Consider the following 127,529-nt stretch of genomic DNA (forward strand, 5'->3'; position numbering starts at 1 on the left):
TAGTAGCTAATTAAGAAATCTAAGGACTATGACGATATAGAGTAGTAAAAGGGAAATGAATTTAAGTAAATCTTAGAAATGGGAGTAATTTGTAAGTGATGGTAAAGCCACAAATGGTAATTAAAGGATGAACTTCATATAGTTTCTCAAAAAAGCTTATGAGAAGATGAAAGAAAAGGGGTCTCTTAATGATAGTAAATGAACAATTGGAAAATTAAGGAAGGAATGAAAGAAAATTATGCACCAGGGACTAGATTAGAAAGGAATTCAAGGAAAAGAAGGTTGCTCAGTATCTAGCCAGCAGAGAATTGAGCTGGAGAAGTATCTTAGTCCATGTAGGCTGCTATAACAGAATTCCAGAGACTGGGTGGCTTATAAACAACAAAACTTTATTTCTCACAGTTCTGGAGTCTGGGAAGTCCAAGATCAAGGTGCTAGCAATAGCAAATTCAGTGTCTGGTGAGAGCCTGTTTCCTCACAGATGGCTGTCTTTTTCACAGTAACCTCACATGGCAGAAGGGGTGAAGGAGCTTTCTTGGGCCTCTTTTATAAGGACACTAGTCCCATTCATGTCCCCAAAGGTCTCCCAAAGGCCCCACTGGGGTTAGATTTTGGGGGGACACAGACATTCAGTCTACAGCAAGAGGCATTTACTATCCATGATAAAAAGGGTACCAGAAAAACTGTGTAGTTTATACTGAGTAGCGGAGGATGGAAATAGATTAAAAAATTAAGAGAAAGTTGCAATATCAGATTCAGTTTCCCATAGTAGGGTGTGAAGGAAGGGGAAAAGAAGGTGAGTGGAATATTTCTGAGGTCTTAGGAAGCGTATTTATAATGTGATAGAAAACAATCTTAGGAAGAACTTGAGTTATAAAGTAGGCTGGTCATGAGGAAGGAAAAATGCCTAGAGAGTGGGTAGTGAACTAGGAGGTAAGTCCAGATCAAATCATGATGCTTAGTAAGAGAAAGAGGAAAAAAATATCACCTCTGGAATTTCCAGAAAGAGACAAAGGTCCTAAATTTCCTCAGCATCTTGTCTGCAGAGAATACAGGGGACAAAGCCCTCTTAAAGTTGTGACTCTATTTATTCCTGTTTGTTACTCTGGATCTGCCTTAGTTGTGCTTTTTCCCACAGGGGCACTGATTTCTAATCTTGGGTCAAAACCCAAGTTGGTTTCTTAGAAGAGAAGCCTCAGGCAAAGGGGTTTCTCTAATCTTATCAGCATAGGGTAGCAGGGCTTCCTATTTGGCCTACTGCAAGGCTGGCTTGAGTTGCTAAGCCTAACTGGTGTCCAGTTTAGGGTTGCACAAGGAGAAGTTGAGAGCCGGGGGGTTGTCACCAAGACAGGTGCATGGCAGCCTTTGCCCAGCAGATGGTGCTGTTTCTCTAGAGACTGGCAAGTGTGAGGCCTCCCTAGATACAGCAGATGGAGCTAGGAGGTAGCATTACGAGAGAAGAATGAATGTATTTATCCTTAAAAACCATAACATGATATTGCAAAAGTCAGAGTAGTTTAGAAAAAAATGGCAGTCATTTCAAAAAATGAAATCTACCCACTAATATTTCTCTTCCCCTCTTGTTCCCTAAATCACATTAAAAAAAAAAAATCAGTGATTTCGGATAGCTGATTTTTCCGGCTGCATGTTAAAATGGACTTGTTTTGGTGATTAAAAAAACCCATTGGAGTACAAAGTTGAATGTAATTGTGCCAAAAGAATTTTTAATTCCTACCACCCATGTCTAAATGATAAACTGCTGTTGTCCTCAAGCTAATATTTAAGAATAATTTGTAGTTCTTTTTTTTGGGTTGCGTTGGGTGTTCATTGCTGCATGTGGGGTTTCTCTAGTTGGTGGCAAGCGGAGGCTGCTCTTCATTGCAGTGAGTGGGCTTCTCAGTGCGGTGGCTTCTCTTGTTGCGGAGCACAGGCTCTAGGTGTGTGAGCTTCAGTAGTTGCAGCACATGGGCTCAGTAGTTGTGGCATGCAGACTTAGTTGCTCCCTGGCATGTGGGATCTTCCTGGACCAAGGCTCAAACCCGTGTCCCCTGCATTGGCAGATGGATTCTTAACCACTGCACCACCAGGGAAGTCCAATAATTTGTAGTTTTTGTTGAAACATTGGAGTAACTCTATCTAACAAGTAAAATTCACTCTGCAGATTTTACCCAAGTTATTCATGCAAATATTTATTAAGCATCTACAGTATGCTGTAAGCGGACAAAGTCTCTTCCTATTCTCATGGTCCATCCATTTTTGGAGGAAGCAGTCAATAAATAATAAACAGCAACAGAAAGTTAGACACCAGTAAGTGCTCTGCAGAGAAAGTAGGGTAGAGTGGCTTTTTACAAGGGGGATGCTAAGGAGGTGACATCTAATCTGAACATGAAAGACTAGGTATGTGAGAAACTAGAAGGAAGAGCATTCCGTGAAGATGGAACAGCATGTAGTAAAGATCTGGGGCAGAGCTTGGCCTATTCTAGAAATTGAGAGAAGGCTGGTGGCCGGATGCCATCAGAGATGTGGGCAGAGCCAGATTGTTAGGGCGTGGTACCACAGTAGGGAGTTTGGGTTGTTTTCTAGGTGTGGTAGGAAACCACTGGAGAATTTGAAGTGGAAGATGGTATGATGTGATTTACATTTTTAAGGGAATTCTCTGTTGAATGGAGAATGGATTGTAGGTGGGCAAGAGTGGATGCAGGAAGACCATAGATATATCAGGGTTGAATGCCAAGGGAGAAACCACTTTAGGTATTTTATTCAGAGAGAGATTTAAAACAAAGAGTGAGACATTTATAAAAGCAATGGGAAGGACTAGAGTAGTAGTAGTCGGGGGGACAACTGCTGGACTGTGGAGTTGAAGGACACCCATGGTAGTTGAATCCAGAGTTCGGGAATCTTGCCACCACTGACACTGCTCCTCATATCCGCAAAGCTGGCCAGACATTGGAATACCTAGTTAACCCTTACAGCTTCCTCCAAACACTGGTACTCTGTGACTTTGCTTACCAACAGCAATACCAACAGGAAGATTGCTTCTGTCTTGCTTCTCTTTACAAACTTTGTGCTAATGCACTGAATTGGCAGTACCTGATTCTAACCCAGAACTCTACATGTTAGGGTGTCTGTGACATGTTTATAATGTCTCCAGTTCATGGATAAAACGGTGCTTGAGAGAGACAATTTGCTAGATCTTAGACAGAAGGCTATTGCAGTAATAAAGGTATAGGATGGTGGTGGCTTGGCTTAGGGTGGCAGAAGTGGAAATATATGGAAGTGGACACATTCAGAGTATGTTTTAGAGGTGACAGTGATAGCACTTGTTTATTGATTGGATTTGGAAGGATAACTTCTAGACTTTTAGCTTAAGCAGTTGGATAGGTGGTGCCACTGACATAGCGTGTAAAGTGTGAAAAGCCAATGTAGACATGACCAACAAGCAGTTGAATTTAAGTCTAGAGCTGAGGGTCTTGCCTAGCTGGAGACCAGATTGATGAGTTCATCGGCCTGGAGATGCTATATATTTTTTTAAGCACTTTTACTGAGATACAGTTAACATACAATAAACTGCATATATTTAGAGTGTACAATTTGGTATTTTTTTCTTATTAGTAATGTGTATATGGCAATCCCAATCTCCCAATTCATTCCCCCTCAACCCTCCCCGCTTTCCCCACTTGGTGTCCATATGTTTGTTCTCTACATCTGTGTCTCTGTTTCTGCCTTGCAAACCAGTTGATTTGTACCATTTTTCTATATTCTGCATATATGTGTTAATATACGATATTTGTTTTTCTCTTTCTGACCCACTTCACTCTGTATGACAGTCTTTAGGTCCATCTATGTCTCTACAAATGTCCCAGTTTCCTTGCTTTTTACAGCTGAGTAATATTCCATTGTATATATGTACCACATCTTTTTTATCCATTCATCTGTTGATGGACATTTCGGTTGCTTCCACGTCCTGGCTATTGTAAATAGTGCTGCAATGAACATGGGAGTGCATGTGTCTTTTTGAATTATGGTGTTCTCTGGGTATATGTGGAGATGCTATTAAAAGCCATGGGATGTGAGCACGTAAGAAGAGACTGTTGATGGAAAGCCTAGACAGAGCCTTAGGCTCCAACATTAGAGATCAAGGTAAGGAGGGAAGCCAGCAAAGGAGATGGGAAAGGATTGGGCCTGGAGAAAGGAAAGTCAGGAGAGAAGCATGTGAGCCAAATGAAGAAGGGGGTGCTCAGATGTGTCAAGTGCTGATAAGAATTCAAGTCAGTTGAGAATAGCACTGGCCCTTGGATTGCAGTCTCAGTGGAGTGGTGGGAACAGAAGTTAAATTAGTTTAAGTTGAGGAGAAAACAGGAGGTCTAACTAAAGATTTATCGATTTTGTGGATCTTTTCAAAGAACCAACTTTTGGGTTTTTTGCTTCTCTATTTTATTTATCTCTAGTTTTCATTATTTCCTTCCTTCTGCTTGTGTTGGGTTTAGTTTGCTCTTCATTTTCTAGTTCCTTAAGGTGGATGGTTAGGTTATTGCTTTGAGATCTTTCTTATTTTTTAAAATATAGCCATTTATAGCTGTGAATTTCCCTCTGAGTACTGCTTTCACTGCATCCTGTAGGTTTTGGTATCTTGTGTTTTCATTTTCATTCATCTCAAAGTATTTTCTGGTTTCTTTGTGATTTCTTCCTTGACCATTTGGTTGTTTAAGAGTGTGTTGTTGAATTTCCACATGTTTGTGAATTTCCTAAATTTCCTTCCGTTATTGATTTCTTTCTTTTTTTAAAAAAAATTTTATTTATTTATTTATTTATTTTATTGGCTGTGTTGGGTCTTCGTTGCTGCACACAGGCTTTCTCTAGTTGCAGCAAGTGGGGGCTACTCTTCGTTGTGGTGCATGGGCTTCTCATCACGGTGGCCTTTCTTGTTGCAGAGCATGGGCTCTAGGCGCGTGGGCTTCAGTAGTTGCGGCACATGGGCTCAATAGTTGTGGCTCACGGGCTCTAGAGCACAGGCTCAATAGTTGTGGCACATGGGCTTAGTTGCTCCACGGCCTGTGGTATCTTCCTGGGGCAGGGCTTGAACCCTTGTCCCCTGAATTGGCAGGTGGATTCTTACCCACTGCGCCACCTAGGAAGTCCTGTTATTGATTTCTAATTTCATTCCATTGTACTTTGGAGAACATACTTTGTATGATTTTGATCTTTTAAAATTTATTGAGACCTGTTTCGTGGCCTAACATAAGGTCTGTCCTGGAGAATGTTCTCTATGCTGTAGAGAAGAACATTGTATTCTATTGTTGGGTGGAGTCTCTATAAATGTTCACTAGGTATAGTATTGAGTCTTCTGTCTAGTTGTTTTTTCCATTGTTGAATGTGGAGTATTGAATTCTCAATCTATTATTGTTGAACTGTTTCTCCCTTTAATTCTTGTCTGTTCTTGCTTCATTTACTTTTGCACTTTGTTCTAAGTGTATGTATGTTTATAATTGTCATATCTTCTTGATGGATTGCCTGATGTTAATGTGGCCACTCCAGCCCTGCTTTGGTTACTGTTTACATGGCATATCTCTTTTCATCTTTTTATTTTCAACCTGTTTTTATCTTTGAATCGAAAATGTTTCATGCAGACAGTGTATAGTGGATGATGTTTTAAAAACCCATTCTGCCAGTCTCTGCCTTTTAATTGAAATTTAATCCATCACCTTTCATGTAATTATTGGTAAGGACTTACTTCTTTCATTTTCCTGTTGAGTACAGGCTTGTAACCAGAAGATGAATAAGTTCTGGAGATCTAATGCACAACATTTTGATTATAGTCAGCAGTACTACGTTGTATACTTCAAAGTTGATTTCTATATTTCTTATATCTTTTTTTTCCTCAGTCTTCCATTATTGCCTTCCTTTGTGTTAAATAGGTATTTTCTAGTACACCATTTTAATTCTCTTATTGTTTCTTTTACACTATATTTTTGAGTTATTTTCCTAGTGGTTTCTCTGGGGGTTATAATTAACATCTTAGTTTATAACAATCCAGTTCTAATTACTACTACCTTAATTTTAATAGGATATAAAACTTTGCTCATATGTAACTCCATTCCCACCCCCGCTGCTTATGTTGCTGTCACAAATTACATCTTTATTGTGTGCTTATCAACATAGATTTATAATTATTTCTTTATGCAGTTGTCTTTTAAACCAGATAGGAGGGAAAAACAGGGCTACAATGAATATATTTATATTTTCTTTTAACATTTACCTATTGTATTAGTTTCCTAGGGCTGCAGACTACCACAAATTGGGTGGCTTAAAGCAGCAGAAATTTATTCTCTCACAGTTCTGGATGCCAAAAATCTGAAATGAAGATGTTAGCAGCGGTGGTTCCTTCTGGAAGCACTGAAAGAGAATCTGTCCCTTGCCTCCTAGCTCCTTGTGACAGCTGACACTCCTTAGTGTTACTTGGCATGCAGAGGCATCACTCTGATCTTCTTCTCCATTTCACGTGGCATTCTCCCTGTGTATCTGTGTCTTCCCATGCTGTCTTACAAGGACACCAGTAGTATTGGATTTGGGGCCTGCCCTACTCCAGCATGACCTCATCTTAACTAATTGCATCTGCAACAATTCTATTTCCAAATAAGGTCACATTCTGAGCTATTGGGGATTAGGACTTCAACAGATCTTTTTGGGGGAGACACAGTTCAACCCATAACACCAGGACTATGTCAGAGCTTTTCAAAGCCCTTATTTGCTGAAGCATTTCATTCTCCATTCTTCCCTCTCAGCCTTTTTGGTTAGCTGTTGTTTGTCCCAACTGTTACCCAGTGCTCCGGGTAGCTGTGACTGATACATTGCCTTTAAACGTTTTTTGACAAATGCCCAGGGCAGCTGCCCCAACACTGGCAGAATTCTCAGGCACGATAAAGGTGAGCACTTTGAGGCAGTCCTCCACGGAGCCACCAGACAGGTTGTTAGGGACTGCATTGTGTTTCTAGCCCCTGCACATCCCACCCCCCACCCCCCAACCCCTCTCAGATTTGTATGTTGAAGTCCTGACCTCTCGTGTGACTGTATTTGGAGATGGGATCTTCAGGAGATACAGCTAAATCAAGTCATCAGGGTGGGGCCCTAATCCAATGGGATTAATGTCCTTACTAGAGGAGGAAGAGATTACCAGAGAGCCCTCACCAAAAAACTGAATCAGCCAGAACCTTGATCTTGGACTTGCCAGCCTCCAGAACTGTGAGAGGGTAAACCTCTGTTTAAAACAGCCAGCCTGTGGTATTTTGTTACTGCAGCTTGAGCTCAACCAACCAACCACAGTTTTTAGCAAATGAGGTCCATTGTTCTGCTCCCTCTGTTGCTTTTATATGTACCAGAAGTACAGGCTGTTATTGTCTAGGCCACCCCTGAGCCGGGGAGCAGGGATGGGACCAAGGTGAGTTAAAACACCACCAAGCTCTCTGTTTTTGCCGAGATTCAGCTGTTTTTGCCTTGGATAAGCATTTCCCCTGGCTGTTGCAAGCTTTTATTTACTTTCCAGAATTTTGAAAAAGTTGATTCTGACAGTTTTTGCCACTCTTTTGCTTTTTTGGAGGGAAGGACCTTGATGTTCCTTACTCCTCCATTTTCACCGATGTCACCCCACGTGCTCCTTTAACAATGTGACATTGACACTCCTCCCACTAAGAGGTGGGGCCTTGGTCCCTTCCCTTGAATCTAGGTGGGCGCTTATGACTGCTCCAAGCAAAAGAGGCCCACAGATGTGATGCTCTGTGACTTTCCAGGGTAGGTTATGGAAAGGATACAGCTTCTGTATCCTTCTATATCCAGCTAAGGGGTGGACACTTGCTCTGGGGAAGCTAGCTATCACGCTGTGAGGGCCCAAATAGCCCACAGGGAGAAAACAGGTGGAGAAGCTCCTGGGGAGAGGAAAGGAGGCCCCAAGGTGACTGCCAGCCTCATTCTGCAGACATGAATAAACCAGTCTTCAGATACTTCCAGCCTCCAGCCCTCAAGTCTTCCAGTTGAGACCTCAGACGTCGTGGAGCAGAAATAAGTTGTCCCTGCTGTGCCCTGTCTGAATTCCTGACCCACAGAATCTGTGAGCATGATAAATAGTTGTTTTTATAACACTGTATTTTGTGGTAATTTCCTAGGCAGCCACAGTAACTGAGAAGTCACCAAGTGTGTCATATGGTACCAAGCAGTGGACAGACTTCTCATCCCTTTCGGCACAGATGGATTTAAAGGGCCCGTGCTGGAGAGTGCAGTGAGGCATGCCAAGATTGTCTCATGTGCTCCATTTTCCTCCCTCCAAACGGTGGCATCTCTTGTCTTTCTCGATTCTGTGTGTCTCCACCTTCCCAATCAACCAGGCTTGAAACCTCAGAATGTCTTTGATTTTTTCCTTCCCCTTCACCCTCCTCACATGGGCAACAAGTGACACCTGCTGTCTTTTTCACAGTGCATCACAAATTTCTTCTTTTCTTCCCATTCCTGACAGCCTGTGCTTGAAATTCCAGGAGTTCGTTATTACTTACAGAATACAATGCAATGGGATAGAAAAAGACTGCCAGTGATAACAGGCATCGTGCTCCCAGGTTTCATGCTAGAAAAAGGTAGTATTTGAAGCTTTCCAAGGGCAAGTAATGATAATGCGTATGGATATGTTACAGGAGTCTGCTATATTTTGAGAAAGCACCTTCAGGGTCACTGAGTTGTCTGGAGTACTTTTTTTTTTTTTTTAATGTGGGCCATTTTTAAAGTGTTTATTGAATTTGTCACAATATTGCTTCTGTTTTATGTTTTGGTTTTTTGGCCATGAGGCATGTGGGATCTTAGCTCCCCTATCAGTGATTGAACCTGCACCCCCTGCACTGGAAGGCAAAGTTTTAACCACTGGACTGCCAGGGAAGTCCCTGGAGTACTTCTTTATTTTTTTTTTTTGTTTCTTAAAAAAATTATTATTTTTTTGGCTGCAGTGTGCGGCTTGTGGGATTTTTAGCTCCCGACCAGGGGCTGAACCCGGACCTCCTGCAGTGGAAGCACAGAGTCCTAACCACTGGACCCCCAGGGAACTCCCTGGAGTACTTCTAATCCCTGGATCCACTTTGTTTCTGAGTTTAGTCAAAGCTCTTTTCCTCTAGCCCTCTGAACGATCCCTGGCTACAAATCTAAATTTGGTTTACAAAAATCTAGAAGTATTAGACGTTTTTCCAATATTGACTAGTATGAGAAATAAAGTTTAGTTTCATTAGTTTTATTTTGGGATAACAAAACCCAATCCATCCTGACACAATGCATAAGGACCAAAATAAACAGTGATGTACCAGTCTCCACAATAACCAGTAGATGGCAAATTTCAGGATATGCAAGTTTTACTTTCCCATACCAGGGGCAAAGAAAACCCAGTAAATAACACAGGTAATAAAACTTGACCTCACTGTCCGTTCTCCATTAAATAAAAACTATTTTTTTTTTTTTGGCACACGGGCTTAGTTGTTCCGCGGCATGTGGGATCTTCCTGGAGCTGGGATCGAACCCGTGACCGCCACATTGGCAGGTGGATTCTTAACCACTGCGCCACCTAGGAAGCCCCTCAAAAACTATTGAACCTTGAAAATGTGAACATTGTTTTTAAAATATTTCTCTCCTAACCAGGAAGGGAACTTTTCTTTAAGAGACCTAGCTGGACTAGCAGAAACATAGTGTGGTATATTTCCTAGTTTGTTCTCAGAGTCGTTTGCATCTGTGTCAGCTCCTCCAGGAATGCTCACTCCCGATGTAGATTCCCTGGTTTTGTCCTCCTAGATGAATGCTGTGGTCCTTAACTCCTAGGAAGTTCCGTGATCTTGATCTTTATATGTCTGTGTGGCCTAATACAAAAATTTATTTGGTCTTTGTCTTTGGTTCCTGCCAAGAGCTGCTAAAACTCTTGGAATTTTCTGAGTGATAGGAATGGCTTTTGTTTTTTGTAATGAGTCCCTTTGATCACACTTGAGTTTATGCTAATGAGATCACCGAGGGTGAGGCCACTAGATGACCTCAGGATGGAGCTGGTCACCAGAAAGACCAAGTGGCTAGACCTCCTGCCTGACCTCCAGGCATGGGTGGCTGAGGGGGCTGGAGAGGAAGCTCTGTAAACTCTTCAGCTGTGAGATTCAGAGAGCTTCTGGGTTGGTGAGCACGTTGAACCCCCGGAGGGTGGTGTGCGCCTGCATCCCTCCCCTTCCTTGCCCCATGCATCTCTTCCATTTGGCTGCTCTCACGTTATATCTTTTATAATAAACCAGCAAATGGAAGTGAAGTGTTTTTCCAAGTTCTGTGAGTCGTTCTAGGAAATTACTGAACCTAAAAGGGAAGAGAGTTGTGGGAACCCTCCAGTCTTATGACCAGGTTGGACCAAAGTGTAGGTAATCTGGGGACCTGATACTTGCGACCAGCATCTGAAGCGAGGGCGGTCTTGTGGGACCGAGCCTTTAAACCCATGGGGCCTGACGGTAACTTTGGGTGGTGTCAGAATTGAACTGACTTGTGGGACACCCAGTTGGTGTCCAGAGAATTAGAGAACTGGTTGTTAGTGTTCGAAAACATCCTAGAAATATGCTACCAATATAACACTGACGTTTTCAACATAATGTCTGATTGAGTTTACACATGCTTTAATATTAGAGAAGAAATGTTCTTGTAAGCGACAAAAAAATCATAATTCTGCACAAAAGAATTTTATTTAGTGGTCAGATCCCAATGAATCATGCCAGGCATTGCTTGATTCTGTTAAAATGTGCTATTAGATATACTCTTAAGAAAGTGTACAGTGCATCACCAAAAGCTGTTTAATTTGGACTGTGTAGAGTAAAAGAAAACTTCATACATGTTTGTTCTCTGATAAAATTTTTAAAATATAAAAATGAAAAAAAAATCCCAAAGCAGTATTCAAAAATAATAAACGTCACCTTGGACTATTTACAGTAAGATGCCTTTCTAACAGGAGAACACTCTGCTGGTTTCTTTTTCTCACATTCTACTTGTCCCTTAGAGCAGGGGTCCCCAACCCCCGGGCTGTGGACAGGTAGCTGTCTGCAGCCTATGAGGAACCGGGGCGCACAGCAGGAGGCGAGCAGCGGGTGAGCGAGCGAAGCGTCATCTGCCGCTCCCCATTTCCCCATCGCTCACATGACCGCCTGGACCATACCCCACCCTCCGTCCGTGGAAAAGTTGTCTTCCGTGAAGCCGGTCCCTGGTGCCAAAGGGGTGGGGACAGCTGCCTTAGCAGTACTCTCCCTCCCCTCCCTAACCCTTTTCTTCCATTCCTGTCTTGCATGAAACGGTCATCTTCTATTCTCTCTAGCTCATCTTTGCGGCTTTCTCTGATACTCCTTTTTCCTACTCTAAATTACCATTAATTCTATTCAACAGACATTTGTTGAGCACCTCACCTGTGCCAGGCACTGTGCTAAGATGGGGGTCGGGGGGGGGGGTAAATACAGAGATGAAAAGTCATTGAGCCCCTCCTCAAGAAGCTCAGAGTTTGGGTTGAATTGAAAAAAACATCTTTCACATTATATTCCATGAAATCCCAAGCCCCCTATGAAATAAATTGGGGGATTTATTGAAACAAAGTGCATTCATAGAGGGTCTGTCAGCTTGGCCCACTCCAATACATTCTGAATTTAGAATTCTGCTTTTTTTTTTTTTTTTTTAAATCAAGTACAGCCTCTAAAGCCCAGGCATATACGTTGAGTTTTAAACTCTTCGCAGATGGAAACTACGTGTTGGGTTGTAGGGAATGAGCTGAACCAGTTTGTTTTGGGGGAGGGTAACCTTTTAATCAGCTTCTACAAATTCCAAGTATGAAAAGCCTTTAACCCCTTGCCACCCAAAATACTAAACGTGGGCAATAGATTCGTATTAAGACTCCTCCCCCCCACCCCCAATTTAGACTTGCAACAAGATGCTCTAAAACTCCTCTCTTTTACAATGTCCAGCAGGAGCTCTTTTTGTTACCTGCATACGTATTTCTTTGTGCTTTTCTGTGAACATTTTCTTAGCTTCAAACATAAAACAGCGAATTAAGCCTGCAGGTAACCTTATATTTTTTTTTCCCTTTTATCATGGTTGAACTGCATACAAGCTCTGTTCGTGCATTTGGCCTACATCTTCCTTGTCCATGAGGCCTCAAGAGACCCATGGTAGTTACTTGAAAAGAAAGAAAGCAAACTACGAAATAGAAAATAAAAACGGACCATAGCATACTATGGAAGCAAAACTGAAACCACACCCTCGCTGCCCCCATCTCTCCATGCCTGGCAGACCATGGCCCTGCAAATGTTCACATTTGGAAATATTTTCTCAGTCGCAGTAAAGTCCAAATCGTGGCGGGCTTCCCTCTCACAGCTTGTAGCGTTTCCTTTCGTCGAATGCTCCGCCAATCGCTGAGCGATGATGAAGGGGGTTCTTGTGGGAAAGTTCTGTCGTTGATCCCACATCCTCCACAGGTTACACGGGATCACATCTGTACAGTTTCCATCCAACTAGATGATACTCTGTCCATTCGAGAGCACTGGTGCCAGATTCACAGTTTCCTCATGAGCTGGTTCCAAGCCCTTTGGATCTGAAGGCAACTTCGGGAGTCGGCATTACTCCCATGTTACATTTGGTCTGCCCTACTCTAAGGTAGGGGGATCACGATGTCTGGGATATGTGAAGAGGACAAGAAGAGCAGGGGGTGTCGGGAGAGAGGGAAAAAGAGAAGTGATCATGCACAAGCTTCTTGCTCTGTCGTGCATTATATTTTCAGTGTAACAGCGTGTGTTTCGACACATAGGGCTTGTGCTTTTTCGTTACATAACTCGCCCTGAAAAGCTCATTTGGCAAATGTGGCCACGAATGTGTGTGTGTGTGTGTGTGTGTGTGTGTGTGTGTGTGTGTGTGTGTGTGTGTGGTGTACGTGTGTGGCGTGTCATGAGGTTATGCATCAAGTCCTGTGGGTGTGTCTTGGCCCGTCCCCCGCTGCCACACCCACCTCACCAGCGAGGAAAAACTGATGGGTTACACCTGGTCGGTCTGATATTCAGACGCTTCAGACAGGCTTTCTGAGAAGCTTAGGAAATTCTCCTGGTATTCGGAACAAACAATCTCATAACGATAATGCCGGAACTCCACAGCAAAGGTGCCGAAGTAAGACAGGAAGCACATGACCAGGCCCCACTGGACCCTGGCTGCGTACATGTGGATGCCTTGGGCCATGAGGATGAAGTCTGGGGAGAAGTAGTCAAGGAAAGTACCCCCATCGGCCACATTAAGACAGGGCTCTTTTCTGGGCAGAGACAGGTTACAGGGAAAGCCTCGCTCTCCCCCTCACTAGCAAAAGAGCTTGGCAGAGCCAGCTGAGCTCCACCTACATAAATAATACAAGGTAATGTTATTGAGCCCTTACTTTGTATCAGACATGCTTCTCGGTGCTTTCATGGAAAACCTAACTTAATCCTCACAACATCCTATTACCAGCAGTTTGTTTAAAATAGGGAAACGGAGGCCAAATGGGTAACACAGGTATTAACTGGTGAAACGGATTCAAACACAAGCACTTTGACTCCCTGGCTGTACATTCGACTGCTATACTCTACGGCTGCCTAATAAACTGTGAGACTAGCTAAAGAATTACAGTTACAAAGTAATTAGTTGGCCAGAAAAATAACGTTATATTTTTAAAAGACACGGGAAATGACAATGGAACAAGGTAAGCATATAAAATAGCTAACTACCTCCATATAAGCTGTGTTTGCCTCTGCAGTACTACTAATAATGTCTAAGTGGCCCCTCTTCTTTCTAGTTTTCACTATTGCTTTTCAGACAATATTGTATAGGTTTGTTTCATTCCCAGGGTTGCATTTCAACTCGTGCCCAAGCGAAAACAGGCAATTAAAAAGCCAGAGAAACAGATGAGATGTCTGTGCGTGAATATGCACAGAGTATATGTATGTACACACACACACACACCCAGTATATAAGAAGGTAGGAGCTGGGAAGGAGAAAGATTCATAACATTCTTTTGTGAAAGGTCAAGCGGCTAAGGACTAAATAAAGTTATTTCGAAAAAATCAGAAATGTTCCCCAAGAATTAGCTCTACCTTCAGAACTTAGACTTAAAATCTTGGGAAATTTTCAGAAAGCAAAAATGTCGGTGACAACTGCTTCAGCCAAACTTTGCTCTCCTGACTAGAGCTGGATTCATTCACCTGGAATCACGAAATGGTTCCAAGTCTTCAGAAATAACATGGATCAGCATTGTTTGGTATAAACTCAAAACTCAGAGTGATTTAAAATCTGTATATACTCTTCTGACTGAGGGTTCAAAATATTGCCCAAGCAGTATTAACTTATTAAGTAAGTTAATAGGGGAGGGATACATTTTCAAATCTCACACTGGCAGAATTCTGACCTGTTTACTCATAAAAATATTTCATCAGGTTGCTAGTAATACTCAAGTTTTGTGGCTTGAATTTCAAGTCCTTAAATATTCTCAATCTAATGTGACTGTAGAACTTCAGAAACTGCTAAAATGACTGAATGGCAGGTTGTGAGGGAAGAAGAAGTAAATGGCTGCCAATATTCCACTAATGAACCTCTCTGACCGCTAAATGTTTTTGTATTTTTTTGGGGGGGGGGGTACACCAGGTTCAATCTGTTTTTGTATTTTAAAGCCATTCTAAGGAGGGATGGCATAGTGGTTAAGAGTATAAGAACTGAGCCTGAGTTAAAACAAACAAACACATACCATGTGTGATCTTGGGTAATTAACCTCTCTTTTTTATTATTCTTACTTGCTAAGCGAGGATTAAAAGGGTTGACATTTAAAGTGCTTAGAATAATGCCTAGCACATTATAAGTGCCCAATAAATATTGGCTATTACCTTGATGATTTTAATTGAGTTATACAGTTTGTCACCTAGGAACCTTATTCTTTTCTTCTCCAGTTTCCAGAGGACCTAATGGAGTGAACACTTAGGATTGAGTGACTGATCTGATTGGTGGGCTCAGAACTGGCCAGCTACCATTGGGCCCTGCTACAGTAGGCAGGGCCACTGTGCTCCACCCTAGACTAGACCCTCTGCTATCTGTTTGGAGTTTGAGTGAAGTGCTCTCCTGTGCCTTTTCCTAATTTCTGTGCTTGTTACTGGGTGGATAAGTTGAACTCCAAGGTGTGAGATAGGAGGCCTGCGTGATTTTCCTTTCCAAGTTCACTAGGAATAAAGGCTGATTTCTTCATCCCCGTGTGGCTCCTTGTGACTGTTCTCCATTGGTTCAAACTCTGAGGGAGGAAGGGAAATAAATAGCACCTCAAAACCTCAAAATTATTTGTTTAGGACAACAGTACATGCAGTGGTACTAGTTCTTGAATTTCTTTTCCAGAAAAGCTTACTTGTTTTCCTGAAAGATATAAATGTATTTTTGCCCCTTGAAATTCATTTTAGAGTTAATAAATTAAATGAAATAACAGAGCCACTAATAAAGTCACAAATGAAAAAACTCTTTCGAGATGGAAGGAAAAAAAAATCACAGTTCTCTTTTGATTATGCATTCTATGTTTTTCACAAAAGGAAACTTCACATCATTAGTGATAAGGAGAATGCATGACACCATTCCTACAGATTGAAACAGTTTTGAGAAGGCAGAGCTTGTTTTATTTTTAGTTCTCCATCTCCTCTTTGTCATGAAAAATAGGTCTGAGAGTTTTCATTTTTATACCCATTTGCCTTTTTTTTTTTTTTGGTCTGATATTCTGAGATGATCTGACAGTATATCCTAACCAGCTGAGAATGGCAATTTTCTAATCTTCTACAAGGACAAGTTATATGTGTTTTAACCTCCTTGGCAAAGAACATTTTCACATTCAAAGGATACAGAGGACCACACAGAGAGTAACAGATGCTGAGAGAATAACTCGTGGAATTCCAACTTTCCGTCCTTCATTCTTGATGTTGACTTTGAGTGTCAATGCAGCCTGGATCCAGCAGGTCAAAGTGCCAAATCCAAAAGTCAAGGAAGTTCCGACATTATGGATTTCTTCATCATTTGTGAGCTAAGGGATGAACAGATAATGACCTGTGGAGGCCCATTTAGAAAATACATACAAGCCAATGGAATACGTGAAGGAGAAAAAAATAGGTAAAGGGATGTCCCAATGATGGGATGGATTGTAGAAAGAGTAGAATCCTTTATCTCCACTGGCTCTTTGTGCCTATTCTCTATTGGTTCGAACTCTGAGGGGAAGACGAGAAATGAATAGTACCCCCCAAACCTCAATACGTTTGTTTGGAAAAACCATTTATTTTCCAGAAAAGCTTTGTAGAAAAGTAAAAGAAAAAAGCAGGAGAGTTACATACAAAAAGAGAAATGTCAAAGTTTCTACAGACATAAACCCCAAACTCTGTTTTCTAGACTAAGAAATAAGACAGGAATCTGGCTGTGTGTTTACTGATTGAGGGTGGCCAGTTCTAAGCAGGTCAAGATTTCATTGACCTGGACAACTAATAACACTTGGCCTGTCTATGGAATGTGGCCAACTCATTGTTAATGGGCTTTTGTTCTGTTTTCCGATCATGATAAGAAAACTGCACTTATGAGCTTTTGCCATACCTGGAGACCCATAAAGACAGTGTTTGAAGATAACTGGTCAAGGCTTTTATATAGTTAATAGGTTAAAGGAGACCTGTTTGTGTTATTTCAGTTAGGGGTTAGAGATGTAAACTGCGCAAATCATTACCCACTGATTTAAAAAACATGTCTGTCACTTAAAACACCTTTATTAATTACATATACTTTCAACTACACATATAGCACCCCACGTATATAGGAAACATATAAGAAAATAAAATCTACTGTCGAAGAGATGGCTTTATTTATTATTCTTTAAATTGGGGTATAGTTGCTTTACAATGTTATGTTAATTTCCACTGTACAGCAGTGAAGTAGAGTTCCCTGTGTGAAGAGATGGCTTTAAAAATATAGTGAAAATATTTTTTTTGAATCGCCATTGCCTTCAGGTGTTTTATTGTTTAGTGTTGCTATGAATAATGGTTATATCAAGTCAATATTACTTTCCCTTTACAATTTTTTCCTATTGTTTTGGCTGTAGGATTTTTCTTCTTTGAAGAAGCCATTTCCCACCCCCACCACACAGTGCAAAACACATATTTTTGAAACATTTTATTTTATTTTTAATTTTTATTTTATTTTATTTTTTGGTCACGCTGCATGTGGGATCTTAGTTCCCTGACCTGGGGACGAACCCACACCCCCTGCATTGGAAACATGGAGTCTAAACCACTGGACCGCCAGGGAAGTCCTGAAACACTTTATTTTATTTTTTTAATTAATTTTTAAATAAATTTATTTTATTTTATTTTAGGCTGCATTGGGTCTTTGTTGCTGCGAGGGCTTTCTCTAGTTGTGGCGATAGGAGGCTACTCTTTGTCACGGTGTGCAGTCTTCTCATTGCAGTGGCTTCTCTTCTAGAGCACGGGCTCTAGGTGCATGGGTTTCAGTAGTTGCGGAATGTGGGCTCAGTAGTTGTGGTGCATGGGCTTAGTAGCTCAGCGGCATGTGGGACCTTCCCAGACCAGGACTCGAACCCCTGTCCCCTGCGTTGGCAGGCGGATTCTTAACCACTGCACCAGCAGGTAAGCCCCAGACACACTTTAAATAATGATTCCCCAAATCAAATTTTACTTCGAAGAAATTGCTTTTCCATGATGTACATAGTCTGTTCATTCATTTTTTAAATCTAATTTTAAAAATAGATGATATAGTTACATGGTTCAAACTTTAAAAAATTATAAAAATGGTATAGATTGAAAAGTCTGTCTCATCTCATATACTAGCCACCTGGTTTCTCCACAGGCAACTGATGTGTGGTTTCCTGTGTAATCTCTGTAGATATTCCAGAAAATGTTCTTCATATGTAGTGTCATCATTTATAGTTTTGAATATCTGTGGTTCACCCAAACAACCCAATCACTGGGATTCTTCAGGGAACTTTAGTGAAAAACAAAATGTCTACTCAGTAACTTCCATCCAATACTTGGTTGAGAGAAATGACAGTTACTGAGCATGTCACAACATGCCACCCCCATAGCACAGACCGATACGTGGAGGAAAGACTCCCACCAAAATCTCAATAAAAAATGCTCTGTGCCCTAACATTTTTGAGCTTAGCAGATAAACTCTCAAGTATTCTCCTGATAATTCATTGTCCTAGCCAATATGTTTTAAGAATGCAGCTTTCTCATTATCTAGGTTAATATGGAATGAGACCTAGAATAGTTAGAGGAATTGGTGGGATTGCCTGCCTATCTGTTGGACAACGCTTTAAGTAAAAATTACTTATTGAGTTGCCACTGTGTGCCAAGGGATGTCTTGGGGATTGAGTTATCCTAATTTAATGAATTAACAGCACTGAGGGTTAAGGACAAGAGACAGTCTTAGAAAATCCACTACCATATTTTCAGTAAGAGCATTACTAAATGCTCACTAGCATGCTGAGTGTCTGGAATGCCTATACCCTTTGGGTTTCACTCAGTAGATGGAGAGGAAGTGTCAGGATCAGTGTTTGACCGCAAGGAGGAAGTTTCTAGCAGCAGTATATAGCAGAGGCTGGAGGATGCTGGGGAGGGAATGGAGGCAGGGAAAACACACATCTACTGTAACTGCGCAGGGCTCTTTATTTTACAAATGAAGGTCATGAGTTGGGTGATGGGGGCTTCCTTGGTAGCACAGTGGTTAAGAATTCGCCTGCTGCCCCGGTGGATTTGTAGCAGGGGGGAGGAGCCGCAGTTGGAGTCACTCTCTTGGCCTGAGCTGCCCGAGCCGCCATGACCCAGGCAGGGCACCACTGCACACTCACTCCCAGGGGAAGGAGCCACTATAGCACCCTCTCTCTCCCCACACACCAGCGCTTACAGACGAACAATAAAGGAAGCTCTGCTGGTCACAGAGTAATACAAAAAGCCCAAGGTGGGTAGAAGGACACTTAAAGCTGAGACCCCAAGGAAAAAGAAATATTATTATTAATTCTATTGATCTGGTCCGTTCTGGGGTCAGTTCTAGTTTTTTGGGTTTTTTGGTTTTTTGTTTGTTTGTTTTCTTAATTAATTATGATCTTAGTCCTAAGGGAACTATGTTTTATAACATTTTTTTATTCTATTTTTATTCTATTTTTATTTTTAGACCTTCTACATATTTCTATTTCTAGCTAAGTTTTCTGTAGTGCTGACTGTATCTCTCCTACCTTCTTTTCACCTCTATCTTTTATAATTTCTATTTTTTCTTTTTCTTTTCATATTTCCAGTCACACTACACTCTTCTGTTGCCCTGTCTTCTATCCTTTTTTAGTTTCTTTTATCATAATATACTTATAATCAATATTATCGCTTGGCTCTTTTTCCTTGCTTTATTCTCCAGATGACACACTGTTTGGTTTTTATTATTAGGTTTGGACTTCATCTTAGTTCTGATTGTAATTGTCTGATTTTGTTTTGGGAATCTTCAGTCTGTCTGCTTGTAGTCTCGCTCTTTATTATATTTGATCCCAGCTTTCAAAATCCCTGGATATGTGTTTGTGTGTGTGTGTGTGTGTGGTTTCTTTTTTTTTAATTAATTATGATCTTAGTCCTAAAGGATCTACATGTATTATAACATATTTTTTATTCTTTTATTCTATTTTTTCTTCTATTTTTATTTTTAGACCTTCTACATATTTCTATTTCTAAGTTTTTTAGTGCTAACTTTATCTCTTCTACCCTCTTTCCTTCTCTATCTTTTATACATTTCTATTTTTTTCTCTCTTTTCTTTTTCTTTTCATATTTCCAGTCACACTATGCTCTTCTGTTGCTGTCTTCTATCCTTTTTTAGTTTCTTTTATCTTAATATACTTATAAGCAATATTATCGGTCTGTTCTGTTTCCTTGCTTTATTCTCCAGATGACACACTGCTTTGGTTTTCATTATTAGGTTTTGTCTTTATCTTAGTTCTAAGTAAAATTGTCTGATTTTGTTCTGAGAATCTTCAGTCTGTCTGGTGGTACTCTAGCTCTTTATTATATTTGATCCTAGCTTTCAAAATCTCCCTGGATTTGTGTGTGTGTGTGTGGTGGGGTTTTTTTTTTTTTTTTTTTTTTTTTTTGGTTTTGAATTTCTGTTGGTTTTCTTTTTGATTGTCTGGCATACTTGGGTTCTTCTGTCAGGTCTTTCTAGTGCCTTATGTTTTATTGGATTCAGTATTTGTGTGTCTTATACATGTATGTGTTTCCTTGATTTAGTATTTGTTTGACTCAACACTCTGCCATTAATCTGGGGCTTGGACAGTCTTCTTTAAACCCCTTTATTGCCAGGACAAGCAACCTCTGAAGTCTGGACTACTCCATCAGAAGTCAAGCAGGAGGCTCTGGGGAGGGAGCACTGAATCCAGGATGCTAGACTACTAAGGAGTCCTCAGACACAGGGAAGATTAACTGCAGAGAACTCTCACAGAGCCCTGTATCAGAGTCAAAGACTCGGCTTCGTTTGACTGTCTGCAACTGCCAGTGCTGGACACCTCACACCAAACTACAAACGAGGCAGGAACATGTACCCACCCATCAGCACACAGACTAACCAAAGCCATACTAACTTCACAGATACCCTAAAACACACCACCTGACAGGGCCCTGCTCATCAGAGAGAAAAGACACAGAGCCACACACCAGAAAGCAAACACCAGACCCCCCCAACACCGCCAGAAGCCTACTCAAGACACTGGACAAACCCCACTACAGGGGGCAGACGGCAGAAACAAGAGGAATTACTACTAGGCAGCATAGGGAAAGGAGACAGCAAATCCTATAAATTAGACAAAATGAGAAAACAAGAAACACCATGCAGGCAAAGGAGCAGGAAAAAAATCCACAAGACCAAATAAATGAAGAGGAAATAGGAAAATTGCCTGAAAAAGAATTCAGAGTAATGATAGTAAAGATGACCCAAAATCTTGACAACAAAATAGAGAAAATATAAGAAACAGTTAATAAGGACTCAGAAGAACTAAAGAGCAAACAAACAGTAATGGACAACAAAATAACTGAAATTAAAAATACTCTAGATGGTATAAACAGCAGAATAATGAAGGCAGAAGAACGACTAAGTGAGTTGGAAGATACAATGAGGGAAATAACTGCCACAGAGCAGGAAAGAGAGAAAAGAATTAAAAAAATGGAAGACAGTCCCAGAGACCTTGGTGACAACGTTAAGCACACCAATATTAGAATCATAGGCATCTCAGAAGAAGAAGAAAAAAAGAAAGGGTCTGAGAAAATATTTGAAGAGGTTATAGTGGAAAATTCCCCAGCATGGGAAAGGAAATAATTAAGTCCAAGAAGCACAGAATGTGCCATATAGAATAAAGTCCAAGAAGCACAGAAAGTGCCATACAGAATAAACCCAAGGAGAAATACACCAAGGCACATATTAATCAAACTAATGAAAATTAAACACAAAGAAAAACTATTAAAAGCAGCAAGAGAAAAGTAACAAATAACATATAAGGGAAAACCCATAAGGATAACAGCTGATCTTTCTGCAGAAACTCTTCAGGCCAGAAGCGAATGGCAGGATATAATGAAAGCCCTGAAAGAGAAAAACCTACAGCCAAAAATACTCTACCCAGCAAGAATCTCATTCACATTCGACAGAGAAATCAAAAGCTTTACAGACAAGCAAAAGTTAAGAGAATTCAGCACCACCAAGCCAGCCTTACAACAATTGCTTAAGGAACTTCTCTAAGTAGGAAACACAAGAGGAGGAAAAGACCTACAAAAACAAACCCAAAACAATTAAGAAAATGGTAATTGGAACACACATATCAATAATCACCTTAAATGTAAATGGATTAAATGCCCCAACCAAAAGACACAGACTGGCTGAATGCATACAAAAACAAGACTCTTCTATATGCTGCCTACAAGAAACCCACTGCAGACCAAGGGACACATACAGACTGAAAGTAAAGGGAGGGAAAAAGATATTCCATGCAAATGGAAGTCAAAAGAAAGCTGGAGTAGCAATACTCATATCAGACAAATTAGACTTTAAAGTAAAGAGTATTACAAGAGACAAGGAAGGACACTACATAGTGATCAAGGAATCAATCCAAGAGGAACATATAACAATTGTAAATATCTATGCACCCAACATAGGAGCACCTCAATACATAAGGCAAATGCTAACAGCCATAAAAGGGGAAATTGACAGCAATAATAATAGTAGGAGACTTTAACACCCCACTTACATCAATGGACAGATCATCCAAACAGAAAATAAATAAGGACACACAAACTTTAAATGACACATTAGACCATCTTGACAATTGATATTTATAGGACATTCCATCCAAAAATGACAGAATATGCTTTCTTCTCAAGTGCACATGGAACATTTTCCAGGACAGATCACATCTTGGGTCACAAATCAAGCCTCGGTAAATTCAAGAAAATTGAAATCATATCAAGCATCTTCTCTGACCACAATGCCATGAGACTAGATATCAATTACAGGAAAAAAACTGTAAAAAATACAAACACATGGAAGCTAAACAATATGCTATTAAACAACCAAGAAATCACTAAAGAAATAAAAAAAATCTAGAAACAAGTGACAATGAAAACACAACAACCCAAAACCTATGGGATGCAGCAAAAGCAGTTCTAAGAGGGAAGTTTATAGCAATACAGTCCTACCTCAAGAAAAGAAAAATATCGAATAAACAACCTAACCTTACACCTAAAACAATTAGAGAAAGAAGAACAAAGAAACCCCAGAGTGAGCAGAAGGAAAGAAATCATAAAGATCAGATTAGAAATAAATGAAAAAGAAATGAAGGAAAGGGTAGCAAAGATCAATGAAACTAAAAGCTGGTTCTTTGAGAAGATAAACAAAATTGATAAACCATTAGCCAGACTCATCAGGGAAAAAAGGGAGAAGATGCAAATCAAAAGAATTAGAAATGAAAAAGGAGAAGTAACAACTGACACTGCAGAAATACAAAAGATCATGAGAGACTACTACAAGCAACTATATGCCAATAAATTGGATAACCTGGAAGAAATGGATAAATTCTTAGAAAAATACAATCTTCCAAGACTGAACCAGGAAGAAATAGAAACTATGAACAGACCAATCACAAGTATGGAAATTGAGACTGTGATTAAAAATCTCCCAACAAACAAAAGCCCAGGACTAGATGGATTCACAGGTGAAGTCTATCAAACATTTAGAGAAGAGCTAACACCTATCCTTCTCAAACTCTTCCAAAATATAGCAGAAGGAGGAACACTCTCAAACTCATTCTATGAGGCCACTCATCACCCTGATACCAAAACCAGGCAAAGATGTCACAAAAAAAGAAAATTACAGGCCAATATCCCTGATGAATATAGGTGCGAAAATCCTCAACAAAATACTAGCTAACAGAATCCAACAGCACGTTAAAAAGATCATACACCATGATCAAGTGGGGTTTATCCCTGGAAAGCAAGGATTCTTCAATATACGCAAATCAATCAACGTGATACATCATATCAACAAACTGAAGGATAAAAACCATATGATCATTTCAATAGATGCAGAAAAAGCTTTTGACAAAATTCAACATCCATTTGTGATAAAAACTCTCCAGAAAATGGGCATAGAAGGAAATTACCTCAACATAATAAAAGCCATATATGAAAAACCAAAAGCCAGCATTATTCTAAATGGTGAAAAACTGAAAGAATTCCCTCTAAGACAAGGAACAAGACAAGGGTGCTGACTCTCACCATTATTATTCAACATAGTTTTGGAAGTGTTAGCCACAGCAATCAGAGAAGAAAATGAAATCAAAGGAAATCAAATTGGAAAAGAAGAAGTAAAATTGTCACTCTTTGCAGATGACATATTATACATAGAAAACCCTAAAGATTCTCCCATAAAACTGCTAGCACTAACTGATGAATTTAGTAAAGTAGCAGGATACAAAATTAATGTGCAGAAATCTCTTGTATTCCTATACACTAACAAAAAAAAGCAGAAAGAGAAATTAAGGAAACTCTCCCATTTACCATTGCAACAAAAATAATAAAATACCCAGGAATAAACCTGCCTAGGGAGGCAAAAGACCTGTATGCATAAAACTATAAGACACTGATGAAAGAAATCAAAGACAATACAAACAGATGGAGAGACATACCATGTTTTTGGATTGGAAGAATCAACATAGTGAAAATAACTGTACTACTCAAAGCAATTTACAGATTCAATGCAATCCCGATCAAATTACCAATGGCATTTTTCACAGAACTAGAGCAAGAAATCTTACAATTTGTATGGAAACGCAAAAGACCCCGCATAGCCAAAGCAATCTTGAGAAGGAAAGATGGAGTTGGTGGAATTAGGCTTCCTGACTTCAAGGCTACAGTGATCAAGACAGTATGATACTGGCACAAAAATAGAAAGGAAGATCAATGGAAGAGAATAGAGAACTTAGAGGTAAATCCAAGCACATATGGGCTGCTTATCTTTGACAAAGGAGGCAAGAATATACAATGGAAAAAATACAGCCTCTTCAATAAGTGATGCTGGGAAAATTGGACAGCTACATGTAAAAGAATGAAATTAGAACACTTCCTAACACCATACACAAAAATCAACTCCAAATATGGATTAAAGACCTACATGTAAGGCCAGACACTATAAAACTCCTAGAGGAAAACACAGACAGAACACTTTATGACATATATCAAAGCAAGATTCTTTTGGACCCACCTCCTAGAATCATGGAAATAAAATCAAAGATAAACAAATGGGACCTCATGAAACTTAAAAGCTTTTGCACAGCACAAGAAACCATAAACAAGACAAGAAGACAACCCTCAGAATGGGGGAAAATACTTGCCAATGAAGCAACGGACAAAGGCTTAATCTCCAAAATATTCAAGCAGCTCATGCAGCTTCATACCAAAAAAGCAAATAACCCAATCCACAAATGGGCGGAAGACCTAAATAGACACTTCTCCAAAATGACATACAGGTGGCCAACAAACACATGAAAAGATGCTCAACATCATTAATTATTAGAGAATTGCAAGTCAAAGCCACAATGAGGTACCACCTCACACTGGTCAGAATGGCCATCATCAAAACATCTAGAAACAATAAATGTTGGAGAGGGTGTGGAGAAAAGGGAACTCTCCTGCACTGTTGGTGGGAATGTAAGTTGGTACAGCCACTATGGAAAACAGTTTGGAGGTTTCTTAAAAAACTAAAAATAGAACTACTATATGATCCAGTAATCCCACTACTGGGCATATATCCAGAGAAAACCATAATCCAAAATGAAACATGTACCATAATGTTCATTGCAGCACTATTTACAATAGCCAGGACATGGAAGCCACCTAAATGCCCATCCACAGATGAATGGATAAAGAAGATGTGGCACATATATACAATGGAATATTACTCAGCCATAAAAAGGAATGAAATGGAGCTGTATGTAATGAAGTGGATAGACCTAGAGTCTGTCATACAGAGTGAAGTAAGTCAGAAAGAGAAAAACAAATACTGTATGCTAACTCATATATACGGAATCTGAAAAAAAAAATGGTACTGATGAACCCAGTGACAGGGCAAGAATAAGGATGCAGATGCAGAGAATGGACTGGAGGACATGGGGTTGGGGCGGGGGGGAAGGGGAAGCTGGGACGAACTGAGAGAGTAGCATAGACATGTATACACTGCCAACTGTAAAACAGATAGCTAGTGGGAAGTTGCTGTAACAAAGGGAGATCAACTCGATGATGGGTGATGCCTTAGAGGGCCAGGACAGGAAGAGCAGGAGGGAGTCGCGGGAGGGAGGGAATATGGGGATATATGTATAAATACAGCTGATTCACTTTGGTGTACCTCAAAAGCTGGCACGAGAGTGTAAAGCAATTATATTCCAATAAAGAGCTTAAAAAAAAAAAGAAAAACAATTCGCCTGCCAATGCAGGGGACATGGGTTTGATCCTTTGCCTGGGAAGGTCCCACATGCTGCAGAGCAACTAAGCTTGTGTGCCACAACTACTGAGCCTGCGCTCTAGAGCCTGCAAAAGAGCCACAACTAATGAGCCCACGCTCCACAACTACTGAAGCCCGACACCTAGAGCCTGTGCTCTGCAACAAGAGAAGCCACTGCAATGAGAAGCCCGTGCATCGCAATGAAGAGTAGCCCCCGCTCACCACAACTAGAGAAAGCCCAAGCACAGCAACGAAGACCCAATGCAGCCAATACATAAAAATAAATAAATTTATTTAAAAAAAGAGTTGGGTGATAACATTGGCGAGGGAAATTATGATTAAATGACCTTGGGCTTCTACATTTCTGGGAAAAAGAGTTAGGGTTAGTACAGCTTTATACAAGTCACAGGTGTTCTAGAGAGACTCTTGGGTTTTCAAAATGACTCCCGTGTGAGTTTGCTAATCCAGAATGCAAGCTGTCATCCAATAAGGATGTTCAATGTTTAATTATAGAAAGGCACTGATCCTATTAGTTTTCTAGAAGGTACATTAGGATACAATATGTTATGAAAAAAAGTATACAGCACTTTGAAAGCCCTTGTAGAAAATATACAGCTATTTTAAGTACTAGCTACATTTCCCAGTAGCTGTGCTGTACTTCCAAAGCATAGTGAGAACTTTCTCATGTGTAATTTGAATTTACATAGGTGAGGCTCAAAGACCAGAGGGGCTGACTGCTGGAGAACCTGTGCATATCAGGAACCATTGTTAGCATTTTTTTAAGGCTCATGGAGAATTTTATGGGTCTCATAGTGACTATACCTGCGTGGCTGTGATAATCATATAGGTGAAGTGTGAGATGGAAGTGAAAAAGGCCGAATGAAGTACCTGAAAATTACCGAGTAAGGTCATTCCAAAGGAAGCCAGACAGAGCGCCACCAGTCCACTAATATTCAGCCATGGATTTAAAACCTTTGGTTTCAGTTGTATGAAGCGCAGAACAGCTACGACAAGAGCTGGGGATAAAACAAAATGTTATCATTGAAAAATTTAAATCACACAATCAGACTAGGAGGCAGCGTTCTAAAGCCACAATGTGCAAAAGTAAACTGTTTGCCACAGTACATTTTTAAATCTCAGAAATGACAATGTTTAAAAGAATTTTTTCCATATGATGTTTCTGATTATTGAGATGTTTTATTCTATCTAACCTGGGGAAAGCAGAGAAGAATCGAAGCAGCAGTGCTATATGTTATTTGGGTGATGCAAGATGGTAGACTGGTAATGGTGTTCTCAGAGTTTTCAAAAACAAGGTCAGCACAGGACAGACTGGCTCAGGAGAACATCGCAGAGGCTGGGCACACAACAAATCAGACGCAGCGAGACAGCCTGTGGCAGGGAATTCACTGAGCCAGTCAGCCTTTGGTTTAGAACAGTGTTAGAACAGACAGGGCAAGAAAACACGGGGAAGAAGGCAAGGTTACCAGTCTAGACAAACCTGCTGGTCCCTGGGCCAGAAATCATTCCTAGGGATAGGAAGGAAGATAAAGGCAAGTGTACAAATCCTTTTATCACTGGTTTACGCCCACCTCCTTCTGATTCTACCTGCAGGTGTTCACGGACAAAGGACAAAGACACTGCATCCAAATTAGGGCAGTTACAGCAATCAAAGCACAGAGTCTGTATTTTAACATAGCAGATTTGGGGGTTTGGTATGTACTGAAAATCATACTAATTATATTAAGAAAGCTCAATTCTTCCAAATGATGTTAATTACTCATTTTAAAAGCCCACTCTTTTTTTTTTTTTTTAAGCCCACTCTTTTGAATCAAATTGTCATCGGAGAATCTGAAGAGAGAACAAGGAAGTTACTTAGATTTCAAATTTGACTTCTAATAGTAACCTTGAAGCCAGTCCACACTCAAGCCAGTAATCTAAGAATCCCCTTTTATTAATTGCTTAATGCAGGGATATTTTCATATTTATACAAAAAGCTGGGAGAGGTTAGTATACAAATGATTTTTAAAAAGCACTTGCAATTAATATGTTATATCTAATATAAGGAAATGCACTTACTACTTCCTAAGGCAATTTATTTTGACATTAAGGTTTAGCAGGGAAGACGATTAGGAATTCAAGAGTTATCCTATTTATACAGCAATTAAGTAGATAATTATTTACTAAGAGTCTACCTTGATTTCAGGCCATTATTAGTAGCCATTAATAAAGAAACTCATCCACAAATTGGCATTTCCCAAGTATGCCGAATTTCATAGCTTCAAGCTACAAAGTTAGTTTAGCGAGTTGACTTTCAGTTCCAAGTTAGTTGACCAGTTTTCACTCTGGTCAAAGAGTGGTATACTACTTGGTTAATAGTTGGATTTTGGAAACAAAATAGAAATAAACCACAATTTATGAAATCTTAAATTGTTTGATCCAATTTAGCTTTTAGTATATTTATGTTAAAGCTAACGTCCATGATTCATCATCAAATTAATAGATTATACTTCAGTTGATAATAGTTTTCAACCTAATGGTTTGAGGGCTTCAGTTAGGAGTTATAATGTTATCGGAAGTCTATTAGTGGTGACAATAACCATCCTAGAGGATGAAAAAATAAGCACAATTTCTAATGCTTTTGGGGATACAAATAGGAGGAAGAAGCAGGAGAGGAGAATTCAACATAAGCGCCCTGACACAAAGGGATCTTCAGGTAAAGAAGCCATTAGATTCAGACCAGAGACCTCCACACAGGGCACCAAGGGGAGACACTTGCTAATTAATTGTGTGTGGATATTAGTCAGGGCATAATGACAAAATACCAAGGCAGCACATCTAATTTCTTTTAAAAATGGCTAGTGGAGAGTATGACTCTGGGGACTCTCTGTTATTCAGTCTGGAGGGCTAGGGTGGTGCTGGAACTCTGGCTGAAGCCCTAACCCACTGCCGAAGCAGACACCGAAATGGCTCTTCACGTTGACTATCCGGGTAGTTCATGCCACTCTACCCAAAGGGACACAGTCAGGGCCACTGTCTGGTTACTCATCTCTCGCCAGTGAACTCTGGAGGTGTACCATCCTCCTGCTCCAGCATTGCCTGCCTTCTCATTCGTAATATGGATGGTAAATCATTTCATCAAGAACAGACGATGACATTAGGCAGGAAAGAGAAGCTTCCTTGAAGACGGAATCAAGCCAACACTCCCAACTTCCAGAACTGCATTCCAGACACCACGCTTTGCCCTTTTAATCTGTTAACTTCATTATCAATCAGCTGAGACTAGGCATACTTTCCTTTTAAAATAGGGTCTAGTTGAAATTTTACGGTTGTGGAAATAATAAAGCTTCTGGTCCATTAACAGTTTTATTAACAGGTTTAAATAGAGGCAGATTCAGACTATCTGTTCTGAAGTCCATTTACAACCAAGTCGTGATTTAATTATATCTTCTTGGAAAAGTCTTCTGGGCAATTTCAAAACCATCTTTATATATGCTAACCATTTTTTTTTAACCACATTAACATTCTGTTCAATAGATATATTTTTTGTTTCTTTGAGAATTTAAAATTTTACTTACAGTTTTGGAAAAGATTTTTGAAACCCATCCTTCTGTTGTTTTTGATATTTACAACAGTCCTTTGCTATACAAGTGTCCCTTATTTAATTTATCTGTCTATTAAAAAATACAGATATTAGAGTAATTGCTTATTTTCCTTGTTAAAGTTTTTTATTTTGAAGCTGATCGGGTTTTCAAAAGTTCAGACTCAAAATAGCAGCTCTTCACTGCAGTTCTAGACTGGTACCTGGCTAAATTCTTTTTCATTTTGTTTAGTTTTACTGTTTATACATCAACAATCCCTATTTATGATGGCAGGAGAACATGACAATCAGTATGTTTTGGTTGAAGGAGGAAGAGAGGCTGCTATTAGGTGACTGAAATCATTCAGCTATTAGCTCTATCCTCACAACCTCTCCAGGGCAGAAAATAATATTCCTTTTAAGAAATTTGTCGTAGGTCTTCCCCTCACCTGCCTCCCCCACTCCAGGAGAAATAAAAGCATGGATTCAGGACAAAGAGCATAACTAATTCTGTAAAGAAAATCACTGAGCATTTGATCTTTGATTAGTCCATCAAAAAGATAAAAGATGTTCGCTAACTGATTTTAATAAATGCTACACCAACTCATTTGTAGGTTGTAAATTATAATCTATACGGCTGCCAACAAGCAGTGATTTACAGGTGGTCTAGGTTGTTTCTTATAGTCAGTTATGTCGTCTAAAGTAATAGTCTGAGGGCTAAGAGGAACAGGTCTGGGGAGACAAACGCAACCACAGTTTAGAGCAAGAATCATTAGTAAACTGATTCTTTTTCACTCCCAGATAAATAATTGTTGATTCACTCCCCCTGAACACTAATCTTAATCAGTTTTGTGTCTACCAGATGGCACTAAAAATGATGAAAGATAATAAAGTATAAACATTGGATGCTGCAACACCTTAGAGCAACAGCTAGTAAAAACTTAATTGCTTTCTGGTGGAGCAGGGGAGGACTGGAGAATCAGATGATGACGGATGTCATCTGCAAAAGGGGAACTTGTTTTCATGACTGTGTTTTTGGAAATGCTTTTATAATGAGTTAATTATCAGCTTTGTAACTGGATAAATTTGTGAGCTGTGCAAAGTGGCATATTTTAGATTTTACACTGAAGACTATTGGGACATATCAATTTGTCTTAAGATATATAAAGGATAATATGTGACTTCCAACATGTTCATTGGTTTCTTTAAAGCTGAATGGAGGACAGACAGCCTGTGACAGCTTCCCCATAAGGGCAGTCTCCTGTGCACCATGATTAGAAGAGGTAGTATCTGCAAAGCACTTAGCGTTGTGCCTGGAATATTAAGTGACTCACTAATTACTATTATTATTGTGTTCCGTGGGGATGATCACATGAGCTGGTACCAACCTGCAGGCCTACGTGGTGTGATTACAGAGGGTCGCTGACCCTGCAAGTCCAGATTCACTCTTGGGACTTTGTGTTCTATTAAATGCAAGTATCTCCTTAGAGGTCATTTATGCTTCAGTGTGAATACGTTTATTAGATCTTTTCAGAAGAGTAGTGTTCAAGAGGTGGAAAAAAGAGTGAGTCTACAGCTCTTGGTAGCTCTGAGGCTGAAGGCAGTGAGGACAAAACCGGACCCACTAGCATTTCCTCTAGTGCCTCACAGGGAACATTTTCCATGTTTTCATGGAAAACATTTTCAGCCTCCCGAACCAAGATTCCTCCTGTGTTGCATGTTGGACAAACCATCTCCCTTGATTTTCCAGGGAATTCTACAGGTCTTCCCTTTTCCTACAGCAAACACTAAAAAGGAACATGCAAGAGTAAGTAGAAACTTTTTTTTGGGGGGGCGAGTTATAAACAGATGAAATAACAGGGCACCTCTTTGGGGCACAGGTGCCAATCCTCCCTGGGTAATAACATCATCATTCTCTCTTACTTGGAGTGAAAGTCTCACTATGCAAAAGAACCACTTCCAGAAAACCACTGTTGAAAGATTTAGCTGTCACTGACTGGACCCAACAACATGCCAGTGGTAGCTGGTTGACCCTCTGAAAGACACCAAGGAGTCCTGGCCTGGAGGAGATGGGCTATAAGGCCAATTTGGAGGAAGACAGAAAGCATGACTGGTTCCCACGGTCCCCGGAGCGGGGCCCTCACAGAACAAAGGGAATAGGACATTAAATGAGGGCCTTGGTCCCTAAAGGAAAACTGGGGAAGTGAGGCGACATGAGTACAAAAGGTTTCTTTCTTCCTTTTTTTTTAACCTGTGTTTCCATTTGCCAGCTTGATATGTGTATAGGTGCAGGGGAGAGCATCACCCTAAAGCCAAGGCTGACCTTTCAATTTAAAGACAATATCTACACACAGCAATATTTATCACAGAGCCTAAACATTTTTTCATCCTTGCCAGTGAAGGAGAAAATAAGGCATTCTTTTTAAAGCAGACATATTGCACAATATTACACTCTCATGCAGGATGTTACGGCCCATGAAATATATTATTTCAAGCAGCAAAAGAAATAAAGTCAAGAATTGGCTGAAATGATTAAAGATGGTAAAGGGAAAAGAAAATGTAAGGTAAGCAGGTGAATGTAAAAGGATTTATGAGAAAAAAAGACCCTCAAAACAAAAAGCCCTCTTCAACACATGGACACGATATGATACCAGATTATCAACTAAGCCCACCATGCTTTTGATATGAGTTTGGGAGAATTTAAAATAAAGGAAATATACCAAAGCACATAAAGCATTCTTGATGCTCTTCTTACCTAGGAATGCTGCCATATTCATAACTTGACTAAACACACAGCTTGCAGGAGGTTCATCACCTGCAATACTTGAAAAATATGAAGTGTCTTATTATTACTATAGTAAAATGGGTAACTCTCTGCCATTGACCAAATGTCTGTGTCCCCTCAGAATTCATATGTTAAAATCCTAACCCCCAATGTGATGGCATCAGGAGGTGGGGCCTTTGGGAGGTGATTAGGTCATGAGGGTGGAGCCCTGGTGAATGGGATTAGTGTCCTTATAAAAGGGGCCCCAGAGAGCTCTCTTGTCCTCTTTCTGCCATGTGAGGACACCATGAGAAGATGGCGGTCTGCATCCCAGAGGAGGGCTCTCATCAGAACCTGACCACGCTAGCATCCTGATCTTGGACTTCCAGCCTCCAGAGATGTGAGAAATAAGTCTCTCACGTTTACAAGCCACCCAGTCTATGCTACTTTGTCCTAGTAGCCAGAGCTAATACATCCTGCTAACTTTTCCTAAGATCCAACAGATCAGAAGGGAATTATCAAGTTACCTTATATATGGTGCATGTTTCACACCAGGTTTCCTGGATAACAAAAGAAAACCCAGAAACTCAGGTTAAAGCATGGTCACTTGTGCATAGTTTAACTTCACCAGTGGCAAAGTTTTTGTTAAATCTACTGATGGACAAAGAATTACCCAGAGATAAACGTTACCTTTCAGCTGAGTTTAATGGGAAAATTTTGTCATCTTCCACAGCTATAAAGTATCTATGAAAAAAAAACAATAAAATTTATAAAACAAAGAAATTTTTAAAAAACCGGGAATCATGTGTTTCCCAGTTTTATTGGACTAACCACATTAAATCATATTCATTTCTTTCTAATTGGGAAAATGCTGTTTTACCACAATGCTTTACCTATAGCTCACCTAGCTCTCTGAACCATAAATGTCATCATTAATAGTATCTCTTTAATTTTCAAAAGAAAATTAATGGCAATTAATTAATGACAATCATTATAATCTGGAAACTGGAAAATAAAGAAATAGAACCATAGAACTTTGGGCAAACTAAAATTAGGATTCAGAGCTTCTAATTTCTCAGGAATATGTGTCCGCCTTTCTTAATGAACTGCAAGGAACTAAAATAATTTTCTAGAAGCAAACAGTATTTGAAATAAGCAAGTGTGGAAGTGTTTTGTGGTAAGCAAGACTTCTTATGCAATGATACTCATTTTATAAATGTACCAGACCCAGTCACACACACGAAAAAATTGGACTATGAACACAACTGTGAATGGAATCTTTAAGATGTTAGTGTCAAATTAGCAAATTTTGCAAATAATGAGTCCATATCACCAGTATTCTTCACTATCTGCTTTGCATAATTTATTATTTACTCATTATTTATTTTGGGTAATAGAAGAAGGGAAGAGAAATGGGGACTTTAACATGATTGAACTAGTAAATATTATTTTAAAGTATTTACAGATACATTCATGTGAACATTACATACACAGTTATCCCTCTGTATCTGCAGCAGATTGGTCCCAGGACCAGCAGTGGACACCAGATTCTGTGGATACTCAAGTCCCATAGTCAGTTCTACATCCAAGGGTCCACATCGTTGAACTCAACCAACTATGGACCATATAGCGCTGTAGTATTTATTGAAAAAAATTCACGTATAAGTGGACCCTCACAGTTCAAACTCCTGTTGTTCAATGGTCAACTGTAACCTATGTACATCCTCCTATATGCTTTCATCTCTAAGTTATTTATAACACCTAATACAATGTAAATAGTTGTAAATACAATATAAATGCCATGTAAACAGTTGCCACTGAACAGCAAATTCAAGTTTTGCTTTTTGGAACTTTCTGGAATTTTTTTCCCCGAATATTTTTGATCTACAGGTGGTTGACTCTGAGGATGTGGAGTCTGCAGGTACAAAGGGGCAACTGTACTATCCAAACTTGACATTTTTATCTACACTGTACCTGAGCCCTTAAATAAGAGAATACTCACACTATCCACAATCCAGCTGAAGTAAACAAGGTAAATACAAGGGGTAAAAACATCCACACGCTGCATTTCTTCCCATCCATGCCTGTACCCCTGAAATAAAATGAACAGGTGTTAATAACTGAGCCAAAAATTGGTCTCACTCTTTTACCTTAACCTAAAAAAAAGTGTATTTTATGAATCCATGATTCAAATCAGTGTGTCATTACTGTTACCTACACAGGTAGGAAATCCCTTGAGCGAATAATGTGGAAGACGATTTTCTCTCATTAGCTTAAATATTCCAAAGTTTTAGTTGAGAACTGATGGAAAATTTCTCCTAAAGACATGTATCATTATACAAGCATCAGTATATTAAGAAAGTTTGGTTTAGGACTTTCAGGAGAAAAGCTAGATACCAAAGGCATACTCCAACCTACTTTCAGTGCTATTATTAACATTTATGGATTATGGATCTACAGGTTTGGCATGTACCTATGTCGACAGCCTGGCAGACAAGAGTGTGAGAAACAAATGGTTACTAAACAAATTAGCTGTGTGGGAAGAAATGACAAATGCTTTGCAAATCTGAACTTTCCTCATGACATGTTATTGACCAACTATCTCAGAAGACGAATGCTCTAGAAAACAATATATTGTGTATAACTTTAAATTCGCTCCAACCAACACAATCAACAAGAATATAGATGTCAAGCATTTTGGATAGTATATTTTAAAGGAAAAATATGTGAATAAAAAATTCTCCACAAAAATGAAGTGAAAACCAGAAGCTTCAGAAGTGTCTGTGAAAAGTTATTTGTACAGAAGAGAAAGAAACAACTAAATCTCTTTCCTTCTTTGCCCAAAGCAATCAGACAAAATCTATTTGAGGCAGTAGATGCCAACAATCCTTCAGGCAAAAGAAAAAAACTTGTTCCAAGAAAATAAAGGGCACTAGTGACCTCTGCAGGTGACCTAACATAGAGAAGGATAAAGCGATTGAATGGCACCTCTAAGGGAATATCATTGCTCATTATTTGGGGTTTTACAATTAACTGCAAAAAGTCCCTTACTGGGTTTGAACCAGTGCTGCCACATTTCTGAGCACATTCATGATATCTGCTTTCATGTGCTGAGACTCCCTGGCCCTTCTGAGTGTTGAGAACAGAGAGAGAACACAGCCTTCCCTTCCAGGCTGGTAATCTGTGAGGTCTTAGGAAGGTCTTAGTTCCCAGAACTGACCTACCTGATTGGATAGATCTTTCAGATCAGGGGACAGACAACTGGACCTAAGAATGTGTCTTTGAACAGTCATGCTGTAGTCCAAACACCTATCTGGGTAGAAGCATTAAATAAATTACAAAATCCAGGAGTTAAAAGACATTAGAGCCACTTTCAATTTAATTCAGTCTAATCCAGTCTGATCCAGTTCACAAGTATTGACAACCAACTTGTGCCAGATGCTATACTGGGTGGTGGAAATACTGAGGTCTAATGAATATAACTATTTATTTATATGTAATAGTCTATGCAATATATACAAGCTATTATAAGAGCCAGTAGTGCATGGCTGCCCAGTTTATACAATGTGGAAAATGATGAACATTTTAAGCATACACAATATGACTTTTCAGTGTCCATTTATTTATGTCCAGAAAATTGTGGGCTCGTAATAAAACTATCAATAATGCTAACAAAAATAATTCCACCAGTAGCCAAGATGCAGAGGGAGTACAGAAAAAAACAGGGATGTTAACTGAGCATGTAAACCAATTTTTCTGGATCTGCCCCTGAAATAGGGCGCTCCGACAGGACGAGTACAGCCAAAATACTTACACTGGAGTAGGAGTTAGGGGACCTAGTTCTCAACCTTAGCTTTGCCAATAACTGACTCTGTCAGTTACTAAATCAGTAACACCATTTCCCCATCTTGCTGCATGAAGACTGAATTCTAAGACAGGGAAAAGGGCATTAAGGACTGAGGCCTCACAGGGCGGTAGTGCCTTGGAAGTTAACCCAAGTTCATTACCTTATATTTTTATAAGAATGCTCCAATATACCCAGAATTAGCAGCTGCAGAAGAACTCACACCTATTAACCATTTTCACACTAGGCTGCTGAGTAAATCACAATGTCAACTAACTGATATACAGTGAAAAACTGCCAAAAGGATAAATACTCACGTGGGCTTCCCTTTTAGGAATGTCTATATGATTTTCCCTTTCAGGAAAATAAAAATTTGGAAGCAGGAAAGTAGAATGAAGAGAGTTAATGAGATAATTCTAAAACCAAAGCATTAAGCACAATAGCTTTGGGTGCTAATTTCCTTTAAAGAGAGGCAGTATGGAGGACTGGAAATGGTATGGCCAGGCCTGAGACTGAAGCCCAGTTCTGCCACTCAGTAGCTGTGTAATCTCTGGCAAGTTATTTCATCTCTTAAGCCTTAGTTTAATTACAGAGATAACTTGTATTTGTAGAGTTGCTCTGAGGATTAATGACAAGGCAGGGGAGGTACCTCACACATAATGTTCTGTAAGTGGCATTTCTGCCAACTCTCACTGCTAAGTAGATCAATACACCTGTTAGGACAAGGGCAGGACCTCAGGACAGCTTAACACTTTCTCCTCTGGGCTCCTGCTTTTCTAGAACAACGCAGACACCCTTCCTGCTAGTATTTTAGGTTGGCCAAAAAGTTAGTTCGGGATTTTCTGTAAGATGTTATGGAAAAACCCAAATGAACTTTTGGGCCAACCCAATAATAGTTTCTTTCTTCAGATGACTCTCCAAAAAATTATTACCTTTTTCTTACGCATATATTGAAGGCTCATCTTCCTAAGTTTCTACTCTCTGGTTATCTTTAAGTATGCATTGCTTTTCTTATTTTGTTTTGAAAGCAGCTAAGGCGGCTAATGGCTACTCTCCTAAATTGTTTTATTTTTACTAGTTTTATTCTCATAGGGAAACCTTCTATCAAAATTACAGGAAAACCACACTGTATCCCTTGCCTAATGATAGATGAAATTTCCCTTTTTTAAACTAACGGGATACCTTGGGAGGTGATAAGAGTAAGTATATGGATAATTGTATTATTAACTTCTAATGGAACACTTTGATGCTTCTTCAGGATGTTTACATTGGTTATGCTTTTTTTTTCTTTCTCTTTTTTGAAGAAAACTGCAAATTCATGGGCAGTTGTAGGAAAGAAAACAGAGAGATCCTGTACATCCTCCTGTACAGAGAGGATGGTATATCATTCAGCCTTAAAAAGAAATGAAGTTATATACACGCTACATCCTGCCTTCTCATCCTGTATAACCACAGTACAATATCAATACCAAGATACTAACATTGATATAATCCTTTCACCTTATTCAGATTCCACCAGCTTTACACGCTCTCCTTTCTGTGTGTGTCTGTGTGTCTGTGTGTATTTAGTTTATGCAATTTTACCACATGTGTAGATTCACGTGGCCACCACTACAGACAATGTACAGGACAGTTCCATCACCTTAAAGAGCCCTAATGTCGCCCTTTATAACCACACCCACTTCCCTCTCCCACACCCTCCTTAATGATCTCTGGCACCCACTAGTCTGTTCTCCATTTCTATAATTTTACCATTTCAAGAATGTTATACAAATGGAATCATGTATATCAACCTTTAGGATTGACTTTTTTTCACTCACCGTAATTCCCTGGAGACCATCTATGTTTTGTGTTGATCAATAGTTTGGTATCTTTTATTGTTGGGTAGTATTCCATGGTATGGATGGACCAAGTGTGTTTATTTTATTTGCATTTTACAAGATATCTGGTTTGTTTCAAGTTTTGGGGCACTGCAAATCAAGAAGCTATGAACATTAGTGTACAGGTGTTTGTGAGAACATAAGTTTTTATTTCTCTGGAATAAATACCCAAGATTGCAATTGCTGGGTAATTTCATAATACAATGTTTGTTTAGTGGGTTTTTTTTTCCGTCTCCATAAAGACTGTCAAAAATTGCCATTGCGGAATATATTCCCCATTATGGCGGGGTATTGGGAAAAGTTTTCAGTTAGCAATAATTGCACTTTGGGTAAACCTCATTGGCTGTAATGCTGCCACTGTGCAAAGCTAATACAAGTTTAGTTTTTAAAGACTCAGTTAAACTGTCTCCAGAGAAACTGTATCATTTTATGTTTCTACCAGCAATGTATGACTGATTCAGTTTCTTCACATCATTATCACTATCAATGATGTCACTATTTGGTGTTATCACTAAATAATCGCTGTTATTTGATGCTATCAGAATTTTTTATGTTAGCCATTCTGATAGTCATGTAGTGATATCTCATTGTGGTTTTAATTTGCATTTCCCTGGTGGCTAGTGATATTGAGCATCTTTTCCTATGCTTATTTGCCATCTCTATGCCCTCTTCAGTGAAATGTCTATTCTTGTCTTTTACCCATTTTCAACTTGGATTTCTTTCTTTCTTTCTTTTTTACAGTTGAGAATAAAAAAAAACAGTTTGAGAGTTCTTCATATATTCTAGATACTAGTCTATTTTTGGACATGTAGTTTACTAATTATTTTCTTCAAGTCTGTAGCATTTCCATCCTCTTATATAGGGTCTTTTAAAAATCATTTAAATTTATTTTCACGTATGTGTGGTAAAATACGCATAACAAAATTCTTACCATTTTAACCATTGTAAGTGTACAATTCAGTGGCACTAAGTACCTTCATATTTTTGTGCAACCATCACCATTATTCATCTCCAGAACTTTTTCATCTTCTCAAACTGAAACTCTATACCCATTAAACGATAACTCTCTTCCCTCCTCCCTCAGCCCCTGTATCCACCATTCTACTTTCTATTTCTATGATTTTCACTACTCTAGCTACCTCATGTAAGTGGAATCATACAGTAGTTGTCTTTTTGTGTCTGGCTTATTTCATTTAGTATAAGGTTCTCAAGGTTCATCCATGATGTAGCATGTATATAACTTCATTTCTGTTTTTTTTATAATTTAAATTTATTTATTTATTTTATTTATTTATTGACTGTGTTAGGTCTTCGTTGCTGCACACGGGCTTTCTGTAGTTGCGGTGAGTGGGGGCTACTTTTCATTGTGGTGCGCAGGCTCCTCATTGTAGTGGCTTCTCTTGTTGTGGAGCACGGGCCCTAGGTGTGTGGGCTTCAATAGTTGCAGCACGTGGGCTCAGTAGCTGTGGCTCACGGGCTCTAGAGCACAGGCTCAGTAGTCGTGGCGCACAGGCTTAGTTGCTCCATGGCATGTGGAATCTTCCCAGGGCAGGGCTCGAACCCATGTCCCCTGAATTGGCAGGCAGATTCTTTACCACTGTGCCACCTAGGAAGTCCAACTTCATTTCTTTTTAAGGCTGAATTGTATGTATATACCATATTTTGTTTACCCGTTCATCTGTAAATGGACACTTGGGTTGTTTCCACCTTTTGGCTATTGTGTATAATGTTGCTATAAATATATATATGAAACATACACAAATATCTATTCATATCCCTGCTTTCAATTCTTTGGGGTATATACCTAGGAATGAAATTGCTGGTACCTGGTGGTCGCATGGTAATTTTTATGTTTAATTTTTTGCGGAACCCCTATGACAGCTGCACCATTTTTTTTTCCCACCAGTGATGTACAAGGGTTCCCAGTTTCTCCACACCCTCACCAACACTTGTTATTTTCCGGTTTCTTTTTTCTTTCTTTCTTTTTTATTTATTTTTTTAAGCTCTTTATTGGAATATAATTGCTTTATACTCTTGTACCAGTTTTTGAGGTACACCAAAGTGAATCAGCTGTATTTATACATATATCCCCATATCCTCTCTTTCCTTTTTAAACAGGGATTGTGTCAGATTTTATTTCTTTATTTATTTGGCCACACTGTGCAGCTTGTGGGATGTTAGTTTCCCAACCAGGGATTGAACCTGGGCCTTTGGAAGTGAAAGCATGGAGTCCTAACCACAGGACCACCTGAGAATTCCCTATTTTCTGGTTCTTGCTAGTCTCCAGAACTATTTGTTTAAAAGGCTGTCTTTTTAAATTTCTCTTTTCTTTTTTAAAGAACTTTTATTGAGATATCATTGACACAATAAACTGCATATATTTAAAGTGTACAATTTGATATTTTTTTTCTTATTATGTATATGTGGCAATCCCAATCTCCCAATTCATCCCACCCCAACCCCCTCCACTAAATTTCAATGAGTTCTAACTTACCATGTTTTCTTTTTGTGGATCATGATTTCGATGTCAAGCCTAAGAACTCTTTGCCTAGCCCTTAATATCGAAGATTTCCTCTAGTGGTTTTTTTTTTCCTAAAAGATGTGTAATTTTACATTTAAATCTCTGGTCTGCTTATATCTTTTTAAATGATAGATTTCTATTGCCTTATTCAATTGGATTAGACCCTAGGCCATTTATAAGTCACTTTAACAAGGGCCAGGAAAAGGTGATGAGCAATGTCAGTCTTTTGACTTAGTAATGAGTAGTAAAGAAGATTCTTATAATGAAGAACATATATTTAAGCCGTAATAATCCTACCGTGCCAGGTTCTTTTGGCAACTGATGAGTATGAGGTTAAGAACAGACCAGTGAGGTGTATGTGTATAAATGGAGGAAGCTCCCTTACCTACTTCACCTCCCCACCCACTTTTGAGTTATCATGGAGACCAGGAGATCAAAGTTAAAAGCTCTTTCAGTACCAGCTCCTGGTTTTGTTAACCTACCAATACCCCATCTGACATATCTTGATCCATTTACTTCGTTCTCCCTCACTGGTAGGACTGTGTTAACCAAAGAATGGGACTCTGTTACATATATGTTTCTTGCCCAAAATAATCTATTTGTCTTTCCCTAGCCCATACTCAGCTGATATGGGCTAAAGAATCAAAGAGCCTGCAATAGAAAAAACACTGATATGCTCTCTACTTTCTGTGCTGGAGGAGGACTCCTGGAGTTGCCAGGAGATGAACGTTTGGTTTGGTTTCATAAGCTGTTCTGGCTTGATAAGTTCAGGTGTTTGACCGGAAGTACTTTTAAAAGAAAAAAAATGAATAGATCTATTCAGTCAACTCTCTTCACTGCCTCAATGTTATCTGAGAATTAAAAGTTAAAACTGAGAGGTGGTTCTCTTTCTCCCATCCTTCCAAACACCATTAAAATAAACTGGCCCAATGCTGCTAGTCACAGTAGAAAGTGTCACACAAACTTTACTTACATTTCCAAGCAACACCTGCTAGAAGGTCACATGTTACCTACCCGCTAGGAGGTCACATTTTTCCTTCCCTTTTAAAGAAAGAGGGGAAGAAGAAGGACTACCCTATACTCCTAAGATAGTTTTATCTGTGCGCTCTGATTTATACTTTTAAAATTTTTGTGTAATATTTACTCTATTCATACTAATCTCCCAATAACACATCATAGGAAAAAACTTCGGATAATTGCTCCCATGTCCCAAATGGTAAACTGTATCTGGAACAATGTCACCTAATGCGTTTCTGACAAAAGGAGGAAAAGAGCCAGAATTGCATAAACCTTCTCAAAAGGGTTCTGGCATTTAGACTTGGTTTTGAAGACTCTCCCCCAAATGGTGTCATTTATCCAAATGATTTGCAAAGCTGTTATCCAGATGGTCAAATCCTCCTCAAATGCCAGTACTGCTAATCTTCTGTACATTTCTATTGCATGTTCTTTTCTTCCAATAAATAGCATTCCCAAAGTTTGAGTGATCTTCACTCCCTTACATGGAATCTGTGGTAGGAGTGGGACGGCACAGTGGGGACTGTAGAACACTTGGAGTCAGAGGCTGAGAATCTCCATCTGCTCCCTGCTTCCCTGAAGCTCTCCATCTTCCTCAGAGAGAAAAATGAACTGTCAAAGGTTTGCAGTGGCTCTGTTGCTCTGTAAGTCTTGTAGCTTTAATGCTCAAGAGAATACTTGGTCATTTGAAAATTTACAGTCTCTTGGAAGGAAACAAAGTGTTACCTTAAGCCCATATTAGCTCCGCACCCAAGGCTCCAACTACATGAACATGATTTGAAAAAGGGGTCTTGATAAAGTTGAGGTCATATAGTCATACCTTTATCATCAAATTCCAAACAGTTTGTTCTTATAGTATAATCTAATGAAGATATTCAAGTCAAAGAATATAGCATACTGTTACCAATGATAATCCTTGAAGACAAACTTTCTGCTCTTTCAGGTGGTGGCAGAACTCCTCTAAGCCACAAATGGAAAAGTAAAGCCCATTGGATCATCTTCATTTACAGATTTTAAAACTTTATTAACGAGAAACTACTTATGACAGTGAAATGTCTCAAGAGTTAAGAGAATATCTTCTGGGGCTGGAAACGATTTGCTTTTTATGAATTAGAAGGATTTTGCGTAACCTAGGATAGTAGCGAGAGGCAGCTAGAGTTCATGGATTCAGAAGCCAGATTACCAGGGCTTGGAATCCCAGCTCTACCACTTACTACAGTGTTTGTGTGACCTTGGTTTTTCAGTCCTCTTTGTGCCTCAGTTTCTTCATCAGTAAAGTGGGAACGGTAATAGTACCTACCTCATCGGGTTTTTATAAGGGTTGAAAATACATTTAAAGCTCTGATAACAGTGCCTAGCACTTGATGGCTTTTCAATAAGTCTTAACTATATGCCACTGCAAGTGATGTTCAGGGTCTTCAGTTATCTTTCTTCAAGTTTTGTAATTTATCAGGAAATAAGCTCTCTGTCAAAGCAATTTTTCATTCTGCTCTCAGGGCCAGCTGGCCTGGAGCAGGAAAGATTAACGAGTCACCCATTAATGACCAGGATTGTCGCTGTGTCTATGAACCAAGAGCATCCTTGATTTTTTTTTAACCTTCTGGGAGACTTGACTTATTTTCCATGTGTGTCATAGACAAATGTGGAGAGCTTGTATTATTTTGGAATCCATTTACAATTATAAATGGTAATGACAAGGACTATTTGTTTTGTTTTGCTTTGTCCTTAAAATGATAATAGGGTCTCAGATATAAGTCAGCATAGAGATCTGCAAAACAGCAAACTCAATATGCTAATAGTTAAAATTTTGCTTTCAAGATCCTGTTTGGGAAAGCATGATAGCTTGAGTGATCTGGTATCACCGTAAAAATATATGCCTTCTTCTAATCATATGGATATAAACAATACTATTCAAGCCATGAGGTCAATTTGGCCCAAAATAATTTCCACGAGCACAGGAAAGAAACAATATATTAATAAAGGAATTCTTTAAAATATTACCATCTCCAAAAGAATACGATAGTTTCTATGTAGAACCAATGGTGACTATTCCCCAATGTGCTCTTGATTTCTAAAATCAATCACTTTCATTCAATTGACAGATGACTTATAGGGATCCATTCATGCTAGTGGCCCAAATGATCCTTTTTCTCAGAAACAGATGGAACATACTGTCCTCACACCATTCATGGAATAATCTCAGAAGGAAGTCCCTTCTTCCTATTACAATTCAATAATATCCTCTTAGAGTTTCTATGCCGAGATCCTCCTCAGAGTCCATTCATATCTTCAAGAATATTAAAAATATTTCTCACATGTGGCAGATGTAATTGCCAACCCAACAATCACTTCTCTTTTTCTTAGCTAGCAGAAACTAGTTTTACTCAGGACAGCAATGTGTTCAGCTCAAGAGTGTGAGTCATGACCAGTATAAGCCAATCATAGCTATCTCATTTTCCTTAGACAAATATCTTTCCAGACTCTCTTGCTCCTGGCCAATGAGATGCAAATGGGAAGGATTTGCATCCCTGATAATGGAAAGCCTTTTTTCTGCTTACTCTTCTCCTTTCCTACTTGTGATGCAGTTGTGAAAGTATGGTGTCTAGTGCTTTGGCAGCCATCATGTAACCATGAGACAACAAACACAAGGACCCAAAACCAACATACTGAGGATGGCAGAGTAGCAGATGGAAAGAACTGACTCCTTGAACATCACTGAGACAATGCACTAAATTCCCGATATCACCAGTTCCCAAACTTCTTATAATGTGAACCAATTAAGTCTTTATTGCTTTATTACTGTAGGTTGGCATAGCATCAAAATCCACTCTCCCATTTTCCATTATAACTGGGCAAATGGCTGCTCAACTACACTATAATTAGCAGCCTCCCTTTCAAGTAAGTGTGGCCCTGTGGGTAAGTTCTGTCCAATGGAATGTGAGCGATGTCTCATACAATAAAAATGTTGTATTATATAGGAAAAGGTCTCTATTTTCTAGAGACGCACACAAGTATTTGCGGATTAATTGTCATAGTGTCTAAAATTTACTTTTAAAAAACTTCATCCATGGGGTGATGAAAGAATTTTAGAAATAGAGTGGTGATGGTTATAAAACATTGTCAATCTAATTAATGCCACTGAATTATATACTTAAAAATGGTTTAAATGGTAAATTTTATGTTACATATATTTTACCATAATAAAAAAGTAATTTAAAAAAACCTGCATCATCAAAAAAGGAGGTACCACATGACATCGATTAGGATGTCTATTATCAAAATCAGAACCAAAACCAAAAAAACCCAGAAAATGACGAATGTTGGTGAGGATGGAAACAAACTGGAACCCATACGTAGTACTGCCAGGAATGTAAAATAAGGCAGCTGCTATGGAAAATAGTGTGGTAGTTCCTCAAAAATCAAACACAGAATTACTATCCAGGCCAGTAATACATTTCTGGATACACACTCATAAGGACTGAAAGCAGAGACTCAGAGATATTTGCACACCATGTTCACAGCAGCATTTTTCAAGGTAGCTAAAAGGTGGGAGCAACCCAAGTGTCCATCAATGGATGGATAAACAGAATGTGGTGTAAACATACAATGGAATATTATTCAGCTGTGAGGAGGAAGCAAATTCTGACATACTATACAAAATAGACATTTTGCGGATATAATGCCAGGTGAAATAAGCCAGTCACAGAAGGACAAATACTGTGTGATCTCACTTATATGAGGTGTCTAGAGTAGTCAGCTTTATTGAGTTGGAAAGTAGAATGGTGGTTGTTAGGGGCTGGGGGAAAAAGCGGATAGGGAGTTAGTGTTTAATGGCTACAGAGTTTCAGTTTTGCAAGATGAGAAGAGTTCTGGAGAGGGAAGAAGGGATGGTTGCAAAGTAATGTGAACAGTACTTAATGCCACTAAATTATACACTTAAAATGGTAACTTTTATATGATATTTTACCACAACTAAAAAAAAAAAGGAACAGACACAAGAAAAATGTTACAGAAGATCTACATAGACATTTCTCCAAAGAAGACATACGGATGGCCAAAAGGCACATGAAAAGATACTTAACATCGCTAATTACTAGAGAAATGCAAATCAAAACTACAATGAGGTATCACCTCACTTGGGTCAGAATGGCCATCATTAAGAAGTCAACAAATACTAAGTGCTGGAGAGGGTGTGGAGCAATGGGAACCTTCCTACACTGTTGGTGGGAGTGTAAATCAGTGTAGCCACTATGGAAAATAGTACGAAGGTTCCTTAAAGGTAACTCTAAAAGTACAGTTACTATATGGTCTTGCGATCTCACTCCTGGGCATATACCCAGAGAAAACCATAATTCAAAAAGACACATGCACCCCAGTGTTCACTGCAGCACTATATACAATAGCCAGGACATGAAAGCAACCTAAATGTCCATCAACAGATGAATGGATAAAGAAGATGTGATATATATACACAATGGAATATTAATTCCATTAAAAAATAAAAAAGAATGAACTAATGCCATTTGCAGCAACATTGATGGACCTAGAGATTACCATACCAAGTGAAATAAGCCACACAAAGACAAATATCATATGATATTTATCTGTCAACCTAAGTGTTAGCTGTCAACCTAAGTGTTAGCTGTCAACCTAACTGTCCATCAACAGAAGAATGGATAAAGAAGATGCGGTATATATACACAATGGAATATTAATTCCATTAAAAAATAAAAAAGAATGAACTAATGCCATTTGCAGCAACATGAATGGACCTAGAGATTATCATACTAAGTGAAGTAAGTCAGACAGAGAAAGACATATACCATATGATATCACTTGTATGTGGAATCTACATAAATGATACAAATGAACTTATTTGCCAAACGGAAAAAGACTCACAGACATAGAAAACAAACTCACAGTTACCAAAGGGAAAGTGGGGAGGGATAAATTAGGAATTGGGGATTAACATATACACACTACTGTATATAAAATAAATAACCTACTATATAACACAGGGAACTGTATTCAATATCTTATAATAACCTATAATGGGAAAGAATCTATATATATATTTGAGTCACTTTGCTGTACACCTGAAACTAACACAACATTGTAAATCAACTATACTTCAATAAAAATTTAAGAAGATTGTTGGCTAGCTGTCTATGCAAACCCACTCTCCCCTTCTTCTACTGTGTTAGAAGAGAAACCAGGCATTTGGCTGCCTAGCCTCCTGTGCACTGGGAAGCAGCCCTGGGACTGAATTCATACTAATGGAATATGAGTAGAAGAGATGTGTGTCACTTCCTGGCCCGGCACACACATCTCTCTGACACTCATTTCCTCTGGGCTGAGATGGCGGTGACTAGAAAACGTGAAGTTATGTTGAGCATGGCCTGTCATGAATCTCTCCTCTCCCGCTGATACAGGACACCTGCCTAGGACTGATACGTGAGAAAACAAACTTCATTTTTAAGCCACATTATTGTTTTTGTTTTGCTTACAGCAGCTGAACCTCTTACCATAGCTAATACATTCAGATACTCTGTTCACCGCAGCCCAAATATTTTATCTGATACCTGCCATCATTTCCCATAAAAATGATGAAGTCACTCTGTCCACAAGCTACCGGAGAAGTATATGGATTCTTAGGTGACAATAATTTAAGAGAATCCTGTCCTGATGAATCAGATGATACCCAAGACTTCTAAGTGACTAAGTGTTTTCTCTAAGCACATGAAATAATTAAGGCCAGGGAACAGCTTCTTCACTTAGCAGTGACCAATATTTTACATATAATTTTAAAAAGTCTTTACAAATACACAAACATAGGTTTTTCCTAAAGAGCTAGTTGTATTTTATAGATCTGGAATCAAATGAATCCTCAGGGCATCCTGGGAGGTATAAAAAAGGTTGGGTAATAATAATTTTATTTTATTTTAATTTTTTCTTTATTTAGTTGCACCAGGTCTCAGTTGCAGCAGGCAGGCTCCTCAGTTGTGGCATGTGAACTCTTAGTTGCGGCATGCATGTGGGATCTAGTTCCTGGAATGGAACCTGGGCTCCCAGCGTTGGGAGCGCGGAGTCTTATCCACAGTGCCACCAGAGAAGTAAGTCCCTATTAATTTTATTTTATAGATGACAATGAAGTGATTGTTTTAACACTGCTGATTCACCAGTTCTAAAGAATCTTTTCTAGACTCTTTGCCACATGCAATTATTTCATGTACCTTCCTATCCCTAAGGCAAAAAACAAACACATAATAAAAACTACAAAGCAGTCTGACCACAGGCTAACTGAAAATGAAATCTTTGTGCCCAGAGGTCCCTGATCCAGAGCTTTAAAATAGCATCACAACAACCCCTTCTGACCCACAGTCACAGCTCCAAGTGCCAAAACAAACGATGACTCCTCACAATGCTGGCGCTTTCTTGCTGGGCTCTGACACCAACTCCTCGGGCCTGAAACAAAAGTGAAGCAAACCAGAGCATAAAAGAAATCCCCAAAGGATAGGTAAATTCAGTAAGTTCAAGAGATGGGAATCTGAGAAGGAAATTCAGGTAGAATCTTATGTGGCTCCTGGTAGGATGCTACAGCTGAAAAATGCTGGACTACTGCTGCCCATGACCATCAAGTCATGTATCTCCTTATCCAACAAACTGGCAGCTGCTCAGTCGATGTGATATATCAAAAGTGATAGTCAAAATGATAATTCTTCCACTCTCTGTTATAGTGGGAACATAGAACAGAGCTGGATCCCTGAGCATGTATCCTGAATCCAGAGTCTCAGGTTTTAAATCCAGGCCCTGCCACAGAATTGTTGGGTGATGCTGTGCAAATCGCTTAACCTCTCTAAGCCTTGATTTTCTCATCTATGGAATAGGATAATAGTAATAACTACTTCCTAGGGCTGCCATGAGGATTAAGGAAGTTAATACATGTAAGGCTCTTTGAAAAGTATATGGCCAGAGCTCAATAATTGGAAGCCTATTATTATAAATTGCTGTCTTAATATCACTAGTAGCCCCCATTTGTGGTCCAGAAAAAGAAAGTAGAAATGCAGATTTACTCTAGCTTAAAGAGGACTGCTTAGGAATTCGGTGATGAACCTGAAAGAGAAAGTAAGATAGGCTTTTAAAGTTCTCTCGGTGAAGCAGGATATGACCTTGTAAAAAATCCTTCAAACAGTCTCTCAGGAATTGTGCTGATGACTTCATTGGAAGGACAAAAAACCCACACGAAATGCATGAGACCAGAGGCTGCTTTGTGGATTTCAGATGGGCACTGAAGAAGGTCATACATCATCCTGCATCTTTCTCAAGGCCAGAGGAACTAATCAACAATTCAGAACTTGAACTCCCCTGAACACTCAGAACCACTACATCACCCGAATAAAAACCAGTGAAACCAGGGACTTATAAAATGTAGTTAAGTGCCTGATGCCTAGTCTTCCACACCTGGTTGACGTTCCACACACCTTGTGGAAGGTGACCTAATGCAGTTTCTCATTTCATACAGTTCCCTTGTACAAAAAGCAACCTGGAACAGACCTCATAAATCATCAACCTTTTCTATCTTTCTCAAACCTCCATTCCCACAGATCATGTCACTGCACATTAATTTTAAGCACTTATAAGGCTACAAGGTATACATAAGGGTGTACCTGCAGCATTAAGAGCAAAATTAGGAAAATCACCAACAAAGGTGGCTCCACAGTGAACCAATGAAATTAAGTACTTAGATCAGTAAAACATCTGAACAATGACTTACGAGCATCCTGCTAAGAGACTGGCATGCTTCCCAACTCTCAGAGAGAGTGATTGGCATGAAACTGGAACTCTAAACTGATCAATAGGCTGGCCCCAGCCGTTGTGCCCCTCGGTGGTTCTCCAAAGGTTCGAGTGTCCTTCACCAGACCAAGGATGCTTTGGCTTTGGTCCTGGATTACTTCTTCAGGCCAATGCTCTCCCAAGTGCCCCTTTCACAGCTCAGATGCCAGCTCCCTTCTGTGGCCCATCTCTGCTTCCCTGTGAAGATGGATCATACATGATCATACATGATACCCAGTTCCTGAGAGTGGAAGGGAGGGGCAGGATGGCGGCAGAGGAATCATGCCCCGTGACACACAGGCCTTCTCTCCCAAGTGCCTCCTTTTTGTTTTGTTAAAATCAAACACAAATGGAGACCAGACTTGAAAATTCCCTGAGCACAATCAGTTTAGTTATTTACACAAATAAAACTTAATTTGGCTTATTTTGCAAGACAAGCAAGGCTAACTTGACCTGGGTCACTTCTTGCTTCTGCCTCAGGGAAAGTCAAAAGTGAAACTTAATCGTTCCCCCAAATTGATAATGAGGTCACCACTAACCAATTCCCTTTCATTTTAGAAAATTCTAATACTGTAACCAATCACTGTGAAGAACAGACAGTCAATGCCTCCATACTACATAAGCTGCTTTGTAGGAATATACCTGTGAGCCTCATTCCATGTTTTGGTTTGAGTGCTTCTGTCTTGCAAAGTGTCTTTTTTGGTGTCTGCACCATGAACTTAAACTAATATGACTACTTGAGTGATTCATTGGTTTTACTTCTGCTTTTTTCCAAACTTTTGACAGTTCACAGCATCAGAAGTAGCATCAGAAGAAGACCCCCAGTGACTCCAGGGCTGTGAGCAGTCGGGTGCCGGGACCCACAGAGCCCACTGTGCTCACCGCTTTCTCGCGGACCCTGGAGTTTGGGGGTTAAGTCTCTCTTGGATTTGAGCTCTCCTCTCTTTGCATTCTGAGTTCTCCAACCTTATTGTGCACACTTGCTTTCTGTTTCTGTTTGTTGAAGCTTCTTGCTGAGTCACTCTTCTGTCTGTGATGGGAGAAACCTGTGATTCCCGGGGGTTTAGGCAGCGGTAGGATTACTGGGCTCCCCACAGATTATTCGTTTCAAGGAATCTAAAGGCAGAGATGGGGTCCACCCGGTCCAAATCTCCTCCTTCTCACTTAAAGACTCCTGTCTCTTACACGTATACCCACTATGGACCAGGATCTTGTGCTTTTCTGGAAAAACGGGTTGAATGATTTGGAATTGTAGTGGCCACTTTGGGGAAATTTTAACTTAGATAAGTCCACTTTAAGGAACACCCTGGAAAAGAGAAGATCCTCAAACTCTCAGAGACAATGCAATGCATTCTCTGACTGGCATGAAGAAGCCTCTAAAAGACAAAATGACTCCAAAAAAATCTTCTCTAAAAGAATCCTTACAGAATGCCAAAAAAAAAATCTTTCATAAAAAGACTTTGTCCATCTAAGCAGGCTGTCTTAACTTTGTCCACCTGCCAAAAACACAATTTGGATCCAGTTATTCTTTTGAGTTTTGTACCTAAGACATGGCTAAGATTTTCATTTATTTATTTTTGGCTGTGCCGTGTGGCTTGCGGGATATTAGATACCGACCAGGGACTGAACCTGGGCCCTCAGCAGTGAAAGCATGGAGTCCCAAACACTGGACTGCCAGGGAATTCGCAACATGGCTAAAATTTTTAAATGAAGGCTATAAGATCTCTGTTCGTGTCTGTCTATATGTTTATGTGTATGTATATACATATGCATGTATATATATGTATATTATGTATGTGTGATATTTTTTAGAGTTCTATTTAATTGAATTAAAGAAAAACACATGCTTATATAAATTAAATATTCCTAAAATATAAAATATATTCTCAGAAAATATAAAAAAATATATTCTCAGAAATATAAAATCTAACCCAAATGTTTTTCAAGTTCACATGATCTGGGATAATCTTTGATAAATAAAAACTAGTTTAACTCCTAGAGGAAAACATTTGCAGAACACTCTTTGACATAAATCACAGCGATATTTTTTTGGCTCCATCTCTTAAAGAAAATAAAAGAAAAAATAAACAAATGGGACCTGATAAAACTTAAAAGCTTTTGCACAGCAAAGGAAGCCATCGACAAAATGAAAAAACAACCTACTGAATGGGAAAAAATATTTGCAAATGGTATGACTGATAAGGGATTAATATCCAGCATATATAAACAGCTCATACAACTCTATATCAAAAAAAAACTGATTAAAAAATGAGCATAAGAACTGAATAGACATTTTTCTAAAGAGGAAATGCAGATGGCCAACAGACACATGAGAAGATGTTCAACATCACTAATCGTCAGGGAAATTTAAATCAAAACCACAATGAGATATTACCTCATACCTGTCAGAATGGCTATCATCAAAAAGAACACAAGTAACGAGTGTTGGCGAGGATGTGTAGAAAACAAAACCCTCATACATTTGTTGGTGGGAATAGAAATTATTGCAGCAACTCTAGAAAACAGTATGGAGGTTTCTCAAAAAATTAAAAATAGAGCTACTGTATGACCCAGCAACTCCACTCCCGGGCATATATCCAAAAAAGCCAAAAACACTAATTTCAAAAGATACATGCACCCCAATGTTCATAGCAACATGATTTACAATTGGCAAGATATGTAAGCTACCTAAGTGCTCATCAACAGATGAATGGGTAAAGAAGATGTGGTATACATATACAATGGAATACTACTCACCTATAAAAAATGAAGTATTACCACCTGCAACAACATGGATGGACTCGGAGGGCATTATGCTAAGTGAAATAAGTCAGACAGAGTAAGACAAATACTGTATGATATCACTTATATGCAGAATTTTAAAAATACAACAAACTAGTGAATATAACAACAAAAAAAGGAGACTAACAGAACAAACTAGTGGTTACCAGTGGGCAGGGGAGGGGCAACATAGGGGTGGGGAAGTGGGAGGTACAAACTATTAGGTGTAAGATAGACTCAAGGCTGTATTGTACAACCTGGGGGCTACAGTCAATGTTTTGTAATACCTGTAAACGGAAAGGAAACTTTAAAAGTTGTAAAAAAACTAAAAAGATTTTTTTAAATAAAATGAAAGAACAACTAATTTGGGGGAAAAAAACCTAGTTTGTTGGTTTAATAAAAACAGACATGTCTTCAGAAGTGTCAACACTGAATGTAATGCAAACATACAACTTTTCCTACCTGGGTTTGCTTGTCGCATATGCTCACGCTGTCTCTACGTTACAAAATTTGTCAACAAGAAAACTACCTTAAGATGATGTTAAGCTGTTCGATGTCTAATCTAAGCATGATTGTTAAAAACAAGTAATTTAAATAAACAAATAAGATAAAAGTTTATACTAAGTTAAACTAAATAATTGATATTCATTGAATATCTAGATCGTTTCCAAATAAGATAATATACTGAGACATTGATTGCTAAACATGAGTTTATCTACTTTTGGCTTTTCAATTTTTACAGAGAGACAAAAGATATTTGGGTCTATTAATAAATGTCTTACCCATTAAAAATTATACTCTGAAAAACATGGCTCTAAAAAGTATGTTTTCATAATTATGTATTTATAAATTTGCTAATCTACTACTGGATGCTAATATGTGATAGAATGTTCACAACTGCTTGCTTCCTAGTTTTCACAGGAAAGCAAAAGTTACTAATGGTTAAAATTTATAATCAATATGTAAAAACAAAACTATAAGAAACAATTAAGAGTGAATGGAGGGGCTTCCTAGGTGACACAGTGGTTAAGAATCTGCCTGCCAATGCAGAGGACATGGGTTCCATCCCTGCCTCAGGAAGATCCCACATGCCGCGGAGCAACTAAGCCCGCATGCCACAACTATTGAGCCTGCGCTCTAGAGCCCGGGAGCCACAACAATTGAGCCCATGTGCCGCAGTTACTGAAGCCCATGTGCCTAGAGCCTATGTTCCACAACAAGAGAGGCCACAGCAATGAGAAGCCCACACACCGCAACAAAGAGTAGCCCCTGCTCGCCGCAACTAGAGAAAGCCCGTGTGCAGCAACGAAGACCCAACACAGCCAATAAATAAAAATAAATAAACAAATAAATAAATAAATAGAAAAAAAAGAGTGAAGGGAAACAACTTTGCATACAAAGTATGGGAAAAAATGGAATGTCTTTTTGTATGCAGAGTATGCAAGGAATATGGAATACGTTTTGTTAAGGAAAAGGCGAGTAATGCTGTCTGAAATAAAATAACCAGCTGTTCCCGATTAAGAAAGCAGAAGAAAAAGACAAAACCTAAATGGATCCAGAAAGTTACCGGTTGGTGGAAACGAAATTTTATGTTGTGAAGTCAAAACTGGCTAAAATTGAATAGATTTATTATAAGGGTTTTAAAAAACAAGCTTTAATAAGTAGTGTCCTTATGTAAACTAAAACTTATTAGACCACTGGTCTGCTCTCGATAAGCTTCTGCAAGGTTTTTCTTTGCCCTTAAAGTAACCTACCTAGAAAACAAAGGCTCTGTGTTTTACCAAAATAATTTCTGGGGCCTCACATTGTCTTCATCACGTCTTTGGTTAAGAAAACTGAGTTTTCTCTGTTAAAAGAGCTAAGGCTTTTTACAACTATATAACTTTCTCTATTAGGCTTTGAAATCTTTTGTCACTTTGGTTGATTGGATAACTAGGTATTGTTTCACAGTGACCTGTGATCCTATTTGATCAAGTGTTTTAAACCTTTTTGACATTTTGGACAAACTTCCCCAAATCAAACTCTGAATGAGGTCTTTTTGACCTCAAACTAACTTTGGGATTTTCCACAGAGCCCAAGGAAGATCTCAAACGATTTTCTCTCTCTCCTTAGAAAAGAAAAATGTGAATTTATTTAGGTTTATTTGATATGTTAAATTACAGGGGAAACATGGTCAAATAAAAAGTAATGTTTAACCTTCTTAGATTATATTTACATGGTTACATAATAAAAGTGCTCCAGAAATTATACAAAATTCCTAAAAATCTGATATGTCCTAGTATAAGGCTATCAGTCATAATTCCAGTTACTATTTTACAATCTTGTGTATCACAAAAATAACAATTTGCTTCTCAATTGCATCATTTTAGGTGAACTTTCTCTCACCAAATCTTTAACAATGGCTAAGTCTTTTGTCACTCACAGATAGTTGTTTTACTCTCCATTCTTCTCTGAAAACATTTACAATCAACTACAGGCAAAATGCTTCATCTTCAAAGAGATTCTAGGAGAAAATGTAACAAATACTCTAGAATACAGGTTTCTGATAACTTTAAGATCATATTACTGAACAGAGTAAGAATTTCTAAACACTAGTGGAAAACTAAGATTCATAAAGCTGCAAACCCAAGATGAAGCAAAACGAAAATTAATTACAGAAGACTGAATGAACTGATGAAGATGGTTACAATTTTTATGACTTCATTTAAAACACTGCTTGGTTCCTTAATGTTGTGTTTTCCAGATTGAAAGGACCCCTTTTCTTCTCTCTTTAAAAAAAGCTACTTATACCTTACAGCAATTTGATAAAAATATACTTTTGTAAACAAAAGTTGAAACATTTATCTTTTTCTCCCTATTCAATACCTTCAGAATTCAGAAATCCTTATTAAATATTTTTATTTTTCGTGACAATATATGTATTTATATAAGTTCAATAAGAATCTGTTCTCCTTGTAACAGGACACAATTAGCTTTGCTAAGTTCTTAGCTTTGCTTCTTGTCCTAAAGAGACTTTAGGGGCTTCCCTGGTGGCACAGTGGTTAAGAATCCGCCTGCCAATGCAGGGGGACATGGGTTCGATCCCTGAGCCAGGAAGATCCTACATGCCGCAGAGCAACTAAGCCCGTGAGCCAACTACTGAGCCTGCGCTCTAGAGCCTGCGAGCCACAGCCACTGAGCCCACACGGTGCAACTACTGAAGCCCACGCCCCTAGAGCTCGTGCCCTGCAACAAGAGAAGCCACCACAATGAAGAGTAGCCCCCGTTCACCACAACTAAAGAAAGCCCGTGCACAGCAACGAAGACCCAACACAGCCAACAAAAATAAATAAATATTTTTTTAAAAAAGAGACTTTAAAGGTCTAATCTGAGATTCCCTATTACCAAACAATGTTAAAGAACTAAGGTTGACTTTATCAATAAAGCCCCTTGAATATCACCAAAACTTCGGCTGAAATGTCATTTGAGAATATGCATAGAATTACCATTGTTACTATATTAATGCAAATAATAAGACTAGACTGATCTTTTTCTTTTTTTTACAAATTAGTTTCACTGTAAATATCTCTGATAAAAATGGGTAACTATAAAAATTGTATCTCAGTAGAAAACTGTAGCATACCTATTCTCAGATTCTGGTCAAGTTCCTTGTCTTTGGGGCTTTGCTATCTACTTTAAACGTCAGAGAAATTACCCCAGTAAATCATGTATGGACAACCTGACTGTTGCTGTATGGGCCACTCAAGAAAGTTCCGTAGAACATCCGATGACTTCATCAAAGACAGTCAAACTGCAAACCAGGGAAATCCATCAGACTGAGACTGCCATCCTCACTCCATCTGCTAAAGATGCTTTCAACTCAAATATAGAAATTTTCTCAACTAGCTGTCCTCCAAACTCAGAAACTGAATGTGTAATTTGCTGAAAGTATTACTCTCTGTTTTCCTTTTGTTTCCATAGAAATGCCTCTTATTAAATGACGTGATTGCCCACATTGTATATAGGCCTTATTTAGGTGAAAACTCACCTGCAGCACCACCTCCTGAAATAAAACATCCTCATATTCATCCTGTCCTAAGTAATCATGAGAATATGTGATTGCTAATACATCACGTTGTGCTACATAAATCACTCAAAATAGAAATGTAGATTGACTTAGAAAGGTAAAGTCTGAATCGGATTATAACCCATTTGAGTTGTTTCGTTGGTTAAATCTTGGCCTCTGAAAATCTCTGCTCTGGGGAACTCTTCTGTCCTTGGCTATTAGTCTCCTTATAGTCATCATATTAACCTTTCTAGTATGTTGTATCCTCTTAAGGGTTTTAAATACTGTTTGGCAGCCACACACACATCACTGATATCCAACAGGATTAGAAAACTTGAGGAACTCAATGATCTGACCTCCCATGTTTGTGATGACGATGCAGCTGTTGGTAAGAGCAATTTCATGACCCTCCATCGTGACAACTATTGGATACAGCGAATGTGTGATTCTTCAGCCTGGCTATACCAACAACGGTAACCAAGAGTAATGCTATACAAGTTGCGTACACTCCGAGCTTGGTGAGAGAATGACCAACGGTGGGATCTGTTAAAATCAAACACAAATGGAGACTAGACTTGAAAATTCCTTGAGCAGACAAAACCAGTTTAATTATAAAAGCAAAGCTTAATTTAGCTTAATTTGCAAGATGAACAGCGCTAACTTGACCTGGGTCACTTCTTGCTTACGCCTCTGAAAATCATAAACAAGAGACTTCCCTGGTGGCACAGTGGTTAAGAATCTGCCTGCCAATGCAGGGGACAGGGGTTCGATCCCTGGTTAGGGAATAGCCCACATGCCATAGAGCAACTGAGCCTGTGAGGCACAACTACTGAGCCTGTGCTCTAGAGCCCGAGAGCCACAACTATTGAGCCCACATGCCACAACTACTGAAGCCCGAGCACCTAGAACCCATGCTCCACAACAAGCGAAGCCACCACAATGAGGAGCCTGTGCACCGCACTGAAGAGTAGCCCACACTCACTGCAACTAGAGAAAGCCCGCGTGCAGCAACGAAGACCTAACTCAGCCAATAAATAAATAAATACACACATAAATACATAAATAAATTTATTTAAAAAAATCATAAACAAAACTAAAATTGTTCTCCCAAATTGATATGAAGTCATCACAAACCAAGTCCTTTCATTTAAGAAAATTCTAATACTGTAACCAATCACTGTGGAGAACAGACAGTCACCACCTCCATACTACATAAGCTGCTCTATGACAATATACCTCTGAGCCTCATTCCATGTTTTGGTTTGAGTGCTCCTGTCTTGCAAATTATTTTTTTGGTGTGTGCACAATAAACTTATAGTAATTGACTAGTTCAGTGATTCATTGGTGTTTCTTCTGGGGTTTTTTTGCCCCTGAACTTTTGACAGTTCCCTTTACCATACCTAGACCAAGTCTTTTCCCGACTGCTGTCTGGCTGCCCAGTTTCTGAACAAGTGCTGTTCTACCTTTTAGGACTTGCCACCTGCCTATGTTCCTTTTCCTTCCAGCTATGGTATCTGCAAAATTCTCCTCTAATGGCTCTGCAGTAATTGGTCCTCGTGCAGAAAACAGATTGAGAAAATAGTTTTCTTTTAGAAATAGTTCATCAGCAAATAGAAAACCTGTTCTCTCTCTGTAGATAACTAATTTCTAGCTTATTATTCAGATTCTCAAATCAGCTACACTCCCCTTTATATCTTGGATTGGTGCTTGCTTGGTGTGAATTAAAGGCAGATGCGTTAACTAAGTTGAATCATTAGAATCCTTAGTGTGTCTGAATAGTGCTGGATCCGGGAAAAGTTTCTTGGATTCTGAGGATGATTAGTTTTCTGGAAAGAAACAACTCGACAGAAAAGAACAGCAATTTGCCAAAGTAGTCTTGCTTGATAGAAATATTCTCTCTTTTATTGTTCTAACTCTGTATTTACCAAGTGGCATTTTGGCTTATAATATGGTTTTCTGAATGGAGGTACTCACAAGAAAGGATTTTCTTAAGCAAGCAATTAATTTTACTTTAAACCCATTGTGAATACGTTTCTATTCTGGTTTAGAAATGTCTTATGAATTTGTTAATGTGAGTTGGCCTCCAGAGTTTGAGCACCTTCTGGTGAATGATGAAGGAAACCTGCAAAGCTGAGAGCTTAGACTTTGGACCCGGGTAGATTCACTGGGTCCAATCACCCTATCTTATCTAGCTCTCCTCTTCGCCTTCTCACACGCATTGCAGGCAGGACCATGTCTTATGCATTTTTTGCTCCTCATACTACCTGGACTTGTGAATTGTATACACATGAAAAATAGATGAAGTCCCCAGTAATGCCACACCCTAAACAATTAACACTTGAATATATATCTTCCCAGGCATTGCCTCCATATATATGTGTGACATTTTTTACTTAATATATTGTGGGCAGCTGTATACATCACTAGACACAGTTGTCCTCTTGACCTTGTTCCCCCAAACCTGGGGTCTCCACTCCTCATTAATGGCCTCTCCATCCCTCCTGTTTCTCAAGCTGAAATCCTCAGGGTTGCCTTAAACGGCTCAATTTCTCACACACACTACATTCAGTGTACCAGGAAATCCTGATCCCAAAGAGATCCTAAATCTAGCCACTTCTCACCACAGTGGTCTGATCATTTTAAAACACAGGTCAGATCAGATCATTCTTTAGTTCAACTCCTGCTAGGGGTAAACAGCAGCCCCTACCTCCGAATGCTTACTCCTCTCTGACCTTGTCCATGTCTTTCCCCTGGCTCTGGCTGATCTGGCCTCTAGGCAGACCGTGGACACCCCCAGCACTTCCCTGTGCTGCCCCCCAGAAATGCACATGACTGCCCTCTCACCCCCACAAATCTTCACCCAAATGGTACCTCCCTGAAAACCCATTTTAAATCACCCTCAGTCCTCACCTCCAGAATTCCCTGAAACGCCGTGCGCTATTTTCCTCCATGATACCCAGCACTACATTTTATCTATTTTATTAACAGACTTTCTCCTTTGGCTAAATGTAAGCTCCATGAGGGTAGGGATTTTTTGGCCTGCCATTTCCATGTTCTAATCACACGTCTCTGCCTTGGGGGTCCTCTGGTTAAGAACAGTGAGCTAGCCTGGGCATGCCCTGTCCTTGTTATCAAAATCCACAACTGACCAAATGAAACAATGTGGAGAAACCAAAACACTGAATATTCTTGAAATGCTTTTGACATAATGGAAGTAAGCTCCAACAACACATCACAGAACATATTCTGAAAATCAGTTAGGGGTCGGTAGCATGCAAAATTTTATTTCCTGTTGAGTTAAATGATGGATTTACAAAGATAAAGAGATGCTTCTAGGTTTACTTGGGGTGCAAAAAAAATTTGGCACCTTAATGAAATCAAAATGTGTACTGCTCTGAGGGACGTCAGACAGCCAACTGTTGGGTCCTGAAAGCATTCTGTATGATGATAAAAGAGTGAGAAGAAAGAGTAGGTAAGGTCAAAATAACCTACTTTATTAAAACACAACAACAACTAAAAACATGACCATAATTCAAAATTGGGTTGCAGAAACTGAGTATCTCATATGTACCATTTTCTTCTTTGATCTTTTTTGAACAAAAAAACCTGTCTTTTTTCTTTCTACAAAGACATTCATTGTACATTTAGGGTAGATATTATACATTTCTAAAAAGAGAGAAGAGTATCTTGGGAGCTCTGTCTTTTATCCTCTGGCTGTGAAGGAATAGCCCATTTCTTTTAAATTGCAAACAAGTTACTTATGGCTTTCTCTAGTTTTTTCCAGAAAAATATCCAAGTAATTGTCTTCTTTATTTTGTTTTTTCTTCTTATTTATATACCAACCTTAAAAAAGGAGATTGCATTTTCATTTGCTCAGCAAGTATTTACCAAGTGCCTTCCATGGGTCAGGTATTTTATTAGGTAGTAGGGAAGTTACAAGTATGAAAGAAGGCAAGGATTCTGCCCTCAAGGTGTCTAGAGGAGGAGATGGACACAATTAAATAATTACAAATGCAAATGTAATAACTTTCATAACACAAACAAGCTCTAGCAGGCCCAAAATAAGGCATGCATAATCCCACTGAGGAAGCTGGGGAGAGATGAATAGAGGACGTGACATTTAAGATGGTCTTAAAAGAATTCGCCAGGCAGGCAAAGCTAAAAGGGCAACCTGGGCCAAGGGACAACTTGAACAAAGCCATGGAAACACGATTCGATTATGAACGTGTTTTACCAATGAAGAGGACTTCAGTATGGCTGTGGTACTGGGAGAGCTCTTGCACCAGCCTGGAGAGACACTGATATCCTGAACCATAGCAGTAGCAGTTGAGACATCATGAAACAGACGAATTCAAGAAATATTTTGAAAGTGGGAGGTGAAAGCAGAAAGAATGCTTGAGGCATTTCATTCTTGGAAACATAGCTGAGACAGGGCCTGCAAAATACACCTTTCAATGACTAGGAACCCTTTAATTTATTCTACTGAGGAAATTTTTGAAACTGGAGAAGAGTCAGTTCGGGCTTAGTAAAGAAGAAAAATATTATTGCTTAGATAGGATCCATAGATTTTGTTTTAAAAGAGAAGTATGTAAATGAAAGTACATTCTGGCAATCCAATCAATACTGAAACTGAGTAATATAACCAGAAGGGACTGTATTATTTTCAAATTCTATTTCAGTGATTTTTTTCTCCAGTTAAAGTGGCCACAAACCAGAAAATCTAATTAAAGATGGGAGGGGGACTGGGGGGGAGAGGATGAGACTGAAGGTTTACAGGAGATGAAGATTTATGAAAACTCAGCGACAATTAGGATAAAGAAAGAGGTGAGGATAGCTCTTTAATTAAAGGATAACATTCCATTCATTGCTTGATAAAGAGATACGCAGGATTTCTCTTAGGCAGAAAAAGGCTTAACAGCTTCAGATTATGGTTATAAATTGATACCCACAGCTGTGGGCTGACTCAGTCTGATTCTCCACGGCCCCACAAAACAAGCCTCTACACTCTGCTACAGGAAGGCCATACAATTGCTTTAACCTTATCCCATTCTTTCCTACTAACACCTGAGGGTGGGTTAGATGACCAACCATGGGCAGTGTATACATAGCCACCCACCTCATGAACAGGCAGGGAGGTTGGGGCTCCAGCCATTGTACCCTGGGTTCTCAAACCACCCTTGCTCAAGGCCTGGTAGAGCAGGTAGTGCAGAAAAGCTGCAAAGCCCATTACTTAGGCAAAGGAAAGAGAACTTCTACAGGAAAGTGGAGGCATGCAATTTGAAGTTGAGGCTGAGGAGATAAGGGCAACTATATTTGAATCCAAAGGAAAGATAAAAATAAGGAGAGCAAATTTCTTCTGATAACAATGCTGGATCCTATCTGCTAAATGGGCTTCATACTTAGAGTGGTAAAGGTATCATTGAACCTTTGGAACCAAACTGCCTGGAAAATATGTCCTAGAGAAATAATAGCAGTATCAGTAACAACATCAACAGCAATGATGATGAGATATTGGCAGCAGTTAACTACCAATATTAGGCACTAATATAATATTAGTATTATATTATGTGCCTAATATTCTACCAAGTACTTTACATGGATTCTCATATTAAGTCCTCATAGTAACTCTATAAGGTAGGAACTATTATTAGTGCCAATTTACAAATGAGAATACAAAGGCTTACAGAATTATTGTACAATATCTTGCTTTGGGTCATAGAGCTAGTAAGCGGGGAGTCCAAGCTCTCGCCCACTGTGTTCTACTAAACTCTATTATCCTTTATTACACTCACTAATACAAAAAACTTCAGTAACTATAATGCATGAAGGATATTCTAATTAATTACATTTAGATGGCTTTGCTTTTAATTCTTGTTGATAATCTTTCTAAAAATCTATCTTACCTCAGTAAAGATAATGTCCTCAGCATAACTATGCCTTTCACGGGTGGCTGAGGGTCTTCTGTTCCGAATCACGATTTGTCTCCTCTGGGATGTCCTCGTCTTCTCCCATGCAATTCTTATCCATCTTTCCAGAACCAATTCCACTGCCAGCCAATCTAGGATGGGTTTTCCTCCACTACCCAGCCCATGGGGGGGTTTCTTGCAAAATATTGCCTATATCTCAGATTTTTCAGTTCAGAGAGTAAATATCAGGTATTTCAGAATCGGACTGATGGATATTGTGGTGGCTTTGTAAGGTGTCAACTTGCTAGAATTTAGTTTTCCAGAATTTCCTTCCTGACATGTTACTGGTGAGAGTGGGGCACAAGGGATATTTTCACATGAGATTTGGAGGTGAAAGTGAAGCAGCAGCCATTTTTAACAAAAGTTATTTATTTATTTATTGGCTGCGTTGGGTCTTTGTTGCTGCACACGGGGCTTCTCTAGTTGCGGTGAGCGGGGGCTACTCTTCATTGCAGTGCACGTGCCTTTCATGGTGGTGGCTCCTCTTGTTGCCGAGCACAGACTCCAGGTGTGTGGGCTTCAGTAGTTTTGGTGCGTAGGCTCACTAATTGTGGCACTTGGGCTTAGTTGCTCTGCAGCATGTGGGATCTTCCTGGACCAGAGATGGAATCTGTGTCCCCTGCCTTGGTAGGCGGATTCTTAACCACTGCGCCACCAGGGAAGCCACCCCAAAAAGTTCATTTTGGAGTACTTTTAGATGCACAGAAGCATTTTGTTTTCATACTCAGAAGGTTGGGGCAGGCACTTTTGTAGCTCCCACACATGGGGGTTTACCTGCTGGCTCCCTCTTCGGTGAGGGGCAGCCGCTGGGCCTGCAGCTGCTCCCCCTTCCCGAATTCTCCTTCAGAGACCGTATGTTCAGCTCCATGATGGAGGCACTCGCCACGTGGGTGGGACATCCTTGTCATCAAGGTTGGAGGCAGAACTGACTGGTTCCAGTCTGTCCTTGGGTTCTGGTTCATGCTTGTGAGCGCCACTGTGAGCTTGTGGGATCCAGTTTTCCTTTGCTCTCCCCACACACCCCCTTTTCATCTGTATTTCCCTTCCCAAATGTCTGACCAAGTGGACTCAAGCTCCAGCACAGAAGCACAGATACTTGAACCAGCTTATAATTGTGTAAGTTCAAATCCCTGTAACCAATCATCCAATCACACACACACACACACACACACACACACACACACCCCTAAATATGTCTATTTGTGGTTTTGCTTCTCTCTTTGAACCCTGCCTGATAGATATGAAGAGGCAGAATGCTTGAATCCAATGAAAACATTAAATGGTAAGATCTCACTGTGATGATTTATTCATACCCAGAAGCCAGGTTCAAGGAAAGGAAGGAAGAAAAAGAACAGGTAAGTAAGGAGTGACAAGGGGTCATGGGAGTGGAAAAAATGAAAGTAATTTGTGATAATGTAACATGTCTACTTCACACCAGGCACCATGCCTGCTGCTAGAAATATAAAGATCAATAATAACCCTGAACATTATCATCTGCAGGGGAGGAAGGATTCTTAAAGAGCCACCTATAATAGAATAAGTGCTACATAATTGGCATGGATAAAGTACTGTGGGAAAACAGAGGAGGAAGTCATTAATGTTGTCTGAGAGGACTGGGGAGGGCTCTGCAGATGAGGTACCACTGATGTGGGGCCATGAAGAATGAAGAGGGAATTCACTGGTGCAGGGATTCTCAAACTTTAGCAGGCATGAGAATCACCTGGAAAGCTCACTAAAACACAGATTTCTAGGACATTCCCTAGCAGTGGTTATGACAGAGGGCACGGGTTTGATCCCTAGTTGGGGAACTAAGATCCCACATGCGCGTGGCTCGGCCAAAAAATAATAATAATAAACAACAGGAAACCCCCCCACAGATTTCTGGGCCTCACCTCTGAGTGTCTGATTCAGCAGGCCTAGGGTTGGGCCTGAGGATCCGAGTTTCTAACAGGTTCCCACGTCATGCTGATGCTACTGGCCTGGGGACCACACTCTGAAAACCACAGCTCCAGTGTGGCAAAGCGAGGGGGCGAGCATCCTCAACACAGCAGGGGCAACGTGGGAGAGACACACAAATTCATTGACAATGTCCCCCTCCCCATGATCCTCCCTTCTCTCTTACTATTTCTCTCTTACTATTTCTAGAAAACTTCCTTTGCCCTCTTGGCCCACTCTTTTGTTTTGTTTTTGTTTTGGGGCACACCACGCCGCATGTGGGATCTTAGTTTCCCTGACCAGGGATTGAACCTGAGCCCCTTGCATTAGGAGCGTAGAGTCTTAACTCCTGCACCGCCAGGGAAGTCCTCGGCCCACTATTTTGGATGAGTCAAGTTTTATGGTGTCTTTGAGGTATGAAAGTGCAGATGCTCAGAAGTCATGAGATGATCAAGGGCTGGAGTTCAGGAAAGCAGTCAGGCTGGACATGTTGATTTGGGAATTAAGTGTCCTGGTGACAGGGGGAGACATCACTTAAGGAGAGTGTGCAAAGGGCAGGAGGTGAACCAGTGGGGAGGGAAGAGGAAGGGAGCAGAGCAGAGGAGAGCTCAGCAGGGCCAAGGACAGAGGGCCCAGGCACACCAGGAGAGGGAGGACAAAGGAGAGTGAGTGGGAGTAATCAGCCAGACAGGAGAACAAGAGAGAGTTCTGTTATGGCAGCCAGGGAAAGATTTTGAGAAGAATGGAATGGTCAACTGTCTCACAGGCAAGGAGGTTGAGTCGCAGGATGAAGAGAGGCTGAAGGATTTGCCAACTAGTAGATGAGTGATGGTCCTTATCTGAGCAGTTTCAGCAGAATCGTGGAGGCAGAAGTCTCATTGCAATGATGTAGAATGAAAGGAAAGTGAAGAAGTAGACACAATGATGTGGGCTACTTTCCAGAGAAGCTTGGCTGGGAACGGAAGGAAAGGTATGCAACCATACGTAAAAGAGATACAGATAAAGGTCAAGAGAGAAGTTTGTTTTTCAAAAAAAAGACTCAAGCATATTTTATGGCCAATGGGGGGAAAAAAGTGGGAGGTTAAGAACGCTCGGAGACAGGGAGGGAGTATAGAGTGGCTCTAGATCCTGCAGGGGCAGGGAACCGGCTCAAGAGTGGGTGATGATAATCCATCACAGGAGGGAGGAGGTAAAAATCAGCAGGGTGAAAATTGCAGTTAGTTCATGCCTGATAATTTCCTTGTTTTTTTTTTTTTCCTGTGAAAGTAGAACGCAAAAGCAAAGCACAACTCTCGAGAGAGACAGAAAGAGAAGGCAGTGGGTGGGACTTCCCTGGTGGTCCAGTGGTTAAGACTTCACCCGCCAATGCAGGAGGTGCAGGTTCGATCCCTGGTTGGGGAGCTAAAATTCCGCATGCCTCTCTGCCAGAAAAAAAAAAAAAAACCAAAACATAAAACAGAAGCACTATTGTAACAAATTCAATACAGACTTAAAAAAAAAAAGGCAGTGAGATATAAGGGGCCTGGAGAAGGTAATCACTTTGAGGTTTCGGGAGAGTGAGCAGACTTATAAAAACCATCCAGCTCCACACCTGAAGGTGTAAATTAAGATGGAAATCCTGAATTTGTCTCCTTAGAGTTTTCTTCATCAGTGATCAATAGCCAATACACAAAAGCATAAAAGCTGGACAGCTGATGGGTCCAAGGCAGGGCAACTGAAGCAGAACACAAGGGAGCAAAGGCAAAAATTTAGTGACAGATAAGGCTTTATTAACTAAGATAGGATTAGCAAAAGGAAAATCAAGATGCCCAAGGAAAAGAACACGTTTGCTAGTCTGGAAAAGCTGCAATTGAGATGCTTTTGGGACATTCAGAAAAGAAGTACACAGCTCAGAGGAGAGGGTGAAGTTTAAGACAGAGGTTTGGGAGTCAGCTGCATAGAAGTTCAAGCCACGATGCAAAATTCAAGCCAAGGTAGCCATTGCAATAACTCAGACAGACTGTGTAGGATGAGAATAGTTGACGGAAAATTAATCAGTCGATCTCAGAAAGACATGAAAATTTTTATTTGAGGATTATAACCCGGGAAGAGTGTCTTGGAAAGCTCCGAGAACTGTTCCACCCCTTAGAAGTCAAAACACAGTTATATACGTTTTCTGAGACTGAGGGCTGTACATTAGATGACATATTATTGACAGTTTACACTATCCAGACCTAAGCATCATCATGGTCCTTTACAAGATCAGGAAGGAATGCTATCTTTTAAAGAGTTGTCTTGTTGATGCTGGGAGAACGTTGCTCTTTATAGTTGAGCAGGTATTTCTGCCGATGAGGGAGGTTTGGTCCATGCATAACGCAGATACACAATGTATGGTAGGAAGGAGAGAGGAGGCCAAAGGGCAGAGAAAAATTTTTATGTTTAAATTTTTCTTGTCATAAAATACGAATTTATTTTACAGAAGAAAGGATGCAGAACACTCATATTTAGAGGGCAATGGAGAAAGGGAAGCTGAAAAGGTGGCCACACAGGTTGAGCAAAAGCAGGAGAGAATATATTGTTAGGAAAGAGGTGGTCAGCGACATCAAATGTTTTGAGAGCTTAGCAAAGACCAGAAACAAGATGAGGTCATTGGATATGATGATTCAGAAATCATTAGTGACTCTGGCATGAATGGTTCATAGCGTACGGCTCAGGCGCGAGAGTACAATTGGGTTGAGAAAGGGGTGGGGCGGGGGGTACTCTTTCAAGAACTTTGGCTGTAAACAGACAGATGGAGCAACAGTTCAAAGAAGAGTCAGGATCAAAGATCTTTCGGGATGGAAACTATGGCAAGATTGAGCACAATGCTTTCTATAGGCTGAGAATAAGAAGCCAGCGGAGAACCTACAAAAGAGGATGAATAAGACAGTGAGATAACGCGTTTGCTAACCAAGTCAGCGAAATTTTAATAAAAGTGACAAGAATTAGTGCTGGTGATAATGCATGTTGAAATAATCTTTCTGAATCTGTCAAATATTGTATGTGGGAAGGTGCAGCCCAAGTTACACTCGGGAATAAACAGGTGACCTTACAAGAACAGGAAGGAAGAATAAACGAAGCATTCCCTTCACAAATTTAGGGGGGAAAAGACAAATATAAGGAAACTAAGAGGGAGAATATAATAAAGTTAAGAACAACAATCAATGAATTATAAAAAAGGGCAAATTGACCTAAAGAAAAATCCAAGAGCTGGTTCTTAAACCGCCACAGAAGATCTGACAAATCAAATATCTTCAAAATAAAAATACGCAGAAATATTGCTAGAAAATATCTATAATATGTATCTACATTGATTGGTGTTGGCAACTAAAGAGTGGCGCTTCCCATCTGGCTCTACGAGGATTAGGTCATTAACCATTGTGTGCTCTGACCTCTAACACACCCTGAAAGGAATTCAGGGTGGAGATGGGGAATGAGGTACCCTGTATTCTGGTAAAAATGGGCAGGGCTTCAGATAGCTATATATTTTCAGGAGAAAATGTTATGAACCCCAATTCTTTCACCTTCTCACACATAGAAAAGCACTAAAATCATGAATGGCGACATCTGCTCCTTGGTGACATGCAGCAAGCCTCTGTCAAAATGTGTGTCTGACTCCACGTACCCCCTTCACCAAAATCATATATATACTGACCTCACCCCACCCCCACCTCTTCAGAGCAGCTCCTTGGAGCAATCAAAGAGGCTGTCTCCTGGCACAGCTCTCAGTCAGCCCCAGATAAAACTGAACTCACTGCTCTCATGTCATGCATTTTTGTTTTCAGTCTACTACTACACACACACACACACACACATGCATATGTGTACAGTTTTATATACACACACATATAAAACAAAGAGTAGTTACTTGTTGGGAGGTAGTGGGAATTAGGCAGATAGAGGAAAAGATAGGAAATATATACTTCACTATATAACTTAATAATTCTTGATATTTGAATCATAGGAATTCAAAAATAATTTAAAAGAAAGTTCTAGAAAATACTGATTTTTTTACTCATAAGAGAATATTATAAGCAACTGATTTTCGATACATTTGAAAATCTCAGTGAAATGGACTATATTCTGGAAATATATGAATTTCCAACACTGAATCTAAACATAGGCAATTCAAATGGATCAAATTCAGAAAGAAATTGACACTGGATAGAAATTCAAACTTTTGTTGAATAAATGTATTATTTCTTTAGCTCTCCTAATGTGTTTTTTTTGTAGGAAAAAAGTTGGGTTCAGTGGAAAACTGTATCAGCTAGAGGTCAACGTTTCAGGTTACCTGATTCTATGAAAGTGATTTTACAATTGTAAATTATAGGTCACTGAGAGAAGAGCAGAATAGTTCTCAACAACAGCCATGCAAGTTCTGTTCTGTCTGGTAGAAGTCCAACTGATTCCCTCCTTCCCTTTTGTTATCATTTGCACATTTATTCATTCATTTCAGTATTGCTTATCTATAATTCAGCATTGTTGATCTGAAATGTATCCATTTAAAAAATTCTCTTTGAACTGGTTATAACATCTGCCTGGTTCCCTCGCTAACTACTATTACAAAAAACCTCTATAACACATGTTTATTTTTATATCTGTGTGAGAATCACAAACTGTCCTTTTTCTGAATATTATTTTTTAACAGTTTCAAAATTTTAAGGAAAAGCTAATTTTAAAGCTAAATATATTATATGAGAACACTAAAAAGATGGAAAGCTACCCAAAGTTTTTTGAAAATAGGCTGTTGCTGACATCAAACACTGAAAAGCATTGTCTCCAAAAAACAAACAAACAAACAAAAAAACCCAACTATAGACCAATTTCATTTCTGAATAAAAACAAAAGACATCAGCTCTCACAGTTTTGAATGGCTGAAATGTTATAATTCTTTACCAAAAATTATAAATTCTTGACTTTTTCACAGATCCACAGTTTATTCCCTTATACAAAAATAAAAAACAAGACGCCAATCATTTCTGTCCCTGGATCATGCGGGTGAGTCTCCTGGGTGGTTCAGAAAGATCTCTTTGACTCCATTTTCTCAATACATGGATTGATCATCAGGGAACTTTGATAATCTCCTCAAATGACCCTAGTTTAAGGAGTATTTAGCCAAATTTGTAAAAACAAACAAGGGAGGCTTCAAGTCCAAATCACATTCAGTCTCTCAATGAATTAGATAACCACAGAAATGCTTTCTGATCAATAAAAGAATGTGAATCAGGGGGAAAGTTACCTTTCAACACAATCTGGTTTGTGTCGGAAGAGGTTAGCACCTAGAACCTAGCACCTAGAACTTCCCCTTTACTGCATTCAGTTCCACATTCGAAACTGAAGTTGGTGGTTACCCCAATCTCCTTTAAAATCTTGGTTTTGACAACTGCAAGCTACTTTTTAGAACTAAAATTCTCACAGTTAAAGAGATTGCTTTTGCAGGGAATAAAATTCAGAATGCACAAAAAGAATAAGCGACAACTAGGTGTATGAATTATTTCAAAAGGGTGAGGATGGGTCAGGAATTTTATTAACATACTTTTTTTTTTTAAAAAGGAAAACAATACTATCATTTAAATAGACACTGAAAAGAATTGTGTGAGATTCGAGGGACTCAAAATATGCCCCTTTGATATGAAACTATTTTGTTGTTGTTTTTTTGTTTGTTTTACATTTTGAACTTTATTTTTATTTATTTATTTATTTTTTATTGGAATATAATTGCTTTACACTCGTACCAGTTTTTGAGGTACACCAAGGTCAATCATCTGTATTTATACACATATCCCCATATGATATGAAACTATTTTGAAGTAAAGGTGATGGAGTTCCTGAAATTCCTCACCTGCGTGAAAAAAGAGCTTCCCCAAAGGAACTCAGTTGTTCTAAATCCCCTCAGAAGCAATACTAATCTTCTCTTCGCACAGAAGAAAAGTCAGACAGACACTGTCACATCACCTGTTCTCCCAAGGAAGGGCCCCTTCAACCTTCCAGAAAGTCATTTGTTTTTCCCTAAGTACCCCCTTTCCCCCTCCCCTAGGAAGTTATGTACATACCCAAATTCTTTTTATTATTTGAGGTATAACTGACATACAACAATATATTAGGCCCCAAATCCTACCCACCCTTTTGAGTTACTCATCTCTGGGGGCTGCCACGTGTAAGTGGGATGCACATGCTAATAAACTTGTTTGTTTTCTCTTGTTCATCTGTCTTTTGTGAGTCCAATTTATAAGGCCCCAGCCGGAGAACCTAGGAGGGCTGAAGGAAAAAGAAGTTTTCCTTCCTACAGATTCTACACCCATTTCTTTTCTTTTCTTTTCTTTTTAAAGGCAGCTTTAAGAAGAGTAAGAATAGAAGGCTATTTCCTTAACGTAATTTGTAAAAGGTCTATGGAGAAGCAATAGCCAAACCATTCTAAACCATGAAGCCATAACAAAGGCATTCCCTTTAAAATCAGGAATAAATTAAGGGTGAACCCTATGAGTGTTTATTTAGCAATGTTCTAGAAGCTCTGGACAATGCAGTGGCACATAAACTAGATAGAGCAGGTTATAATAAATATAATGTTGTAAAGGAAGAGGCAAAAATCAAGTGTTCCCAAGGGCTGGGCTGGTTTACCAATCTCGCCTTTCCCTCATCCTCACAAAAGGTTTAACTGAAAAACTATTAGACTTGACAAGAGAACTCAGCAAAGTGACAAGAAAAAACAAGCATCTAAAAATCAAGAGCTTTCCCGTGTACTGGCAATAACAGTTACAAGATAAAATAGGAAAAAAAAAATTCACATTGTGCAAGATGTAACATATGGAGGGAAAGCTTTGCTAAAACATAAAAAGAAGACCTAAGCAAATGGAGAGACAGTAAAAAGTTGTCAGTTCTGTGTAAATTACTCACAGCAGCACATCTCTAAATGAGGTATAGGGATTACTGCCTTAAAATTCCTCAGACACTTATTACAATTCAGATTCCTGGGCTGAGCCCAGACTTAACAGAATCACAAGTGGGGGAAGGTAGGTTTTCAAGAAAATTGTCTCCTTACCAAGCTCCGCAAGTGATTCTAATACACCTTAAAGTTTACCGACCACAGTTTTACGTAGGTTTCATAAAACTTCAATAAGATTCCAACTTCATCTCAAATAAGAGCCAAGAAGGGGGCTACCCTAACATATGTTAAAGTACATTATAAACGTAAAGTATATGCATAAGGAACATCAAATCTTCAGTAATAAAAACAACGTGGCCTTTTGCAAAAAAGCAACAAACAAATCAGCTGAACAGAGTAGTCCCAAGAGAAAGTCCTACATTAAGGTACAGAAACATACTTGTTTCTGTGTGTTAATTATTACATCACCAGAAAAGTACTGCATCTTTTTTCACCCACCTTGGAGGCTTTGTTTGGAATCATGTGATGCTACATGCCCCAGAAGTAATTTGGCTGGGGAGGCCACAGGTACATGTGTTGTAAGGAATAATTATGTTACTTAAAATGGGTTTTTGTTGATGATCAGTCTGGTGCGGACCTGGTACAACACCACGGGGAGGTGTATGAAAGTGAAAGAGATGGATTATACTCACAGGTCCCAGAAGGGGGAGGCATGGCCGGGGACCGCATGGGAGGAGGGGCCCGCAGTCAGTGAGTGGGTTCAACCAAGCAGGGTAGGGAGTAGAGAGAGGGAGAGAGAGAAAGAATCCACAGGCCGGTGCCTTCACAGAGGATCGGGGGTGTACACAGCAAAAGACGTGAGGGGACTTCACTGGTGCTTCTGAATGTCACTAGGTCATTATCAGGGGAGGGCAAGGAGGGACACTTGTGGTAGGAACAAGCCTGTCGCACTAACTTGACCACCTGGGTGGGGTGCACACAGCCTGTTTGGGGGGACGCTGAGGCAGTAGGAAAATGTGAAGTCTTAAAAATTTATAATGCAGTCGGCCCTGCGATGCCTCAATATCACTGACAATACCAAGCGGGTTGGATGACACGTGCCCCCTGAGTCGCGGAGATGTTAGAGGTGAGTGGGACAGCTTGCCTTAGCCGTGGAAGGCAAACTTTGATACAGGTGACAAGAGGAAGAATCCTATTAGGGGACTTCCCTGGTGGTGCAGTGGTTAAGAATCCACCTTAAGGATTAAGGTTAAGGATCCCCTGCCAATGCAGGGGCCAAAGGTTCAAGTCCTGGTCTGGGAAGATCCCACATGCCACGGAGCTACTAAGCCTGTGCACCACAACTACTGAGCCTGCACTCTAGAGACCACGAGCCACAACTACTGAGCCCAAGGGCCACAACTACTGAAGCCCACGTACCTAGAGCCCATGCTCCGCAACAAGAGAAGCCACTGCAATGAGGAGCCCGTGCACCACAACAAAGAGTAGCCCCTGCTCGCCACAACTAGAGAAAGCCTTCGCGCAGCAACACAGACCCAATGCAGCCAAAAATAAATAAATAAGTAAACAAACAAACAAACAAACAAACAAAAATTTTTTTTTTAAAGAGGAAGAGTCCTATTAGGTATATGATGAGCATTTGGAACGCAGTCCCACAACCAGGCACCGCACTCTGTGGGCAACAGGCAAGAAGAGAACAGGCTGAGCATCTCTGATTTTAAGGGAATCTGTTGGAAGATGTTGGCTAGTACACGATATCTTTACCTCTTGGCCCATTCCTTATAGTTTGGCCTGTACCTGTGCAGAGGGAATAATGTTGAACAGGAGGAAGTACCCTGTGTGAGAAAACAGCTATTTTGAGTTGCTGCCTAGGCATTTTATAGTATATTTTACATACTAGGCATTTTACAGCTCACACCCAAAGTCTGGACGTTCAGATAAGGACCTGAACTTAGGTCCTTTCGGGCCTCAAGTTTCTGCTTTGATTTTTCTGGGGCACCTTTAAAAATAACAATTTAGAGTTGAACCCCAGAAAAGCTAGTGACCTCAGCCCCAAGCGCCTTACAGGTAGTGGGTGCTTGCTACCCGCTGTTTTCTGCTCCCCTCCCCCGCAATGGAGGGCTACCCTTCCCCCAGCTGATGGCGCACCATCATTTCTGGGATCTGTAAGTAATACATCTTGTAACTTCACTTTCTTTGCGTGAGTGCATTGAAACTGTGCCTTCAAACAAAAGGACCTAGATCTTCACGTCTCCTAATTGGGAGCTCGGATGTTGAGGGAGCCACCCCCCAGCGTGGATGGCTTGTGCCTCCTCTTTCAGCAGGTCACGATCTGCGTATTCTTAATGTCGTACGCCAGCTCCAGGGTTTGGAGCAGGGAAGACACCCTGAATGGTACAAGCCCCTCCCTCCAGGGCTAGTAAGTTGTCAAGAGCCAGTCTGTTATACATCGCCATGTGGATTAGAGACTCATGGGCTTGTTGCATAAGGGACAATACTTTGTCCAGACTCTGACTGACCAGCAAGGGCCATGGAAAGGTGCTGGTTGGCAGTTACGATTTGATTTTGTTTGGGAAAGGCCACTGTGCTGGTGCCAATGCTGGCTGCTCCTGAGGTCTCTGGCAAGTCTTATAGGACAGGAATAAATACTGTCCTTGAGTTGATGGAATTGGGAAGCACCTGGAGGATAAAGAACTGGGAAGCCCTGGTGTCACTACTGCACCCTGGGGTATGGTTTCATTAGAGAAAATGTGGGGGAGCCAACAAGGAAAAATATATAAGATGCTGTGCCTACGAGTCTGGGCCACAGTAGTACCTGGAGGTGCCATTATTTAGAGCACAATGTGCTGGTGAGACTGGGGTGTTGTGTCTAACCAAGGGGGAACAGTGGTTGTGGTGGTCATGGTCAGAGAGAGAAGGCAAGAGACTGTGGTGGCAAACTGGGTAGGGGGTGTGTGGGGGTATATGAAAAGGCATCAGAGCCCAGGTGGTCCTCTTTCCAAGTCAAAGGGTTGGCTGTAGACAGGTGCCTCTTGGAGAAAGAAATCATCTCCATTAATTTTAGTAACCTCTATCTGATTTCCCTTAAGACAAGGAAGCATGGGGTGTACCTTTCAGCAGACAGCAAGGAGTATATTAGAATCATGTGCTAATCAGACAGCAGGCTCAGGAAGAAAAGTGAGAATGTCCCATGTGCCACTTTGTGCCATAGGAGAGGTGGTCCATGGGTGTCCCTGGGTGGAGGTTTTAGTGTAAGAGGTAAAGACATCTCAAGCACAGGGGATGAAGTCATCTCCAATGGCGAGATCTTGGGTTGGAGCAATGTCATCTCCAGCCATGAGATTCTGGGCCAGGGTAACGTTGTCTGGAATGTGGGATTGGGGGATCCTTTGCAAACTGGTACCCACTTGAGTTGCTGTGGGCTTCCAGATTGTAAACCAATGAAAACACCCAGACCAGCAGTAATAAGACCAACAGTCAACAGAATGGTGTGTGGCTGCACCTGACAGGGTTTTTGTTTTAGCTTTGGTGGAAGTTTGGTTCAAGTAGGTATCAGATGAGCAGCTGCCTGGCCTATGGAACAATCTGTGGTTAATGAGTCCTAGGAGAGTATGTGCCCTTGATCTGATCTCCAACCCTAAGGGATGAGAGGTAAGATTGAAAATTTATAAAAATAAGTTAAGGCTTGGGGCAAGACAGAGAACCTTAGAGTTTACTATTTGTTGTACTAGAACTTGAAAAAGGGTTGTTTGAGAGACCATATATCTCTCAATTAAATTGATTATTTGGGACCTAACAGGGACATAAAAGTTCTGTTGGTTACCTCTTCCAAGAGTCTAGCCTTATGTATTTTGAAAAGTGAAAATGTGTCTTGTTACTGCCAGTAATGTAACTCTGAAGGGAATAAGGAGTGACCTGGCGCTCCAGTACAAGGAGTGACCTTATACTGTAGCCTTAGTATATGCAGAGGCATGTGCAATTGGGATTTATATTCTGGGTGTCTGTGAGCCAAGAGATTTCTAAACTATTTTACCCTCTATTTCCAGGAACGCTCAGTAAGCAGCCAGTCACTTGTTTTAATGGTGTATAGCACGAGACCACGGGGGTAGTTTCTTGCATCAGAAGCCCTGGGGCAACCAATGGCCATTATAAGAAGTCCAGAGACTCCAGGAAGCATGAGAAGAGGTTGCCAAAGCCTCTATAGTGAAGGAGATTTTGAACTCCTTTTTGAAATTTACAGGTACTAACAGGAGTGCCTGTAGATTTCAACTCGCAAGTAAAATTCATAAATGAGAAACATGTCGCCACCAAAAAGGACTAAATAATATTTAGTTATTAACACAAACTAGTGTGTGTCCTATGAATGTCCTTGCAGGAGGCCGTTATCAATGTACTGTCATACCTGTGCTCCTGGAGAAAGGTGAATGCAGTCAAGATCTTGTTTGCAAAGACTGTGTGTGAAGGCAAAGCTGAGGTACCCCATGGTAAAGGTGTATTGTGTCCCTTTGGAGACAGGGGCAAACTGCAGCTGAGAGGCTGTTGAAATAGGCACCGAATGGGACATGTTAGCCAATCTATAAGAGCAAAATTTTTACTGATTATTAATTGAATAGAATCAGTAATTTCAATACCATTGGACACTAGGTATTGGGGCCTTGATGGATGGGACCGCAGCATTAACGTTGTAGTACTCTATCACAAGGCACCTTCATTTATTTATTCTTCAGATTTAAGAACAAGCAAAATTGGGCTGTCAAATAGAGAGGCAGGGGGGATAATCATTCCTTTATTTATTGGGTTTTACAGTAAGTTTTAATCTTTGAAGGTCTTTATTTTGGGCCATATTAAGTATTTTAACTGGGGTACATAGGTTCCATTTACCAAGTCAATTTGTAAGTGCACAAAACTTACATTGATTTTAATTTATTATTCATGATACTAGAGCATCTATGGCTAATATGGAATATTTTAGGGCAATGGATTACAGTTGAATTAAGTTAAAGTGCAATGGGTCAGAGTTAAAAGGTATAGTTAAAAGTGCAGCATATACCTATATTTTCCTCTCTTTTATATTGATATTTAGTTACCTTTTTAAAAACTTTGTTAATTTTTATTTATTTATTTATTTATTTATTGGCTGCCTTGGGTCTTCGTTGCTGCACATGGGCTTTCTCCAGTTGCGGTGAGCGGGGGCTACTCTTCATTGTGGTGTGTGGGCTCCTCACTAAAGTGGCTTCTCTTGTTGTGGAGCACGGGCTCTAGGCGTGTGGGCTTCAGTAGTTGTGGCTCGTGGGCTCAGTAGTTGTGGCTCCCGGGCTCTAAAGCACAGGTTCAGCAGTTGTGGCACACAGGCCCAGTTGCTCAGCAGCATGTGGGATCTTCCCGGACCAGGGCTGGAACCCGCGTCCCCTGCATTGGCAGGCGGATTCCTAACCACTGCACCACCTAGGAGGTCCTAATTACCTTTTTAAGGTTATAGGTGGCACAATGTTTAAATTTACTGGGATGCCCAGGTGTAACTCTAATTTGAGTCCCAGTATTATTATTAGGTCCAGGAAGTTTTGTCAGCTGGTGCATTTTAGCAAATGTTAAACCTCTAGGTTGCAGAGGCACAAAAGCCAATCAGCACCCTTTTCATCTTTTTGTTATAGAAATTCTTCAGTATAAAAAACTGTGTATAAATTTTGGATTTCCAATTGGATCAAATTATGGATCCTTATTTTAACTTAGTTATAGATACACATGTACATATATAATTTATTTAATTACCTGTTTATTATTTTTTCTCTATTTAGGGTTTTTTTGTTGTCATTGTTGGTTTAATCAGTAAGTAATCCAGGACTAGGATTATGTTTGCTACACTTGGTTTTTGCTGGGTTCATAAGCTTTACAGTTCCTTCCTTCCTTCCTTTTCCCTTGGGCTTGTAGCCACCAAAAGTGGCAGTTCCTCTACCCCACGCTTTATTTATTTAGCCACCTGAAAGCAGTGGTCTTCCGTTTTCATAAAAGGGAAGGGTGAAGGGGAAGGACCAGCACGACTCTAGGCAGAAGCTCCCTCCCGGACAGTCTCCTCCCACCCCAACCCTTTTTTGTCCCCTCGTTTCTTTTTCTGTTTTGTTAAAATCTTTTTGAGTGTTTCATATCTCTAGGCAGCTAATTTTCCCCCCTCTTTCTTTGGACAAATTCCTGGTGGTCCCCAGGGACGGCTGCTGTGAGGGAGGGGGTGGGAGACTCCCCCTCTAGAGGGTCCCCATCAACCTCCCTCTAGAGGGGCTGGGGTCTACAAGTAGGAGATCAGCAGCGGCCTCAACTTTGTCTTCTAAAGTCTTTGTTTTGTGACCATTTAATTCCAAGGAGACTCTTAGCGTGTCAACAGCACTTCAATTGAACGGGAGATGTCATCTCAGGCAAACTGAGAAACTGCCTCAGGTGTTTCGGGGGAGCAGGATTAATGTGCTCCTCCCCCCTCCTCACCTCCCCCGCGCCACCCTTTTTTTTTTTTTTTTTTTTCTCCCATTGGACCACCCGTTTGCATAGATGGGATCCCTGATACCCCAGGGACTTGGGATTCGGAAGAGGAACGTCTGCAGACAAGGGGTCGCCAACCCCAGCAGCACAGACCCTTACAGGGCCCCCCGAGCGACACTTTGAAGTGGGGGGGACTGTCCCGGCACCGAAGGGGAAGGGAGTATTCCTCCTCCTCCATGGTGTCACTCAAAGTCACAAGGGCAGTGTGGATGGGGTCACGAGCCCGTACTCCGGGACACACCGACCCCTCCGCTTTGGGCACTAACACTCGGCACTTGGCGCCGCTCCGCGGAGCTCTGACCAAGACACAGGCAGGGGTTCTTCCCTGGTTAAGTCCGAGCTCCGGGGCTGCAGGCGACAGGACAGGCCAGCTGCCCAGCGGCTCTGCGTCCCGGGCAGCCCCGGGGCGACCTGCCCCTCCCGCGAGGCTCGCGGCTGGGAAGCGGGCGCCTGGGGAGCTCCGGCGGGCTTGGGACACGGTCCGCACTGTAGGCTGGGGAATCCTGGCGGCACTCGGAGGGGAGACGCACGGCAGCGCTCCCGAACGCCAAGACAGAGCCTTCCAAATGCGGGAGCCACAGCCCACTCACCAGCCACGAGCAGTCCCAGGGCATCTCCGTGGGGCTTTCCGTCGGTGACTTCGGTCATCCCATCCTCCTCGTCGACTGTGTCGCAAGGAGTAATTAAGTTACTTATAATGTTGTCTGGGGTGGTTTTTGTTTATGGACGATCGGTCTGATGCACACACGAAATACAGCGGAGAGGGGTATGAAAGTGAAAGAGCTTGATTATAAGCACAGGTCCTAGAAGAGGGAGGCGCACGAGGGAGGGGAGCCCAGGGAGCTGCTCAACCAGGCAGGTGGGGGCAGAGAAAGTGAGGACCCGCGGGCAGTGCCTTCACGGCGGGTGCGTGGAAAGTGCACATGCAAAAGGCGCCTGGGGATTTCATTGGTGTGTTTGAACGTCATGAAATCACAGGGGAGGTCCAGAGAGGAACTTGTGGCAGGACCAGCCTATCACACTGACCTGGTCATCCGGGCAGAGGGTCCACGGCCTGTTTGTGGGGATGTTTTGAGGCATCAGGAAAATAGGAAGTTTTAAAAATTTACAATACAGTACACCTCAGAGGTGTCATGAAAACCAGAATAGGGAGAGCCTATGTAATTCCCAGTCAGGTGATGCATTTCATATGTAAAAAACATGTAACACAACATCAGAAAGGGCCTCTGAGTTGGGGGCGGGGGGGGGGGGGTAGGAAAAAGAAAGCCCTAGGAAATGTAGGCACTGACCTGGGACTGAGCTGTTTCTCACATGGGCAACTCTGTATTAGGTTCTGGAGTGAGTAGCAGCATGGTTGTATATTTAGCAACATCGGATATCTAATATACTAGTCTAAGATAAACTTTAAAGTTTCTCAACAGTGGCTCTATTGACATTTTGAGCTGGATAAATCTTTGTTGTTTGGGGCTGCCCTATGCACCCTAAGATGTTTAGCATCATCCCTGCGTTTACCCATTAGATGCCCGGAGCACTTCCATTCCTGCTATGACAACTAAAACGGTCTCCCAACATTGTCAAATGTCCCTGGGAGGCAAAAATCACCTCTGGTTGAGAAACATAGCTTTAGAGGAATTAACGGGGGATACACAAATTATTTAAAACGTGTGCTGGGAAAATCAGTTGTAAAATGGGGAAAGGGACTTCCCTGGTGGTCCAGTGGGTAAGACTCCACCCTCTCAATGTAGGGGCCCCAGGTTCAATCCCTGGTCAGGGAACTAGATCTCACATGCTGCAGTTAAGAAGTCTGCATGCTGCAACTATAAAAAAAAGGGGGGGGGGGAACTCCATCTATTTAGATCCTTATATCACACACATAATCCAGGTGAAATAAAGAGTAAAATACAAAACTTGAAACTATAGCATGGCTAGAAATCTTAGCTAATATTAATTAAACATTAGCTAATATTTAGCGAATGTCTGGATAGGGAAGCATTTTCTGAAGTTTAGAAACAAAGGAAGAAACCACAAAGAAAATATCGATATCTTTGACCACATAAAGCTAAACTTCTGTAAAATTAAAAGGTAATGACAACTGGGAAAATATAAGCAATACAACAAAGGGATAATGTTCTTCATATATAATGACTGTGTCAATAAGAAAACAGCAAATACATCAAAAAATGAGCAAAAGACAAGAATAAAAATTTTACAGAAAAACAAATGTCCATGTTAACTACACAGAATTTTGTCAACTTTATGAGCAACTGATAAAATGAAATTTTAAAAATCAGTTTCCATTTTTACCCTATCCAAAAGACAAAGATTTTCTTTTAATGGGAATACTTAGGGACTTCCCTGGCCATCCAGTGGTTAAGACTCCGCACTTCCAATGCAGGGGGTGTGGGTTCATTCCCTGCTCAGGGAACTAAATCCTGCTTGGTGAGTGGCACATCCAAAAAATAAAAAATAAAAAGAAGATGCACTTGGTGATTCTTAGACAAACAATGTGGGCACAAAGTGAGAACTCAATAAATATTTGTTTAAAAAAAATAATGCAGGTGAAGATGTAGATAAACAAGTGCTTTTTACATGACTGATGAACCAGGCCCTCTTACATATTTTGGAAAACAATGTGGTAATAAGTATCAAGAAGCTAAGAAGGTTCCTATCCTTTGCCTTTGTATTTCGACTCACAGAAAGTGTAGTGGGTTAAACTGTCACTCTTAAGTAAGATATGTCCAAGTCCTACTCCTCATTACCTGTGAATGTGACCTTATTTGAAAACAGAACCTATGCAGATATAATTAACAAAGTATCCTAAAAGAAATAATCATGGGTTTAAGGTAGGCCCTAAATTCAATGATTGGTGTCCTTATAAGAAAAGGAGAGGACACAGAGAGACACACATAGGGAAAAAGGCCATGTGAAGACAGGCAGAGATTGGAGTGATGCTGTCACAATCCAAGGAATGCCAGGAGCCACCAGAAGCTGGAAGAAGCAAGGAATGATTCTCCCTCTAGAGCCTTCAAAGGGAGCACGGCCCTGCCAAAACCTTGGTTTTGAATTTCTGGTCTCCAGAACTAGGAGAGAATAAACTTCTGCTGTGTTAAGCTACTGAGTTTGCGTAATTTGTCATAGTAGCCCTTGGAGACTAATTGCTGTTTGTACAGATATAAACAGCAATATCGACAAATGTTTATATATAAAGATGTTCATCTCTGCATTATTTATAACAGTAAAAAATTAAGAGAAACTTAAAGCAATGAAAAACAGGAAGATTAAGGAAGTTATATAACCCATAATATATTGTGCAGCCATTGAAATAGGTTTTGAAGAATTTCTAATGCCATAGGAAAATGCTATGGTATATAAGGATAAAATTCGGGATACAAAAGCATATGTACAATGTGATCCCCAAATACAACTGTATACAATATGCATACTTATGAGTATGAATAATGCTGATGAGTAATATGAGTAGAAAGTCCTAAATGGAAAACAGCTCCTAAAGGCAACAGCACACTCAAAGAAAAATAAACCATGGCCTAAGAGAGTTTATCCCAGGAAATAGATGATTATTATTATGAAGATAATGCAATACACTAATAAGTCAAATAAGAGAAACCCTAAGAGGATGTGAAAAGGCACCTGACCAAATTCAGTGCTCATCCCTTGCAAAATATCTGGGAAACTAGGAATAGAAGGGTTTTATAAGGAGTATCTCTCATTATTACCATCAGCCAATATCATTTTTTTTTGGTGTAAAAAGAGAGCTTTCTGATGAAACAAAACTAGGATGAATGAATATATCACCATGATTATGTTAAATAAGAGAAAACAGTTCCCAAATGGAGTCACTTGTACTAAGCCCACATCACCAAACCAAGAGTTAATACCTAACCTAACTGCTGTTTCAGCCTCTCCCAGGATGCAACCCGTCCGTCTGGAATTACTTGGTCAGCACTAGTGAGGTCATCTGCTTGGTAGACCCCAGTCTTCCCCTAAAGGAAGGGGATACTGCCTGAAAAAAATCCACCCTTTGCTGGAACAAATTCCTTGCCCTGCTTCCTTCTGCCTTTAAAAGTCTTCCATTTTCTACAGCTTCTCGGAAGTCCTTTCTATCTGCTAAATGGGATGTTGCCCAATTCAAGAGTCATTAAATAAAGCCAGTAAAGTAAGATCTTCAAATTTTACTCAGTTGAATTTTTTTTTAACAACAATTAACACTGTTTGGGCAGGTTTTACCAATTCAATAAAAAAGAAACAGAAATAAGGAGTCTAGTTATAAGAAATACAGAAATGGAATTACTATCTACAACAAGACCAGAGAATTGATTAAAATATTATTGGAATTAATGAGTGTTCATATAAAGGGTTGGATAAAAGATGAAAAGTCAAACAGCTTTTAATTATACAGGAGAAAAATAGAAACATAATAGATTTACAATAGCAACAAAACCCATAAAATATCTAGGACTATCTATAATGAGAAATGTAAATGAAAAAACCCACAAAATTCTGAGAGACACAAAAACTTGAATAAATGCTCCTGGAGGGTTAATTAGAATGCTGTGAAGAAAGGCCACTCTCGCCAAATTAATTTAGAGGTATCAAAGAATTCAACAGAAAAAACTCAAGGGGATTAATTTGGAATTTGACAGTGTTTTTAACATTCATTTGGAATAACTGTTGAAATACGTAACTACATATAAAAATTGTGCCTAAGTCCCCTTTGCAACCTACTTAATAATCCTAAAGAAAGTTAGTTTTATCTGAAGACTCACAAAATAATCATTCACTATCTCTACCTATTCTTTTAGTGGTCAAATTAATAAAGAAGAGATTACCATTCATTACTTGGGAGACTTCAAAACTGAAGGGTATTTTCTTTAAAGGTTTTTTTTTCCCCTTGTGCATTATATGTTTTGTACTTTATTTCCTTTTATCTTAGCTAATTTCCTCTAGGGAAATGCCAATCTCTGCGAAGCTTTGTGGTTATTCTGAAGTACCCATCAAAACTTTCTTATTTATGTATTAAACTTTATTTTTATACTGGCATAAAGACAGGCTGGTATAGTAAAAGAGTGGACTAGATTTGAATCACAGCTCTGCCTCTTTCACAGTGTGTTCCAATTTATTTATTTTGAAAAGGGGAGTAATATAAATACCTCAAATATTTGTTGTGAGGATGTAGTAACATAATTATGACCTCACACAGAGCTTGGCACACACTAGAAACTTAGTGTGATGTAGTTTGTTTATATATTGTGCTTTCCAAGCTTCGCCTTCTTTCTCTGTATTTACCCAGTTTGTGTATGTAATTATTTACCCTTATTTGATTCAGTCTCATAGTATCCTCGCACCATAGCTGTTTACATAAGTCTCCACTACTGGGCTGTGATTTCGTAGAGGGAGAAGGCAATGTTTTAGCCATCCACTTGTCCACACAGCTCCTTCCAGCCCACTGCTCTCTGCGTTTCAGATGCCCATTGATGTGAAAGAAAATAAGAAGAAGAAGGAAGAGAGGGGAGGAGAAAGGAAGGAAGATAAAGTTGATTCTCATGACATGGAGCATGTTTGTACTCTAGCAATAAAATTTTATTTCATTATGTCTTCAGTTTAATAAAATGCTAATATTTTAGAAAAATCTGCTAAATTAGTACAGAAAGGTGAATTGACATGTACAAATCCGACTAAATCATTGAGGAGCCAAAAATAAACCACAAACCAATCTGTCCACAACAATTATTGAATTCCCACTATGTACTTAAGTGATTTCAGGGTTCTGGCTCTTAATTCTTCTGCCTATCTGTGGTTTAACAGTGAAGAAATGTTGATATACTGAAACAGCCAAAGTCTCATGTATCATAAAAGTCAAGAAATAGAGACTTATGAGTCCCACAATAGCAATAGTAGCCCTGCCTCGCTCAACAATATTATTTTGTTTTACCGCATATGGTCTGGACTCCAGGGCTTTATTTATGGGCAGTGGGGTGGAACTACAGCTGCCAAGAGGAAAAAGTTAAAATTTTTAAAACTTACACTACATAAAAAACAAGTACAATTTTCCCGAATGCCTAGCTGGTGAGCTTATATTAATTGTAATATCATCAAGTTAACATCTGAGTCATTAATGAGAAGATACTAATTTTCAAAATGGCACCTAAGAAAGCTCTAAATTAAATATCGCCAAATGTAAACATGCAGGAGAAGCCAATCAATGTTCAGGAAGAGGTAGGGTTTATGAAAAAGGGGGCCTTAAAGCTCCGGGCAAATGTAAATAAAGAGAACGGGCAGGGAGGTCATTTCAGTGTGGGGATCATGACAATGAAAGAAAGAAGCCAAGACGAGACCCCAGTGAGTGGGCAGCAAAAGTTGACATTAGAGAGGAAGTGGAAGTGAAAAGCAGACAGATAAAATGGGCTCAGATTACGCACGGCCCTGAAAGGCAACACCGGTAGCTTGGATTTGGTCTTATAATAAGATACTCTCTCAAGAGGGTTCCCGGGAAAGGGAGACCTTACGAGAGTGAAATAACGGGACAGTGAGGCAGACCGCACTGCTCGCGTGAGACTCCAGTGGCCAAGAGGCAGGAAGCAGGGAAACCAGAGTGCAAACCACTGCAGTGTCTGCACATATGAAATCAGTATTATTTAACATAATCTTAAAAATCTGTACTGCCTGGGAGTGGACCAGAGTTACTTCTACAAAGCCAACAGTGGAAAAAGAGAGCAGGCAGCAGTGCCAGGCCAGGGCAGCCCAAGGTCAGGCCTTCCCTGAACTTACACTTTGCATCCAGGTGGTCATGGGTGTCATTAAAAGGGTCCAGGTGAAATACACTGTAAGTGGGCTTTAGAAAATGTGCAACAGAACTGAATCACCACTCGTGAAGATAAGGAAAGACCCAGTACTGGAAGTGTCCAACACGGTGTGTCCAACATTTGGTAAGACATCATCGAATAAGTACTACCTTTGTGCGAATAGCACTTTTTAAAACCCGTTCACAGGTTACATCAATAGCTGGTTATGTATATAGCACTTATTGTGTGTAGGCACATCTAATACAACCCTAGGAGGCAGGTACTGTCATCCACTTTCACAGATGTCCATAGAATGGTTATTCACCCACGGTCACCTGCTAGAGCCAGGACTGGGACCTGGGACTGAGCTCTGACTGAACCCCACACCCTGCTGCTGCTCATCCTACCTGCTCTTCCAAACCACCTATGAAGTAAGATGACAAATATTTACAGAGTTCTTACCTGTCGGGCCTCACCCCATGTACTGAGTTTCCAGTGACTGAGGAGCCACACCACCCCTACTCTGACGAACCTCACAGTCCAGTGAGCAACACAGACACATAAAGCCACATTTCACTGATGAACAACAGAAACTTTAAGCTTCCAGAAATTAAATAACTTATTCAAGCACACGGCCAGCTAGAGGGTGGTCAGGGCAAGGCTTAAATGCTGACATTCCATCTCTGAGTCTGAAACTTATTCCAAGTAATGTTGTTACTTTCTTTTCTGGCCCACTGGGAGAAACAAAAGAAAACAAAACAACAGTATCATAACCAGGACCATCTCGTCTAGCCAAACTTCTACAAAAAGAGCCTGATCTTGGGAAGTAGCAAACATTAAACCAAGCTATTGTGATTCAGAGGCAAACAGCACAGACCAGCTCTGCCAATAAACCAGGTATGTTTATCAACAGCTGAAAAACCTACCGTTTCAAACATTAACTGTCCTGTCATCGATAATTTTCGCTAAAAATATTTCAGATACTTTGGGTGAATCACTTACACTGGGCCACTGTTTTCAAGGAAAACCAAGATAAATCCTTGTGGTGTGAGAAGCTGAAGATGGCCTCAAACGATTCAGTTCCACAGTAATTAAAACTATTTTTCATTTCTCCTTCTGCTCTTCTAATGCTCCATAAAGGAGGCCTAGAAACTTTCTTTTATGTGTAAGAGAACTGTCCCAAACTACCTAACTGTACCAGCTTGCAAAATTTGTTTTACCAAACTTGGCCCATTACAGCTTTCACATTTTACTCAGTTTACTCACAATGTGACTTTAAGCCCCAGTCGGCCCAGGCATAACTGGCAACGTCAAGTGCAGCAAGGATTCATTAGCTGTTCTTACCCAAAGGATGCTTAAACACAGCAGTCAAGCCATGCCGGTAGCAGACCTTTTTACTTCTTTTTTACTTCTCAAAAGGGTCCTGACTGGGACCAATCATACACGTAGTGTAGGCAGCGAGTCACTATCGTATGACTTGGAGGGTGATAATAAAGGCCTCCTATGCCCCTAAATAACCCCTGTCCCAGCCTGTCAGAGTAGCTGACTTTAAGGAATAGAGGTTTGATCACAGGGAGCTACTAGGGTTCTTAAGGAGATTAACAGGTATTTACCAAATGTGTGTTATGAGCCCAACACAACAGGAGACCAGGCATGGCCCACGTGACCAAGGACAGGGGCCAGAGTTCACCAGTATCATGAAGATAGACACGTAGCGCTTTTCAATACTTTTTATATTTAATTTATTTTTAGTAAAATGTAAAGTATTTTCACATCCTCACACTGTTCACACAAGGGGCAGCAGGCTATAGTGGAGTGAAGGGCCTTGGGGGAAGTCTTCCACTTATTCTTCCAGCCTCATTTCTGAGCATCCAGTGAGCCAGCCCCTCTGAACAACCAGTGGCTTCCCAAGCTGCCCAGCTTTGTTACCCAGGCTCTGTGCTAAGGGCTGCAAATACAAGGATGAACACACAGTCCCCGCCCCCGGGCAGCTCACAGACAATCAGCAAACAAGTGCAGCACCAGATTGGTACAGGGATTAGGGAGCTTCGAAGGGAGGAAGCTGACCCAGCACTGAGGGCAGGGGGAGGGCAGGCAAGGAGGAAATGACCCTGCGCTGAGTCTTCAGGGATGTGGAGGCTTCCCATGCAGCTCTGGTGGCATGCGCGGGGCACGCAACCAAGGCGTCCAGCCACTGTGGGTGCAGGAACCAGAGTTTTGTGGTGCTCGTAAGGCAGTCAGTGTTGAATGATGAGCTGAGGCGGAGGGCAGGTGCCTGGCACGGGGATGCCTACACTGCAGCTGATGCGGCACCACTGAAGGTCTGGCTCCTCCTTTGGCATTTACACCAGAGAAGTATGCTCACTGTGAATACTTTAGAAGGTACACATCAGGAAAAAGAAGATGAAAAGTATTCAAAATCCCACAGTTTAGAGATAACCACTGCTAACATCTTGGTGTACAATCTTTTATATATATGTATGTGTGTTTATATATTGTATATATATATTTACCTATATTAACAAATATATTTTTCTTCAAAAATGCAATCATTTAAAATGTGGCATATACACACAATGGAATATTATTTAGCCTTAAAAAGAAAGACAATTTTGACACGCTACAACCTGGATAAACCATCAGGACATTGTGATAAGCCAAATGAGCCAAGCATAAAAAGACAAATGCTGTACGATTCCACTTATATGAGGTACCAAGAATAGCCAAATTCACAGAGACATAAATAGATGGTGGTGGCCAAGGGCTGGGGGAGGAGGGGAAACAGGGAGCTATTGTTTCATGGGTATACAGTTTCAGTTTTTTAAGATGATAAGATTTTGGAGATTGGCTATACAACAATGTGAATATACTTAACACCCCTGAACTGTACACTTCAAGATGGTCAAGATGGTAAATTTTATGTAATGTGTTTTTTTTTACTGCACTTAAAATAAAAAATATAAATAAATACAATATGAGAAAGAATTCACTTGATAAAGCTATTTTAGTACTTTTTTCATTTATTTTTGTGATCACCTTTCCATGCGAATATATACTCCACCATCAAGATTTCAGATAACTGCATAGTAGTCTATTGTAGAGATCTACCTTAATTTATTTAACCCAGGAGAATTACTTTTTAGGATGGAAGAAACCTGCAAACACTTGGCTGATGGGAAGGAGCCAGTAAAGAGCAGAGAGAGATGCAAGACCACAGAAGAGAGAAGAATATTAACACAGCAAAGGTTCCAAAGAAAGCATGAGGAGATGGCATTTGGGGTTCAAGTAATGGCCAACCTTAAACATGGAGAAGATGGATACCACATCCTGAGGAAAAGAAATAAAGATGGGTATGAATATATTTGCATGTGTAAAGAAGAGTTTGGGCAGTTGAAGAAGTCAAGCGATGACATCTCAATGAAGATAAAGAGACAGAGAAGTATGGTATGAAAGAGTTGGAAGGATACACAGCTATGTGCACAGAGTAAGATCCTGAGGTTAAAATGTTGACGTGAAAAGGTACCAGCTGGCCGAGGATCTGGGTGGAGGGTTGGGAGTGAGTGGCCGTGGTTTAGTGCCACAGAACTCACTGAGAAGGTCTAATGATTCTGAGGCCAGATTCACGGTCAGATCCTCTAGGATGGTGCCACCACCAAGGGTTATGACAAGAGTCAGGAAAGGGAGGTACGGAAAGACCAGGTCTTCAGCTCTTCAAGAAACAGATGAAAGTGACTGCGAGCTGGATGGAGAGTAGTGATGAGAAAGGGTGAGAGGTGGTTTACCACATTTAGCCTCAAAGTTGAGGATGACAATCCTTTTCATGTGGTGACCCATGGAGGGTGACAGAGCAATCAGCCAGAAGGTCAAGAACATTATTAACCGTGGATCCCCTGGGGTGAAGAGGAAAACAGTGGGGGGAATCAACAGAGGACTGGAAGTGAAAACACTACGAGGGAGTGAAAATACAAGATATGACACGTGGGGGTGGAGAGGAGGGTATGAGAAGCAGTGTTGGCACACGTTATGGTCCTACAGGAGGCAGGAGGACATGGGGTTATGGACATAGGTGGATGGCCAGCCTTGAACAAAGGAGGGAAAATGACTGCAGAACCCACGTCCGGTCTTAGAAAAGTGGTAGGAACTGCTCCTAAGTTTGCAGAGGCACGCAATGAGACTTCTGGTTCTCAGAGTACATGCTCCAGTATCTCCAATTTCTTACCATAACTTATTTTTCTCCCTAGCACACTAGCCATACACTATACTATTTCCTTGTATATTTCTGGTCAGTCTTCCCCACTAGAATATTCCTGAGGACAGGAATGGTGTCTGTTCACTGCTCTTTCACCAGCACCTAGATCTCACCTGCACAATAAATCACTTGTTGAATAAATGCACGAATGAGTGAATGAATAAATGATACAGGCCAGTTAGGATAAGGATATCCCATGAAGTTTGCTAAAACGGCAGGGAGGGTCTTCACCAGAAGGGAGACACCTTATGGTGTTCAGTACTAAAGGGACAGAAAATGTCAGCCAGGACCTCCTCCCAAGCTGTATCTGCTCTAGTTTTTCATTTTCCCTTCCTCACGTGACTACTCCTTCTGATCTTCCAAGACTCAGCTTGGGTCACCACCTCTGGGAAGGCCCCCCCCCCCAATGTCTCCTCTTGAATGCTCTCAAGTCACCCTATGATTCTTCTACTACTATGCGTAAACCCTACTGTATGATGACTCTTTACCTGTTGGTCTCCCCCACTAGACTGAGCAAGAACAGTGTATCTCAAACAGCCAGTAGGGACGCCATGTATGTGTGTCGAATATGCAAATGGAAAACACTGGACATGTGAGTTGGTCACTAAAAGCCTTAACTTTTCCTTCTTTGAAGCTCAACTCTGCCATACACAAATTTGTACTTTGGCACCACCGAACAAGGGGTCCCCTGTTGCCACAGCAACCGGGTGGGAAAAAGCTCAGCTCCCAACACTGCAGGTAAATTGGAGTCTTTCTTTTTAAATAAGATAGGGGTCCACTGTCTTTCATGTGCCCATTCCCCTGCCCATCTGATCCTGGGCATGCCTGTGATACTTGTGGTAGCACATCATCGAAGTGCATGGGCTGCCTTGCCCCCCCTGTGATGCTGCCCAGCTGACAGAGTATGATAGAACACCCGGTGAGCTTTGCCAAAATTTGTAAAAGCTTTATAAAAATTCTGATTTAACTGACCTGGGGTGCAGCCTGGAGTTTTACAGATTTTCAGGTGATTCTATTGCACAGCCAGGGTTGAGAACCTCTGCCCTCTGGCTCTTGGCCATTTTCCCCAGGCTTGTGGCGCTGTCCAAGGTAGCAGCTCATTAAGCACTTCTTCACACTAATGTCTGCCCAAGACCACCATGGGCAAGGGTCAGTAGTTGTTTGGACAACCCAAGAGGAAGGTGCTGCCCCTTAGGACTTAGCCAAATCATGCAGTTAGCTGTACTGGAGAAAACCATAGCTGGATGTTCAAGCTAAAACTGCACTGTCCAATACTCATACATGGCTATTTAAATTTAAATTAATCCAAATTTGAAGTTGTTTTAATTAAAAGTCCAGTTCCTCAGCTGCACATTTAAGTGCTCAATAGCCAGTGGCTACTGAACTGCACAGTTCAGAAATAGTAATATTTCTATCCCCGTAGAAAATTCTGTTGGACAGCGCAATACAAAAATATCCCTTTCTTCAGAAAATAATCTGGATGGTTATACTCATTTTCTGCTAATTATGGGCAAAATGAGCCACATGGTATGCAGAGGGTAAACTCACTGAATCTCTGGTCATCTCTTCTCAGATGTGTGATGGTGGCCCTTTACCCCTTCACCGAAATAAGAACAAAGAAAGGAATTCTGTGCTCTCATGAGCAAAAGTTTTTCTGAACAGTCTCATCTATGTATTAGGGCAGCAGTAGCTTTCCAACTTTTTTGACTGGGATTGACAGTGAAAAATATATTTTCTATCACTACCTTGTATACAGATAGATATGTATAGAACAAAAATTACAAATTTTACAAAGCAATATTTATCCTTACTACATGTTTTGCACTTGGATATTTTATTATTCTATTATATTCTATTATCTGTTTCATTAAAGAAAAATAAACCCACTTAACTGTTCTCACAGTTCTGGTGGCCTACATTTTGAAAAACCACTACCTTAAGACATAAGTTGCCCACACAAAACAGGGACTCAATTTCACACTGTAGAGTTAATAGCCAGCTAGATAATAATTAATAGTTAACATTTATTGGGCACTTACTATATGCCAGGCACTGTGTTAAATGTTTTATATTCATTGCCTTATTCAATTCTCATATTAACTGCATAAAATAGTTGTCCAAGAACTGTGAAAGGGCTAGGATATTACTTCCACAAGTTAGCCTACAACAGTTTCCTGGATGCTGGCAGAAGACACAAGACTCCTGGGTCAGAGACAAAGGACTTGATCACTCACAGCAATAGCAGCAGCCAGCATATCAGCATTTCCTTGCACTAGCTCCCCAGTTCCAATTCCTGTAAGGCATCAAAAGAGGGCTATGTGACACCTGCACGTGCAGTGAATACCATTACTACAGAGGAACTGTGAGCTGCAAGAACTCAAATCTATTATATTGGATATAAGCATGCCTGCTCTTGGCTTCTGAGGGCAACACTATCTCTATCATCCAAGACCATTTACTACACGAACATCCTTGAAATGACAGTCTAGACTGAAAGGGCACTCAGTGCCTCTTTTTGTAAGACCTGTCAAAATGCATGGGACGCATGGAGAACTGTCTCCCAACAGTAGGTGCCATACTTATCCCCATTTTGTACATGAGGAAACAGTGACTTAAAAAGGATTAAGTAACTTATTTAAGCTTACACAGCTAGTGAGCCAGGTCTACACGACACCTAAGCCTAGGCTGATACCACCTTCTCTCACAGCCAATGGACAGTGAAACAGGAAGAGAGAAGAGAGCTGTCATTCATTTAGTCATTCAGATGTGAAATCTGTCCCTACGGAAAGCAATGAGCTATATATAATTTGTAACAGACCATTTTTTTTTCACCTTTTCTTCAAGAATTCCATAGGAAGAGTATCAAATGAACAGGGGTTGACGAGCTTTTCCTTAAAAGGGCCAAAGAGTAGAGATTTTCAGCTTTACGGGCCAGATGGATCCTGTTTCAATTGCTACTCAACTCTGTGGTGGGAGTGCAGAAACCGTCACAGGTAATACGCAACCATTGGGCATGGCTGTGTTCCAATAAAACTTTATTTTCAAAAGAGTGTGCTAACCCCTGTTCTCAGATAGCCCATTGGGATACCAAAAAAATTGCATAGTAATTTCTACACACAAAAACCCCAATGATTTAATTGGAAAAACAAGGTAAACAGGCAACAAGCAAGCAAATCAGGAGCTATAAGAAACTAAAGTGAGCCTCGGTTCTACGTCAGAGTCCCGTTAAGTCAGCCTGGATAAACAGTATGTCAAGAACTAGTGTAAAATATTCGTAGGCTAAAAGTAGAATGGAGCCTACACATCACCTTTCTGTGATGACTGTGGTCAGGCAAAGACTCTAACGAATAAATTATGTGACTTCCACAGGCGTTCTTGAGCAGTTATCATCCAGAGCAATCCTCTTTAATTCTCCATGCAATGACATGAGTTCAAACCTATGTGATGAACAAGGGGGAAGTAACAGTGAAAAAAAAAATGTTACTCTGGGCCAGGGACCATTCTAGGGATTTCACAAATATTGCCCAATAGCTAATAAATAATACCATTTCCGAATTGCCAAATTCATGGCTCTGCAAGTGAACACTCACTTGGTTCAGTGGCCTGATGTTAAAAAAAAAAAAAAAAAGATATGCCACTATTTGACTACAACTGTATACTTTCCCCAAATAAGTTACTGGAAAATTTTTGTCTTTATATTTACATGCTTACATATACAATCAAAATTTTGTTTTTCTTTTTCTAATTCTTTTAGGTGGTAGGTTAGGTTGTTTACTTGAGATTTTTCTTATTTATACAATCAAAATTTGGTGTACAAATGGCAACCCACTCCTTTTCATACAATCAATTTTTATGTCACATATAAGCTCAAATTAAAATGGAAAAACACCAATCAAAATGTCATAGAAAAGATAATCAGCTTTCTCAAGAACAATTCTATTAGCTGCTAAAATTACAGGGAGATAAATATGGCTCTTGTATACACTGTGCTGTCATTGACAAGACTGGAAAAATTTTCAAAATGACATATTTTGAAGTCTAGGCTACATAGAAATATAATACCACAAGAAAAACTGTCACCCACAAGTTAATATTCCTGCTACAGCATGTAGGTGTATTTTAGTTACTAGTGTTTCTATGTGTATACACTTTAAGTTTTAGTGAAAAGTAGAACTTAGAAATTCCAGGAGATATATTTCCATTGAAATTCCAGGACAATTACATTATAGCATTCTAATTATAATTCACAAACACTCCAACTTCAGTAAAAAATTATATTTCTACTTGGATTGCTTTACAATGGTACCAACATCTCTTAATTAACACCTTTTTACTCATGAATCAATAGAATGAAAAATAATTTGAAGACTCTTTTATTAATCAGCCCAGTTTAGAAATTACACCACCTATTTTAGCTATGTAGTTTTAATTTATGCTTTAAAACTTCCAATTATTACCATTTAAAATATTTCTTTGGCAGCTAAGTCATCATAAGTGTAAAAAAATCAGGAAGACATCTACTTTGTTAATAAATGAAATGTTTGATGAATAGTAACACTTATTTTTTGAGACATTCATGTTTACATTCAGTTGAAAACCATTATAATTCATTATAATTACTTTAGCATTAAATAACACCATTTAAACTACAGGTTAATTTCTGCTACTGCCATAGTTAATCACAATTACTTTTTCTTTTTTCTTTTTCTTTCCTTTTTTTTTTTTTTTTTTACTTCTTCAGCTTTGTCTATATTAGCCTAAAAGTATTACATGACTTTCAATGTTTTGTCAAAGACACTTCATCTCACTCCTTTGCATTCCACAGATAGAGTCTGTATCACTGTCCTCAGAGATGGACGATTATGAAGCCTTGAGCAAAATCTGCATATCTTATGAATTTTTAGTATGTTAGACACAGCCTCTGTACTTTTTAAAGAAGAAAAGTAACCATGATGACAAGCTGTTGCTTTTTCTATTCTAACTGACAAAGTCTATGGACAAATGATTGCTCATATGTAGTCTGACCTTTAAGAAAAACTGAACTCAACTTCCAAAATGAAATCAGTTTTACTTTCCAGATTGCACTGGGTGTCGGGGGTGGAGGGGAGAGGAGATTCCCAGCCTCAATTTTAAGACATCTTTTATATGAAATTCTTGAAGCAACATTGTTTTCTACTTATATTGAAAATAGATCATGAAGCACCTACAGGCAGAATGTGATTTTGAAAAACAAATAATTTAGAAGGAAGTAAAAAGTGGGGGATTTATGGGACAGACATATCTATTGAGACTTTTTGCAGCCTTTTGCTACAAAACAACATGCAAAAGTTAGGAAGCGGTCAGGAGGGAAGGAAGACTGAGCTCTTAGCCTCTGGGATATTTGGGTTTCTTTGGGCCCCAGGCTGCCTGTCCAAGGGTGTTAACCTTCAGAGGCCTAAATGTGCAATGATTCCCCTCTCACTCATCAGGCCTCATCTTACACAGAAAACAATCGTCGTCAGCTCGTTTCTGCACTTGTGCAATGCTGTACAGTGTTTGAGTCTCAAGGGTCTGCAGATGTCCATCTACGTATCACTACTGCACTGCAATATGGGGGCTGACATGGTTGAACTTGTGGGCTCGGTCAGCAGGCTGCCCAGATTCAGCATTTAGCACGGAGTCCTGTCTTAGATCGGTGTTTCCCAAAGTGAGTCTCAAACCTAGTTTCAGAGGCAGTATTTTACATCATGATCCCGTATACACACACACACATTTACATAATAATAAAATGAATAATGACCAAGTTTATATAGTGCTTACTGTATACAGAGTCAGAATAGGAGCCCAGGGGTCCTGCTTCTGTAGTGCTCTTGACCACCACTCTCTATTGCCTCGTGGCCTTGCACTTGCGTCCATGAGGGAACCAAATATTTCATCAAACACAAGTAACTCTCACTAAGAGGGATGCACGGTGATAATTCCTATTCTATTACATATTATATATTCCTATTTCTATTATATATCCCATCTCATTAAAAAAATGCTGATCCTAACCTGATAAATTGATTTCATAACTCAGGACACATGGTTTGAAAAATACTATAAGTACCGCATGAAAAATTTTTTGAAAAACATCAACAATAAAAACATTACATAAGTATACGTACCTCATCTTAGAGACTTTACCATGCTACAGTGCATTGTAAATCTCCAAAAAAAGGAGCGGAGCGGGGGGAGGAGGGAGGAGATTAAATGGAACAGTTCCTAAATTTACTCAAGCATCTCCATCCCCTGGTGGAATGGACACTAGTTTGGGAAATGTTATCCTATGGTGTTAACACCTTAAGGGCAGAGACAATTTGGGGGTTAATTTAATTTTATATTTTAGTATGCACAAACACCTTTGACAAATTTCTAAATAACTGATTTAGGGAGACTCTCTCCTGGAGGAGCAGAACGCCCAGGACCCAGAGCTCTGGCCTGGGGAGAGGTACCTGAGGTACCTGGACTTGGAAACCTCGGTGAGAGAGTCACTCACCCCCAGAAATAGAGATGCAGTGTCTTGAGAAAAAGTCTAGCTAAAAATGTGTCCCTCTCAACAGTTAAAATGATGGCATTAATGAAAGCAACTTAATTAAAAAATCAAAACAACATGGTAGATGCTAAATAAAATCCCATTCTAATGGTTTTACTAAAAATCATGGTAGGTTATTTTTTAAGTGGATTTGTTCATCCCTAGGGGCTGGGCTAAGTGAGAGGACCTGGGCTGAAGGCTAAGGGAAAGAAATCAGACAAGAAGTGCACAAGGGAAGCAGAGGCTTCAGCCACTCCCTGAGGCAGGGCACTCACTTGCTAGACCTTTCACAGGGTCTCTGTGAGTGCAGGAGAGGTAGGGGGCTGCTTGTATATCATCATCAGCTTTCTGCCTCTCTAAATCTCCCTCCCTTTGAAATAGTGCAGAAACTGAATCTAAGAATGAATGATTCTGCAGTGTGCAAAAGAGCAAATAATAAAACAAGTTCAAGAACACAGACACATGGGGCCAAGCATCTAAACAACTCCGGGTGATGCTTAATGTTGTGGCTGGCAGACATATGGGAATCAAAAAGGGAAACTATTTTTAGAATAGAGTTGAACTTCAGCATAACACACCTTCTTCAGAGTAATTGCAACAATTTTTTCATAACAGCAGGATTAAAAAGCCAAATCTTAATTCCTAGTTCTATCAATGCCAATCTCCACTTTCTTCTAATTAGGGATAATTGCCATTAAGTGTTATCTCTGCAGTAAATGGGTAGAGGGAATTTAAAGCTGTACTGTCCAGTATGGTAGCCACCAGTCCCATGTGGCTATTTAAATTAATTAAAATTAAATAAAATTTAAAATTCAGTTCTTCAATTATGCTAGACATAGGTCAAGGATTCAAAAGCCACATGGGGCTCATGGCTACCATGTTGTGCACATTATAGAACATTTCCATCACTGCAGGAAGTTTTTTTATTCGACAGTGCTGATCTAGAGAAAGGCCATTCGCAGATGCTAAAAAGAAAATTGTTCAATTCTCCCTTCATAAAGAGTTTCAAGTGCTACCTAGCAGAGCTGGTTTGACTTAGAATACTGCGGGGCTGAATTTGAAGGCTACTGCCAAAGATTTCATTATTATTTCAAAATATTCCAATTGGCCAGTCTAAAATCTCTTTGCATTAAGGCTTTCCATTTCCACAAGTTATCTTTCAAAATCCAAATATGCTAGGAAATGATATTTGGTGATAATAATAACTTGTTTAAGTCCCACTAATTTATGAGCTAGTGTTTAGAGCAAATTATGAAAAAAAAAAAAAACCCATAAAGATACATGGCACCAGCAGCTCCAGGAATAAAAGTTTATAGTTAAAATAAGCAGGGATGCACGTCTGTTGTTGCCCTTAGGATAAAGAAAATATTTATTACACACCTGGGTCTTCTCCTAGCCTTTTCATGAACTTAGATTCTGTAATATTTGGTCTTTGTATCACATTTTGAGAACTTTAGCACATATATCATTTGAGCCTCACAACACCAAATCACTATTGTAGAGTGGATGCTGAATGCTGTAGATTCTTCTTGTGAAGGGGAAGACTGAGAGGTAATACATTATCTTGTCAGTGTCTGTCTTGCTTAATTGGCTACTGAACTGATCCCAAGTGGCCGGATTACACTGAAACCAAATGGCTAGGATTGCAGGGGTCAGCTAGCTTTCGTGCTTCATGACTCCAGGCTGCCCTGCTAATCTGGCCCCTGCAGAGGTGTGCCTAGGTAAAAGGGGAAACAAAGCAGGAGGACACACAGGAGTATAAAGTCAAGTGCCATCACTCTTTTTTCTTTTTTAAGCTCATTATTGGAAAATAATTGCTTTACACTCTTGTGCCAGCTTTTGAGGTACACCAAAGTGAATCAGCTGTATTTACACATATATCCCCATATCTCGTCCCTCCCGCGACTCCCTCCCGCTCTCCCTGTCCTGGCCCTCTAAGGCATCACCCATCATCGAGTTGATCTCCCTTTGTTATACAGCAACTTCCTACTAGCTATCTATTTTACAGGTGGTAGTGTACATATGTCTATGCTACTCTCTCACTTCGTCCCAGCTTCCCCTTCTGCCCCCGCCCCCCTAACTCCATGTCCTCCAGAAGTGCCATCACTCTTGATGATCACAAAGCAGATAAAATGAGTCCAAGAAAACCCTGCAAGGTCATTGTAAGCATGGTTGTGGTAGTTCTAGAACAAAGCCTAAACATAAGGCATTACCACATTCATGCAAAAAAAAAAAAGAAAATTTACTCCACAGAGTAAACTATCTCCCCCACAAAGCAACCTGTGAAAGGCATCTGATGAGAAATACATGCGTTAAGCAATTGCTATAAAGACACTTTAATGTGAATTTAAACAATACAAACAAATTTCCTTCAGCTAATGGCAGGTTATAATAAACATGCATTTCCCAAATACTTTAATATGTTTGTTCAATGTCATAACATCTACCAACTGTCATAACATCTACCAATGTCATAACATCTACCAGCTAATGGCAGGTTATAATAAACATGCATTTCCCAAATACTTTAATATGTTTCTTCAATGTCATAACATCTACCAACTGTCATTATTGTTAGCAAAACCTCTTTATCCTTTTATTTACCATGTCCAGTTTTTGAACTTCTAACTTGAGGAGCTTGCAAAATATTTATTAAATACTGTATAAATAAAAGACACCATTAAAACTCTTATGCTTATGCCTTGAAGATTAAACTCATATTTCTAGCTCATCAAGAGATGGTAGCTACAGTTAATCTTAGAAACGTGGCGTGTTTGGGACACACAGAAGAAAAAGTTTAGGATTATTTAATGCACAAGAGCTGGGGCTGTAAAATCCTTTGATCTGCAGATATCACATACATGAAGGTAACAATTTTTTCACTGAAAACTTTAAGTAGGTCCACTTGTTAACTGTTACCATGGAGTTTATACATCCACATTCGCCTATCTTCTTGATGAACTGCAGCCCGGAATGAAGTTACAGCCCTGCACTATTAAAAATCTGTCTTTGATTCAAGCAGAGAAGTGAAGAAACAGGAACTAGTATTACGGTTTAGGCTGTGTTACTGTAATAGATCCAAGAACTTAAAAACCTATTATTAATCTATTTGGTTGCCCAACAGGACCTCTCCTGGTTCCCACAGGAAGTGGGAAGAGGTTCACTTCAGGAGAGGGGTTTCCATCCCAGCGGGGCTGTGTTCTCACATGTGCAGTCCGTCCCTGGCTCAGCCGTGAAAGACGGTCTGGCCGGAATAAACCTGACAGAAAAATCAGGGAAGTGTCTGGGATGTAATAAAGCGCTGTGGAGGTAGGGGTGGACCGCGGAGAGGGAAGAGCAGAGAGAAACGGAATATGGATTTAGAATGGGAGCAACCCTCTCGTTCTCCATTGGATTCGTTAAAAGAGGAGAAAATCACTCAGCAAGGGCTCGCTTCAGAACCCAAAGCTAATCACTCCTTTATTGCAACGGATGGTCAAACAGCCTCGGTGGGTCACCCACTCCCCGGCGTCTCGCCGGAGAAAGCGCAAATCCCATTTCTTCCCGAGGGTGCCCCCGGGAAAGGAAAGCGAGACGGTTGATTGAGAGTGGAGGGCTCCGCACACGGTAAGGCAACTTAGTGCCTCCCTGCCGGCTCCCCGGCTGTCCCGCCAGCCGGCCTCGGCTAACGGGAAAGTGAACGGCGAACGGCAGGGACACCGGGAAGCCAAACTTGGGGTCGCCCCCGACAACAGAAGGCCTGGGTATGGGATGGGGGCGGCGGGTGGGGACACCTGTCAAAGGACGGGACCCGAGACGCAGCCGGCGGGCGGCGCAGGGGCTCGGCTGACGGCACTGCGGCGGCGGCGGCGGCGGCGGGGACCGGGCGCGCCGGCGGGGACTCGGGGACGCCGCCGGCCACGGCGCCTGGCTCCGGGCGTGCGCCCGCGGGGGCTCGGGAGGCGGCCCCGCGCCCGGGGCGCTCCGGGGAGGGGGCCGCAGCCGCGCAGGGCTCCGCGGCCGGGAGGACCGCGCCGCCCGAGCCGCGCTGCGGCGCCCGGCGTCCCCGCTTCTCCGCCTCCGGGCTGGGCGCGGAGCCGAGCCCGATGCCCCCTGGCCGCCCGGCGGCCCCGCGCGGAGGAGGGGGCGCCGCGCCTACCTGCTCCGGGGCGGCGGGGCCGCGGTCGCCTGGCGGGGCCGTGACCTGCGGCGGCGGCGGCGGCAGTGGCGGCGAGGAGGGCGCTTCCTTCAGGAAGGGGTGGGATCTGCCCGCCCGCCCGCCGCACCGCGGCCCGCCCCCGACTTATTCTGGGGTCCCGGCTGCCGGGCCTCCCAGGGAGACTGACCCCCCACACACACACCCCACCACCCCGGGTGTCCGGCTCCCGCCCCCCCCCCGGGGCCCCGCATAGTTACCCGGGACTGGAGCCGAGCGGGGACCGTGCAGCCGCTTCTTTCCAAAGCCTTTGTGAACGCGACCGCCTGGCGCTCGCTCCTCACCCAACAAAAGGAAGGACGGAATCGGGGAGCCTCCGCCTGGCGGTTATTTGTTCCTGACCTGTTGTAACCTTCTGGTCGGCTCCCTTCTGTCCACACACCTAGGGGTTTTGCACATAGCAGCTAAAATTCATTTCCGCGCCCACTGGCTGAACGCAGTTCTCCGCCACTCGGCGCTCTCCCGCGGTTTTCTTTCATCGTGAGGAGCAAACACAGGGCCAACTTCTGACCCTGGCAATGAGCGGCGACTCCAAGGCCGCCCTGCCAGCGCCAGCTTGCTCTCTTCCTCCCAGGGTCTCGTCTGAATCTGTTATAAAACTCTATTCATCGGCATTTGAATAGCTTTCCCCACCCCAGACCGCAGCCCATCGGTGGCACCAAGTCAGTGACCTCCTGCAGCAGCGTGGATCAGGGCTATTTTTATCTCACGCTCACCGTTCACTTCTCTTCCAAACACAGCCTTCTGGGGCTCCCACAGGAGGACCTTCTTCATCAACCTGCCTTAGTCAGGCTGGCCTCCATTCTTTCAGGGAGGCCTCCCTGCCACACCTGCCTCTTCTCATCTGCTGCCTCTCAAAGCACACGGTTCAAATTCTCCAATTCAGCATTGCTAGAACTCTTCCTTCCGCCACGATGTACGCTTCCCCCGTAATACACTATTATGTGTGTATTGATTTGTTTTTACTGCTTTCTCCTGGCTACTAGACTGTGAGCTTCTTGAGGCCAGGGACCTGGCCTCTTCTGTTTCCCCTCCCTGAAGGTTAAAACATCTCGTTAAAACGGCAAAAACAAAAGCTTTAAATCCCCTGCTGAATTTTGTGGGGGTTAACCTATCCTCATTTTTCTGAGGAGAGTGAGTATAGCTTTCATCAGATCCTCAGTGATGTGGGACTACCCAGAGTGAAGAGCCGCTTGAGGCCAGCCGGTGAATGAACCCCAGCTGTGATGTGAGGACCACCCCCTCAAATTCCAACCCCTCTACGCTATTCATTTTTCTCTGTGATGTCGGAAGGAACTCTGTAGCTACACTTGCTTCCGGCCCATTCTTTTAAAACGTCTGGATTCACCCAAACAATTAGTAATCCTTCTTAATTCTGTCTGCACATCTGAATCACCAGTGAGGCTGAAAAATACAAATGCCTGGGTCTACCTCAGACCCCCGAATTCAGAACCTGAGGGCGGGGAGTGTGGAGCAGAGAGGAGAGACTTGACAGGTCAAGTGTGTTTTTGCAAAGAGCCACAGGTGATTCTGACATTGGCCACGGCTAAGTCACTGCCTTTCTTGGGAGAGGGGTTCCCTATTTGTAAAATGTCCTTACTTTGCCTCATCTTTATGGAAGGATTGAGAACCCTTGCACTATGTTAAATTTTTTTGAACATTTTCATTTTCACTTAGAGCCAGGCCCACTTGTGCTTGAATTTGTGGAGATAGCAGGCTTGGTGCCATTTGTCAGCAGCACTAAATTATTGCCACCTTCATCTCTAAAATGTCCACCCAAATAAACTCAAAGAGTGGAATAAATTGCACTCCTGACAGAGATATTGACAGCTGAAAGATTATGTTAAAATGCTGGCCATGAAGGAGAGTTGGTTGTTATAAGCAGATTCCATTAATGTCATGAAAGTTCTAGTGAAGCTTCAAGGGAACTGAAAGCAAACAAAATATAAGTTTATCCATGCTTTGACCTTTCTTTTATTGGTCCTGGTATTCCACCCATTAAAATTCATCCACGATGTACTCAATACAATCTTAGATATATTGAATCATGTATGGGTGTAAGAGCAAAAAACTATCCTGGAGCTGGTTCTCTTTTTAAAAAAAATGTTTATAAAGATCTATCCTGTATTCTAAAATGATCTGTTGACAGTGTTCCAAAATGCTTCGGGCTTTGAGGAAAGGGCCAAGTACAGAGCAAACATGGTTTAAGACCTGGAAGTAGAGGCCAGCCACAAACTTGGTGGGTAGGATGGTGATCAGTAGGCAGGGACAGAATTATTCCATTGAACCACAATAAGGCGCCATGATTCTGACACCATGGTGCTCCACCAAGTCCACTCACCTAACTCACAGCACAGGCATCCCTTCATCTGAGTAGGGGTAGCGGCTTTTCTGATATAAGTGAACTTGTTATCCAACTGAAACCACTACAGAATGTTTAGAATCACAAAGAAATTCTATATTCTCTCATTTTCTTTCTCTCAGCAGCCAATTTATTATTGTCTAAGATTCAAATCAGTTCCTTTGTTTAGCTGGCAAAACAGACTTGAGAAGCACAATTCATAAATAACACTCCCAGGATTCTGGGAATTCCTGCTGCTGGTCCAATTGCAGTGAATCTCATTATAACAATAATCTCTGTATAACAAAATCATTAGCAAGCCTTATCCAACCACTGATAATTCAGGCAATCTCTGGTGAACAGCAAAACCATACAAAATTCATTGAAATGGCATTTGATCCTTACCAACAACTACCTATTAAAGAAAACCTCACAGGGTAATTGGAAAGCAAATATTTAATAGGATGTTAAATGAGAGCTATTATTTTATTTCCATTTTGACAGAGGCCCCCAGGTAATGGTTGCCAGCCACTCTCCCATTCCAAACAAGGTGCAGAACCACCAAGCAGGGCTTGCAAAGAAGGGTTGCCTTACCCTCTCACTTACCTTGAGGTATAAAAGGGTTGAGGTGGAGGCTGCCAAAAGTGCTGTGGATGAAGAAGGGTTTCTGTGGAAGGAGTTGTAGGTGTGCTAAGAGGCCCCTCCTATGCAGCCCACAGTGGGAGGGTGGAGGGGGTTCTTCTCTCACCTCAAGTCTGATGAGAGGAACTTCAGGCTGATCTTTTGGAGAGCTTGAGATGTGTCCCCTGCAGTTTTGGGAACGCCATGGACCAGGGTTGGGCTCATGCCTGAGAAATCTAAAGGCAAAAGTGGCCTGAACACAGGGTAGGGACTCTGGTAGGGGAAGTAATTTCCTCCCACGGAAGACAAGTCTAAAATAGTGCGACAGACAGTGTGGGCTTGACTTTGATCTACTCAAGAGGACTGCCTGGAAGGGCAAAGAGACCTCAGCAGAAAGAAGCCAGAGGTTTGCCTCCAGATGCCCAGGGTCCCAGGGTGGAAGACTCTAAGGCAACCAGTCAGAGGCAAAATGAACTTGCCTGTGCCAGGGAACTGGGTGGTGAGAGGTTGCCCAGCAGGGTGGTGGTGGTAGGGTGGTTCCTACAAACCCATGAAAGCACCAATGAGAGAAGGTGTCATCTCCATGGCAGGAGGAAGCCGTGCCCAGCTAGAGCCAGCTCTCTCCCTCCTTAGCTCTCTCCCGTTCCCACTTTAGTCCTGGAGGAGTTAGACAGCTTCCTGAGCGTGCAAGGAGGGGGAAGGCAGGCTGGAGAGATAACAGAGAGAGCCTACCATTACTCCCCCTTGCCACTGAAGTTGGGGTTTTTATTACTACACTATACCAGACATATTAGTTTCTGATATAAGGCTATTTTTGACTACAAGTAACCAGAGGCCTTTTGTTTTGTTTTGTGTTTTTTTTTTTAATTGAAGAATAGTTGATTTACAGTGTTTCAGGTGTACAGCAAAGTGATTCAGTTATACATATATATGAGTCTTTTTCAGATTCTTTTCCATTATAGGTCATTAAAAGATATTGAATACAATGCCCTGTGCTGTACAGTTATCCTTGTTGTTTATCTATTTTATAAATAGGAGTGTGTGTATGTTAATCCCAAACTTCCTAATTTATCCCACCTCCCTTCTTTCCCCTTTGGTAACCATAAGTTTCTATTCTTTCTTTTTTTTTTGAAGATTTTTTTAATATTTTTATTTATATTTATATAAAGACCATTTTTAAAGTCTTTATTGAATTTGTTACAATATTGCGTCTGTTTTTATGTTTTGGTCTTTTGGCCACCAGGCATGTGGGATCTTAGCCCCCTGACCAGGGATCGAACCTGCACCCCTGCATTAGGAGGCGAAGTCTTAACCACTGGACCGCCAGGGAGGTCCCTACAAGTTTGTTTTCTATGTCTGTGAGTCTTTTTCTGTTTGGTAAATAAGTTCATTGTATCATTTTTTTTTTAAGATACCACGTAAGTAATATCACATGATATTTGTCTTTCTAGGAGGCTTTTTTATTATTTGAGAGTGACCCCAAAAGTCACAGCACCTACATGTTAATTTACCCAAGGGGCAGGAAAACAACTAGCCCCACAGAGCAGGTTTGAACAGGGATGACAGAAGAGCATAGAGCTGTTTTCTGATTATACCATGAGGCCTGCTGGGTCAATATATCAGCTATGTATTTAAATACAATGTGTTCCCTATTATACCTTAAAACCTCTGGGGATGTATCAAGCTGGCATCTTCCCTGAATTACAAATAAATGATATGTGTTGAGAACCTCCCTTTGTGTGTAATAAATTATAACTTAAGCTTTCCAACAAGAAAGCAGTAAGGATACTAGATTAAAAGATCCAAATGGATCTAAATGTTGGTTTAACCTTTGCTGTGGTTTCCTCATCTAGGAGACTGGGATTAGATAAAAGATCTCTTTTAGTCAGAAAAGTCTAGGTTTTGAAAAGGCTACAGCCACATACAGCATGCCCTAGATCAGGGACCAATTAATTCTTCAGGGTCCGCCCCATGGGGCAAGCAGCCCTCAGACCAGCATATCTGGTGCTAGAGGACTGCGGTGCTTTGGAGTGATAAGGGAGAAATATTTCTGAAGTGCAGATTGACAAGTAAAGGGGTGCCTTCCTTTGGAGACCAACGTGTGGTTGAGGTTGATATGATTACCTTGGTGACGGTTTCCATATTATGTACTTGGCAATTGTGATCTGGGAATCCCTGAGCACTTTTCTGTGTTCTCTTGAGTGTTAGGTATTACCATCTTGCTCTCCTCCTCCAGTGGGAAAGCAGAATCAGAAAGAGGTCTGTGGCTGGCGCTCAAAGGAAGAACCTCAAATAAACACGAGATTCCATGTTCTGAAATTCACTGTAACCCCATTTTCCCCATTTGAACTATGAGATTGTGCTTTGCTACAAGAGAATAAGGCAGAAGAGTGTGAACAACTTTTATTTCAATTAATCCCCTCTCTTTGGACCTTTTGCCAACATGCATTGTGTTTATGAAAAGCATCCATTATTTACTTGATAAAAAAACAAAAACCAAAAAACCCTCCTAAATCAGAGAGCTGAAGATTAATCATTTAACGGTATGATATTCTTTTTGTCACGAGTGACTGTTTTTGAGGAATTTAGATCATTTGTATTCAGCCTTTTAAAGTTCTAGCTAGAAGATGTTGCCTCAGCCCTACAGTTTTGTTGTCGCACTCTGCTGTCTGCCCCAGCCTCCACCCCGAGAACTCACCTTGACTAGCAACTAAAGAGTTAACAGGGACGGAGGAGAAGGCCTCCACAGCAGTGTCTGGACAGTAGGGGCCCACCCTGCCCTGGTTGTTAAATATTTTAAATTTCACCCCTGAATGGAGGCTCCACTTCTCTCCACCAAAAAAATATCTTTTTATCTTCTGTAATTCTCCCCCCAACTCCACTCTTCAAAGATGAAGTTCCTCACTTTATTTCCAAACCTAACTCTACCAGTTGTTATTCTTTATTCTGTCCACTCCCAAGACTCTCTTAAGGGTATCTAATTCCTCCCTCTCAAGTGGCTCTTCCCCTTCACCTATAAACGTGGCATATTTCCTAAAAACACCTTCCCGACGTGCGACTCTTCCAACTTTGTTCTTTTTCAAGATTTTTAAAAAATATTCTGGGTCCTTCTATTTTCATAAGAGTTTTTGAATCAGTTTGTCAATTTCTGCAAAGAAGCCAGCTGCTATTTCAGTAGAGATTGCATTGAACCTGTAGATCAGTTGAGGGGATATTGCCATCTTAACAATATTTGGTTTTCCAACCCATTAACATGGGATATCTTTCCATTTATCTAAAACTTAAAATTTCTTTCCAATGTTTTGTAGTTTTCAGAGTATAAGTTATGCATTTTGGGGTTAAATTTATTTAATTATGTTGAACATCATTAACCATTGGGAAAATGCAAATCAAAACCACAATGAGATACAACTACACACCCACTAGAATGGCTAAAATTTTTAAAAAGACAACAACGAGTATTTTACTTTCTGATGCGATCATAAATGAATTGTTAGTTTTATTTTCCCCCACCCTTTTGTCCTTTCTCTTCCCAGACCATGTGTTGCCATGAGCCAGAGCTGATCTAGCAAATCCCACCACTGCCCCTGAAATGTGAAGGAAAACCACACTCCTCCTGTGTGTCCCCTCTACTCTCAATACTCTACCGTAGCACTGCTTCACATCTGACACCAGACGTGTGGGTTTTCCACACATCGAACAGTCTTCTGATACCAGCTGGGTATCTTATTAGCTCGATTCTGATAGGTAGATGTACCTGGAGATAGTGTTAGATCTCACATGTTAAAGGTTTAGTCCCACAAGACAGTCCCCTCCTCACTTCAGATTGCCCACTTCAAGTCCAGATTGTTACCTGTGCTTCTGATCAATAAACTATAGATTGGAGATTCCAGTGACGCCCTCCTCAGGTTCAGTTACTGCTCATAGAACTTAGGAAAAGAGATTATTTACTAGATTATTGGTTATTATAAATGGATGTAATTCAGGAACAGCCATATGGAAGAGATGCGTAGGGCAAGGTTTGTGGGAAGGGAAGTGGAGCTTCTGAACCCTGTCCTTTAGGCTTTGTTATATAGGCACGATTGATTAAGTCATTGGCTGTTGGTGGCTGATTCAATTTTCTTTTCTTTTCTTTTTTTTAAGAACTTTTACTGAGATACAGTTAACATACAGTAAACTGCATATATTTAGAGTGTACAATTTGGTAGCATACATATATACCTTTTTTTTTTTTTTTTGGCATGTGGGATTAGTTCCCCGACCAGGGATTGAACCCGTGCCCCCTGCATTGGGATGATTCAATTTTCTTCTAATGTTTTTATTGTTTTGTTTGTTTTTTACTTTTGGTTTTCTGATACATTTGGAATTTCTTATTTATGTTGCAAGGCCCAGGGATCTAATTTGATCTCCTTACAGCTTGATTGATGATTATGCCAATACTTTAAATAAACCACCATCAAATTGCCATATTTGTCACAGACTAATTTTAAAATCAACTTGGATTTATTTCTGGGTTCTTTGGGTCAATATCATTCTATTTTTGATCATTTTCATAAAGTAAGGCAAATTCTCCCTTGCCTTTCTTCTTTTTCATAAATGCCTTCCTTATTCTTAAACATTTATCCCGTCATATTGGAGTGAACATTGTTGGTTGCCTTCTCAGCTTTCCGAACATCACTCTCCTACTGGGTAGCAGTCATGCATTTTGGATGGATTGATCCACTCTTGGCCATGGGGGTGGCCTCAGTTGGCCTAAGCCATCAGGTTAATCCTATTTCTCTGGCTCTGGCTCATGAATTTCTTTGTGCAGCAATGAGACCTAAACTGTTTCAAAGTTTCAGAGTGAAACTTTGGACTTTTCATTAAAGGTTGGGAGGAATAGCAACCACCCCCGGTGGCAGCAATCTTGCGACCATGAGAGAAACCAGTCTGAGGACGATGCCAGCACATGGAGGAGGACAAAGCCAAGATGATCATAGAGAAATGAAACTGGGGTCTTGATGAAATTGTGCCTGTAGTCTACCCTACCTCTGGAATTTTCAGTTGTACAAACCACTGAATTCCCTTTTTTAAGTTCGTTAGAATCAGGTTTTCTGTTACTCTCAATGGAAAGTCCCCTAACTGATACACATATGGGCTTTACAAGAATTTTCTTTTTGAAAACTAATCTGAAAATGATCTTTCATTGTCCCCAAACCCTTCAGTCTCCCCATTTGGATACAAAAGTAGATTCCAGCTGTTTGGCGTGGACTTTAAGCCTCGTGACAACCTGGTTCTATCCCACTTCCCAGCCTCTTCTCCCGTTACTGTTGTCCCTCCCCCAACCCCCACGACTGAAATGTCCCTCAGGTCATCACCCAATCCCCATTGCTCTATTGGCACTCTTGTAGGCTCAGCCCCATATTAAAGGTGTACCCACACTTTGACATACGATCCGCCGGTCCTACGGGAATGGTCTATGCAAGGTGCTGGAGACACAGGCATGAGTGAGACGTGAATGCTGCCTTGTACCTGGGGAGCCAGACTCATAAGCAGATGGTTTTGATGTAATGTAATGAAGGCTGTCATAGACACCTGTATGACACCTTGTGTATAGTAGTGATGAATAAGTGTTTGTTAAACAAAATGGGATTTATGGCCATGTTAACTACTACAAACATGGATTCTAGATCCTTAAGGTTAGATGTATGCCAAGATAACCACTGCGATGAAAAGTGAAGTAAATATAGGAAATTAATAGGACCTTTTAACAAAGTCATTTACAGTTCTTTTCTTGTGATATCTTTGTCTGGTTTTGGTATCAGGGTAATTTGGCCTCAAAAAAGGAGAGTTGAGCTAAGTTATTTTTTTAACAGCTTTATAATATTCCATAATTTTCCAGCACAACCTCCTCCTCTCCCTTTTGGGACTATGGAAGGCCCCAGGCTGCTGAAGATTGAAGTGGGATGAGTCGAACCAATTGGTACTAAGAAGAAAGTGAGCCTCAGACACACACACTCAGAGTAGAGTATGGGCCAGTGAGAGGGGGGCCTCTGATTTGTTCACCTTAGTAACCTCAGTCACCTTCGATACCCCAGTACCGCAGCATAGCTCCTGACAAATAAAGCAGGCACTCAGTTACTGCTCACCAAATTGCAAAAGCACTCCTACGCTCCCCTCAAAGAGCTGGGCCTGCCTCTGGCTAACAAAGCCCGATTTTGTCTCCAGGATATTTGTTTCCTTTTCCAACATTTTTTCTTGCCCTATTCTCCTTAAAGGCTGCCTCTGCCTTCGCTTGAACCAGCATGATGTGTGAAAGAAATGCACAGGGCCAGTCAGCACAGGGTCTGATCCATTCTGGATTCCAAACTCACCCGGGGCCCATCACCTAGGACAAGTTTACTAACAAACCTTGGGCTGTTCGTTTCTGGAGAACAGGTCCCTGAGAACCAGGCCGTGCTGTCTCAGGCCACAGCTGCCACTGTGAGAGTCTGTCAAGTTGTTACATGCAGCTCAATCCTGCAAATGCACACTTAATTACCTCCCTCACCTTTTGCTCCTTCAAATGCACTAATTGAAAGGTAAGTATCCAATGTGACTGTCTAGCAGTCTTGGCCCCTGGCCTCTGCAGATCCTGGCTCCACAGTGCCGGCCCTCCTATCTCCCCTCATGCAGCCCTTGCAAACCCAAAGAGCTCAGAGCCTTGACGAGGCAGGCTGACCCCATCCTTGCCCTGGGAATGCTGGCTGGACCTCTCCTTGGCTGCTCTTAGTTAATGGTTTCTGTCACTATAGATGCAGTATTTGAAAGTAACAGAACTATTCTTGTTTTAAAGTCTTTTACAAATACTTCCACTTGGCTCTCCCCCTAATTGTGAGTCAGTGAAACTAAGTTTAAGGTCAGGACTCCACGAGCACAACTTAGTGAGGGGCCATTTTGTATTATAAATAGGCGTGATAGGGTCTCATGTACTGGGAGAGAAGGAGGTCCCAACTGGAGTCAAGCCAATTCAATTGAACTCCACCCAACAACCTCCTGTCAGAGAACCGAGTTAGTCCAAGATGATTCTCGGGCCATCAACTGTTTGTGTCTCCTTGGGCCAGCCAAATTCTCTGGGTCTCAGCTGGAAAATTAAAGTCTTGTAGATTATGATTTTATCTTTTTTTTTTCATTAAAAAACTTACTGAAGTATAGTTGATTAACTACATTGTGTTAATTTCTGCTGTTCAGCAAAGTGACAGTTATAGATGTATATATATTCTTTTCCATTATGGTTTATTACAGGATATTGAATATAGTTCCCTGTGCTATACAGTAGGGCCTTGTTATTTATCCATCCTATATATACTAATTTGCATCTGCTAATCCCAAACTCCCAATCCTTCCCTCCCCCACCTCTGCTTCCACACAGCAACCACAAGTCTGTTCTCTATTAGACTATGATTTCAGATATAGTGTCACCCATTCGGTATGGAGCAGAGGCAAGTCACTGTGGGACCCCCTGTCCTTTCCAATTAATAGCTTTACACAAATGAAACTTGATTAGAAATAACATCAAGAGCAGCCTTGGGTGATAAAGTTTCTAATACTAAAAGGGGAGGGAGCATCATGGTTGCCAGACAACCATCAGCTGTCCTTTTTGGCAGATGGGTGGGCCCAGCTTGGGTCTTTTTTTAGCTGCAATTGGTGGGGCCATCCTGTGGCCTTCTTCCTTACCATTGCATCCTGTGGCGCTCCACCCAAACCATCCTCATAGGAGTGTAGAGACACCTCTGCCTCCTCCCCAATACCAAAGTTTTCAGACTAGAGCAATGGAACCAGTTTCTTGTCCTATAAGAGCAGCTCTACCCACATTCCTATTGTACATATATGTATGTGTCTTCTTACTATTTGAAAATATTAATTAATGCGACCTGCCCCATCTTGTGGAATTCTTCCCCATTTGCCCCTGTGAGCCTGCCTCTGCCCTAGATAGATGAGAGTCACCCACTTCAGAAACAGAAAATCAAGATTGCAAATACTCAATTATTAAATCTACCTGAAAAACAGAGAGATTCATTTGTACAGCAAGTTTCCCATCACTACTATGGGCCTGGAGAAGAGGAGGAGGGGGCAGGGACAATGAGGACAGAAGATTTTAAGTCTGAGAAATGTCAGGCTTCTTCCAGAGGAAGCGTCACTTCTCACCTGCCCCAGTGGGCCTCCAAATCAGTGCCTGTTTGTCTTCCCTGAGGTTCACTCGTTGTCAGTGATTGGCACACGCCTGTCCACCCTTCAGCCAGGGATGCTTGCCTCTCCTCTGACCTTTTCATGCGGACAACTACGTGTTCAACAGCTCTGGACCCTTGTTGGTTACCCAGGGCACTACGGAGAGGTGAGGGTGGGTCTCTAGATATGTCCAGGAGTGGTGGTAGAATGAGAGGGCATCCAGCGCCCCCTGACCAAGGTGAGAAGACAGGGGACAGTTTGAAATTCTTCCCTGAGCCAGCATAACGGTGGAACACATGGTCCTTATTACACACACACACACACACACACACACACACACAGTTCCCTGGACTCTTCTCCATTTTCTTTGCCACCATCCTCATTCAATCTATCATTGTTTACAACCGGTCTCCCTGAACATACCCTTGTCTCCCTCAGTCCACAAAGCAGACAGAGTGATTAAAAACAAACACATTATCACAGACATAGAAAACAGACTTATGGTTCCCAAAGGGGAAAGGGTGGGGGAAGGGGTAAATTAGGAATTTGGGATACGCACTACTACATGTAAGATAGATAACCAGCAAGGACCGACTGTAAAGCACAGGGAACTGTATTCAATATCTTTTAAAAACCTATAATAGAAAACAATCTGAAAAAGAATATATATATATATATATATATATATAACAGCTATGTATATGTATATGTATATGTATGTACATAACTGAGTCACTTTGCTGTACACCTGAAACATTGTAAATCAACTATACTTCAATTTTAAAAAAGTCTACAAAAAACAAACACATTATACAGGCCATTTCTGTCTCTGGTGGCTTCTCATTGCCACTAAGACTAAGACTAAAGCCCAAGCACCTTCCCACTGCCTACAGGGCACTATATAGTCTGGGGCCTGGCCTCCTCTTCAGCCTCACCCAGGCACCATCCCCCTCGCTTACCTTGTTCTGGTGATATTGGCTTTGTGGACAGTCTAGAACAGGCCAAACTCTTTCCTTCCCCAGGACCTTTGCACTAACTGTCCTCACTAGTTGGAAAGTTGTTCCTACGACTACTCTTTTTCACTGGTCAGACCTCAGCTTAATTGTTCCTTCCTGCCCTAAGACAATTGCTCCTTCTATTCTCTTTCCTCACCCTGTTTATTTCCTTTATAGCACTTATCACAATTTAAATTTTTATGTATTTGTTGACTTATTTATTATAGGTTTCTTCCATCAGAACACAAGTTCAGCAAGGTCAAGAGGCAATCTATCTTGTTCATAGTTTTATCCAAGCGTCTAGCTCACTGCCTGGCACATATCAAATATTCAATAAATATTTGTTGAATAAAAGATGTGCCAAAATAACACATTTACATGCATTCACAAACATATGTAATAATATTGCTCACACAGTCCTTACTACATGCCAGGCATTGCTCTAAGCACTTTCTATGTGTTAACTCATTTAACTCCGAATAGCTGTTCTCAAATAACTCCAAATATGTGTTATTATTATCTGCAGTTTATAGTGAAGGCAACAGAGTCACAGGGTGGTTAACTAATTCCGCTAAGTTCACACAGTGAGCTAGGTGAGGCTAGGATTGAACCTTAGCAGTCTTTCTCCAGAGTCTGTGCTCTTTACCATTTTGCTATAAAAACTCTGAACAAAGAATAACATATTTAGCACATTTTGAGTTTCCTGGTGTGGGAGACACTCTTAGCTGCCCAGTCAACATCCATCTCAATACCCCTCACCCCTGATTCTTGCCAATAGAACTTCCCTTTGCTTCAGCGAGGCAATGTGGCCAGCCCCAGCACTAAGCCAGTCTTGGTGACTCCACTCCCATTTGCTATTTACTCATAGTCTCAGCCTTTTTTTGCATATGGGGTGGCACGTGACCTGATTCTGCCCAATGAGAGACCAGCAGAAGTCAACTGGGGATGTCCTCTTATAAAGGAGACAGGCAGGAAGTAAGAACTCAACGATGCCATTTTTCTTCTTGCTGTGTATGTGGACCTGATCCTGGAGCTGCAAAGGCATCAGGGACCATGAAAGGACGGACATGAGGATCAGAGGCCAACATACTAAGGATAGTAGACTTAAAACACGCTAAGAACATGAGTCTGATGGCATTGTGAAACTGCTGAACCAAGCTGGGGATCACCTACTTCGGACATCTTGTTATAAGAGATAATTAAATATCAGTATGCAACTTTTTTTTAAGGCAGCTCTATTGAGGTATAATTTAATTTAGGCACCATAAAATTTACCTGTGTTAAGCGTACAATTTTAGTAAATTTACAGAGTTGTACAATCACCACCACAATCCAGTTTTAGGACATTTCCATCACCCTCAAAAGATTCCTTGTGCCAGTTTGCAGTCAGTCTCCATGCTTATCCACAGCTGTAGGCAATCACTAATTTGTTTTTTGGTCTTTATAGATTTTCCTTTTGTGGACATTTTATAAAACATCTTTTTTTGGGTGTGAGACAAAGTATTCCTAACTGCTTTTCATGGCATATGGATATGTAAATAGTAATGAAATCCACACAGGTGACAGTAAAATGAAGGAAAAAGAATGACAACCAATATGGTGTAGTGGAAAGAGCTCTCAAGACCAGGACACCCCGTTCTGCTCCCAGCTCTTCTGCTAATCAGAGGTGTGCCTTTGGTAAGTTTTAAAACTTCTCTGAGCTGATTTTTCTCATCCATAAAATGAGGGGATCCAAGTGAATGGCTTTTAAGCTCCCTTCCAGATCTAAGATTCAAACTATTTTCTTAAGAAATAAAGGCAGTATTTGAATTATTTCAGATAAAACTTTGTCGTTCAACTAAAACTGATTGACAACTCTACTCTTCTATAAATCTAAAGAGTTAATCGTGTTAAGATGGATAATTCTGCTAATTGGAAGAACTGAGAGTTATAAAATAACTAGCAAAGAAAGAGATCCTGTGTTGGGCAGGAAGGTAACTGTATGCAGAAGAAAATGAGTGAATTGTTACAAAAGGGTCTTGTTTGTTTGGACGCCTTGTCAGAAAGAAGGGTGAAGGATGCTTAGAACATGTTCTGTTTATGGTACATCGGAATGCCTAGACATGAACATATTTTTTTTTTTTGGAGAAGGGACTCTGTGAGTTAGAGTGTTTTCTCATGATTGTAGATAAATAGGATCATACTTATCTTTAAAAGTCTGTTTGTTACTGTCAGTTTTTAAAAGATGTAATAGTAGGATTTTGGTTATAGATAAAAAAGAGTCCTCTGGGATGATGGGACTATTCTGTATCATGATTGTAATAATGGTTACATGAATCTACACATACGTTAAAATTCGTGGAACTACACACACCACAAAAAGGCAGTTTTACTGCATGTTAATTTAAAAATTAAAATTAAAAAGACTCTTTACCTTTTAGAGATGCATATTGAAATTATACAATATCTAGTATTTGCTTCAAAAGAATGTGGGAGGGAGGGAAATGTTGGGGTACAGATGAAAGAAGATTGGCCATGATTTGATAATTTTTGAAACTAGGTTCATTATACTTTCCAGGGGTTCAGTATGCTCTCTTCTCCCTTTCTGTGTCTGTTCAAAGATTTTTATTATAAAAAGTTAAAAATAAAAAGCATTGGTGAGCAAGAATAAAGTTTCTTCCTGCTTGCATGTTTAAAAGAAGCTTATTTTTGATTTTCCGACTGATGGCTCTAAGGGAAGGAGTAGTCGACACAGGTAAAGCGATGGGAAAAACATATTATCTCTCTGTATAATTTATGCACATTTCATGATGTGAGAAAGGATATTTTTATGTATTTGATCCAGCTGTGCTGAGTATATTTTAAAAATTATCTTTATATTAAATCAGAATTAATAGCTACCATTTACTGAGTACCTGTTTACTATAGCCATCAAAATAATCCTTCAAATAAAATGTCTTGAATTTTCACTCCTCCCCAGAAGATACTATTCCCATTTCACAAAGGAGAGAACCAAGGCTTAGCTGGCTATGCTACATATCTAGCACAGTGGACTCAGAATGCAAATCCAGATCTACTTCTAGAGACTGTGATCTTACTTTCTGGGCAGTCAGATTTCTGGACTGGACTCTGTTCCAAGCAGGATGCTTTTTATAGGTTCTGTGTGCCCATCTTCCACTTCTGCCTGCTTCTGATCTAGTGTCTCGCACCTGGGACCTTCTTCAGAGGACTCCCGAGGGCTACTGGGTTTGCTTTGCTGAAGCCCAGAGAGCCAAAAGTGTGCAGAGTTTACATCCCCATAAACTGGTCCAAAGCCAGTGATTCACTGTACAGGAGAACCAAAGTTCAACTCCCTTACTTTGACTGAGACTAACTCCAAGGAATAATTAACACACCAGAGCTCCCCTGGGGATCAGGCGGAAGCAGAAGCACTGTCTGAAGTCTTCCCCTTGCTCAGCATCTCCCACGTCCCTGTCCTGCTCCCCTGACTCCGTCACTGGCTTCTCCTGGGAGTGTTTCCCTAATAAATCACTTGCTCATGAACTGTTGTCTCAGCGGCTGTTTCTTGGGAACCCAACCAAAGACAATTTCTTTCTCCTATTTAGATGTAGCTTCCTTGCTAATAATTTCTCTCCTAGGAAGTATGTGTTTTCATAGAGGTAATTTCATACATACGTATATATTTCTGTATGCAGTTCCCACAGTGACTGGAAGTATACATGTCAAAGATGGAGGGACAGATATTACCTGCTCTGAAGATCATACTGACTGATAATAAGAGGCTAAAGAGTGTGCCCTTCGCTGCCACAGCATCCATGCAAGTAATCGAGTAGCACAGCTAAATCAGAATGGGCTTCCAGATGGTCATCCAAATACCGTCTGCCGAACCAATACTGCCTTAGCCCATAAAGTTGGGGGGAGGGTTGGGAAGAGGGCCTGTTAGTGTGGGTTGAAGAGGAAAGAGAGAATACTTTGAGTAGACTCAAAACCCCGTCCTCAAGGCCTCAAGCACGGTAAACACAACGCTTTCCAGTAAGCCCCTTGCAGGAAAACAGGCATTGCATTTACAGAGGGTAGAGCCCAACGGAGCTGCATCCTCAGTGAGAAGGGGATTTCCATTTGTAAAGGAATCTCATGTTGTGTTATCCATGGCAGAGTGTGGCGATTAAGAGTATAATTCTGTATCTCAACTGTGTGAATCCACAAACTGGCTCCACGACTTTCTAGCTGTGTGACGCTGGCAAGTTACTTCGCACTTTTGATCCTCTATTTCTTATTCTGTAAAATGGGACAATAATACTAAAGACCTCATATTGTTGTTGAGGGGATTGTATTAGGTCCATAAACTACTGGAAAATGATAAGAGCTCAGTAAATGATTTTTACTATTAGGAGAGCTGCAAGTTTCCTCCTTTGAATGTCTTTAGTAATGACACTGGGGCTGGAGAGATTGCACCCATGTATGCTGGGGTAGGCAACACCTGCGTCTTTTAGAAAGAGATGTGGCAAATCAAGCACCCCCCTGAACAAACTCCATGTGAGCTTTCACAGCAATGTGGTCTTACCTATATTAGAGTGCTTGACCGTGGTATTCCGACTTTTCTGTTAACGTGTTTCTCCATCACAAGGAGGAGAGCTCTTTGAGGGCCAGGCATCATTTTCATCATTGCGTCCCAGCCGTTTAGCAGCTGCAGCAGTAGGTGCTCAGTAAATATTTGTTGTTGAATGAAAGCAGAGGCTTATCCCAGTAACTGGGCTGTGGGAAGAATTATTCTGACTTAAGCTAAAGAAGAAGAGAATTTACACAAAGATGTCCAATGAAATTATAGTTGTAATAGCGGAAAGAAAGAAAGAAGGAAAAGAAGGAAGGAAGAAAGGGAGGGAGGGAGAGACTGAGGGAGGGAGGGAGGAAGGATGGAGGAAAGGAGGGAATGGAGGGAGCAAGGGAAGAAAAAAAGGAAAGAGAAAAAGAAACAATGTGATTGTCCATAGTAGGAGAATTTAAGTAATTTAAAGCATATCTAATCAACTAAGATATTACACAGCCATTAAAACTTAGACAGTCTCTCTAGCAACGTGGAAAAATAATTATGATGAGTTGTTAAGTGAAAAAGAGAGCACATTTTTATCTTAATGATGACACCAACTCTGTCAAAGTTATGTAAATGCATACAAACAAAGACTGGCAGGGGTTGTGAACATACGAAAATAGGTTATTTTATTGTAGTGATGACATCATGGGTCAATTTTTTTAATTTTTAGTTTTTCATTAGTATTGCTACAACACTTGTGTGTGTGTGAAGTTAAATAATGTTCTTAAATAAAAGAGAGTGGCTAATCTTTCACTGCAGAACTATCTCAGTTTTCATTGAACAATGGCCTCTCAAGGTCCCTTTCAGCCGGGAGTCTAGTATTTCCCAGCTCCTAGCACCACACTCTGAAACTCCCAGGACAGCTCAGAAGCAATTGCTTGTACGTAATGTCTATGCTGTCAAAATCCAGTAGAAAACAGAGTTACAATAAGGCAGAATCAATACAAGTTGTGAAAGGGATGACCCCTAACTCTAAAAGTACTTTCTAAACATTTACTGAATATCTGCTAATATGCCAATCACTCCTCTAAGTGCTGGGGATACAAAGGATGAACAGGAACAGGACAAGGTTCTTGCCTCAAGGGAGTTCAAAGCCCAACAGGGAAGGGAGACAGCAAATAAACAGGACAATATAATACGGTAATTGCTGAGACAGAGCATGGACTAGGTGCTGTGGGATGGCTAATTAGGGGCAAAGAATAGGAATGACTTCAAACTGGCTGAAATCAAGGCTCATTGTAAGAATGTAGGGAAATGTCATGGAACCCAAGGAGGAAATGTATCCTGAAACCTCAAAATTCAGGAACCCCAGTTCCTAGATCTGAAATACCTTAGGAACCAGAGCAGCTAGTCGTCTCGCCATTTCTCTCTCTTTCTCCATCTCTGTCTCTTTCATTCCTTTTGCGTTAATGTTATCTTTTGTCTCCCCTTCTCTTGGCACATCTATTCCTCTCTCCAGGCTCATCCCATTGCTGTTTTTACATGGTTCACCATGGCTTCCCTCAAATGGTGCCAAGCTCTAGACTCTGCCTGATCTTCAGATCCAACACTTACAGCTAATTAGAGTTATCAGGTCCCAATTTTCCAAAGTCCTAAGAAGGAGAATGTGGTAGGTGAATCTTGAGTCAGGGCCAAATGTAGCTGAGGGCAGGGTCGTGTAACATACTGTCTGTCTACTCAGGAAGGCCCAAAGGACTGCCTTGCTAGAAAGGGGGCATCTTGAAAGCAGACAAATTGATGAATGTATCCGCTTTGCTGGAAAGCAAGAGACTTAGGGATCTGACTAGAGAAGGATGTGGTCAAGAAGGTATTTTTGAGTTGAGTTTTGGGGTAACAGTGAGGGATTAGACTAGAACAGGGTGTAGATTTCAAATATAATTAGGAGGAAGAATCAATAAACATGATTGGATGATAGAAGGAGGGTTATAAGTTGAATCCCAGTCTATCATATAATTGCCTCAGCTCATCCTATATATTAAGGAACCTTTTAAACTTCATTGTGCTTGGAACTATCAGAGTTTTTTCCATAGACAAAACCAGGCAACACCCCCCTTCTTCGACAATAGTACATTGTGATAATCACCAACTCCAGCTGCAATAAGAGCAGAGTTACAGGAAACAGACTGATTCCTCAGAGGAATTTGAGAACTCCATCTATAGTCCAAACTTTTTGCTGCATTCCAAGTCCACACGCACACACACACACATGCACACACACACTTATACTCTGAGCACTTTCATGAAATGATGTAGAGCATTTTTGCCTGGCTGTATTTGTTTTATTTGTTTTGCATAATGTATGGAATAAATTCACCACACTGTTATTTGGAGAGAATTGCAGCCAGCGTATGTGGTGTATTATACTCTGTATATATGTAAATGCAGCCCATTTATAAACACAGTGATTGTGTGCATGTGCATGTTTAAAATTAGATCTTTTTTTAAATCGTCAGTTTACAAATCCTTATTTATGTTTTGCACATTGGTCCTTTCCATTCCCACTGCCATCGGCCTAATTCGGGACTCATTCTAAGCTATTGCAGCAGCCCTAACCGACCATTCTGTCCATGGGACACCAGATTTAGCATCTTAAAGCATCACTTGCGTGACGACACTCCCTGCTCACCAACCTTCCATGTTTCCCTGTTACGTACCGAATAAAATCCAAAGTCTATGTCCTAGCGCAAAACATCGATAGAATTTAGTACCTACCAACCGTCCGAATTCCTTTGCTTCTCCTCCATGCTTCAGCTAAATTGAACTATTTACTGCTAGATTCCTAAGTACACATTGATCTTTTCAATCAGTGTATACTTTTCCTTCTGCCTGGAACAACTACCCTTTTCTTTCCTCTTCTCCAATAGTCAAGTTAATTCCATTTCTTCCACTGCATCTTTACTAAGAAACCCAGTAAGAAGTGATTGTACCTTCCTCTGCACCTCCAAAATATTTAGCATGGATATTCTTCCCTACCATGGATATATCTGAGTACCTCTTATCTCTCCTTCTAGAGGGTACTACACGCATTCTTTCTCAGTCTTTGCACGTGCTGTGACTCTTTCACCTACGCCCTTCCCCCACCCGGCCTCCTAGCACCCCGCTTGCCTAGCCCTCTCCTGTATCAGCCAGTTGCTTCAAACAACAGAACCCAAGCTTGGCTCTCCTTAAGGAATTTGTTGGAAGGGTTTTGGGGACTTACAGAATAACAGGAAGCTGGACGACCAAGATTAGCATACAGACACGAACAAGGAACCAAGGAGGACCAAGGGCCGAAAATAGAGCTGTTTTTTTGCTTTTTTTTTTTTTGGCACACGGGCTTAGTTGCTCTGCGGCATGTGGGATCTTCCTGGAGCTGGGATCGAACCCATGACCTCTGCATTGGCAGGTGGATTCTTAACCACTGCGCCACCTAGGAAGCCCAGAGCTGTTTTTTAACAGGGTTCTGCCAACACTGCTGCTGGGCACTGTTGTCATTAGCCACCACTGTCACCACCATCACACCCCTCCACACTGGCTACAGATGAGTTTTATTCATCTGGTCTTTGCTCCTCTAACGCCAGATTCAATATTGCGGGCAGAGGGTCTGACAGGCTGAACCCAGGGCTTGTGCTCATACCCTGGCTTCCAGGAAGGAAAGAATTATAAATGGAGCCTCTTACCTCAACTTCTCTTGGGGACACAAAGTTCTAGAGACCCAACAGTGCACGCACAGTAAAGAATTTCTCTCGGATGAGAGCGTTAGGCTAGGTTACACCCCCCAATGACAAATGTCACTCACAGCTTCTATTCCCCCTTCAAGCCATACTTTGATGTCACCTCCTCGAAGAAGCTGGTACAAACTTCTCTCTCCTTCTTCCAGGAGGAGCTATGGATCCCTCTCAGCTCCCAGAACATCCTGGAATTTCTCTATTACGACACCGTATTGCACTTAATATATATTATTTTTTCTATCTTAAAAAATTCATTTTTGAAAACAAAGTATAAAGAAAAAAAAAGTTCACCCATAATCTCATTATTAACATTTTGGACTGAGTACTTTCATTTTTCCTTCTATTATACACATACCTTATTTATCATTTACACAGGTTGAGTCATACTTGTCACATGACATATTTATGTTCATCTCTCTCCTCTAGTAGATTTTTTTTCTTTTTTACTGGCTGTGTTGGGTCTTTGTTGCTACGCGCAGGCTTTCTCTAGTTGTGGCGAGCGGGGGCTACTCTTCGCTGCAGTGCGAAGAAGCCTGTGCACTGGAGCGAAGAGCAGCTTCTCTTGTTGAGGAGCACAGGCTCTAAGTGCACGGGCTTCAGTAGTTGTGGCACACGTGCTTAGTTGCTCTGTGGCATGTGGGGTCTTCCCCGGCCAGGGCTCACACCCGTGTCCCCTGCATTGGCAGGCGGATTCCTAACCACTGCGCCACCAGGGGAGTCCATCTCCTCTAGCAGATTATGAGCTCCGTGAAGGCAGAGGTGACAGTGTTTCCTGTCTTTGCAGCCACTGGCTGGTAGCACCTAGACAGTGTTTGGCACATGCTTGGCTAATGCTTGTTAAATCAACTAAAATCAACCTCCTTGAGGACAGAAACCATGTCCTATAAAACTTCACAGTTACTATAAGACCTATTATACGGTCTTGCACATAGTAAATATTTTAACTTAAAATTTTTGAATTTAATAATTTGTCATATGTCAATCTTAAATTTTGACGTTTTCAGCTATAGATATGTATGTTTTGTTCCCCTGGCTGCACAAATTTAGGAGCAAAACCAGGAGTGTAAATTGTAGTAGCAAGGAAATGAAAATGGCTTTTGTCTCTTCTTCCTCCCCAGCAAATCATCAGGAATATTGAACTCCTCAAATTTTTTTCCCTTCCTCCTTGTAGGACCAGACCACTGTGAAGTTCTACTTCAATGGCCATTCGTTCTGACCTCTCATGGCTGCCCTTCCGCGTGGTCCATGTAGTGTATTAAAGATGGCAGCAAACTTTTTGTCACCTTTGACACAAAGAGGTCGGATCTATTTCTCTGCTGCTCTGCACTGGGGCTGAGCCTGTGACTGCTTTGACCAACAGAATACAGCAAAAGTGATGCTGTCCGCGTTCGGAGCCGGTCAGCTTCCTCTTCGTCCCTCTGGGAACCCAGCCTCCATGACGTGAGGGAGCCTAAGCAGCCACTTGCCGAGGTCCGTGGGGAAGAGAATCAAGGCCCTGGGCTGCCAGCCCAGGCTGAGCGGTCAGGTGACAGCTAGCTAGGGGAGGAGGCCAACCGGGGAGTAGTCCTCATCCCAGTCAAGCTGAGCCAGCAGATGCTACATGGAGCAAAGTAGCACGACGAATTGTCCTCGCCTTGCCTCTAACCTGATATCAAAACTGTGAGCAAACAGCTGGTTTTGTTTTGAGCCACTAACTTTTGGAGTATTTAGTTTGTTACACAACAGTGTATAACCGAGATAGCCCCCAGAGCTGACCCTGCTTCTCTCCCAGAGAGGGAGGAAAGATAGCTTGTCTCTGTGGCCAGAGCAAGCAATGTGCTCTTCCTGTTTCAAATTCCTTCACTTTTTTTAATTTTTTTATTTTTCAGTTGAAGCAGTTTGTTTCCCGTGGAAATACAATACACAGTTTGTGTGACAGAGCTAGAACAAAATGTCAAGGAGAATATATATGTACAAAGAGGAAAATCTCAACCATTATCAACCATTATAAAAACCCTACTACTGTATTAGTACATAGCTCCCGTGTTTATATAATAATAACAAAACAGCAACAGCAATAATAATACATTTTTAGCACTAACTATGCACCGGGTGCCCATTCTAAAGGTTTTAGTGGGACTGTTTCATTTAATCTGACAGCTCTACAGGATAGGTACTACTATTACCCTCATTTTATAGATGAGGCAATTGAGGAACTGAATTACTAAAGAATCTGCTAACTGGTAAGTGGCACAGCCAGGATTAGAAAACTTTCCGAGCTTCTGTTCCTAACGTTGTAGGACTAATTCCTATTTCAATGGAAAATGAGATTTTTTTTTTTAACCATACAAGGTTTCTCAAATATCTGAATACACATTAAATACCTTCCATTATTTTTACTTTCATGATTTTCAAAGTTCTTCCAAAGTGTATTATACACATCCCTGTTCAAATTCCTTCTTGAGCTGTATCAGAGAACTCAAGAGTTTAAGTGGCACCTTGAAGGGTCTCATTGTAAAGAATTCCCTTTCTTCAGCAACTGACCAGTGCGTCGAGAGAGACCTCAGCGCCCTCAGCTTTGCCCTCCCTCAGAGTGGTTTCTCTAAACCTCTAAGGCATTACCCAAGAGCGCGCGCGCAGGCTTGATGACCGCTTCTTGTTTAGAAGTCTTCATCATAGTTTCTTGGGGCCCAGCTATCAGTCCTCCAAATCTTTGTTTTTTCCCCAAAAGATTCATCAGGTCTCTGTGAAATCAGGACTCCGCTTAGCTGCCCCGGGAGACACGGTTGGCCCCCTCTGATCCCCACACCTTGGTTATATTTGCATGCTATCCAAAGTGCCTGACTAATCTCATGCAAGCTTCTGAAACTCTCATTTGCTCATAGTAAACAGACAATATCTTTCTGTGGTTTTTGTGATTCCCTCCTTTTAATTTCTTCTGCCTGATGCTTCAGCTGTCTGCGCTGGATATCGCCCCAGCATCTTAAATCCAGAGCTCTCTTCTGCTTCAGCGGCCCCCACGGTGTAATTTCCTCATTCAGTTCTGAAGGGCTGCAGCAGGATATGCATTATCAGGGCATCCTAGGGTTGGGGAGAACCCAGGGGGAGTCATTTAGATCACTCCCCTGCCTTCAGGTGGGACTTCATGCACACCAGAGTGGTAACAAATAATTTAGCACAGAAAAATAACAGGCAATACTTAACTCCCTGCAAGACATCTGAGATTCTCTTGCAACCCGCAGTCTTCCACCCTAAATCTAAACCTCCAGGGTTGGGACTGAAACACTTATTAAAAACTCTGGCAAGTGGATTGAGTCCTCTGCAAACCTGGGCCTCCTGCCAACACTGGGGTGGACACACACTCACCTGAAACAGGGGAGAGGTGGCGTGAAGGATCTTGATTAAACTAGCTCCACTAGGGGTCCTTTCGGCTAAGGCAACCAATCATCCAAATGGGGACATTTTTAAGTGTAAAAGGGTTTGCTATTGACAATTATGTCATGGCAACGGTTACAAACTTGGACTAACCCAGGCAAACTCGGATGTATGGTCACCATGTGTTTGGGAGGTGCTAAGAACATGAGGGGCGGGAGGAGGGGTGAGGCAGGGCAGAAGTAAGAAGGAAAAAATGTTCCAAAATGTATCATCCATATCCTTTGGAATTTTTAGACCAATGGTTCTCACATTAAAATTGCCCAGGGAGCTTTCAAAAAAATCAAACCCCAGACCCCAGCCTAGACCTATTGTGTCGGAACCTCTGTGTGTGAAGACCAGGCATGAAGACGTCTTGAACATCCCCAGGTGATTTGAACGCACAGGCAAGGTTCAGAACCCTGCTCAGGACCTTCGGTGAGTATCTCAGCTCATGTGGATGCAAGCTGAGTGGTCCCTTTGGAGCTAAAAGGCTCAAACATACCTGTAAAGTTTGACACAATAGGTTGTGTTCAGCTGCAAAGAACAGAAGACCTTAATAATCAATAAAGAGATTTATTACTTCATTTAAATGAAGGCCTAAGGTAGGGTGAAGTTAGGCTTGGTTAATTTGGTGACTCAATGACATCATCAAAGTCTTACATTCTTGAAACATTGTACATATTGTCACCTACTCAGTGATGTCTGGGAATAACAAGGGCAGGCTGACATCATGTAGTTTTACGTTGACTAATCACACGTTCTCTGTGTCCTGACAACCAGCAGTGTCTGGCCTTAGCAGGTACCCAGTGATTGTTGATTGAATAAATGTTAGCTCTTCCCACTTAAAAAAAAAAAAGGTCTTACATTCTTCTGCCTCTTCCCTGTGTCTTCCTAACTTGGCTTTCTTCTGGGCTAGTTTGTTGCATAATTATGAGATGGTTTCCACAGTTCTAGGCATCAAATTCAGACATGAAGTCCCAAAGGACTCCTTGTGTCTTTCTAAGATTTAGAAGACTTTCCTAGGATCTCCCCAGCAGACCTCGTCTTCTGTTGCATTAGCCAGACCTGGGTCATATGCCTGAAAATAATCACTGGCAAAGAGAATTGTCACCATGATCGGCTTTGGTAGTTCAGGGCTTTTACCACTGAGCTGGGTAAGGGTCTTCTTCCCCGAGGGAGGGACACTCGGCAAATCAGAGTTCTGGTGGCAAGGAAGGAAGAATACATAGGAACCAACAGTGTCTGCAGCACCTAACCGCACCCCAAATCAGGAACATCTGCAGCAAACCCAATCAAGTTGTTTTATGGATAGAAATACCCACCCTAACGGGGTTGTTTCGTGGAGCAGATGAAATGGTGTAAGCAAAAGGGCTATACATTACATACTATTTTAAAATCATGTATTTTTAATTTGTATTTATTATTGTTATTTTTTAAATCTAAGCATAGTTGATTTACAGTGTTGTGTTAGTTTGATGTACAGCACAGTGATCCAGATATACATATATACACATACATATATATTCTTTTTCGTATTCTTTCCCCTTATAGGTTATTACAGAATATTGAGTATAGTTCCCTGCACTATATAGTAGGTCCTTTTTGGTTACCTATTTTATATGTAGTAGTGTGTATCTGTTAATCCTACACTCCTAATTTATCCCTCTCGCCCCCTTTCCCCTTTGGTAGCTATAAGTTTGTTTTTTATGTCTGTGGGTCTATTTCTGTTTTGCAAATAAGTTCATTTCTATCGTCTTTTAGATTCCACAGATAAGCAATATCATATGATTTTTTTCAAGAATTTCATTTCATAGAAGGAAAAACAAAGCCACAGGAAAACGGAACTGTGCTATCAAGCTTACCCAAGCAGTCCTGGTCAGAAGCCATCTGAAGTGCAGCCTTGTGTGCCCCCCAGGTGACCGTTCTGCTAGCACGTCCCACCATCTGGTTTCCCAGCTCAGCCACGGGCTCTTCCAGGAGGGGGTCAGGATGAGGTATAGTATAAACATAAAACAAAAGTTGAATGGGATATTTCTGGAGGAATACTCCTTATGATGTGTGGGGAGAGAATGGAGGAAGTATTTGCAATGGTCAGGAGAGGAAGAAACACAAATGGGGGTGAAATGAAAACAAAATGGAGACCCAGAGAAGATACACAGATGTCGGAAGAACCCCTGGCAGGAGGCGTCTGGGAAGTGGGACGGTATTGCTTAATCTCTGTCAGGCTTGCAAAGGGTTCGTTGCTAGTGGTATTACAAGATTTTTTTTTCTGATTCCTAGAATTTGATGTGTCAGAACGCAGATGTTGCATTAGGCTGCTTTGCCATTTGTAGGGCAGCCTGGCACCGTGTGGTAAAGACTTCAACCACCTGGGGAGTCTTTGCAGAGGGGAGGATGGGGGACGGAGATGTGCATGAAGCTGAGGTTCTTTTTTCTCGAATCATTTCGGAAATGATTAACTTAGTTCTTTGACAATGTGTGTATTGCTTCTTTTTCTCCCACTCCATCCCTTCTTAAAAATCTTTGCTCTGGCTTAAGTAGTTTCTTCGTGTTCTTGGTGTGGGTGTAATAATATGTTTGAGAATTTTGAAATCCAGACCATGAAACAAAATATCCTGTGGTTAAACCACAGTGCCGGTGGGGCAGTGTCATGGAGAACACCACTGACCAAACAACCATATATGCCAATATTTACTTTCTGGTGGTACCTTGTTCTGCCATCTCTAGATTTTATTTTACATTTGGAGTAGTAAACCAGGACCAACAATACAGAGGAAATGTCCAGAGTTACGCAACTGATGCATTCTTGGTTAATATGTCCAAATAAGCAAGGCTACTCTTGAGTAAAACTACAAAAATGATAATGTCCCTTTGGGGACCCATCTCACTTCTCTTCTGCATGTCTCTGGTCCTGGCTGCCTTTCTCTCCTACTGATGCAATAGTAAGAGTTCTCTAACTCCAGCATCCCAGAATCCTCCCCTCTGCTGCACCCTTCCCACTGGTCTCTCCACCCCCCACCCTGGCTCCGAAATTATCACAAGCCCCACTACCCTCCTCCCTGCGACGCTCAGTATACTTCAGCTCAGCATGGCCGATCCACACTGGGTGTTGGCACAGTGTGACTGAGTAAATCAATTTACTTTAAGGCATGAATGACTGAAGACATTTACCTTTTAAATGAAATGTTTTTAACCCAAATGAATCTATAATTGGTGGAACTCTAAGCACTTACAACGAGCAGTAAAAATGAAGACTTCCAGGCAGTGCCAGAGAAAAGAGTGGTGAAGGAAATCTGGGGACGTCTTTGACGTCACCCACTTAGGCCACAGCAAACTTAAGCTACTCAAAGTCAGGTTGAAGGTCACACCTCCTTATCTGGGAGAGAAGTAGAGAGGAAAACAAGGAGATGTTATACTTCCAAAATCATGAGATGCCTCTCTCTTTGCCTTGGATTTTGCCTCCTCTTTTTATGTCAGCCGTCATAGTTGTCTCTGGGCTATGTCCTTGGTCAATCCAGCGTGGGCTCATAATTGCACAAACTGTGATAAAAGAAATACATATCCCAGAATACATTTTCCAAGAAGCAGTTCTTCTAAAATATCAGACTCTGGACCAGTATGTTCACAAGGATCTAGTTTATAGGCAGAGTTTCAAAAGAAGCACACCCAGAAAAGATTGATAAAAAGTGACAGTGCTAATGATATATCCATGGGCTCTAATTCTTTGCTCCCTGGGAATTCCCTCATGAAAAGACTCCAAAGGAAGGTACAGGTTCTTCAGTTAAGCCTGATGGACTTGTGTTAAATGTCAAAAGCAGTGAAGGAATCATAACCCTAAACAAAATAGTGAACTCCCAGGCTCTGCTACTGACTGTCCCTCTCAGAATATATGCACGTAGGCACTCCGTACCTTGGTTCTCCCACATAAATAAAACTTTGTGCTTGATTGCCTGTAATAGCGAGAGGTTGGAGAAAAAAATCTAATGTTTGTCAACAGGGAACTTGTTAAATAAAGGCTAGTATGTCTATACAATGAGGTATTAGGCAGCTATCAAGAAGGACAAGGAAGCTATTTTCTGGCACAGGACTAACTCCCATAGAAACTGAACACGTAACGATGTTACCTGCTGTGTAAGAAGGGGCCACGCAGGGATGCACTTACTCACATTTGCAGCATTTGCATAAGTAAATAATGATTAGATGGTTACTTGTGCAGAGAAAATGGGTACGGGAGTGAAATAATGGGGACAGGAGT

At 40.9% G+C, this 127,529-nt stretch overlaps 1 protein-coding gene and 1 non-coding gene across 12 annotated transcripts; both read right to left on the reverse strand.

The window, feature by feature from the left end:
- Positions 1-10,691: 10,691 nt before the first annotated feature.
- TMEM150C (transmembrane protein 150C) lies at positions 10,692-100,001 on the reverse strand. Of its 11 annotated transcripts, XM_057729372.1 has the most exons (12): positions 99,658-100,001; positions 92,018-92,146; positions 78,251-78,325; positions 49,446-49,702; positions 35,637-35,725; positions 34,415-34,504; positions 33,103-33,156; positions 32,940-32,972; positions 32,404-32,471; positions 26,960-27,087; positions 15,907-16,084; positions 10,692-13,259 (listed from the first exon to the last, which is right to left on the reverse strand). In XM_057729372.1, exons 6-12 carry the CDS (start codon positions 34,492-34,494, stop codon positions 13,051-13,053), a joined length of 750 nt encoding a protein of 249 aa, XP_057585355.1. In that variant the 5' UTR covers positions 34,495-34,504; positions 35,637-35,725; positions 49,446-49,702; positions 78,251-78,325; positions 92,018-92,146; positions 99,658-100,001; the 3' UTR covers positions 10,692-13,050. The 11 variants fall into 11 exon arrangements, with proteins under 11 accessions (XP_057585355.1, XP_057585354.1, XP_057585358.1 ...); XM_057729371.1 differs by lacking the exon at positions 35,637-35,725; XM_057729375.1 differs by lacking the exons at positions 35,637-35,725; positions 92,018-92,146.
- LOC130850656 (U4 spliceosomal RNA) lies at positions 38,368-38,505 on the reverse strand. Its single transcript, XR_009053004.1, has one exon. It is a non-coding gene; the product is annotated as a U4 spliceosomal RNA (small nuclear RNA).
- Positions 100,002-127,529: the final 27,528 nt, after the last annotated feature.

Source organism: Hippopotamus amphibius, chromosome 3 (assembly GCF_030028045.1).
Source record: "Hippopotamus amphibius kiboko isolate mHipAmp2 chromosome 3, mHipAmp2.hap2, whole genome shotgun sequence".
NCBI lineage: Eukaryota > Metazoa > Chordata > Mammalia > Artiodactyla > Hippopotamidae > Hippopotamus > Hippopotamus amphibius.

Bases quoted from the DNA above. Each gene is read 5' to 3' on its own strand.
- TMEM150C (XM_057729368.1), bottom strand. From the start codon at position 90,972: ATGCTGATATGCTGGCTGCTGCTATTGCT. The intron at 34,505-90,943 runs GTGAGTGATCAA...ATTTTATTTCAG, and splicing joins TGCTGGCTGCTGCTATTGCT to GGGTACAGGCATGGATGGGA. The intron at 32,973-33,102 runs GTAACGTTTATC...TTTGTTATCCAG, and splicing joins CCATTAAACTCAGCTGAAAG to GAAACCTGGTGTGAAACATG.